Below are 144,179 nucleotides of genomic sequence, written 5' to 3'. Positions count from 1 at the left end.
AAGTTCACTGTCTGTTTCACAACTATTGGTCTTCACTTTCACTTACTGTTTCATCACTGTTGGTCTTCAAATTCACTTTGTGTTTCAACTCAGTTGGTCATCAGTTTCACACTGTGTTTTAACACTACTGGTATTCAATTTCACTGACAGTTTTAAAAAACAATTGATCTGCAGTTTCAATGACTGTTTCAATAGTGTTGGTCTTCAATTTCACTGTCTCTATTATCACTTTTGGTGTTTACTTTAACTAACTGTTTTTATACTGTTGATCTTCACTTTCACTGACTTTTAACACTAAAGGTCTTTGGTATCATTGTCTCTTTTCACATTGTTGTTCTTCTGTTTCACTTCTCTTTCAACACTACTGGTCCTCAGTTTCACTCACTGTTTTCACACTGTTGGTCTTTACTTTCACTGGCTGTTTCAGCACTTGGTCTTCCATTTCACTGTCAGTTTCAACACTACAGGTTTTCAATTTCATTTTCTGTTTCAACAGTGTTCAACATATTTTCAGTAAGTTTCAACAGTGTTAATCTTCATTTTCACTCTATATTTTAACACTACTGGTTTTCATTTTCAATGACTATTTCAATAATGTTGGTCTTCACTTTCACTAAATATTTCAACAGTGGAGATCTTCAATTTCACTGTTAGTTTCAGCAGTGTTGTTTTTCAGTTTCAATGTTTGTTTTTGAACACTGTTTGTCTTTAATTTGACTGACTATTTCAACAGTGTGTATCTTCACTTCTCTCTTTTAACACAACTGGTCTTCACTTTCAATGACTGTATCATTAGAGAACATCATCAATTTCACAGCCTATTTCAGCAGTGTTGATCTTCATTTTCATTGAATGTCTTCATGCTGTTGGTCTTCGATTTCACTGAAAGTTTTCATACTGTTGGTCTTCACTTTTACTGACTCTTTCAACATTCTTGGTCATCAATTTCACTGAAAGTTTTATCACTGCATTAGTATGTTGCTGAGACTTCTCGTTGCTGAAAACTCATGTTTGTTGTGTTCTGGTGGGACTTCTTGTGACTGATAACTCATGTTTGTAGTGTTCTGGTGATATGTCTTGTTACTGATAACTCATGTTTATAATGTTCTGGTGATACTTCCGATTACTAACTCAACAATAACATACCGTTACGTCACATGTTGATATGTGAATGACAGTGTTATTAATTCATAACAAGTTAGTGTAGAATATCCTGTTTGTTGTCAACATTATTCACACATGTTCTTTCCTTATTTAAAAACTCAATGTTGAACTTTGACTTCATCTGCTTTTTCAGATTCAGTGGGGGGAAAGGCCACTATAAACAGGAGACACAGATAAAATAATGGAGAGACACCACTGTTCATGATATATATAAAACAAGTAGTACATAGGAAAGGCAGCTAGTTACCACCACTCACTGCCAACTCTTGGGCCACTCTTTTATGAACAGATAATGGGATTGATTGTCACATTATAATGCCCCCACCACTGAAATAGTGAGCATGTTTGGTATGATGGGGATTTGAACCCATGACCCTCGGATTACGAGTCGAGTGCCTTAACAACCTGACCATGCCGGACCGAGTGGGAGTGTCAACATCATCATGGCAAGAAAGCAGTAGTGTAGACTGATTGAAGAATGCTGTCAATGCTGTTTGCCTAGCATGCTCACTTTTTATCTCTATAAAGTTTTTTACACAAGATTAAGGAACTTTCAACATTGTCTTCAATTGTTAAGGCTTCAATCACAATTGGTCTGGATTTTCACAGTTTGATAAAATAGTAAAAATGAATTTGACAGCTTTTTCTGTTTTAAAAAGAATTGTTATTCTGGTTCTTAGTCGTCTTTCTATTCATAAGCAGCCAATTTGTGGTCAGTGTTTTATCAGTTTTTCATTGGTCATTTGTTTATAGTATGATTTCAGTAAGTCATTGATGAGTTGCTCTTCAATTTCACTGAAATCCAAACTGATGTGCTAATGTTATGATTTTTGTTTAACAAGAGGTTGAAAATTGTGCACACATTCTAGCCAGTTGTTTTTTTTCCAAACTGCATTCATATTTGAGGTAGTAACCTCTTTACATTCTTGATGTTGAATGGTTTCCAGAAACCTCTGATCTAGATGTTTCTGTTGCTGTCTACTGACCCTGATCATATATTTGAAGATTTGTCATAAGTAATATGCTTCAAAAGAGGCTATGATGTATTGATTTATAGGTTGGATCAATGAAGTGGTGTTTGGAGGAAGAAACTCCACAGAAATGTTTGTTGATATGTAAATTAGGTTGTTAGGGTGGGTGAGTTGTCATCAACCACTAGTGATTTATGGGAAGCAATTTCCATGGAAAAACATCTCTCTACTGCAGGGCAGAAAAAGTTGTAAACAAATCCTCAAAAATTGTTTTTGTTGTTTAAACCTGTTCTGTTTGGCATCTTCTTCCAATATAGATCAGTCTCTCAAATGTTGAAAACTTGATGGGTCATATATCCTCTTTGTTCAATAATATATTTTAAAACTGGTTGGCACATTGATGTTGCTTCCTTATCAGCACTTACCACCTGTAGGCTGTATAAATTATGCTCTTTCTTTAATTTGTCAAGTCAGCCTTTGCTATCCATTATCTTCGGGCAATACCGATTTAGTAACTTAACAGATGCAAATGTGGAAGGCTCAGCATTTTGGATAATTTTCTCTTTCTTGATAGTTGCTGTAGTTGATGATGAGAACTTAAATGCTTTGGAGATTTTAGTAAGTCTCTGGCTTTCATCAAACTTCTTGATGGTTTCCAGTTTTGTTGTTACTGAGATGGCTTTTCTCACAGTTTTTTGGCTTACTGCTGGCACTGGAATCACTTGCAGTACACTTACTAATCATTTTGCATTTAAGGACAGAGTACAGTCTAAATAAAACATTTTTAGTACATTAGTTGATACCTTTCACGATCCAAACAAGACACTTGGGATGTATGAACTCTTAGCACACGGGCTGGTTAAACTAACGTGTCATGACGTTTTATTAAGTTACATTCAAAATATAATTAAACCACTTAACTACCATGATGTATGAACAAACTTGACAACAAACCATAGATGATAATGCAGCTTTCAATATATAAATTTTTAGTTCTTAATAATATAAGAAAATAATAAAAAACAATTTTAAATTACCCTAGTGTGTGAATTTGAATATTTGTTCTTCAGTTATTACCTCTTTTGAACTTCCCCCTTAAACTATGAAATGTTATGTAAAATGTCATTAATATTCTAAATCTTTATCTTATATCCTTCAATCCTGTGGAACTACAGAGCAACCAATGAAAATGCAATAACCTCTTGCCACACCCACTTTCAACTTGTTCAAATTTACAAATTGCTAATGCATTTTTCTGAGGCTAAGTCCTATTAAATATATAACCAACAGGATGTCTAGAATACAAATAATTGATTAAAGTATGATTCTTCCTGTATGATCTTAAAGATAATTGATAAATTTAGCTAATTAGAGAGCCAGAGACAGTGAGATATTTTCTCAATGACAAACTGGGTATATCTTGCTTCAAACATAAATTATTGTGATATTATATTTTCCTTCCTTTCTTTCTCTCTCTTTTAAAGAATAGTTTAAGTTTTTCAACAGATTTTTCACTGGTTATAAATTATGTTGTGATAAATTTGTTATACATTTCACACGTATTTCTGAGGAGTTCAGCATTTCTAAAATCATACACCAGTTTAAAAATTTTATTTTTGTATTTCTTTCAGTTACCAGAGTTTCAGTATTCAAGGGGTGATGAAGAAAAATTAAAAAGAGGTATATGTGGTGTTTGTCATTCAATTTCAAACCTCTTTGCCTCCAAAATATCAGAGGCAACAATTTACAACTGAATATAGAAGAGCTAGGGAATACTTGTAAGTACACATGTTTGGACTTTTTGGATTTTATTTCCTATAAATCTTTGTGATTTTTAGTCAGGTGATATTCTGTACATTGAGTGTTTTAATATTTTTTAATGTTTGGTTAGTTTTGTATTTTGGCCAAAGCAACTTAAGGGCTAACTGCCTTAGCCATCCCTAATTTAGCAATGACATACCAAAGAGAAAACAGCTAGTTAGTACCATCTACTACCCACTCTTGAACTACTCTTTTCATGAACAAAGAGTGTAATGGATTTTAATGTTACAACATCCCAATGGGTAAAAGTATGAACATGTTTGGGGACAACAGGGATTTGAACCCATAACCAACAGATAGTGAGTCAAACCATTACCATCATTTCTTTTCATTATGGGCTTGGTTGAATCAGCCGAGTTTGTGACCCCAAATTTATCTTTATAGTTTCACAACAATAATTTCAATACGTTTTGTGCATCTTCATAAAAATTTCATCAACTGTGAATAATCATTAAATCATTGGTTGAGAAAAACATAATTTATAATGAAGTCTCTTTCACTGCAAGAGCCTGTGAATATGTGGAATCAGAAAATTGACTCCTGTGGGTGCAAAGTGATTATCATGTAGATTAAAAACACTTACATTATCTGAAATTTAAATTTAAACATCATAAATAAACTTGAAACATTTTAGTCAGTAAAACTAGACTGTATTTTGTATTATTCTACCCAAACTCTGTATGAGGTTTGTCAGTATGACCAATCTTGTAACCATTAAAATAAATCAAAATTATCTTTTTTTTATTTGTAAAGTTGGTTAGAAAGGATTTTAGATTTAACAAAGGATTTGTCTTTATTATTAAGCCTGTATGGTTCATCAGCTTCTATATTAAACATTTTAGATTGATAAGTAAGATCTATATAATAGTGCATGTAATGTTACATCAGAATAAGATTAATAACATAAATCATAACATCCTTTACTGGCTCAGTACAGGTTTCCAGTAAGAAAAGAGTATTGTCATGTCACTACATCTGTATTATTATTTAATGTGTTATACATCTCAAGGAACTCTAAAGAGTTAATTACTTTGTAAATGTGACTTGTTGCCCTAACAGATGAAAGAGGTTTGTAATTTTAAAAATATTTTGTTCATGTATGTTCATATTTGTGTAAAAGTTATTTTTACTGGTCTTGTTGAAGATTTGATGTTCCAGAGAAGAAAGAAGATTTCTTTAACCCAGTCCAACGTGCCCAAATTGTGGATTTCATTTTGAAGCGAAAAAGATTTAGTAATGATACAGGATAATCTTATGCATTTGGTAAGTGAAAAAAAAAAAAAATCTGTTATATATTTTAACATAATATGTATTTAGTTTCCTTTCTGTATAATTTACTGTGCATCAGAATTACGGAAAAAAATTCATAATCTGATAAGCTGAATTTATACTTTTTGAAAATAAATTTCTTTATTATGAACTGAGTCATTAGATAATCTGGGAAAGAAAACTGATTTTTTTCAATTAATTTTATAAAACATGAAATTATTTTATGTATCATACTTGTATGTTTTTCTTTGTATTTTAAAATGATAACATTTAGTGATGAGTTTATCATAATATACATGTAGTTAGCTTTTTCTGAGAGGTGCTAAAAGTATAAAAAAAGTTTCCAAACAAAGCAAACTTTTCAAATTGTCTTTTGTAATAATTTCTGTAAGTCTTCTAACGATTCTAAAAGGTAGTTCATTATGTTTACTTGTAATAAAGTTTTACACAAAGTACCATCATATACAAGTGGTGATACAAATTTCAGTTTTGAGTACAAGTTAGCTTTCATAAATTGTTTACTCTTTTGCTGTGACCTCTTCTGTGGGTGATTCAAAGTTCTCGTTCCACAACCGCCTACTGTTGTACACAAAAATGAATTACACACTTTTATGGAGAGTCTATGTTAATAAATTTAGTTTTTAGTTCACTTTTATTTTTTGGCCAATCAGTTTTAACTTCTAAGTTTTGAAAAGTAACATAACAATCGTTGTAATATGTAACTTTTCTATATCATGTTAGGATTTACTAACAGGAACAGTAATCTACTAAAATTTACATTAAGATAGAAACATGAGCTAAACATAATTACAAGTAAGAATCTGAAATTTGCATAGCTAACCTTTTTGATTTACTGATATATCCTTAAATTATTTAGTCCAGTATGGTCAGATGGACAGGACACTTGAATCACAGTCTGAGGGTTGCAAATTTAAATTCCTGTCACACCAAACATGATTGCCTTTCAACTGTGGGGGCATTATAGTGTAACAGTCAATCCCGCTATTCATTGGTTAAAAAGTAGCTCAAGAGTTAATGGTGGGCAGTGATAACTAGCTGCCTTCCCTCTAGTGTAAATTAGGGGCATCTAGCACAGATAGCCCTCAAATATTTAGTAGAAATAATGTTAAGAAATCTGTTAATTAAAAGTTACAGTGTGTATTTTTAGGGCTAACACTTAAATATCTGTCTTAAAATACCTTTTGGGTTATAATGATTCATACTTATCATCATTATATTTTGTTTTGACCTTGCACTGACCAGCTGCTGATTTAATGTCAAACTACATTAAAAAATACAAGTCTCTAAATTTAAATTGTAAAGCTTAATATGACAGAAAAGTTCAGTTATGTATCACATGATGTGAATAGTTAATGAATCTAAGTTTATATATCTAATTTTTATACTGACTAGAAGTGTGCAATATTCTTAAGTTAATACACAGAAAACAAGAAGCTACAATTATTAGAATGTACTGATTGATCAGTTGGTTACCTTTGCTTATTAACACTTTATAATATCTCATAAGTTTCAACTAGATTAAGTTTTAGTCCTGAAATTAATTGTGCTGAATAATATTCATAAATATAAAAATTAATAGCCATAACTGTATTGTGCACAAGTAATCAATATTTCTATTAAAATATTTCTCATAGAGATCTGTCTGTGAATTTCCAAAGCCTTAAATGAATCAGTCTGAGTGAAAGTTTCCATGCTAAAAAGTAAAAAAAATACTTCTTTTCAAAGCTATTTTTCTGGCAAAACTTTATATTTTATCTACTATTTTTTCAACCGTAATACTAATAGTAATAAAATTACCAATGTGCAGTGAAATGAGAAACTGAAAAATATGAAATATAATGAACAAACATGTTTTTTCCTCTCTGAATGCCAGGCTTTCTATTTTCTTCAAAGTTTCAACTTAGCATCTCCCTATACTCTTCTTTTAATTTTATGGTTTTACTGCCTGTACATAGAACAAATGTCTCCTGTCTAAAGCTTAGGAAGTTGTAATATTGATACATTAACTGATGTATAAATAAATAACAGAACATCAGTGGCAAACTAAAGATATTATGAGAACAGTATAATTATGATTTTAGAAAAACGTGAGTTCAAGAAATCTTAATAGAAACAAATAAAATCCTGTAACTCTGGTTACTCCTGATACAATCACACAGAAGTGGAAACCAATGCACAGTTAATTTAAATAATTTCAGCTATGGTCCACTCTGTATGTTATGTACAAAGTAAGCAACTTTCCCTAATGTTTAGGTCAGTCCTATATAGTTAGCATTGTAACAGGTAAAAACATGATGTTTTGTGTTGTGATACAATACACACAGTCGTTTGATAATAAACAGTTTGGAAAGAATTCAGTTAATTCTGCTCTTAGACTGTAACCCACTATAAGTATTGGAGGTGTGTGTGCTTTTTTATGTGGGAAATATATTGTACAGATTATTCAAGATGTTGTAAAAACATGAAGGTTCAAGATGTCTTGACAGAAATGAATAAAAACCCCATAATTTGAGCACTTTTGAAAGGTGGACCTTTCTTCAGTTACAAATTGGAAATGGTGGTGTAATCAAATGAGTGATATGCAAATAAAGTTAGTTTAGTAACATCAGGAAGGTCATCTGGTTTTCCAAGAAATGTCTATTTAATCTATGTTCTCGTGTAAACATCTCATTTCCAGTATAATATAGCCAATGGTGAGAATGTATGCGAAAAGGTGCTAGGAATATTTCTCTTTAGAAATGGCTGAATATGTGTGTATTTAAAACTGTACTTATGCATTTAAGTAAAGTAAAGGTGACACCTGGAGACAGGTTGAAAAAGATATACTAATTAGTTTATAAAAAATTATATGAAAAATTATCTTAAACAAATAGTATGTTTTAGTAAATTCAGCTTTCACGATATGAGAAGGAATAAGCAAAGAATAAAAATAATTTTTTTGACAAAGATGAAACCAGTGAACGAAGATCAACGATTCCAGGTTCTAGATTAAGTCCAAAAGGCTGAACAGTATTTAGATTAGCAATCTAATAAGTTTCTTTTATTTCTCTGTAAGCTTTAATTTTGAATCCTGTTTTCAATGGTTCAGCAGAACAGTATAATGAAACCTTATTTCATCAAAATAAGAAAGTGAAAATTTGGTAAATAATAATATGGTTATAGGCTTCTTAAGCTACTAAAAAAGGCTTAGTCACTGGCAACCCTGTAGTACTTGACATGTGTGTGCTTGTGTTTGTTACGTATGATATCTGTGTTCGAATATATGATATGATATATATAGTGATGAATAAAAGTCATTGCAATCACTCTTTACATTGTTTTATTAAATATTTCATATTTAAATATTTTATGCCTTATGTATTTATAGTGTGTTTTTCTCCTATTTTTTCAGGAATAACCAAGCTCATCAATGATCATGTGTACGAAGCTGCCTTTCCTTTACATGAGGTCAGTTAACTTGTTGGATTCTTCTTTCCAAGTGTGCTTGATGTTGATAAAGTATTGAGAAAGTACAATTTTTCATATGTTAAAAGTATTGTTCACAGTTATTTCTACAGCCAGTGTGTGTTATATCAGGTTTATGACCTGATGAATTTGTGTGATATAATTGCTCCTGTAGTTTGTTATTAATATTATTTTCCAGTAAAGTACACTTTAACATATTTTTATTAGTTGTCATTATACTTGGAGATATTTCACTTCCTGTATCAGTAAAATAATGGTTATGTTGATAATTTATTTTGATGTATTATTAGGGGGGAATGTGATTCTTCAGATGACAAAGCTCCTCGGAAATGGTTAACAAACAACCGGGCTTCGTTTTCAGCAATATATAAAAACAACCTCTTGATGACATCAAGTGAGTGTTAATAATTACCTGGACAGAATTTATTTATTTAATATAAAAAATCACTTGGTAAAAGTTTTGAATTTTACCTAAAGATTGAAATTACCAAAAAAACATCTTATATTTGTATGCCATGTTTAGAGTCTCAGTTGGAGTTTTATTCATACTAGTTGTGTTTTGAAAGAGATCATTCTAAATACAATAATTATATGTAAGGAAAGTCAGTCATGATAGGAGGGAGAGAATTCTCTCGTGTTGCTAATGTATTATTTTCTTCGAGCTATAAAATTCTATAAAGATGTGGTAATAACCAAAAGAGATGTAAATCTAATAGCATTAGTATGTAGTTAATTAGATGTTTCTATTATATAATATAGTTTTAATTTCTGAATTTCAAAAGTAAAATATTTTAATTTGTAACGTCTTAGTGTTTACATTTCTGTATCACATGATGGCACTTGTTTGTTAAAAAGTGCTAAACTTAGATATCTTGTCACTTGTATTTGATTGACTAAGATTGAATACAACTTTCAGATTTGCAGATTTTCCTCGTACATAACATAATGTTATAGTTACCAAGCCATCCCATGAAGCTCTGTTCTCTTACATACAGTCTTTCAAAAAATGTAAATAATTCTCTCTCTTTCTGTCTTTGACATTTGCTATTACATTATTGATAACCATTAGAAAATAAATATTTAATATTCTGTTTTATGTATAATGCCATCTCGTTCACAGGATGGCTTTTAAGTTTTTCGGAACATAGATTCAAATCTGCTATCACTATGTTTAGTTTAACCAGATAAGGAAATTGTTTTGATGCACAATGTTTGGTTAGAAAACCAGTTAAATTGTAATAATTATAAGACATTGTATGCTTTGTGTTTATTATTGTTTGTGCTCTAAATTGTGTGTTTGAAATTAATAAATAATTTGGGGAAAAAATGAAAAACAGCCCCATGGAAAATTTGGGTTAGCATTTCTCATTACTTTAAGTCTTTGACAACAAAAGAAATTACAGCATTCAGAGTTAAATACTAGAATTTTGTTATTTTTTATGCACATATTTTTTTTGTTATAAAAGTAAAAAAAAAATACTTATTAGGTAGCATTAGAATATATGAATGAAGAAATAGATTAATTTATTTGCAATATATGTATATACTTTTGAAGATCGTGTGTATTACATAATTTTATGCTGTAATTTGAACTAAGTGTATACAAGGTGATTCCTGGGTTGTTACATAGGCTTAGCATATAGGAAGTTGTCATATTTAACTGATGCAAGCCTGATGGTAGTCAGGATAAATAATGATAAGCTTTTATTGTAATCTGCAGGGATTTTAGAAAGGAAAAATATTAATTCATTTTTTTTGGTGTGGTTACAAGGTTAAACAAATGGCCTAAGCTCATGTAGTGTAAGGGTAGAGAAAATAATGCATAACATATAAATATTTACCAAAAATAACTTGATATTCAATTAGAAGATCCTAGAAGCTATGCAAATGAAATTTGGAAACTGTAATATTAAAGATATATACATTTTATTAGTTTTAGCATGAAAATCACTTTGTTCTCATACCAGTCAGAGTTTAAAATTGAGACAAATCTTTATAAAAAAAAGGTTTTTATGGATGGATTTTTTGGAGTTCCTCATTTGTTGTTGTATCCACTATATTTTGATAAGAATCACTTCATTGTTTGTTCCTTTCAATTTTTTCAGGGAATATTTTGGAGTTAAGATAGGCCTGTACTTTGCTTGGCTTGGATTTTACACCTGTATGCTGATTCCAGCTTCAGTAGTAGGAGCGTTGTGTTTTCTGTATGGGTGCTTTACCTTGTTGGGTGATGCTCACAGGTATGAATAAGGGGAAGAAAAAGATAAAAGAGTTATCAAACAGTTTGTTGTTTTTATAACTCATGTTTGATCATTTTCTAAATTATACCTTGGATAAATCAGTTACTTTGAGCCATGTGATTGATGGAATGTGGTAAGTGATTAATCACTGGACTAATTAATTAGTGTTTAGCTAATTAATTATTTTCACACAAGCCATTTGTAGCTGGAATAATTGCAAAGAATAATAATTGGAACCATTAGTTTTTATTGGTTGACATGTTTTGAACCATTAATGTACCTTAAAATATTTTTAATAATTTTTGTGACAAATTGATTTAAACATAATTTCAGTTAATCAGTTATTTTATGTGGCATTATCATTGAAATTGACAGTTGTATATTATGATTGATTTAAATGTTCAGCTGTACTGTGTTTATTCTATAAACTTAAAACAAAACCATTTTTTTTACAGTAAGGACATTTGTGAGTAATACGAAGACACCATTTTATGTCCTTGGTGTGACATAAAAGGATGTAAATATGGACAACTAGGACAGACATGCACTTTTGTCAGAATAACACATCTTTTCGACAATGGTGCTGCTGTATTTTTTGCTGTTTTTATGTCACTCTGGGGTAAGTATTATATAGACTTACATGTTAAAGTTGTATAAATAATATTCTCTTCTTCAGTCTCTGTTAGAGCTTTCATACACAAAATATCAAATTTTTTGTTATTTAGTTTTAAGACTATTTTTAAGTAATGCTTTTCTTGTGCCTATTTTCTTTTAGCATGTTGACTATCCAACATGCATAGTAATTTTGATTTTAAGATTAGAAATACTTGTTTGCATCAGAAAATGTTCAAATTTCACATACAAAATTTTTATAACCTCCAGATAATTATCAAAAATTTTTGTACAAAAAAAAACTTAATGTTTTGTCTGTTATTTTTACTAATGAAACTCTGCATGGGCTTGATAGATTTGACCACTATAAGCAATTAGAAAATTAATATAAATAATGCCTTTTTTCATTCTAGAATAACTACAAACTATAACTCATATAAAATAGCTTAAATTTGATAACATTATACATTTATATAAAAAGGGAGGACAAAAAAGTGCCCCTCCCTTGAAAATGTTAATTTATTTGATATCATATTTGAACAGATCTCATGAAGTGCATTTTACACATTTTTCTGTTATCTGATAAAATATATAACAAATTAACAGCATTTTCAAGGGGGCCACTTTTCTTGTCCACACCCTGTATATATATAAATTTATTATTTTTATTATATTGATCTTTCAACTGTGCCTGGATAACAGTGTAGAAGTTACAATGTCAGGGTGCATGTATGCTCATGCTACCATATCCAGTAACATAAAACTGACCTTTACAAAGGACCTGAATTTTGGGAAAGTAACTCACCAAGAAAATCCTCATGAGATGTGTAGTTATGGATGCCCATAGCAAAAGGGTTACTTCAACATAAAAACGTCCAACATTGTATACCTGCAATACTTGAAATGGCCTTAATTTCAAACCAAAATAAAGCACATCAAATTTGCTACACATCCAAGACTTCAAACTTCTATAACTGAAATCTCACATCAAACACTTCAAACTAATTTCAAAAGCATGTTATTACTTTGAGATATCTTTGTCTGTAATTTGGGACTTTTCAAGGAAAAAAGATAACACTTTACAAAGTTTGTTATTTCTAACACTTTGGTGAACAAAAATAGTTGAATTAATTTTCATAAGTCATATCAGTTTAAAGAGTAATTTGTATTCTGTTGCAACTTCTGTCTTTAGTGATGATAAACTTTATCACTTTGTTTTTATTTACTTTCAGCTGTAATATTTCTTGAATTGTGGAAAAGGTATTCAGAAAAAATTACCCACTACTGGGATATGACTAGTTTTGACACTTTAGAGGTAATGTGTACTTTTACCTTAGTAATTAATTTTATCACAATGGGCTTGTGTATTTGACATGAACATTTAACCATGGCAGTATATCTACTGTGATTCTGAAGGTACTAGTTGTGTCATCACAAACTTTGACAGTAATCATAAAAATATTTTAATTATATGTTGTCAGTGTTGACTGTTATGATTACAAAGTGATTTTTCATGTTAAGATTAAAAATACTTCATTTGAAAATTTTCAAATTTCACTTATGTAGTTCTTTAAACCTCCTTAATAAATATCAGATGTTGTTTGCTGTCAGTAAAAAGTTTATTTTATCTGTTATTTTACATGCTAAAACTCTTTAAATGATCAGCCAATTTAAACACCCTCATAACCATCATAAAAAATTATGAAATAATTGTAAATTACTTTTTTATTGTGCTAGAATGACAGCAAATTGTGACAATGAACATCTGTTTATTCTTAATCTTATAGTTTTATTGACTTTTGAACCATGTGTAACTATTAATTCTTCCTTTGAGGGTTGCAGGTTTGCATCCCCGTCACGACAAACATGCTCGCCCTTTCAGCCGCGGGGGCATACTAATGTGATGGTCAATCTCACTGTTCTTTGGTAAAAGAGTAGCCCAAGAGTTGGTGGTGGGTGGTGATGACTAGCTGCCTTCCCTCTAGTCTTGTGCTGCTAAATTAGGGACGGCTAGCACAGATAGCCCTCGAGTAGCTTTGTGCGAGATTCTAAACAAACAAACAAACAATTAATCCTTCCTCACAAGTTTTAAATCACTTGGTGAACATTCAGCTCATGTTATCCTATTGAATTACATTAAACAATATGAAGAATATTTATTATTACTATTGTTTATTTTAGCTAATGTTACCTGACAACTTTCTTGTTTTTTCATTTTAGTTACTTTTACAGTAATAAAAGAATGTTCATGAAAAACATAAAATGTACTATTTACCAGCATCTTTTTTTGTTCTTTACTAATGGCACTACCACACTAAATGCTCCCTGCTAGAATAGTGGTAGGTCTATGGATATACAACATCAGAGAGAACTATTGGTAGCTTGTAAAAGAGAGGCTGTGATAGGTGTGCATAATAAATGACTTTAATTTCCTAGTGTATGACATCACAAACGAAAAAGATAGAAAGCTAAAATTTTTGCCTTGCCTGAGTAATAACTACTTTATAATAACTAATTTACATAAAATTATTCAATTCTTGCAGAGGTGATAAGTAAATCATAGAAAAAGGAAGAATCTAAGAACTTAAATACTATTAAAATTTGATTCAGTAATTGACCTTGTTTTCCTGCCTTGATTGGGTGCTCAGGACTTTTAAGTTTGTTTGTTTCCAGTATGATATTTACAGCTACTCTCTAGTATTTCCCTTTGAACATCTTTTCAAACTTTGTCTTATAAAAATAATGTTTGAATGTTCGCTAGAGGTATTTTTTTGAGAAAGTTTCTCAAAAATACATGTTTAAAAATGTAAATTTCTTAACACACAGATATGATGTCTTACCTGAACTCTTGATCATAATGTGGTTTGTTTTTATATCACCAGGAAAATCTAAGGCTAGAATATTTAGCTAAGTTATCAAAGTAAAGAAAAGGAAAGTAAACTTTATTACAGGGGTAAGAACAGCAGTTATCAATTTATAATAAACATCAAAACAAATATCTGACTTTTTGTCCAGTTTTTCCCACCATTTGTCTTGTTTTTATACAAGTCTAGATCTATCAACTGATGATGATTTTACAGTGTTGTAGTTGATTATCAGATTATAAGTTTTATGATGACACTAAAAGTGTTTGGTATTGGTTTTACAACAAAACTGTAACTAAATATACTCTATCAAACAAAATTAACAAGCTATGTATCTTTTGTATGAATTCTTTCTTAAAATTATTGAAAATTATTAAACTTAAAAAAATGCCTTATTCTTCTTGAAAAATACATTTATTTTGGGTATATGGTCTTCAAAGGTATAATTTTAAAAGGGTGATAAAACACTTTTTTAAGTAATTCAGTATAAATGCATTACATGTAGTTTAAAAGATAGCAAAGTATAAAAAATAGATGTGAATAATAAAAGTTTAAAAGATCTTGATCGAACATTGTTTGAAATTGAAAGTTTAAAATGTCAACTTTTATGCTTGTTTCAAATATTCTCATTTAAAGTTCCCAGCCTGGCTGCTAGGTGGTTAAGGCACTTGACTCGTAATTACAATATGATGGCCGATCCCATTATTTGTTCGTAGAAGAGTAGCCCAAGAGTTTGCAGTGGGTGGTGATGACTAGCTACCTTCCCTCTAGTCTTATACTGCTAAATTAGGGATGACTAGTGCAGATAGCTCTCGTATAGCTTTGTGTGAAATTCAAAACAAAGCAAATCATTTAAAGCTCGTTACATTTTATCCCTTCTTTTAAAAAACAAACAAACAAGTTCGATGTTCCAATACTTAAGTTGTGGTTTTATTATCCCCTTCAAAAATAATGTAAATTGAACTTCAGAAGGAATATTACAGCAGGTTTTAATCAGTTTTGGTTCTTCTTCTAAGGGCACGTGTGTGAACTTTATTTCTTACAAGATATGAAAATTTATTACTTAGTTATTTACTGATGTGTTTTTCTAAATGATTCTGTGATGTACACGGTAATAGGTAAACGAACCACGTGTTTCCTTTTGGAAGAGACGAGTGCGTGCACCATATTTTCCTGGTCTGTGATGTTACTACTTGTGAGTATTTACTTATGAATTAATTTGAAGTATATAGGTGTGTACACTAATGCGTTATGTGAATATTTAAGATTTCAGATTCAAAGAAGAACCAATTTTGAGAACAATGAAGTTTAGAAACAGGTTCAATAGGTAATGAAGACTTTATTTAACACAGTAACGGTGTTTGGTATTCAGTGGGAATGAGAAATTTATCTATATACAAGAATATGTGTGTATGTGTACATTATTATTAAAAATTATTAATTAGGGAAGGGGTGTAAGGATCATCAGAAAAGTTGAATCAAAATATAAAAATTGTATTTTCAAGCTGACAACTCGGGACTCTTAAAAAGTAAACAAACTATTTTGATAAGTACTGTAGGCATGGAGTTAAAAGAGGGATTTATAGCTTAAGAAAATAATACAGACATTACTTGCAGCTGTATTGATTTACTTTGTTAGAGTCTTTAGCTGTAAGCCTGACAATACAGTCTCTGCATTTTGATTCATGTTGTTTCTTTATTTTTCTGACAGTCTAGAATGAGTTTTAATTATATTTTTACTTAAGATGTTTTTTTTATATTCATTTATAGAGAATACATTCTAAACTTCACAAGTGCATGTGAATTCAGTTGAATGTTACATATTTTTAACAGTTTATTGTTGCTTCTGCTTTATGTTCCACTCATCCACCACATATTAAAAATAAATAACAAATGTGCAAGAGAGAATAAACATATTTACTGGTATACACCTGCAACAAACACAAACTGTAAAGTTGTTCTCAAAGGACCATTGTGAAGGCAAAGATTGTATGATCACAAATTTAATGACTAGCTTCCATCAGCTTGAACTATTATGTAACAAAAGATGAACAGCAACAAAGGAACCTCATCAGAATGGAATAATGTTTCTTTTAATGTAATACAACAAAGGTTAGTGCAACATAAACAGACACAGTCACATGCTTACTTTGATAGGTTTACATAACAAATATGTTTGTTCTTCAACAGCCTGCTGTGTACAAGTGTTTGTTAGAATAAGGCAACACAAATAATTCATTCAGTGGCACACATTGCTAAATTGCCACTTACCAATAACATTTACTACCACTACCAATTTAAAATTGCAATAGCTATATGAAAGAGTAATATATGCAGTGGTAATAAATACTGAATACGTACTTGTGACTTCTGCTAAGTAGAAAAAACAGTAGAAAGAATGACCGATGTGATATTGAATAGTGACATCTGTTATGGTAATCATCCAGTGTCAAACACCTGTTGAAATATTGCCAGGGAAATAAATTTGAGAAATGATGAACAACAGTGGCTTGAATAACAATATCCATCATCAGAACCCCCTAATTTTGTTGTGTCTGTTTCCAATAAAAACAATAGAAAATGCCCAAGCTTTAGTTTCCAACTAATGTACATACTAGTAAAACACTGGATTTTTTGATGGATAAAAATGAAGGACTTAAAAAATTTCGTAGCATGACATAATTAAGGGCCGGGAAGTAAGTTTAAAATTACTGTCAGTTTCTTGCAGAAATCTCAGTGGAGTCCTGTAACACAATAAATATCATTTGAAATAATTTTATAGTGGAATCAAAATGGTTATTTGTTGCTTGAGTAAACTGTCAGCAATAGATCTACAGTTTTGTTTGCTTACATTTTTTTGTGATCCCTATTTGTGGATTTTAAATACCTAATTTTTAATTATCTGCTATGCTAACTTTTTTCATGCACAACAATGAGAAAATATGTGTTTAGAGTGGGACACGACCCCTACTAGGCACGTATAAAATTATTCCAGTAGAAAAACAGCCCTTTTAAATAAAACAAGTGTGTTTAAAACATCCCTTTAACTAAAGATTTGTATCTTTTGAAGTAATTATTTATCAAGGTTTTGTGACTTGTTTAGCATGAGCCCAATATGAAAGCAGTCACTTGGAACAACGTTGCATCTGTTATGTACTTATAACCACATAAAGCATCTTTCACTGAAAAATAATTAATTTTTAAGTAAGTCATGGACATTCATAGCATTCCATATAGCATATCTGTCTATGTTGTGGTTGAAAATGCTCAGTCGATTTTAATTTAGTTTTGTGTAACAATAACATGAATAAAAATAATATGATTAAGTAAGCAGATTTTAATTTTGTCTCAACAATTATGAAATCATGTATTTTGCTTATTATCAATCTTTTGGTGGTCCAATCTATTTACAAGAAAAGTTTTCAGTGGTGTTTCAAGAATGAGTCTACTTTTAAAGGTTTTTTTTTTTTTCCCAAATGATTAGAGATCATTCAAAGGCTTAATAGAGATATCCTAGTACCGCAGGTGGTACTGCTTTAGAGTAAGTCTGCATTCTTAAATTAAGATAACCTTTATAACTTCATGGTCATTGATTTCTGGTTCTATGTTTAAAGTAAAATTGTTTTTAAAAGATGCACTTTGTAATCTTGGGAGGATTTTTTATTATTTCCAGTGAATCCAATTACCAATTTTTTGCAATATAGTATTCGAGACAGTTATTTCTCATAATTATGTCTCCACAGAGATGTGTACTGTATTTCAAGATGGCTGGTATGGGTATTAAAACTTTTATTAAAATAAATTAGAGAACAATGTTTCAACCTTCTTAGGTCTCTCAGGCCTTCAGGTTAAGAAAAAGAGTTTTACTACCCATACTAGCCATCTTGAGATACATTTTTAGTTCACGTGGGTTCCTCATCATCATGAAAGAGGTATAGTTTTTCTATTGTTTCATCTTCTTCCAAACCCTTTCCAGTCGATTTCCATACCTACATATCTTGGCAGATTATCTTGAAACTTGGTAGGGTCATACTTTGGTCCAGTATGTCCAGTTAGTATTTTCATTTTTTTATTTAGGCTTTTTTAAGGGGTCATATGTCAGACAACACAAAAATATATATTTTGGTCTCTTGTGTGATTATATTTACAGCAGTCTAGAAGACAACTGGCACAAATATAAATATTCATGAGCTCAATACAATGACAAACAAAAATAGCTAGATTTGCCCATTTTGAATTTTTTTTTTTTACTTTTTTTTTTGGGGTGGGGAGGTGAGAGATCTGAAAAAAGCATAGTTTAGAAATATTTGTTGATCATTTACTCAGCCATATTTTGACCAACTTACATGGTATCTGGAAGAAAGATATTTTTGTACAGGTCCCAAACACTGACAAACAAAAAATTGAGAAATTGCCCATTTTTAATAATTATAAAATGGGTTAAGATGCCACATAAAGCATAACTTTAGAGTTATTTGATCAGTTGCAGGTTTTATGGTTTATGTTTTATCATATCCCACAAAACAATTTGCTGCCTTGAAAATCTAGGTGAAGACTTTGTGAACCACTCTGTAAAAGGACAAACAACCTCCAATTGTGTGAAGAGATCTGGACTTTGTCAGATTCCAGTTATAGTTTGCTTTAGCAAAGTGTGTTTTTTTTAAGTTCCCTAAAACTATTTTAAATTTACATATATATTCCATGTTACACTAGGTCTTGATGCAGTGATTCTTTATAGACTTAACAAACTATGTTAACGGTAATGGTAACTTTAGGTAACGGTAGCTATTGCTGCTGTGGCTGGTGTGATTTTTTACAGAATATCCATTTAAACTGTTCTGTACTTCACATTGAGTGACAATGAGACACTTACCAGCATGGTATCTCTCACTACAGTGACAGCTGCAGTGTTGAACCTTGTGTGCATCATGACCTTTAACCTGGTGGGTCACTTAAATAAGAAAAGTTAGGGATATGAAATTCACCTATTTCTTGTTGTGTAAAATGTACTTTTTATAGCTTTATTCAAGATGATATGGATCAGACTTGTACACTCTACTAACAACTTGCAACATCTTGTATAGATATGCATAATAAATTCAGAAATATAGTGAACATTCCATCTGTAATATGGCATTTGTCCAATAAACCGACCCCATGCATTTTATGTTAAGGATATATGTGTGTTTTAACATAATTTTTTATAACTTCAAGACTTGTGTATGAAGGCTAGTAATAAAATAAATTTTAAAATATGGAATTCCATTTTGAAATAAAAATGTGAGATAAAATCATGTTACAATTAATAATAAAACATCTCTTATTAATGCAGCCAGTTTTTGTAGAGGTATTACATAAATTGACTTCACTACTGCATGTTATATATTTTAAAATTGTCAAAGAGTACTAAATATGTGTATAAAAACTACCATAAAAAGATATTTCTACTGCAAAACTAGAATGTAAAGCTCTTTTTTTCTATTGCAATATGGAATGAAGTTAATCGTTTTGATTTAAAGATTAACATGTGTTTGCTAATTTCATGGAAACTAGTGTATCTAGACCACAAGTGTCTTGATTAACAGTCATTGTTATCCTACTTCTGACAACAACAACAAAAATGGTGGAAGCTAAGATAAGGCTTAACATTTATTTAGATCATGGACAAATTAAGAAGAATATGAAAAATTGGTCTTTAATTCCTATGATTTGTATTTTATTATGACTTCCTCTCCCTCAATACAAAAATATTTGGCCATAGTATTTCTAATTGTGCAAAAGTACATTGCAGAAATATCTCTGCTCCATGTGACAGCAGCAGAGTAACTTAAAAGCTGGACCTGAACCAGACTTAGAAAGTTTGATATTTATCACTAGGGAAAGTAATGAATTTTGTAAATAAGAAATAATTCACTTTCAGACAGCAAGATATTTATACACTAAAGATTTGATTTGAAGAATAGAACTTAATGTTTCACCTAAGAGCTCTAAAAACCTCTGACATGATGGATGTTAAATGACAAGTTTAATAGTATTATCAATTGGTTGTCATTAGTGTTAAGGTAGTTTATCAAACATTTTTTATTTATGTCAACCTTTTTCTGTATGTTAATATTCGTTTTGTAAAATAGTTAATACTGTTCTGAAATATTGTATATAGAAATACATCGCACTCAAAGTGATTATGAAAATAGTTTGAAGATGTACATGTTGAAGTTTGTGAACTATTATTCATCAGTTTTTTATATTACATTTTTTAAAGAAAGGTGAGTAATTTGTGTTAAAATATGAAGTGTAGTAGTTTACAAAGTACTACAAAATAAATGGTACTAAAAGACAGCTGATAATACATAGTCATAAAAACTAATCTTTTAAGTTGATTTGTAGACCAACTTATCACTGTTGATAGAAGTGCTTAAAACTCACATGTAACATGATTTTTGAAACATTTTAATATCTGCATGTGTAGGTTGAAGTAGATTAAGTTATTGAAGCAATGTGCTAAACTGTTGTATTTACCTTTATGTGTTCATTTTTTTCTACTTTTGTTGGTTTTTAGTTTTTAATACAAAGATATTATTACAATTCATATGTAAGAAAAATATGTCTTAAGCAATAAAAGAACAAACTTGTAACACCATAAAAAGGGTATTCCCTTTCAAATTCAGATTATAGGTAAGTAATCAAATGTTGAAGCACATTATATTTTGTTCATTTATAAATAAACTCAGCATTATGAGGGCTCTTTATTTATGAATATTGCAGATAAAATTAATGTTTTAGCTGAGTAATATAATTTATTGATGCACAAGTCCAAATATAACAAGTTAAAATGTTTTTTCCATTGATTGTTTTTACAGTGAATTAAATGGTCATGGAAATTTTGATAATAACTTATTGAAATAGCATAGAATTCTTTATTTTTTTAAAATGTCCTAAACTTATACTTCTTACCCCAATGACACAGCAGTATGTCTGCAAACTTACATTGGTAGAAACTAGGTTTTGATACTGGTGGTGGGCAGAGTACAGATAACCCATTGTGTAGTTTTATGCTTAATTACCCACAAACTTGTGGTTTTACCTTTAAGATTTTAGGAGACTTAAAATGAAAAAGAACAATCGAGAAAGTGTCAATAGTTCATCAATATAGAATTAACTTTTTTAGATTTTATTTTTATCTTTATGTTACATGTGAAGAAAGTTGTTTATGTTAAAATTTATCTGTTGATGCAACAGGTTTGTTGGGTATTCAGGACATTACAATTCATTGTTTGGATATCGACAAGAGAAAGTATATTTAACATTGTCAGTTTTTTTGTTATGTAAAAGTTCAGCTGTTAAACTGTTATTTAAATTTTTTTGTTGTACACAGTTTATTCATAGTACTGTATAATAATTCCAAAACATACTTAACATCTGCTGACACTGAAGCTATTTCTCAATATCCAGTGTCATTAGCTGTTCAGTTCAGTGGTTCTTTGAACACATTGTGTCGGCTGGTATGTGGAATACTTCTATTACTCTCCTATCTTGTTGCTTACATGATCTTGGCGATTTTTCTTTTGATGGTTTTCCACTACTTCCTTTTTTTTTTTACCACATCTACTAGGCTTTTACCAGAAATGAGTATTTTCCTCAGTCATATACTCTTTTATTTTCAGGGTCCCTTTATTTTTCATGGTATCCCATTCTGGGGTGAGTGCTTCTGAGGCAGGTATGCTTTCTCTTTTCGACTTCATACTTGCAACTACTTTTACTATAATTACTACCACCAGTATGCAACAGGTTCTGTCAAAATGAGGTGCCCTGTAAGATCATTTAGGCACCTACCAGATGATATTATCTTATTATGGAATGCCACTCATGGACATTCATGAATACAGCTAAAAAGATCTTGCTAATCTTCATGTTGAATAAATTGTGATTGGTTTGCTTTGAAAAAAATTTTAGGGAACTTTATTCAAATGTTGCACAGTTTGCAGAGTTCTGTTTTCAAGAATCCCCAGTGCATTTTAGCACCCCAGGCTGTATTAGTGGAGCTTGAGAATCTGTGGCAGACAAGAGGCTTTTCCACCAAAGTTTTTGAGTGTGTTCAACCACTCTTGGAGAAGAGGGCAAAGTCAGGGGTCCTCCTTCTAGGGTTCGTGGATGTTTTTTTCACATTTCAGTAAGAGTGGCTCCAGCCTTCTTGGGAACCTATACATAATTTTGGTTCATATTTTGCATACAGTTATCTAGTTGGGGAGTGCAAAAGCCTTCTCTTTGATCAGTGCCAGTTTCAGTTATCATTCATAGAAGTTGGTTCACTATATTGTAATTCTGAAACCAAAGCAGTTCCATTCTAAGTCCTTGGTTGAGTGCAGGTTCCACATAATTCCAGGGTTAAGTGGAATACACCTTACCCACTTGGTTAGGGATTGAGAACGAATGTTCATAATTCCATACCAGATGAGTTCTGTTCCTTTGTTGAGTATGACCTACGGGATCCCATCATTCCTAGCCTCGGGTGTTACCTTTTGGACTCGTTAAGTGTTGCTTACTTTCTTGTCGTTATTCTGATGGTGCCAAATGCAACATTCTGTGGTTACAGGTTGGTATCTAAAGTATATATAAATATATACATATAACATTGTGGTCTGATAACCATAGCCAGCAACATGGGATGTAGGTACTACAACCCCTTAATTTCAACCCTGATTCATAGAATCTTGGCTGTCTGGTCAGGGGTGGCCTAACTGATGATTACTCATATTCTGTTCTGCCTTTGATATAGGAACTAAGCTCCAAGTGAAGAGCATATCTGTTCTGGAGGTAGGGTGTAATTTCCACACTCTTGTACCATTTTTTTTCTCTTGGTACATTCCTGTTCTGTACAAATGCTTTGTTTGTGGATCATGCCTGCATTGCCCCCTATGCTTTTATCAATGTGAGATTCTAGCTATAGTGTTGGTGAATAGTAAGTATTATTGGAAACAATTTTCAGTTTAAGAAAAATGTTAACTTTTATTTTTAGATAACTTTAGAAAATAAGCCTTCTAGAGGCTTTTAATTTCCCAGTAATCTTGTAATTTTTAATAAACTAAATGTGGAATGTAATTGCCACTTTCCTGTTCTTTAACTCATAATAACTAACATATTGGTGTTTTCTTTGTTTGCAGTTTATTATTTATAAAATCCTATTTTTTTATTTACTTTTGCACTTCCAAAATAATTAAGACAACTTGTCATTTTCAGATTTTCATTTATATCTCCTGGTAATTTCGAAACATGAATGTTGTAAAGTGTCTTTAAAGTTGATATAGTCATGTGAAGATTGTATGCAAAAATGGTGGTCAGTTGGCCAAAATGGCCATTAAGTTAATTAACTTCTAAATATGTAAGGATATTATGATTTAAGAATTTAAATAAGTTAAAAGTAACTGAAACATTGAAGGGAATATTTTACTAATAATTGTATTGTTTGTTCTTAGTTTAAATTGAAATTTGCAAATAGGATTTGATTTTATACTGTATTTATAAAACTAAATATGTTTTATAATTAAGGACTTTAGTGATTTTTTTTCCAATGTTCTTTTTAAAGTTGCCTCTTAGACATATTCTTAAGAATGTTTGGTTTTTGAAATTTACTCCCAAGAAATTATAAGTATCCAGCATTGCCACTATGTTGTAGAATTGACACTAAACATAAAGCATTGTAAATCTATCTCCAATTTGAACATCTCATTCAGTGTTGCTAAGACCTGTGTTTAGGCCTGAGTATCATTAGGACACCTGCATTGTTTTATTGCTACTAACAGTAGTAGAGATCTAGGCTAAGATAAGATCCAAGGTCAGTGATAATTATTTATTTATACACAGACAAATGTAATTTAGATTAGAAAGTAACATACCTAAATTTCTTCTTACTTGTTCTAACAAGCTACATTTGAATGGCATTTTAATATATGTATATAAGCTCCCACATAACCAGCACTGTTTAAGGTAATCTACTTTACACAGACAACACTGATCTATAACCTACATTATCAATCTGTATATGCTCAATCTGAAACCTGGTTAAACAATGTTTTGCTCAATAATATAATGGAAATCAACAAATAACTGTAAGAAGTCCTGTATTTGCACCGATATTTTGGACCTGAAGTCATAAATTCATGGAAAAAAAACATGAAATATTGATTTTTATTCAAAGTACACTTCCTCTTAGCTGGCAAAAAATAGCATTATTAACCCTTTCTCTGTAGACAACTTTTTCTGTTCATGCCTCAAGGCATGAGTTACATTCAAAAGTTGATTTAACTATTTTCTTTTTATGATATACTAATAAATAAACCCTGAAAACATAGCTCATAATCCATATTTTAATGGTATACAAGTTTAAAGATTTAACTTTCAGAAGGCAATATTTAAAATAGAAAAACTAGAATTTTCTAGTATAAGAATTGTAACATTTTCTCTCTAGGCATTTTCTTCTTTAATTTATTTACCACCCCTCCAAGAAGTAAAAAATGAAATTTAATGTAAATCACTTATTATGATATAATTTTGCTTAGACATACTATAATTTTCATAGCCTTTGATATTACTTGGTCTCAGAGACATGAAATCAAATCCATCTTGCCACACCCACTTGTGATGTCCTCTTTATTAGAAATTACCAATAAGTGTTTGAGCCACTCAGTACGGTGTTACTTAAAAACCAATAGAAAGCCATGTTTTTCATCTGTCAAGTGATTTATCATGTTGCAATGTTTCCTGTAAATATAATTCCATATTTTGCTTTTGATTTAACCTTGATTGCCATGGGAAATGCATTGTTTAAAAATAGGAATTTCTTTACATCAGTTAGGTTAGATTAAGTAAAATAAGTACTACTGTTACTACTACTAATAATAGGCCTGGCATGGCCAGGTGGTTAAGGCACTTGACTTGCAAATTGAGGGTGGCAGTTTGAATCCCGTCACACCAACCATGCTCGCCCCTTCAGCCGTGGGGTCATTATAATGGTATAGTCAATCCCACTATTTGTTGGTGAAAAAGTAGCCCAAGAGTTGGCAGTGGATGGTGATGACTAGCTGCCTTCCCCCTAGTCTTGCACTGCTAAATTAGGGACAGCTAGTGCAGATAGCCCTTGTGTAGCTTTGCACAAAATTAAAAAAAAACAAACACAAACAAACAAAAAAACTAATAATAATAGTATTTTAAAAAATGTTCATGAGTAGCTTGTGCATAATGGAATTCAAAAGCATAACAAAAGCTGCATATTTTTCACATGATTTACAACTTATTAAGGCATGAATAGTAATTAGTCAAGGGTTATAAATGCAATAAAACAATAAAATTTAACAATGTATATACATGCACACACTATTATGAGCATAAAACTATTTAGTATAAACATAAATAGTTTAATATCACAATTTGAAGTCATTCCAGACAGTCATTCTTTACTGCCTCAGGGGTTACACCAGTAACAAGGCTTTAGGTTTAGATATTACACAAAAAAGTTTGAAATTTTTGAGACTAAGTAAAGTATTTTTAATCTAAACATGGAAATCAACACTCAGACTTGTATACAGAAATTCTCTATTTATATATCTATACATATGTAAGTATTCACAGATACATTTTTAGTAGAAATACTCCATTAAAAAATATAATCTTTGTTGTGCAAAAAACTTTTATGTTTACTTAAAGCCTGCCAAATGATGTGAATACATTGTAATACTATAACAAGCACATAATAATTATTAGGTCAGTTCCTGGGATTAAACCTGTCATGAGAAAGTTAAACACGTTATTTTTTCGGAACATTTGGTCCTGGGCATGCTATTAGTGCTCTCGCTCACCAACTTATAAGTTATTGTACTTTTCAGTCTTGTGTCCTTTCTGAAATATTTTATAAAGTAGTATTGCCAGAGTAATTTTGAAATTGTTTTTCTACATTTCATTTTAGTGTGGAACAGGAGCGTGTTTGTTTGAACTCTCTTTGCAGTTAGCTATAATTGTGGTATGGAAGCAGTTTGTTAACGCAGTGGCAGAAATGGGTATTTTGTAAGTTTTTTAGTTAAAGTAGATATTTATTGTAATAATTTCATGTAAGATCATTTTCTATGACAGTTGGCTCATTTTGAGACTTATGAACTGTGTTGTATTTTTTTTTCAAAAAGTGATTTTGATGTTTTCAAGATTTGTAGTTTATTAATGTTCAGTCAAACATGTAGTAAGTCAGATTGTATGTAAAATTACATTATTTATACATTCATGTCAGCAATAAAACCTGTTTTTATTTTAAAACTAGGTAAAAATATTTTTGTATTTATCTTGATGGCTGTTACGGCTTTACAAGAAATGGTTAGTGTATAAAAAGGGTGAGTGTGTTCATGAAAACCATGCACCCACTCAGTGGGAGAGTGACTACAACTAAATAAACCAAGAACAAATGGGTCTTTTTGGTGTATATCTTAAAATGAGTAAGGCTTAAGTTGAACTAAAATAATGATATGAAAATAATTACATTAATAGATAAATATGTTGTACATAAAAACTTGAACACGTTAAAATGGTACTTTTTCCATGTCTGTGAAAAATGTTAAATCTTTGACAATGACCTTGTAGTTTGTACATCATTCAACAGCCTTAAAATCAAGTTATTCTAATTCTAGTTAACTGAGTACATGGCTACTATGGAAATGAATGGTATATTATTTTAAGTTCCTCCAATGTAGTTTAAAATACTTTTAAATATTTAATGTATAATTAACAGTAAAGATTAAATGTGTGATATGATGATAATGTATGTGAAAAAAGTAGTTGGAGCAGCATTTAGAATGTTTTTGATGATGTAGAAATGGATGTGAATTGTGTTTATTGTTAAGCCTAAAGGGTTATAATGCAAAGATTAAACATTTGATTCCTGCTGTGGTTATGGGTCAAATTCCACATTGTACAACTTTGCATTTAACAACAAACAAAGTATTTTTTTTTTAGTTTTATGGGTTTCAGCTTTTTTTCAGAACAGTGTAATGTATAGAGGAAACATTTATTAAATACCTGTAAAACACCTACACCACTTCAATGATTAGTATTTTATGGAAGAGCAATTTTAAAGGTCCTTGTCTGTGTTTTAGTTTGTTTGTTTTTTAAACGAAACATTATTAATATGCTACTTGATTTTTATGTTAATGTTTCTGTCTTGACTTCTATGTCAAACTAGAAATTAAATCTGTTATTCAACCACCTCTAGACCTGAATCAACTCCATGAGGTTAGATTTTCTCTGTAATAAAGTTTGATACTTCCAAGGAGTCACCACATGTGTTATTGTTATTGTAGTCCATTAATTACAGTAACTTTACACTATATTTTACTGTCTAAATCATAAAAACTTCCTCAAACATTAAATGTACAGTTTAGTTAATAAACGTTTCTGTAATTTGTTCTCCTTCTCCAGTGTTGCAGTTTGGATTTGTCACAATTTTTGTGGTTGCATTTCCTCTGGCACCATTATTTGCTTTACTGAACAACATCACAGAAATCAGGCTCGATGCTAGGAAGTTTTTCTTACGACGACCTGTTGCATAAAGAGTTAAGAACATTGGTGAGTGCACAGTATGGTGAATACAGTAAGCTGTTTAGTTTTAGTCTGTTAAGAAGAATTGAAATTGACAATATTACATATTTTTTATTTCAGGCAAGTCTCTGATTTATTATGTTACATTATGTAATATTGCTCTAAATAATCAGTAATTTGAATTTTGTTGTTATTTCAATGTTAGTATGTATTAAAATATGATATTTGCCAACAAGATTGACATGTACTATTCTCTATTATGACACAAATATATTAAAATATACAAAAAAAAGAAAAACGACACAAATTATAATTACAGTTATTACAAATTAGGGTTTAGGTACAAGAGTTTTAGAAACAATACTGAGTTTTATATATGGTCTAGAACTCAATATTTTATTGACAGTCCAGGCCCATGACAAGCAAATTCAATCCAAGTTGAGACTGTCACATATCACTTAAGCTGGCTATGTTGGATGGCTTTGCACTGGTTAAAAGCTGACTTTTTCCAGGGATGCTATTTTATGTCCTTGTAGAAAAATAACATCCCAAATTAATGTGTTGAAATTGAATGGTTTGTAATGTTCAAAATCTACTGCACACCTGGTCTCCAATTTTGTAGTTTTATGATTAATTGGTGTTAATCACAATTATAGCTTCTGAGGCCTATATCACACTGACTTTAACTGACTAATAATATTCTTCCTGCTCTTGGCATGTTGGTTTATATAGTTTATTGTGAGTTTCTAGAATATTCACCAAAGTTGGAAGATGCTTGTGTTTTCGTAAAATAAATAAATATTAATCTTACTCGAGAATCTTCTACAAATATCAAGAACAGATGGGACTTGTGCAATACATGGCCAACAATATACATCACATGCAAAAAAGAAAACTATATTGAAACAAATGTAGATATTAAAACAAATGTGTAATGGTAAATCTGTTAGAAATCACAGTCTGAAGCTCTTAAAATGTAGACAATAATGTTGTGATACAAAACTTCTTTGTGACGTACAAACACTCTTCCAGTAATTGAGTGAGGGCTGTTATTAGTAAATAATAACAATCATTTGACAGTCATGTGTGAACCAATCAGTTGTAAGAAATATTTAGATTTTAGCCTTTTAGGTATTTTCATTATGACATTTCAAGTTACCCAGATAGTGAAGTAATGTAATATTCATACTTTGAAGTTTGTTTTATTTCAAACCTTGATTTTTTTTACACTAAATATACACAGAAGAGTTATTAGAGTTAATAACTTCTGATTAGTCTTTAGTGATAAGTCTTAATTCATAACTTAGCTGAGATATATTTGTATATAATCCATTCTATACATGAATGTAATGTTTATGAAATAGAATTGTTTTGTAAGCAAAAAAATAATAAAAAGATTAGACAGTAAAGTAATTGAAATATATTCCTGTTATCCTAAGAGTTTGATTCTATTTTGGTAGGAATATGGTACAGAATTCTTAATTGATATTTAAAATAGATTTAAATTTCCATGGCGTACATATTAAACAAAAATTTATTCTGCTGTACATTTAGGTTTTTTACTGGATATTTTATTGTGGTTAAGGGCAAAGTTGTTCTTTTTCAGTTTGAACTGCAACTAGCTGCTATTTCCTTTTAAGTACCAGTTTGATGGAATATTATGATGTCTCAGCTTTCTGCGCTATTGTTGCTTGCTAGTGCTTCTCTAACACATTGGCCATTTCAAGCTGGAAGTGCCAGTGGTCAACAAACCTCAGATCAAATAACAGATATCACAACTTCAGACTTCTGGAGGCACATCGACCTGAAGTCTCAAGAAATACCAGAAGAAATTAAACGAAAGGTCGCAGACGTTAATGTCAAAGAAACCAGTATCACAGTCGGTGTAAGTTACTTTAATGGTATATGTGTTTCTATATCCTCTTAGCGTGAGGCTACTAACTCATGCGGATTCAGTTACAACTAAGATAATAGATATTATTATAAAACCTCTACTAAACACTTAGATAGAGCAGAATCTTAGTTTTTCAGCTATGCTGACAGCTATTTTGTTATTGTATTCTCAAGACACTGGTATAGGTATTAAAACGTAATTAAAATAAAGTACAGAACAATGTTTTGACCTGTTTACCAGAATATGACTTAAGAAGGTCGAAACGTTGTTCAGTATTTCATTTTAATTAAAGTTTTAATACCCATACCAGCTATCTTGAGATACATTTTTACTTCATGTGGGTTGTTGTTAGTGATCAGTATCAAAACATAATCCTTACTTCAAATTATTTCGTTTAAAAATGGGCAACAAAAGGCCTCGATATTCCTACATTTTGCTCTATTGATGACAAATTTCAGTAAAAATGAAACTTATTTTAAAATGGAGTTGTGATTGTTTATAACGTATATGAACGTTCATATTATTTGCCTATATACGTACTTAATTTCAACTATTAGCTTTACATGCCAGGTTATCTACTGTTCAAGTAATGATGTCAGAGTAGTGACAAGATGGCTATTAATCTTTACTTGATATAGTACATTTTCTTTTACTACACATAAGTTAACCAACTACATCATATACTTAACTGAAGCTGCAATAAGTTCCAAGTTCTTTTACATGATTTAGCTCAAATTATGTTTCAAACAGATGTTCCGACACCACAACTTGTAATCATAACCAGTTTTAACCAGATTGTTATAAAAATTTAGATCTTTGCAATTTAAGCTGTTTATATTAGCACCATCTTGAGTCCTGTATACACAATGATGCCAATAGGTTTGCAATTATTAACTTACTGGCTGTAATGGTTTCTTAACAAGTATAGCTATGCGATTTTACTAACGGAAACAAGTTTTTGGTTTTGTGTAAAAGTTTAACAAGTTGTAATCAGTCAGTGAAATTCAAGTTATTTATTCAGCATTACAGATTTATTTCTTTTAGACAAATTATTTAAACCCTAGTATTACCGATATACAGTATTGTGCAAAATTGTAAGAACAAAGTCAAGGATTAGGTTTTAGGTTTCTGTCAAAGAACATTGAAAGGTAAATCACAGGTGAAACACCAAAATGCTATTAATCATCATATTTAGTACAATGGAAACTCAGTGGAAGTGTTGAGTTCAGAAAACATAGTCTAACAGAAACTCAGTGGAAGTGTTGAGTTCAGTAAACATAGTTTAACAGAAACTCAGAGGAAGTGTTGAGTACAGTAAACATAGTTTAACAGAAACTCAGTAGAAGTGTTGAGTTCGGTAAACATAGTACAACAGAAACTCAGTGGAAGTGTTGAGTTCAGTAAACATAGTTTAACAGAAATTCAGTGGAAATATTGAGTACAGTAAACATAGTACAACAGAAAATCAGTGGAAGTGTTGAGTTCAGTAAACATAGTTTAACAGAAACTCAGTGGAAGTGTTGAGTTCAGTAAACATAATACAACAGAAACTCAGTGGAAGTGTTGAGTTCAGTAAACATAATACAACAGAAACTCAGTGGAAGTGTTGAGTTCAGTAAACATAGTACAACAGAAACTCAGTGGAAGTGTTGAGTTCAGTAAACACAGTTTAACAGAAACTCAGTGAAAGTGTTGAGTTCAGTAAACATAGTTTAACAGAAATTCAGTGGAAGTATTGAGTACAGTAAACATAGTTTAACAGAAATTCAGTGGAAGTATTGAGTACAGTAAACATAGTTTAACAGAAACTCAGTGGAAGTGTTGAGTTCAGTAAACATAGTTTAACAGAAACTCAGTGGAAGTGTTGAGTTCAGTAAACATAGTACAATAGAAACTCAGTAGAAGTGTTGAAGTACAACAGAAACTCAGTTGAGTTTAACAGAAACTCAGTGGAAGTGTTGAGTTCAGTAAACATAGTACAACAGAAACTTAGTGGAAGTGTTGAGTTAGTAAACATAATACAACAGAAATTCAGTGGAAGTGTTGAGTTCAGTAAACATAGTACAACAGAAAGTCAGTGGAAGTGTTGAGTCAGTAAACATAGTAAACAGTGGAAGTGTTGATAGTAAACATAGTTTAACAGAAATTCAGTAGAAGGATTGAGTACAGTAAACATAGTTTAACAGAAATTCAGTGGTAGTATTGAGTACAGTAAACATAGTAAAACAGAAACTCAGTGGAAGTGTTGAGTTCAGTAAACATAGTTTAACAGAAACTCAGTGGAAGTGTTGAGTTCAGTAAACATAGTACAACAGAAACTCAGTAGAAGTGTTGAGTTCAGTAAACATAATACAACAGAAACTCAGTGGAAGTGTTGAGTTCAGTGAACATAGTTTAACAGAAACTCAGTGGAAGTGTTGAGTTCATTAAACATAGTACAACAGAAACTTAGTGGAAGTGTTGAGTTAAGTAAACATAATACAACAGAAAGTCAGTGGAAGTGTTGAGTTCAGTATACATAGTACAACAGAAAGTCAGTGGAAGTGTTGAGTTCAGTAAAGAGCTAATATTTTGTGTCCCCCTTTTGGTTTAATAACTGCAGATAGTCTTTCAACCATCATTGCAACACATGTAATAAAAGTGTCCTTTGGGAATTTACTTCAAATGTCTGCAATACACTTCCATAAAGTTTCTTTAGAAGTAATTTTTGACATATCAAGTTTTTGATCCATCATGTTCCAAATCTACTTAAGCTGGTTGAGATCGGGACTCTATGGAGTCATTGTATCATTTAAATAACTCCAGCAGCTTCTTGTCCCAGAGCTACTCAAGCTAGTTGAGATCGGAGCTCTATGGGAGCTATTGTATCATTAAAATGACTCCAGCAGTTTCTTTCTTAATGTTTGAAAGAGGGTAGTTATTTTCTAGGTTGTAGAATCCTTAACCAATAATACACAAACCACTGGATATACCATGACGTATCAGTATTTGATGGTATCTGTACTGGTTCATTATTCCATTTATTTTGCAAATATCTCCTGTTGCATTAACAGAAAACACCTCCATACCATTATACTGACACCACCTATATAAGTAAGTAAGTATCTTTCACCTTTCCTCTGTCGGACGTACGACCAACATTTTGAACCAAATATTTCAAAATTGGACTTATCCACTCATAAAGCCATTTACCAATCATTAGCCGTCCAGCTTTTGTATTTTTTAGCAGATTTCAGTCTCTTCATGATGACTGGAAATATAAGTAAAGGTTTTCTAACTGCTTCACAACCAAATATTTCATTCTCATTGAGTCTTCTTGATACTCTATATCAGGACACTTTTCTGTCATTTGGTTCGTGGCTGTTTATCTCATGTAGTTTTCCTTCTGTCCTGAAAGCTGCATAAACAAAGATACTTAACATCAGTATAACTGAGTTTAGGTGTTCCTCTTCCTTTCCTATTTTCTAATTTACCTGTCTCAGTCTCATGATCTAGGGTGTACTTGACAGTTCTTGGAGAACATTTCAATTCTGAAGCAATATGCTGGAGAGTCCAATCAGAACCATGTAAAGTTTTTGTATGAACTCTCTGCTCTACTGACAATTCTCTAAGCTTTTTGGGCCATGAAAATAAAACTTATTATAATGTGTTAAACACTCTCTGTATGAAGGTTTATTTGTGGGGTGTTATTAAATTGAATACTTGTTAGATAGATTTTGGTTTGGTTTGTTGCAAATTTCGCACAAAGCTACTTGAGGGCTATCTGCGCTAGCCATCCCTAATTTAGCAGTGCAAAAATAGAGGGAGGCAGCTAGTCATCACCACCCACTGCCAACTCTTGGGCTACTCTTTTATCAACGAATAGTGTGATTGACCGTTACATTATAATGCTTCCATGGCTGAAACAACAAGCATGTTTGGTGTGACAGGGATTCAAACCCACGACCCTCAGATTATGAATCGAGTGTCTTACCCACCTGGTCATGGCGGGCCTGTTAGATACATATACCTTAATCAAAAGTGAGTGATATTGAGAAAAAAAGAAGACATAATGTGACTATTTTCACAAATTTATATTGAATTCTCTATTTGTTTCATACATAAAATATTTGAAGTCTTGCATATTTTACAAATAGAATATTTGAGTTCACTATGTGCTTTATATATAAAACCAGTAAATTCATCCTGTTATAAAGTTCTTTATACTGAATGTTGTAATAATAATATAGATGTAGCAATATGATGTAATGTGTTGAACCTACCTGTATGGAGACACCTAAACAGTCTGTAATGTTAACTTATCACTGTTTCTAAACTGACTTTTAAATGATATTTTTTATAATGGAATTGTGAGAAGGCTTAAGGACTGTTTCATAATTTTGACTGATGGTAAAGATAGTTGGTACTGTTTATTATTTTATATCATATTAAACAACATGATTGGTAATATTGCAACTTCCTGTGTAGGAAATACAAACAGGTAGTCATTTACAAAACTGTCACAGTTTCAAACAGTTGTACATAATTTTTTTTAGACTTTCTCACGGAATCATGTTCATGTGATACTTAGCTACAGATAAGCCTTAAAATCGTGCATACAGAACTATCTAAGTGAAGAATAAATCGAACATGGATGGTAGGGTAAAGCAAGTAAACCAAAGTTTAATTTAAAACAATAAAATTGTTTATTCAACACTAACACAGTATTCTGTTACCTAGGGACACCTGGCGTTCGACTCACGAACTACTACTGATTGTAGGTTTGAATCCCGACATCAAACATATTCGATCCTTTAGCCGTGGAAGAGTTTTAATGTGATGGTCAATTTTACTTTTCTTGTTAGCGGTGGGTAATGTTAACTAAATTCTTTCCTATGCATTTATCAGAAGCTTATGTATTTCATGTTTGAATAGGCTGTATTTCAAGAAATTATAGTAGAAGGATTAACTCACGTTTACGGACAACAAAAAATTTTGTTAACTGCAAGGACAATTAGAGTAAAAATTTATGGATATATCTGAATACATTCATGATATTAAGAAAACATAAATAAATAAAATAAAAAATAAAAAATTTGAAGCCCTGTAGCCTAAATGATTTCAAAAGGTGGAATTTTGTTCATCAGGGATCTTTGAATAAAGATATATTGGAATAAACTGGAAACAGTTTGATTTAGTAATGAATAAAACTTTATTATAAATGCACACCGTTTCTACCTGATTATTTCATTATCAGGTACAAGTAGTTTACAGTGACACAGTAATACACACACTAAAGAATAAAGAGGTCACATGACTGGAGATTGCTTCACAACATGGTATAGGTATCTTAGTACCCTGGGTGTTGGTTTTTGGGCAGGGTTGTTTTGTTCAATTAAGATAGCTTCCTTCACTCTTTGTTTATCGTTATTTGGTTCTTTGTTTAAAATTACACTGTGTTTTGTGGATGTACTGTGGATTTTTGAGTTACAATGGTGGAACACATGGGAGAGTTTTTCATTATTATGTTCAGTGAATCTGATTTATAATTTTCTTTTGATTTCTCTGATGTAAAATTCTGGATAGGTTTGGTCTGTTTTGTATTTCGCTCAAAGCTACATGAGCGTTATCTGAGCTAGCCGTCCCTAATGTTGCAGTGTTTGACTGGAGGGAAGGCAGCTAGTCATCACCAACCACGTCACGGCTGAAAGGGTGAGCATGTTTGGCATGACAGGGATTCGAACCCGCGACCCTCGGATTACGAATCAAGTGCCTTAACCACTTGGCCATGCCGGGTCGAAAAACGTTTGTTTCTTGTCATAAAATTTAAAGATATATTATATATGGAAGGATGCAATTTATAAACATTTCAGTCATAACACCTGCAAACTGTAACCATCCTTCTATTTCTACAATTGAGTCAGTTTAATTAAAATTACATAGAGCCAAATAAATTTCATAAAGCTACAGAAGATTAAACGAACTTAGTGACAGTCACAGTTGTGGCTTTATTAGTTGTGCTTTATTTTTACAGATTACCTAAAGTTTATTCAGACTTGAGAAAATTATTCAATAACTCATATTTTTATATATAACTAAACAATCTTCTTAAATTTTCCTCATTTGGATATTTCAAGAGATCTGTCCTTGCGTTCTTACCATTCATACTTTTAATAGCACAATGATATTACACTGCAATTTTAATTTTTGCATATGATTTCAAATTATTTTGATTGTTCTTAAGCATAAAGATATACAAAGGGCTATCTATACAATGCCCATCACGGATATCGAAACCGCTTTAGCCAGTAGACTTGCAGACTCACTGCTGTGATCACCGAAGAAGGAAGTTCTTTGAAAAGTACCTCTGATACTGCACCTTGCAAAACTGTGAAAGTTCTTGTAACAGATTTCAGAGATTTGATGTGGCAATCTTTTTGGTTTTTTATTTGGGAGTAAAGCAGGCCTATTAAGAATGGTTTTTTTTTTGCATTGTTAATAGCAGGAACAGTCCACTGTGGAGGAGTACTGCCATCTTTAGACTTCTATCATTTCCAGACAACTCATCTTCATAGTCCTAACCTCTGCTTAAGTATTCTCTTCAGTTGAATTTCTACACGTTATTCGTCATTAGAAGAAAACTATACCTCATTTCAAGATTTATTTTTATAAAGCCAAACATTGTTGATTATCATTTGCATTGAATACAAATCTTCCCTATATTTGTATCTCTTTGTGGTTCCTGAAGCGATATTCTATTGTCTTGATTCCAAACTTGTACAGTTTTACAATACAACATTTCTTTATCTTGTTATTAAAGATTGGTACTTTCTATTGACAAAACAGATGGAGAGTCAGTGACATCCCTCAAATCAAGAGTGTATTTTGTAGTTTTAATTAAAAAACCCATATTCGTCACAACAAAGCTATAGGAGTTTCAAAACGTCTCCAGTTGTTGACAATAATAGGAAATATGCTGAAAGAGTGAAAGATGTTGATTCCATGTTTTCTGCTCTTGTGGAATTATTTACTACTAGAATGTCACATATGTAAACATTTTTCTAAAGTTACGTTATTCTCATTGGAAATTATGTTTTATGTGTTTCCCACATCCCAAACAAAAATCACCAATAAGCTGACTTACCAGTTTTTTTCCTATTATTTTAGTGCAGCCTATTTGAATAATCTGCCATACTTATATTCTTTTTCATAATGTACCTAGGGCATTAACAATTATGTTTCAGTTGGTACTTCTAGGACTTAAACAAAACTGTTTCAGTTGGTACTCCCAGAACTTTAACAGCTATGTTTCAGTTAGTTAACCAGCAAAACTCATCCATCACACAATTTGTCGTTCCTTTACAAGGAAAATCGCTGAAAGGTTACAGCAGCAACAGGCCTAAGGAATATTTCTGTGAGGAGAGACACACAGGATGATTGAAATCAATCGAGGCTTTAGTGTCATATAAACTGAAATGGAAACTTTGACTGTTCCACTGTATGAAGGTAGCCATTTTTATTATGTAAAAGAACTGTATGCAGTGTCTTTTAGTTTTTGTTTAGTAGAAAGAGGTCTATTAACCCACAAGGACCCTGCTATGGGACAGTGAGGCAGGTCCATGTTGGAGAAATTAGATTTTCAATGAATGAGTGCGTCATCACATAACTGGCCTGCACTTCGGGGAGACCGATGGAGAGAGGTCCAAGCTGCAAAAGAGATAGGAGAAGACGTAGATTTATTAATATGTGTATCCTTGGAGGGCAGAAGACTCTTTACATGATGAGAGAAAGTCTTTATAAGAGAATCAGACAGATTTGTCTGTATCTCCGCTGTACCAGTAGAGTGGAGTACAGCAGCATACATCAGAGGTGGAAGAGGAAACAACAGTTTATGTGTTTCTGGATAAGAAATGTTGTTTATGGTCTTCAAAAAATACACCTCTTTTTCCTTTGCTAATTCAGAGCAAGGACGAAAACATGGAGGGTGTGAACCATTACCGTTAGAACAATGTATGTCCGATTGACATTCACAGCTGTTGTTGATTTAGCCTCAAGAACGAGCAGGTGTCAAAGAATTACAACAAGATTTCTCAGAATCTCCGAACCTTTAGCATTGGAAACATGTGACAGATAATTTGCTTTGATAGTGGCAGGCAGACATAACAATTTAAATGGCAACATCAGAACGTTTGTAATCCAAGTTGTTCCATTTTTACAAATGGAGACAGGCCGAACAGCCGAAACACCTTGGCTGGAGAAACAAGCGAGGATCTCCGATTCAGGGATGTTAAGTAAATCTTTCTTCATGATCACTCCTCTTGAGGAATTCAGATTAGCATGGGAGTAACCTTGAAAGGGATATTTTCCCAATGGACTTCGATTTCATGAGAAGTGTGCTATCTTGTGTTTAAGATATTTCAACTGAGATCTCCTCATATTGTAGCTTTTTGACAAACTCAGAAGATCTAATCAGCCCCTTTGATTACTCCTGAATGAAAAAGGGAGCCATTTGTCCTTATGATTGATCGTTTTCTAATGAATTTTATTTTATTTTGATGTTCATTATTTTTATTATCCATAAGGAATACAGATTGATTCATTAGCCATTGACCCCACCCTCCATGGAGTCCAACAAGAGGACGCGCTACACTACCCAACTAGGACAGTGTAGCTATGCCATAGTTTTGTGAGTGTCATACCCAAACACTAGCATCAGACATACTGCCCATAATACCCGTTGAGAACGTTCAACACCAGTACTCAGTTTACCTCTGCCCAACAGGATCACATGATTGACTTTAGGGGAAAGCATCACAAGTTCACCCAGCTACAGGACTTTACGGCCAAAGTGGTGTGTTTCAGTGCCTCCACGCCTCTCAACCAATTGAATCCTCTTCCTTCAAGGTCCTACAAGGTCTCCTCATCATGTAAAGGAATCCACGTCGAGAGGTTAACATTTCTTTTAAAAACAAGAGTGCCAATACACACACAATATATTATAATGGTTTTATGTTAAATCTAAATAACCATCAATTTCTATATTTATTTATAACTTTACAACATGTCTGAATTATTAGGAAGAATTATATTATGTTCATATTCCAAATCCACCAAGTAGTAAGTGGATGTAGATTGTTGTTCCATATGAAGTATTTGAAGTAAATGGTTGTATAGGCTGTTGTTCCTAATGGAATGTTTCTGCTAAGTGGACGTAGGTGCTGTTGCCCCAAATGGAATATTTCTGGTAAATGGAATGTAGATGCTGTTGCCCCAAATGAAATATTTCTGGTAAGTGGAATGTAGATCCTATTATTCCAAATGCACTATTTGTGGTAAGTGGATGTAGATCTGATACTGTATAATGTTATAGCTTGTGCTTGGTAACATACGCTCATTAGCAAGTCAAAATAAAATCTTTACATTTTGTACTTTTTTATGACTCGGTGACACAGAGGTACCTCTGCGGACTCACAACATCAGAAACCAGGTTTCAACACCCGTAATGAACAGAACACAGACATCTTATTGAACTTTGGTCTTCACTTCAAACAAATAAACTCTTTAATAAAACAATTTGAAACATAACATTTATTTATTTTTATTGTGTGAATTGAAAACTGAATTAAACCTGAGATTCTAAGTGAGTATTGTATTTTGTGTATGAATATATTATGTAGACTCATCATTTATTACTGTGTGGATAGGTACGTGTAATAAATTTTCGTGAGATATGAATTTCTTTTGTTACTTAGAAATTACAACTTTACTTGTCAATTTGTATAGACCTGTTGTTACTTAGAAACTACTTGTCAATGTGTATAAATTAATACATTATTCACACAGTTATTTTTATTTCAGGTTCAAGTTGAACCTGAAAATGTTTTTAGAAGTAACATTTTGCCTCAAGTTTTACATTTGTTAGGACCACTAAAATATTGTTAGAAATTATAAACCACAGTATATAATATATACATAGTGTGTAATATATATATAATATTTATATTTGAAAGGAAACAGTAGTTGGTAATCATATCAATTTGACGTTTTGTTACGATTTTCTAAAAAAGAAAAAACGAAACGTGTTTGTGGTTAATATTCCAATATTGTTTTATTTTTTGTAATCATGTTTTTTTCATAACTGTAACCAGAATGAGAAAGTTTTCTACCGTGAAGCTTTACCTAAGGACACTTCCAATTTCCACATCTCCATCCTTCTTCTGCACGGATCAGCATTTTCTTCCAAAACCTGGCTGGACCTGGGCACAATACAAGTGCTGGCTGCAATGGGCTACCTGACTGTGGCAATAGATGTACCTGGTGGGCTTTCTGTTCATTACTAACTTAACATTACAACACTTAGAGGTAGGTGTCAGTTCATTACTAACTTAACATTACAACACTTAGAGGTAGGTGTCAGTTCATTACTAACTTAACATTACAACATTTAGAGGTAGGCGAAAGTTCATTACTAACTTAACATTACAACATTTAGAGGTAGGCATCAGTTCATTATTAACTTAACATTACAACATTTAGAGGTAAGCATCAGTTCATTACTAACTTAACATTACAACATTTAGAGGTAGGCATCAGTTCATTACTAACTTAACATTACAACATTTAGAGGTAAGCATCAGTTCATTACTAACTTAACATTACAACAGTTAGAGGGAGGCGGCAGTTCATTACTAACTTAACATTACAACATTTAGAGGTAAGCATCAGTTCATTACTAACACGATGCTCTCCCCAATGACACAGCGGTACACCTGCAGACTTATAAAGCTAGAATCTGAGTTTCGATACTCGTGGCAGAACAGAGCACAGATTGTCCCTTGTGTTGCTTTGTGCCTAACTTCAAAACAAACAATACTAACTTAACATTACAATATTTTGATATAGACTCCAGTTCATTGCTTACTTAACATTACAATATTTTGATATAGACTCCAGTTCATTGCTAACTTAACATTACAATATTTTGATATAGACTACAGTTCATTGCTAATTTAACATTACAATATTTGGATATAGGTGTCAGTTCATCACTGAATGAAGAGATAGGTAGTCAAGACCTTTATCATAAATTAAATTCTTTGTTTGTTTTTTAAATTTCACACAAAGCTACACAAAGGCTATCTGCGCTAGCCGTCCCTAATTTAGCAGTGTAAGACTAGAAGAAATGTAGATAGTTAACATCACCCACCGCCAACTCTTGGTCTACTCCTTTACCAATAAATATTGGATTTACAGCTGAATGGGCGAGCATGTTAGGTGTGACGGGGATTTAAACTCCTGACCCTCAGATGCGAGTCAAGTGCCTCAACCACCTGGCCATTTTGGGCCCTGACCAGTTGTGAATAGAGTTTCAAACACAGTTGTGTATCTCTTGTGTAGTGAAATTGGCTATCATGTTAAGTATGTAATTAATTAGCATGTTTTATTATTAGGAATTGAACGTTTTTAAACGATCATGTTTAATAATCTATCAATTGTGCAAATCTACAATTGTATTTCTTATTTTCGGCATAAATGTGTTATGCAAAAGTTTAATCCTGGTGACCTTTTACCTGCAGTCTACGCGGCGCGATCTTTGTTTTTATATATATTATTTATTGTACATTTATGTTTGAATATTTTTATAACAGGTTTTGTAACAATGAATCTCTGACCGGGCGAAGTTCATTAACAACGTAGTTAAAGCCTTGAACTTGATACGTCCTGTGGTGGTCAGTCCTAGTATGAGTGGAGCTTTTGCTTTTCCGTACCTGGTAAAACATTCAACGGATATGGGTGGATATGTTCCAGTTGCACCCGGGGCTACAAGCATTCTTGAAAGACAACCTTGTGGTAATGGTCAATCAAAAGAAATGTTCCTTGACAGTGTATGTGAAAGCCTAAAGGATCACTTTTCACTCCCCCCTCATGACTTAAGTTGTCTTAAGGTAAGCAATTTAAATGTCAACATCAAAAGAAACGTATAACTGATAAAGTGTGTGGGGTAGAAACCTTTTCAAACGTAAGATACCTGGTAAGCACATTTCACTTCGTTTTATCTTTTAAGTTGTGAGACTTCCAGCTGAGCCATGAGAGGAAGGTATCTTATTATTTAATATATTTTATAGCTTAGTAATAAATAAAAATAATAAAATTTTAGATTTGTCATCAAAATGTTACTATTTCTTCTTCATGTAAACCATGTCTATCTGAAAGTAGAATGTAGCATCTTATAAACATGTAAAAGAAGATATGGAAATAAAGATTATCTCCCCTCTCTCTACAAACACGTCTAGTGTTTATTGTTAGTCTTCTAGAAATCAAGATTATCTCCCCCTCTCTCCACACACACGTCTAGTGTTTATTGTAAGTCTTCTAGAAAATTACCAATAGTTTTATCATATTTCAGACCCCTACGTTGGTGGTGTTTGGAGAGTATGATCATGGGAAAAATTCTGCTCTGTTATGCTTGTTACCCAGACGTCAAGGAGTTGAGATCCCCAGAGGAAACCATCCGGCTTAACTAACTAGCCCTGGGCTTTGGCATAAACGTCTTTACAATTTCCATCATTATGCTAACCAGCTGGCAGCTGAGACTCAATGAAACAAAACCAGCAGAAGTCAAAAAGACATTATACATATTTGAAATATATCTCACGATTTGTCAATTCTTGGCTGTGGATTGTAACAAAGAAAAAAAAAAGAGGATATTAAGAAATATATTGCAATTCATGTTTTAAAGTAGTTTTATGTAGTGAGAACGTTTTTTTCTTTTCTGCACTTGACTTGCAAATTCCATATTTATGATGTTGAGAAAAAATGTGCTAAAAACCTATCAATGAAGTGATAATAATAAATTTTATAACTATGTATACTGTTATACTGCTTATGGGACATACAACAGTGGAAATAATTTGGAAATGTGCAGGTGATTCACACTGATGAGTAAAAAAGAATGAATAGTTGCATTTAAATGTCCAGCTTGTTACTCTTACAATAAATACAAACAAAAGTAGATACGTTCTATAATGTACTAATTTTATATTTGTTTTAAACCTATCACTATATTTTGTTCTTACGATAACATAAGTCCATTAATGCATCTTTGTTAATTGTTACTTCAAACTGTTATACCACATAAATCAGCTAAATTCTCAGGTTGCTGCTTGAACTTTCTAGTTTCATATTAGTATATACAGCCTCTTAAAATGTTTGTATCTGGACATCTAGCTGGTCGAGACATGATTGAGAGTGATTTTCCTACTATTTCTTATTCCCTCACATTTTATGCATGTCTGGGATCTCAGTTTGTCTGGATTATGAAACTCTGTCCAACAGGTCTTGTCTTTGAAAGCTGACACGATGAACAAGATTATGTTGTACTTGTTATCTGTCAGGATACTATCTAACATCATTGGCTGAGATGTGTAATACTTACTTCACTGAACATGTTATATATTGATACCACTTCCCTATTCACGACTAAAGAAGCTGCCACAAACTTTTGTCAAATGATTTGAATTTGGGTGCATTTGTAAGGACAATCACCTCAAGCCTTCTAGCATTTTCGTTTAGTTATTCCATCTAAGCAGTGGGTTTGGGACAACAAAACATCGACTGAGGCCATATCATGCTAGCTATGTTCGTATTGTACTGTTCTAGAGGTAACACTCACACTTATATCAGTGTCATTAGAAAAAAATATCTAATATTTTAATTGTATTCACTCTTCACATAATTATTACCAGTAGAGCTCAAATAGCGTAGTAAGCCAACTATTTAGAGTTAATTATTAGTTACATATAGCTTAAAAGGGTCCTGATAGTAGAATGATAACTGGGTCACTGCAACACACCACTTAAAACTTTAATTCGTTCAGACGGAAAGTTATGAAGTGATTTCCTAAAAATCAGTTGGTTGGTCTACTGAGTGTCAATGTCAAATGTCTTTAATGGATGTTGAGGACGTTATGTCTGGAATTTGTGTTTGCGTATAGAGATCATTATATCCCAATGTTGCTACATTTTTTAAATACGACAGTGTAGCATGTCAGCTTGTAAGACTCCATGGTGGGTTAGTCAGTCGGCAACAAATTATATCTCATTTTTATGAATACTGTCTTGTTTACGATCTGTTTCACAGTTTCAGATTCTTCTTCTTTGTTGGACAAAACTTCAATCCTTATTGGGTAAAATGATATCATTATTTATCCAATAGGACTTAAGGGAACTCCCTAAATGTGTTGAAAAACTGTCATCAATAGACATTGTTGTTATTGAAACATCAAAGCTCGTTTTTTAGGTCCAATATGGTCCAAGCCACAGGACCAGGGTGTTAGATAAACTGATGCACACCAACCAGCACCATTATTCTCAGTCTGTTTTCTTCCTATTATTCTGAAAACATTAAGTCAGGTTTTTAAAAACCCACTTCAGATAATCTACCATTAATGTGATTTATTAGAATACTTTATATTACGTTGCTTTAACCTGTGTTTGCTACGGAAATAATAACTATGATAGCTGTAATTGTGAACCTTTTTGTTTAAACTGTCAGGGATCACGCCTTCTTATTTGCAATCATGCTGCTACTGGAAGGACGATATTACGAAAATTGGTTGTGTTATTATTGGAAGCGAGTTAGTCTTCAGCTGTACATTTCACTATTTTGTTTGGGTTTAGACATCGATATCTGTACAACATTCTGTGTGTTTTTTCCTTATCTCAGTATTTCGTAAACTCCTGAAAATCCTTTTGCTGATAAAGTTATTTCTAATGAGACTTCTCCCTCAAGAGATATGGCATAATTATATGTCTCAGACCAAACTGTTTGGATGTTGATTTGTTCATTTTGACTTGTTCCATCCATTAAATGGATAATAACCAATGATCCAACCTATGAGAGTGATTGTTCTCACCAATCTAAGAGAGGTTGAATGCAGCTAAAGCCAACTGTTCCTATGCTTTAATGAAACTTGGAGGAGGCAAAGTATCCTTCCTTACTATTCTAAGCATGCCATGGTGTTATGGTTAGGAGTCTCCACTCACAATATGCAGGTAGGGGTTCGAACCCTATGATCAAACATTTCGCCCTTTCACCCTTTTAATTCCACTATTCATTGATAAAAGAGAAGCCTAAGAGTTGGCGGTAAGTGTCTTTCCTCTAGTTTATCATTTCTAAATTAGAGGCATTTAGTGCAGATAACTCTCAAGTAGCTTTGCGCAAAATCCAATAATTTACCTCTTCTTTCTAACTTCATCCTGCTGTTGTTAACAACTGTATATGTCATCCTAAAGAATACTGACTGTCAAAAAGTACATAATAGACACTTTCTTTTACCAACCTCATAGCTTTTTGTGGGCCATACATGGTAAATCATGTATTAAATTATAAAACAAGAATACCAGGTTCTCTTTTACCACCACCACCACCACTTTAAAAGTTTTCTGGTATGAGACTCGGAAGTATATATCCATTCTATTTTCTGTCTTGTAAACTAGTGGCCAAAAAGTGTTCTGTCTTGTATCGTAATGGCCGAGAAGTATTCTGTCTTGTAACCTAGTATCCAAAAATTGTTCTGTCTTGTAAAGTAGTAGCTAAGAAGTGTTCTCTCTTATAACCTAGTGGCCAAGAAGTGACTAACTTACAGGCGATTAGCAGTACTCTCAGAGAGCGCTTTTCGTATAATTCTGGTAAGTACCATGTTCTTCCGGAGTTTGGGTCAACAAAATAAATACTGAAATTAATTGTTCTTTCTCACTTTACTACGACTGAACTCATACTATCTCTCTAAGTTGTCTACTCGTATTACGGCTACTAGACAAGATGTGTTATTCATTTTGGTAACTTTTAACTCATAAGTGGAGTAAAGACAAAACGTTTGGTCACGCTACAGTTCAGCTGGCTCTTGTCGGTCATTACGTTTGTAAGTGTACATAATACGTTCCAATGTTTGAAAGACGAGACATATAACTTGTAGCACTGTTTAACTTGGATTTAACGTGGTTAAAAAGTGATAAATATTCACAAAAACATCAAAATTTGATTTCTTTATTGTACGTACATTACACAATTTTAAGAATAAATAATTCTTTGAATTTTAAAATATTTAAATTATTACATAAAAGTATAAGAGTAATTTTAAAACAACAATATTCTTTTTATCTGATTTCTTTAGAGAATTTAGTCTTTCCTTGTTATTTGACGTGTCCATAATTGTAGCATTGGTTTCAATATAGCTACAAACTACATTTGACAAATTGTCACATATCTAAAGTAAAATAAACAAAACAAGAAGTTTCAAAGTCGACGAGAATGTAGGATCCACCTTCATGATGATGACTTCATTTGATGGAAGATTCTGGTTACTAAGAAGATGAACAAATATGTAATTATAAAACACTGTACGACGTTACCAAAACTGTTTTGTTTTTCACAGATTTCGTCTAAACGATAACACCGTTGTTTCGTTTTACCAGAACCTTCATTATAATTCATAAACGTCACAAAATGGGAAGTATTAAATATATTTATATACTATCTATATATAATATACGTAATAATGATGAAATCTGAAAACAGAAATAGCCAAAAATGTGAGGGCCTAGCGCGTAAGGCGTGCGACTCGTAATCCGAGGGTCGCGGGTTCGCGCCCGCGTCGCGCCAAACATGCTCGCCCTCCCAGCCGTGGGGGCGTTATAATGTGACGATCAATCCCACTATTCGTTGGTAAAAGAGTTGGCGGTGGGTGGTGATGACTAGCTGCCTTCCCTCTAGTCTTACACTGCAAAATTAGGGACGGCTAGCACAGATAGCCCTCGAGTAGCTTTGTGCGAAATTCCAAAAACCAAACCAAAAATGTGTTCGTTGTCAAGTCACGCGCAAAGCTATAAGAGGGCTATCTGCGCTAGCCATCCCTAATTTAGCAGTGTAAGACTAGAGAAAAGGCAGCTAGTCATCACCACCCACCGCCAACTCTTGGGCTATTCTTTTACCAACGAATAGTGGGATTGACCGTCACATTATAACGTCCCCACAACTGAAAGGGCGAGCATGTTTGGTGTGATGGGGATTCGAACCCACTATTTTCAGATTATGAGTCAAGTGCCTTAACCACCTGGCCATGCTGGGCTCACGCGGGAGTTACAAATTTACATAAAATTTAGAGATTTATAGAAATATCCGAGACAAAACAGAAACAACGATAACACACAGCACAATATTTATTAGAAATACAGGGTGTTCGGAAAGTCACTGTGCACTTGTATATTTATTAACAGACATGTTTCAATATAGAATACAGGAGGTAAATATGAATGAGAATTAGAAAAAATGTTGAAAGTGACCCCCGTTGGCATCAATACAGGTTTGGATCCTTCTTATTTTGTTTCTAAACACCGCTATCAGTTAATGGCTTGAAATAGACTGAATGAATGCTGTTATCGCTGCTTTCAAAACTGCACAGTGACTTTCCTAACACCCTGTATAATCTCACAAAAAAGCAGATTACAATTGTAGTGTGTTATAAAATAGAAGGAAAGATAGTTTCACTTGATAACGAACCAGCAGACACTAGAGATCAAACTTTAACAGAAACTGAAGGGCGGTTTATTACAGGATAATTACAATGTGGTTGACACAGAGAAATAGCAAGCTTTTCGTGGAACTGTTGATAGTTTAATCCACACTGAAATACAAGGATGAAGGTAATTTTGACAACAGTAAGATACACATTTAGTACGAAGTAATCCAAATGGGTGTATAGCCACTACAAAACTATCACTGACAACAGGTGACAGGATGAAATGTTTTTTTAAGTGGACATTGAAACACACACAACGAGATGACCAAAGTTAGAAACGTGTACTTTTAGCAGGTGCATTCTATATCGAATTATCTAGTAAGGATGAAAGACATTTTGTTTGATGGGATAGAGAAAAATGGATCAATGGAATATTCACAACAATGGCTTGGATTTCACAATTAACTTGTTTTACGCTGAATAGGCTTATATTGTGAATGATGCAGGACTGTGATAAAAGAAAAACTCGTTTTCATCAGGATTATACTTGTCACAGTATTCTTCAAATTCCTCAGGATCTCCGCATAGTCGTAGACGACCTAAGCGGGTTTGAGGGAAGCGCTTCAAAGTATTCCACATCACTTGATGTTTGACACCACCAACATTTAGAGTCACCCTGTGGTTTTTGATTTCAGTAAGATCAGCCACAGAGTCATTTGGAGACAAATCAAGAACATCTTGTGTTTGCGCATCATTTATATCTATTAAGGAAATGGGTAAACTACAAGAATATTGCGACTCTTCCACAAATAGGACTGAATGTTAAAATCACCAGAGACATCTGGATGAGGTGAGTTATTCGTATGAAGTTTCTCCACCAAGTCCATTTCTTCATGTGATACTGAAGACCCCAGCGTAGACATTCAAGTCAGTTTTAATTCACTGGAAATATGAATTAGTTTCACAGGGACTGTAATGACTTCTTGGCTTCAGAAGCAACTGAAATAAGAATATTTATGATAGGATATGTAACATCTTTCATTTTAAAATGTGAAGGGTGATAGGTTTTTGCAAAAGTTTTCAACGAAAAAAAGATGAAAATCTGGAAGAATACGAAACAGTTATTATTATTTTTACAAAGAAATACAAAATGTTTATTCTACCATGCAATAAATCTAGATCTAATACACCCCACAAGCCAATCAGCTTCTGAAAACTCTACCAGCAAAATATTTTCAGAATCTATTTTTTTAAGGGTTTATTTAAATATACATCCGTCACACAAGCCTAATTCATTTCAATGTATATATATATCTCTTGGATATAATTTCATAGACATGGCCAAGTGGTTAGGGCGCTCAACTCGTAATATGAAGGTTCGAAACCCGGTCACACCAAAGCATGCTCGTCTGTTTCAGCAGGTGGGGGCATTATAATGTGACGGCCAATCAACTTGTCTTTTGTAAAAGAGTAGCCCAAGAGTTGGCAGGGGGGATAACTAGCTGCCTTTCCTCTAATCTTACACTGGTAAATAAGGGACGACTAGCGCAGATAGCCCTCGTGTAGCTTTGCGCGAAATTCAAAACAAACCAAACTGTTTATGCCTCTACTAATAATTTTGTACCATTTATGCCCGTACTAATGTACTAAAATGCTATACATGTATTGGTATAAATACATTTTCTTAGTTGTCCAACCATAATTATAGTTATTAGGTGTATTGCGTTTTTAATATTATGTTATTTATTCAGTTTCTCAACATTTCTTCTTGAAAAAACAACTAAGGGACCGAATAGCGAATGTAGTGTTAAAATATAATAGGTCTAATACTAATATTGTAAACTGTACGATCCGACGAATGGCGATAGTTCCAAACGCTTTCTTTCTTTTAATAAAAAATATAAATAACTTGGATATTATTCAAACCTAGTATTTAATTTTCTTATACTAATGTTAAACTTGTTGTTTAAATAGTTACAAAAATGCTTTGACGAGGTTAGGTATACAAAGTAAAAGAGAATACAACAAGGATTAATTTAATTCCTAGTCTACGGAACATTAAAATTCTGAATTTTAACAAAAATTACACAAATTCAGTACCTTTTTTTCCAGATTCTTCTTAAACTGTCCATTTCGGATTTATGTGCTTTTAATTTTAAATACGAAACTGACAATTAATAGGATCGTAAAAAACAACAATAACAAAATCTCAGCAGCTTACGTGAACTTTATCACATACTTTAAGACTAAAAAATAAATGTTACTCGTAAAATGATCATAAAATTAAATAGTTCTGTTACGTATTTCAACCAGATGAAAAACTTCGCCGAAACATAGTCTAGAATACACTTGTTAGTATTTAGCCAGTAATCCACAACATAGTGTTACGTACTGTGATTCACATCTACAGAACACACACTTAATTTTTTCAATCACATCAACTCTATACATCCCAACATCAACTTCACATGTGAACAAGAAGAAAGCAATCAAATATCATTTCTTAACCTCAAAATTACAAGAACCGATGCACAATTTAAAACAGAAATCCACCGAAGAATCACCCATACTGGACTATATATTCCTTGGAACTCAGCACATGAAACAAAACAAAAACTCAACATACTAAGAAACCAAATAAACACAGTCATATATGTGTTTATACATATATAGGTATATTTATCTGCTCACCAGATAAAATGAAGGATGCATTTGACAAAATAGAACAATACTTTATCAACATCAATAAGTTTCCTCCACAAACCGTAGAAAACATTATACGCACACACCTAGAGATAAAGCAAAATCAACCAACAAAATTAAATATATCTCACGAATTAAAAAATCACGAAACCATATACTGCTGCATATCATATATTCCCGACATCAGCAGAAAAATAACTAATATTTTGCAAAAACTAGTAACAAAATATGACATTCCAGTTAATACCCAAATCTATTCAAAAACCAGGCACAAAACTAAGATCTATACTATGTAAAAACTACACTGACAAACATCACACCAACATTATTTATAAAATACAATGTGATAACTGCCGCGACTTCTATATTGAAGAAACAAGTAGAAAAACGGAAACCAGATTCATAGAACACAAAAAGTCATCTTCACACATTTTCGAACACTGCAAATCAAATAAACACAACATAACCATAAAAAAACACCCAAATACTAAATAAAGGAACAAATATAAACAAACGCAAAATTTTCAGTTTCAACTCTTCAAATTCAAGAATGTACCCATTTATAGTAAGAAAATTGGGTTTCAAGAGACATTTATCATCTATGTCTGTAAAATATATACTTTCTGCATACCAACACAATCTTAAATGTGGCAATGTCCGATTGTATTCAGTAATCTGACACTTGATTCGTCAACCTCTTCTTCTACCTCTATACCATACGCAGAAACATCTTCCTCTCCACTATTCATGAATGAGGCTTGGCTAACGCTTACGGATCTGGATCCTGCAGATCAATCCTCAATGTGCTGATTTGACTGTTGCATTTGATAATTTACCTACTGACACAACTCCTGAAGTTGTTGATTTGTCACTACAATTTGTTGATTAAACTTTCACTGGCCTGCTGCATTTGTCAATCCGGTCTGTTGGTTTATCAATTTCTTCAAGAAACGCCTTGAAGTGACGATGATTAAGTACATGACCCCGAATGAAGTTCACTGCAGAAATGACTGGTTTCAGTATGCAAGAAATATCTAAGTCTTTTCCACAGAGTGCTTGCTGATGTATGATGCAGTGTATGAACAGAGCGCTTGGAAGTTGAAGATCTTCCAACTGTTTCCTGATCAGCCCCACCAGACCCTTCTTTACTCCAGCCATGTTTTTTCCTCCATCAACTGTTACACCTCTAAGCTGATTCACTGAAGGTTATAGTCTTGCAAAGTTTTATGCACTTCCATGAAAATGTCTTCTCCACTTGTTCTTCCGTGCGTGCTGCAAACTGATGCTAACTCATCCGTGATCTGAAAGTCCAAATTAACTCCACGAATGAACACTAGAAGTACTCGAGAGATCAGTAGACTCATCCTGTGCCAGAGAATACTATAAGAAGTTCCTAGCTTTTTGGCTTATCTGTAATGCGATGTTTTCTCCAAGTTCTTCTGCTCTCCGTACAACTGAAGTTGCTGAAAGGCTGATACTTTCAAAGAAATTGGCTTTTTCAGGACACAGCTCATTTTCTGCTTCCATCATACACTCTTTGATGAAGTTGCCGTCAATAAAAGGTTTTCCTCGCTCTGCCATCCGTTGCACTATTTTGTAACTTGTATGAGTAACAGATTCATTTCAAGTAAACTTTCTCGTGAATAAATTCTTTCGAGATTCAAAAACATGTTTCATGGATTCAAATTTCTTAGAAATTCTCAAATTTCCTGAAAATTTCAAATATGTTGATAGATGTTTTGTTTCATAGTGACGCCGAAGATTGTACTCTTTCAAAACGACAACACTTTCAATACATATCACACAAGTAGCTTTCTGTTTTTTTGTTTCCACAAAGAAGTACTTTTCTGCCGGTTCTTCATTGAAAGCACGACACTCAGAGTCCACTTTTCTTATTTTAAAAACAGCCATAACGATGGGTGAAAAGAAAACAGGATCTGAAAATTAAAAAAAAAAAAAAACAGAATGCTGTGAAAAAAATATTGTACAGGTCCAAGAACGCACAAACAAAATATATTGAAACGTACGTTTGCCACGACACTTACTTAACTGGTAACCCTCGGCTGCTGAATTTACAAGACGAGTCGATAGGACGAGGGTTAAGTCTGTTCTTGTTTTCGAAATCCTGATGCTTTCATAGATACGTGCATCGATATGAATAAACGGGCAGCAAGGACGAATGAAGAATTTTCCGATTGGTTAAAAATGCGCGTGACAGCCTTGATTCTTTTTATCATAACATCTTGTGTTTGCCAGCTAAAAGCGACCATCGGTGTGATTTATTTTGTTATGACAGTCGGACACTTTTATGTCACTTTTTATTTCCAAGAGGCTAGCTGTTGGTGGGCCGGACAAATTGACCTCGAGGGCCATATCTGGTCTGCGGGTTGTAGTTTGGTGACCCCTGATTTAAAGAAACGATCTATAATTTTGTTTTTTGAATTTCGCGCAAAGCTACAGGAGGGCTATCTGCGCTAGCCGTCCCTAATTTAGCAGTTTAAGACTAGATGGAAGGAAGCTAGTCACCACCATTCATCGCCAACTCTTGAGCTACTCTTTTACCAACAAATAGTGGAATTGACTGTTATACTACAACGCCTCCATGCCAGAAAGGGCAAACATGTTTGGTGTAACGGGAAGGTAATAAGTATCTCAATAAATAAATTAACTTAGTAGAAGAAAAATAAAATCGCCCTAAACGTACAGAAACAAAAAAACAATTTATTTTTTTACGAATGCAAATTTTAGCAACCGTTGCAAAAATAAAATACTTAAACTAAAGACAATATCAACCAAAGTGTTGCGTAAATTTAAATTCGAGGGTTTACATCTTAAATATCTGATGATGTATTTGTTCGTCCTTAAAGTGAAATTAAATAAACAAATAATCTTGAAATTCTTTTAAATTCTATTACAGTTTTTCTACTTTGTGGCCAAAAATATTAATTAATATTAATTTTAGATATAATCCTCTTAAACGCATAATGAGTTAAATTATTCACTTACAAAGCTTACCCTACCAAAATTCCAGAGAAACCCAAGAGGAAGGTTCTCAGAGAAGTTTTTAGGAACCCTCCTTTAACACGTAATGACATACAGAAACTGGTAAGGGAAACTGGGATTAAAGTAAGCGCCTCTACAGTTACGAACATGTTACGTTCTTCTGGGTTCAAAGCATGTTGTCCTCGTAGAAATCCATAATTAAAGCCTGTTCATTTAGAAGCACGATTGAGGTATGCAAGAAAGCATGTAGATAAACCTTTTACCTATTGGAAGAGTATTCTTTGGTCAGACGAGACTAAAATTGAGCTCTTCGGTCACAACAATGTTCGCAATATTTTCCGTAACAAAGGAAAACGAAATCTTTCAAAGAACACCGTCCCTACAGTTAAACTCGGAGGTGGTTCGATCATGCTATGGGGTTCCTTCAGCTCTTCTGGTGTAGGCAGCCTTCACCGCATCAACGGAATCATGAAAAAAGAAACGTATGTTGATATATTAGGCACTTATATAAAGAATGATGCTCGGAACTTGCGGCTTGGGCATCGTTGGATCTTCCAGCACGACAATGACCTTAAGCACACATCGAAATATGTGCAATCCTGGTTGCAGAGGAACCATATAAGCGTTCTGGAATGGCCATCACAGTCACCCGATCTCAACCCAATTGAAAACGTTTGGCATGAGTTGGAGACCAGGGTTCATCAGCGTCATCCGAACAACTTGCAAGTGTTGGAGGCCTTCTGTAAAGAAGAATGGAAAAAAATACTAGTCGAGTACTTACAAACGATCATGGAGGGCTATGCGGAAAGATTGCGCCAAGTAATTTACCTGAAAGGCTACACAACTGACCATTAAAGTAGACGCACAAACACTTTCTGCCCCTGCTGTGTTCGGTTATTTGTTTATAAACAGTTTATTTGTCGTTCAAGTTGCATACAAGTTTATGTAGATGTGTGTTGATATAATATTTATAATATACCATACTTTCATTATCCTAATCATGACACTTTTTAAGTTATAAGGAAAAAACTACTCACGACGGAGGGGTACGAACACTTTCTGTCGTAACTATATAAAGTTAGCTACCACGTCAAATGATCCTTTGCTCATATTTGAGTATAAAAATACCAGCAAACAAGATGAATAAAAAGTTGTGAATTTAAAAACCTGCAAATAGGGATCTTAAATACAATGAAGACAAGAAAGCTGAAGAAACTGTAGACATCGTTTACCCAAACTACAAATCACTATTTTTGCTTCACCGAATGTAAATTTTGATAACAGCATGGAGTTAAAAGAGGAATTTGTAGTGTAACTGAATAATGTCTAAGGTCTCTCCAGCCTTGTTTGCTGAATTTTTTACTGTCCCTATGAGCAAGTGTTTAAATTCCCATCTTTTTTATTTGTAATTTTAATAATAAAATCTTTACGTAGATTAATAACTTGAATAATTCAAAGGAATTTTGTAGAAATTTTCCTTACTAGCATTTTTTCTTAGAAAATTGTGAAATAATATAATTGGTTTGGTTTGTTTCAAATATTTGAACAAAACTACATAAGGGCTACCTGGCTAGTGACTCTAACTGTTTATAATTTTATACTGATATATAAGAGGGAAGACAGCTATTGGACAGCATCCATCGCCAAATTTTGGGCTGCTTTAATCGTATAATGGAAATTGTCTATCACTCTTATAATGCAAACAACGATGCTTAAGTGTGGAGCGCAATTTTCTTTTGTGGCAATTAGATGCAAACTTTGGATGTTCAGATCCGCAGTTCGGCACGCTAATTGCTAGGCTGTGTATGGCTTTTAAAAATAATATAATAGGATTGGTATGTTTTAAATACAGCGAAAAACTACTTGAGGGTTATCTGCGCTAGCTATCCTTAATTTAGCAATAATATATTACAGGGAAAGCAGTAAATCAATATTACCTACCGCCAGCTCTTTTACCAAAGAATGGTGAGATTTAATGTAACAGTTATAGCGCCCCACAGTTTAAAGGACGAACATATTTGGTGACGAGGACCCGAACCCTGACCAGGAGACTAGGCCATGGGCAATATAATAAAATCCAGTTAGATATACGTTTTTAATGTTTCACAACAGATGGCAGTACAAAGGATTAAGCGCAAAAATATATTTTACATGTAAATTATACTGTCTTATTTGTGTCCACTGAGGGTACTTTTAATTAGTTTTTAGCGTTACACATCCTCAGACTTACTGTTCAGATACTATGGATATTTTTTCATCAGTTAAGAATAATAGGAAATTTAAAGCATTTTAAGTAAATACCTTTTACATAAAATGGTTCGAAACCTATTTCGTGAAATATTAGCTACCTCTTATAGTTTGTGTGTTTTCGTATAGCAAAGCCACAAAGGGCTATCTGCTTAGCCCACCGAGGGGAATCGGACCCCTGATTTTAGCGTTGTAAATCCGGAGACATACCGCTGTACTAGCGGGGGGTTACAGTTTGTGTAAACTTCTTGTAAAAATAAGTTTCATAGAGAGACTGTGGTTATAAAAGTTTGAGGAAAATATTTCCAAGACAGAGTACATATTATGATTTCAGTCTAACTGTTTTACTGCTGCTGGAAACAGGTTAATTTATTTCTTAGACAAATACAGGTTAATGGTGAATAAAGGTTTATTTTGTAATTTGTATTTTCATTTTCCCTTAATGATGGAATTCGCTATAACCAACTTTTTATCTAATTTATTTACAACCTGCATGTGTGTTCATTTGGTGGAAAATATGTATAAGTAACCGAACAAATTGTTACCTGCAATCCAAAACACCGAGATAAATGTGCATTGAATTACAAGTGGTGAGTCAATAATAAAATTAAGTTGCTTTGATTAGCTTATTGGTTTCCAATACAGGTAAATATTTTGAACATATCTAATCAAATGTTTATGCATGAGTTTGTAACTGTGAAAACAGTGTGTGGAAAGCACTGAGAGAGTGGTCGATGTGTATGGCTCCGTTTCAATACTTTTATTTGAATATTAAATAATTAACGATTACTAATTATTTTTATTGTTCATATTTTAAACTTTGGTTTACCCTCTAGGTGAACTTTCCACACTCTTTATTTCCAAATACGATAACACTGTAGTCTACTTTTATTAGCCTTAAAAAAAACAACATTTTAGGGTGTTGCGGACAACAGGTACAAAAAGCTAAATCACACATAGATATTTGTTTTGAAAAAGGTAAATTACTAATGTTAACGTCTATAAAGTTATTAAATTATCACATGATATATAGATGTGTCCATTAACATTACGTGTTTCAAGTTAAATTTATCCGTCGGCGTTTGTAGAAAAACTTGGTTACTCTCACATCTAGTTAATCTTGACATTATCTAGAGTTGTTGTTTTATATAACTATCAAAACTTGAAGCTTGGTTCAAATACACCCATAGGCAGATTATCTTTCTAAGAAGAAAGGATGGATTAAATACAGAATTCTCGAAAAATACCATATTGCGATAAAGTTATTCTGTTATTATATTGCTTTCAGTAGTTTTCAAGAGAGACAGTGTAGATATAGATTCTTTATTGGTTTTGTGCCTTTTAATTTAGGTGTAAGCTCTCAATGAAAACTCCTGAACACAGCTAGCTTTTTTCTGGGCTTCCGCAAGGAACTGTAGAAGAGGATAACGGATAGGGTCGAAACGCAGCAGTTTTCCCAACAGGCTACCGCAAAGATATATTACAAACGTACAGCGCTTCTCGTCGCTAGCAATCAGAAGGCTTCATACGCGCTGTGAGATAGAACGTCACGTTGCATTGCCTGTTCCGAACCCTCGTAGGTCCACCCAGAACTGTTGGTTCGTAATCCACCACCTGGGGAAAGAAAACTGTAGTCAACATAATGTGTGATTACATTAACACGTGATTTTCATGTTGGGTTTCTTTTCTTTTTTTTTAGTATTAATGGATTATTGAAATAATTATTTTTCGTGTTTATTTTGTTCTTGGAATTCAAAGTTTCCATTTGCGTTGAATTACACAAATATGAAACTTCGTGTAAAGTAGTTTTCAAATGGAACTGCTTTAAAACTGAACCATCTATGTGAGTAACGAATGGTAGATTGTGAAATGTGTATATAAATTACTTGAAAGAGTTTTACAACACAAACACAAAAAGTTTTAGAACAAAAACACAAAATATTTTCCACGATGCCTGTACTTGCCAGTAGTATGACAGCAACTGGTGTTTTCTGGGCATGTTTCTCTCTAGCTTCTGCCATTCTGAACTGTGCTGGTTTCTACCTCCCTTTCTGGCTCCAGGGTGCGTTGTTCAACTCCACGGAAGTATCGTTTGGTTCCTTCCGCCGATGTAGTTATCCACAAATGAAAGAGGACGGTGAAGTTGAAATGGTTCGAGAGTGCGGCCGCTACACAACTTTCCAGGATATTCCCAGTATTTCGTGGCAAATCACCACGGTTACGGTGGGAGTAGGGGCGGCCACCTCTCTCTTGGTAGCTTTTACGGCACTAGCTGCGTGCTGCGTGACGGACGTAGTGACCAAAAGGACAGCACGTGCTTTGGGGCTGGTTCAGGTTATAACGGGTGAGTACATTACATGTCTTGATCATACACCATCTGACAGAACTTTAAAACAAAATGGGTTTCCTGTATTAGAAGTAAAACTCGGTAATTATACTGTTAATACTTTATGCAAGAAGGACATTACTGAATTCTATGATGTGATACGATATGTTTTAAAAATGCAAACAAGACTATATAAGATAAGCTTTTCTGTACAAGGATTCTAAATCTAAAACACTAAATCGAGGACTCTTTGTTTGTTTTTTATTTAGCACGTAGCTATACAACGGATTAACTGTACTGTATCAGAACTCGATTTATGAGTAACGAAGCCTAGAATTTGGCGAGCAATACAAATTTGGTAGTTTTTTCCTATAATACTTCGTTGTATAGTGTAACATACCTCATGATAAACCTCAACCAACCTCAAAGGCAAAACAGATAAAATAAAACTGATAACCAGATTTCAAAAAATAAATCATAGCGTATATCGAAATCTTATAAGACAAATTGTAATAGAATATGACTCTTCAAGGGTGTTTCTGAAAAAGAAAATCACATTTATGTATTTAGAGAAAATATGTTACATGTCTTAATAAAACGCTATGATTATAAAATAATATGTCGATTCCACATGCGAAAATCAAAACTGACATTCATTCTGTGAAGGTATTCTGAAGTCTTCAGAAGAAAGGACTGAGAAATGGTAAATCAGATGGAAGATTTCGATACAAATCAATAAATAGGCTCCCAAATGTTTTACTAAAATTTAGTCATAAAACCAAAATTAATTTTAGTCAAATGTGAGAAAATTATAAAATCAGCTTAATCATATCTCAACGGCATCTGCCAAATAAAACTAGTTCAGATCCTCAGTGCAGTAAAGAAAATTAGAAAAACGGTCTTCCGATATTATCAGTCACGAGTCCAAGTAAATGAGCGCCTTTCCCCAATAGTGAAGACTTACAATACTAAAAACCAGGTCTCGAACTTCATTGTTGGATAAAAACAAATCTAAGTATTTAAAGGAAGTAAGTATCTTCTTATGCAAAACGTATTTATTATAAGTTACTCATAGTATAATATTTTTAGTTACAACGATCCAGATTTGTCTCTGTCCAGCTATGAGGCTCCAACAAAATAAATCTGTATTTTTTTCTGGAGCTCCGACCATACGATTCCTATTTCTAAAATAGTAAGTTTAAAATAGCCACACTTGTGTAATTCTTTAAATACAAGCATAATTTAATAACAAATGAACATTTCTATTCGAATAATAATGAATTGAGTATTGACATATTTATGTTTTCCAGCTGTTGGAAAAGAGTTCCCTAAGTGGATATTATTTATTTGGTTAGTGAGAGATTGTCCAATGATATATTTTATTTTTATTACATTTTTGCTATTAGTGTACAAATAGTTCAATGTTTATGTTATGCATCGTTTCACATAATTCCTGACTTCCACATGTTTCCTCTTCGTACTGTAGCTAGAAGGTAATGTGTGATTGGAAAGAAGCTGGTAGCCAATTATTGAGGGTATTTGAAAGAAATGTCCTGTCTTTGCAAGGTTCGCTCACAAATGAAGGCAGAAAAGATAAAAACGAAAGAGAAAGAAATAGAGTGGGGTTTAAAAGTCACGAAAATGGACACTTTTATGTTTTGTTAAGCTTGTGAAAAACAAAATCTTCTATGTGATTGTTTTTCCAGTTTAATATTTAGCTTCATATGTTTCACCCAGTGACAGCTGTCAGTATTTTTTATCGGCGGTTAGTAACAAAGATATGGCTTCTCTTTCACATATCTCTCCTTGTACTCATAAAAAGGGTGTCTTAAATTTCCCTTTTTCGTGCCAATCAGTGGCTCAGTGAAAAATCTGTGGTCTTTTACGCAAACAATTGGTTTTCGATGCATGTGGTAGGCACAGAACAGATATCAAATTGTGTAGCTTAATCACCAACGACAAAACAATTTTTAGTTGGATTACACTAATAGTTACCAGACTTGATATATTAAAATATGTTTGATTGTTTACTGATTTGACCACCTTGGTATCAAAACCCAATTTTTAGTGTTATAAGTTTTCGAGTTGCCGGTGATTCATTGTGGGGCAAAATATTTTAAATTTGGAAAGTTTTTGTATGAATTATCTTTTATAATATTTGATAAACTCAGGTTAGTTCCTTAAACAACAATGCAAAAGATGTGTATAAAACTTTTATAAAACTCGCATTGTCGATAATTATTTTCAAGAATAAAAAAATCCGAACAAAACAGGGTAATTTATTTTCTGTCTGTATTGTTTTAATGCTGTAAAGCTTTTAAATAGAATATTGTGAGCATTTTATTTGTAACTCCTAACTTCCTGTGTTTTCTGAACTTTCAATTTATATTCAAATGAGCTAAGTGTGGTTCGTGGTGATAAACAAGTCATTTACTAAAAGGATAGCTTATAACGTGGAAACATTTTACGTTCCGTATACTGAGCGTCAAAACGAAACTAGAGATGCTGCATTTTGGAGGTCTTTTGTGTGTGAGTAAAACTTAAGATATCTACAGTAAGTTTGCACATACAAAGGTTCAGCTCCAACTATGACAAACCTTTTCAATAGTTTTTTCTCGAATACCAGTATTTATTTATGGTTAACTTGCTGTGGTATTTGATGTTCATCAATAATTCTTCTTAACCTAAATAACAACAATCAAAACATCATGTTCAACTTGTCATTCTGAAGGCAGTTGTCTAATAAAAATTACTTTCTGTTTTTCTCCCTGACTTATGGCACATAAATTGCTTGAAATACCTCATGTTTTGATCAGTACAAAAGAAACAAAAAAAAATTTGCTAAATGTCCCATGCTATTTTTGTCAGTAAATATCTTAACTATGTTCCTGCTGGTTTATCTTGAAATGAAGATCTATTTTATGCATTGTTCTGTAGAACACATATTCACTCAAAATAGCAATAAATTACTTGAGTAGAATTTTGTAGGCCAGAGGCGAATCCGAAATTTTTCTGAGTTCGTCTTTTATCATAAAAACACACTCCGCCCTTTATAGCTGTGGGCGTGCATTTCAGTCAAATGAGAATTAGATCAAGATTTGGCAATGGGTGCTGCCTTCCTTATGCTCAAACAGTTTAATTTAGGGACAGTTGTTCACAGGTACCAGTGATGTAAGTTTGCGTGAGAATTGTATGCCAAACTAATACGCAGAACACATGCTAATAGAATATGATACCAAAAACATTTCCCGCATTGCGCACTTGGCTAATTACGTTGACTGTTCTTTGTTCAGGTTGCTGAAATCATACTAAGAACAGAGTATATTCTTACTCAACGGAGAAAAGCAGCAAACGTTTTCAAAATTGCCATTTCTGTCTATACAGAAAACACTATTGTTAGTTTGTAATTAAGCAAAAAGCTACTGAATGGGCTATTTGTACTCTGCCAACCACGTGTATCGAAACCCAATTTCTAACGTTGCAAGGCTGCATACATGCTGCTCTTCCACTGGGGGGCGCTATTTCAGAAACGTTAGAAAGTAAGAAACAACCACAATTTTCATATGTATTGAGAGAAAAGGAAAATTTAACAAGTGTTTCTTCTCTATTGCTTTTTCACCTTATTAAATCCAACTGTCAGGAACTTCAAGGGTTTCCAGGATTTAAATGCAGGTATTCGGTTAATTATTATTTTTAAAATTCTCACAGTTTACTGTGTTTTTAAAATTAAAAAAAAACTTAATGAAAATTAAAACAATTGTTCAAGCCAGCGGCTGAATGATATTCTTTGATAAATCGACTGATAGCGTGATTTGCATCTTTTACCGTTGGTGTATGTGTGCGTGTTTTCTTATAGCAAAGCCACATCAGGCTACATGATGAGTTCACCGAGGGGAATCGAATCCCATGATTTTAGCGTTGTAAATCCATAGACTTTCCGTTGTACCAGCGGTAAACCAGTTGGCGTAAATCCGACCTCCACATTTTGTAGATCATGGATATATTATAACTGCGACGATCCACTTCCATAATTCAATAAGACAAGTTGCCAGTTGATGCTATCTTCCTTCTGCATATCAGTTAAAAATTAGGAACGTCTAGCGCAGGTAACCCTTGTGTAGCTTTATTTACACAAATATTCGAAACAACCAACAGTGATAAGCTTTTAATTTGCTTTAATCATCAGGATAGTGTATAACGTACCGAAATATAAACCTCCACGATTTAGCCGAAACCTAAATTGTAAGATAAAATATCGTCAAGCGATTGCCTAGACTCTAAAGTAAGACTAGTTTATATATATATATATATATATGAGAACACAAATCGTATGCATATACATTATCAGTATTAAAAATATTTAATTCGTTCTACAGTAAATCGTAGAAATTACATAATCACTAATGAATCAATAATTTTATCCGCATACAATACCAGAGATAGTTACACTTAACAACACTTCTTCCAAAGTGTTGCCATCTTAAAGAGTTTTGTTACAAGTGGAAAAAAATGATGTTTTATTTTCATTTGCTAAAAGAAGACAGACTATGAAGTGCGAATAAGAGATAACGCTAGGAGATGATGTTCCTCGATGGTCATCAATTTTCCTTTATCTGTCGATAAAACGTTTTGTTTGTGTTTTATATTGTAACAACGACTGCGTCAGGAATCTTAAAATCTATTTTTTTTGTTCCATCTCATGTTCTCTATAGAAAATATTGATTTAGTTTTTGTTCTTGCACGAGTCAAGTAAGACTGTTTCGTATTGGATGATTGGTTTTTGCGGCTAAGGCCATCATTACCTGAATGATAACCAAACAAAAATAGCTTTGGGCCTGTTTGTAATGGTTCGAGCGTATCGTGTATAGAACTCAATGAACGTACTAAAGAAGCGTTTGATGAACAGATAGCGAAACACAGAGAATGTTCTAGATCTCTTGTGTAACCGTATAAACTTATTTAGTGTTCACTTGAAAAGAGAGGCAAAAAAAAATTAATTAATCCCGCTGTTGAAAATAAATCATTTAAGAATTCCATGTTATCGAAATAGATGGTTCTCCTTTAAACAGCTGTACGTCTTTGGTAGTAAGTTGATGAAACCAGTTGTGTTAGAAGAACCCACTGAATCGTTTGAAAGCAGTCGCTTAGTTAATAACTTTCATTAAGTTATTATTATTTAAATTACCAAAAGTTCATTTTTTCGCTCGATCGTTTATAAATGATAACATTTTTGTTTAAACGAAATGTTTACAGAATATGATTTCTGAAAGCATCATAAGATTATGGTGACGAATAAAAGATGTTGTGTATATATATATATATATCGGATGTATTCTTTTTCCTGTAGGTCACATTATTTGTAAAAAAATAAACGAATTTGGTTTGTTTGGAATTTTGCGCAAAGCTACACGAAGGCTATCTGCACTAGCCGTCCCTAATTTAGCAGTGTAAGACTAGTCATCACCACCCACCGCCAACTATTGGGCTACTCTTTTGCCAACAAATAGTTGGACTGACCGTAACATTATAAGGCTCCCACGGTTGAAAGGGCGAAAATGTTTGATGTGACAGAGATTCGAACCCGCGACCCTCAGATTACGAGTCGAGTGCTTTAACCACCTGGCCTAAACGAATTTGATAAAGTACTTATGAACACAAAGTAGCTTTTGACTCAAATGTCAATTACGAGGCGATTTGTTCTATGGATTGCATTTTAATTACATCATTTAGTTGGCTTTTTTATTAATGTATCCTAAATTATTATCTGTCATATTATCTTTCACACGTATTTTGAGAACTTTTAATGTCACATGGAAAAACATGGCATGTGCAAGGTTTTCATGTTACCGATTTTGGTGTAAAATCGTAACGATCTATGACGGAATTAATTTTCACTTTTCTTGTACTACTCATCATATATATATATATATATATATTTCTCCCTGTCCTTTATCTATCTCACACACACGAACAAACACGAAAAACAAGAAATAATGAGGTTGTTTTTAAAGGCACAAGTAGGGAGCAGCATGCTAATGAGAAACGTATTAGAAGCAGCACACTAGAAAATAAGTGAATTGTTTTAGCTTAGATATGCATAGAAATGATAAAGAACGACTTTCAAGAGTTTCAGGCATATATAAGTTATCAAAAGACATGCAAACATACATGCTCGTAAACCTACTAGAAATATTAGAAGGCTTTCAGTCAAATCGCATGTAGATGTTTAGTAAATGACATTAAAATGAGAATAAACTTATTGATCTTTGAAGTTACTCTTCGCTAGGTAATATAGTGCAAACTAAAATACACGGTGTACCCTGTAAGCTAGAGAAACTGCTTGGTTTGGTTTTGTAATACTCAGACGAAACTAAGATATTTCATGGAAATTTGTGGATCAGATCTCATGAAGATTTTAACGGTTCATGCATATTATGCTTATTAATTCATAAGATCTAATTTAGCTGATAGTAGCTCTAAATATTTCGATGATTCCAAGATTATAAAACTGGTACTAATTCGGTATTTAGTGGATAACTGCTTGACTAAATCTGCATTTGGAAATGTGAAGCTACTTCACAACGAACAGTCCTAAAATCGCTCGACCCAGACATCGTTAAAGTTGTCTTACAATGAGTTAATTGGCTTTTTTTTTTTTGCTTTGAATTTCGCGCAAAGCTACTCGAGGGCTATCTGCGCTAGTCGTCCGTAATTTAAAAGTGTAAGACTAGAGGGAAGGCACCACCCACCGCCAACTCTCGGGCTACTTTTTTACCAACAAATAGTGGGAATAACCGTCACATTATAACGCCCCCACGGCTGAAAGAGCGAGCATGTTTGGTGCAATCGGAATTCGAACCCTCGACCCTCGGATTACGAGCCGAACACCTTAACACACATGACCATGCTGGGCCATGAGCTAATTGGAACTAAGTCTAAACTAAAGAGGTCCGGCCTGGCCAGGTGTTGAGGGTCACTCCATACGCAATTTGAGGGTCGCGGGTTTGAGTTCCTGTCACATCAAACATTATTGCCCATTTAGTCGTGAAGGCGTTATTATGTGACGGTGAATCCCACTATTCGTTGGTGAAAGAGTATCTCAAGAGTTGGCAGTGGGTGATGACTACTAGCTGCCATCCCTCTAGTCTTATACTGCTAAATTATACTGCTAGCGCTGGTAGTTTTCGTGTGGTTTTGAGCGAAATTCAAAAACAAACAAATCAAACTAAGGTGCAGCGTTATATTCAGGTTATAAGCATTCACATTGTATAACTAGCTTCATATATTAAGCAATCATAAGAACACTTTATTGTTTCAAAGTCATGGTAACATCTTGACTTCTTTGGTCCTAATATTTCCGGTACTTATAGATAAACCTCGCACCACAAGTTTGTTAAAATAGTGATACATAAGCAATTTGTTTTTATTTATAGCTTTGAATATTTGTTTTTTACAGTTTACAAGGATGTTTGGCATTTTCTTAGTATATCTCAAAAAAGCGTAGGATCAAGTATCACTGTAACTTTCATAAACAAAAAATATATGGGATAAAAATGTGGACAGAAATATTATATGTCGGTCTAAACGTTTTAATTCTACTTTGCTTTGAAAGAGATTTGGGTTAGGTTATCGGTGTTTTTGTTCCTGTATATGTGTTTTCAAGAATAAATTCTACGTTATATAACTGGCGCTTAACGTGAGAATACTATAAAAGTGACCGACAAATCTCACTATTCATTAAAAGTTAGTGGAAGGTGATGCTGTCTTCCTCTCTGTTACTTCAAATTAGGGACAGCTAGCGCAGATAAATCTCGAGTAGTTTTGCGCGAAAGTTAACAAAACAAACTTAAGTGGAAGCTACATTTCACAATTGCTACCTGTCTTCATTTTTGAACTTTGAATTCTTACTAGTTGTTTCAGTAAATTCCATCATGGTTGCACATACATTTAGCGCTGTCAAACTAAAAAATGTTTGTTTTATTAAATACCGATATATGCAATTTGTATAACGAGACAGATTCTATGGACATCCTAAACGAATGATTAGAAAAACAAGCAATTTTATCTGACACCTGTTAAAAGATGCGTAATTTAGAATTTCACCTGTTACAACAAAACATTTGCCAAAATATATATTATGATGAAATATAACATCAAATAGTGTCTGTAACGTTATATCAATTCACATTAAAATTCACTATTTTGTTGGTCCTTTTTGTCCTCTAATAACCTTTGCAAGACGAGGTGGCATGCCGTGAATAAAGTTATTGATGTAATCCACTATGACTTCATCTCAACTTTTCACTAGAAGGCGCTGCAACTCAGCTAGAGTATTTTGTTTAGGGCTGTGGTTAGCAATTTTCCGGATCAGTTCTGCCCAACAGTCCTCAATAGAATTACAGTCTAGATACTTTGCTAACCATAGCAAGTTTTGATATTCTCCTGGTCGAAATAATCTCGTCCTATACGGGCATTTTGGCAGAGATATTGTTAATCTAGAACACAAAGCTATTGCCAAACATTGTCTTAGAATATGGCAGAAATACTGTCTTCATATAAAACCTGCAGGAAGAACAAATGACATTTACCTCGAGGGTATGAAAAGCAGTTTTTCCACCACAATTAATAGCTGTCCAAACACATGCTGGACCATCTCCTGCGGGAAAGACAGTTTCCCTCATTTGTTCTCCAGATAAACTACGAACACTAATCATATCATCAGCTTTAACAAGCCGGAAACAAAACACATATGAAAAGGTACGACGCCAATGTCCTGAGTGTACGTTGGCTGCTGTCTTACCCAAATAAGTGTAACAGTAATTCTGGTCAATACCAGTTTGGAGATAGCCTTTCTTGCAAAATAACTTTCTTTGATCCGTCTCATGCCATTTCTGTTGTATGGCTTTGCAAAGCTTCTTTCATCCTTGACATGTTAAGCTGCTCAAAACACTGTAATTTCAGACAGTAGCTTTTCTGCGTCTACCAGATGACTTTCCGTGAAGCAACGTTTCCAGTCATCCTATGATGTTTCAGGATCTTGAACACAGTAAACTATGACACCTGCTGTTTGTTTCGTACAATTTCTGGACAGACTAGCAATCTAAAGTCCTATAACTTCTGGTACATGACAAGACATGACTCTACACCAAATACAGAGAAACTGTCTGAGCAAAGCGTTGATTTTTTATACAAAACAGGTGCGTATGTGTATTTTTGTGAATAAATGGTTAAAACAACTTATATAGACTAGAATAACAACTGGTACATAATTTTTTCCGATCATACGTTATCTTCATTGTTACTGCTTTGGTATTTACTCAATAATTACTCTATGTATGTAGAAAATAACATCAATATAGAACTGTATGAAAACATTTTGGCCACGACTTTATATACCTTTGATTATTGGAATCAAAATAAAAATAATAATTTTCTTGGATCCAATGTATAGACAGAGAAATAATAATTTGTTCTAAACAATAGCATATATAGAAATAATAATTTTGCAGTAAACAATGACTATATAAAGAAGTAATCATTTCGCTGTAAACAATAACTGCATAAAGAAATATTAATTCTGTTCTAATCCATGATTATATGAAGAAATAATAATTTTGCTGTAAATACTGACTATATCAAGAAATAATAATTTTGTTGTAGAGAATGACTATATTGAAAATAAATAATTTGTTTATGAACGATGATCTACAGTACTGTGCAAAAGTGTTAAGACAAGAGAATATTTTGTCATTATTTCCATTTTATGGGGCTAATACTTCTATGTTATAACAGAATGTAAATTTCAACATTATAGTATAGCTTCGAGCCAGGTTGGGAATACTCATAATTCTTTAGAATTCCCATTTGCTTGTATCAAGGGCATGTCGTAATGGTTCAGGTTGAATGAGCATGCTGATCAAATTTAGGGTATAAAATACCTGTCATGGTACCAAATGCAGTTTGGTAATTATAGAGAAAGAATATAGGATAGAGCTAGTATATGGTCCCAATACTAGAAGAAATCAATTTAACAGTACTCCACAAATACATCTTGATAAAAGCAGTGTTCAACACTATATATTAAGCTTTGTTGTTATGCCACGGCCCAGAAAGCGTAGAGGATTGTCAATAGAGCAGAGAGGTCATATAAAAGCGATCTGGTAAATTGCTGAAGACTTGAAGCACTTCAAAAACATTGTGAAACCAAGACAGATAAATTTGAAAATATGAAAGGAAGAGACATAGCATCTAAACTCAATGATATTGATGTTAAGTATCAACTCTTTTACTAATAAAACAGAGAACAACATTTCAGCCTACTTAGGTCATCTTCAGACCAACAAAGAGAGGTGTGTTAATTGAAGATGACCTAAGAAGGTCGAAACGTTGTTCTCTGCTTTATTTATTAATACCCATACCAGCCATACTGAGATGTGTTATAAAACAATTAGTTTCACCATAGACTCTTAGGGAAAAAAATCGTTTTCAAGAAATATATTTTTTAATCTATGTAATCGCAGTAATAGTATGTGAATATGTGAAAAATTAAGCTTTTAAGAACAGTGACTTAACGTCCAAGTACGTATACTTATATATACGTTTTAAAGTATAAGCCTTCTTCTAATCGGGGCCCGGTATAGCCAGGTGATTAAGGTACTCGTTTCGTAATCTGAGGGTCGCGGGTTCGAATTCCCGTCACACCAAACATGCCCTTTCAGCTGTGGGGGCGTTATAATGTAACGGTCAATTCCACTATTCGTTGGTAAAAGAGTAGCCCAAGAGTTGGCAGTGGGTGGTGATGACTAGCTGCTTTCCTTCTAGTCTTACACTGCTAAATTAGGGACGGCTAGCGCAGATAGCCCTCGTGTAGCTTTGCGCAAAATTAAAAAAAAAACAACCCAAAACAAACAAGATTCTAATCGTCGATTCTATTTTTCACCTTCACGTTAAAAGAGCCACGAGTAATCTAACATAACGAAGCAGTTGCGACTGAAAATAAACAACTGGTGCTAGCAAAAAAGAATAAATTAACTGAGACGCTAAAATTGACACGCCTAAATTAAGACCTTGAAATTATATTGCCACAAACATGAATTAATCAACTTTAAAACTAATTACTTTTAAAGGTATTATATGCATTCATCGCGTTTCAATAGCAGCAGCTGAACTTTATATTTTTAGTACCCCTTAATTTGAAACTGACAGTAAAGTCCATAATAAAAGAATATCGGATTCTCTGTTGATATTTTATTTTTCATCACAGTATTCGTTTGTTTGTTTGTTTTTAATTCCGCACAAAGCTACACTAGGGCTATCTACGCTAGACGTTCCTAATTTAGCGGCCCGGCATGGCCAGGTGGTTAAGGCACTCGACTCGTAATCCGAGGGTCGCAGGTTCAAATCCCCGCCACACCAAACATGCCCGACCCTTCAGTCGTGTGAGCGTTATAATGTGATGGTCAATCCTACTATTCGTTGGCTAAAGGGTAGCCCAAAAGTTTGTAGTGGGTGGTGATGACTAACTGCTTTCCCCCTGGTCTTACACTGCTAAATTAGGGACGACTAACGCAGATAGCCCTCGTGTAGCTTCGCGCGAAATTCAAAACAAACCAAACCCTAATTTAGCAGTGTAAGATCAGAGTTTAAAAATAAAGAAAGGTGCAGCGGTAATTCTACGGATTTACAACACTAAAAATCAGGTGTTCGATTCCCCCCAGTGCACTCAGCAGATAACCCGACGTGGCTTTGCTTTAATAAAGCACACACACATGTTTAATACAAGAAAACAGTTAATATTTTGTATGCTCCCTTTTGCTTTAATAACTGCAGACAGTCTCTTAGGTATATTTGAGACATATTTAACTGAACTATTCACTGGATGTTTACTACAAATATCTTTTATACACTCCCATAAAGTTTCTATTTTGATTTGTCAAGTTCTTAATGTATCAAGTCCCAGATCTGCTTAATTGGGTTGAGATCGGGCTTCAGTGGGGGCCTTTGTAACATTTAAATTACTCCAGCAGATTTTATTCTTAGCTAAATAATCTCTGAATAGGTTTGGTGAGTGTTTTGGGTCATTACATTTTTGATAGTTGAATCCTTTACCAATAATACGCAAAACACTGGGTGTACCATGATGGATCAGAATCTGATGGTATTTTCGTTGGTCCATTTTTTTTCCATCTATTTTGAAATATTTCCTGTCGTTTCATCAGAAAAAATACCCCCAAACCATCACACTCCTTCCCCCGTGTTAAAAATAATAAGACACTTGAAATTATTTTAGGTAGAATTAAAATAAATTAATCTATGATACCTTTTTAAATTTTTATTAGCTATATCTTTGTGAACCATCAATAACAAGAGTGGGGCAGACATATACTCAATTCAGTTTTATTAAGAATCACGATCGTTACCAGCCTAAACTGAAATTGAAATTATTTTAGGCAGGATTAGAGTAAATTAATTTATAAGACCTTGGACATTGTCAATACATCAACCGAAACTGTTTGATTTCCTAAATCCAAAACTGTACGTAAATCTCAAATTGGCCAAGAGATGATGGAGCTATGAGATAAAAGTTCACATTTGAAAAAAATAACAACAACGTCATAGTTGTGTTATGAGCCACTATGTCACTGCTAAAACCTGAAGAAAAAAGCAACTAACTGCAACTTCATGTTTTAAATAACTATTAAATAATAACTTAAACAGGATGTTCTTGATAACTTTTGTACTAAAATTACTGTCACACGTAATACAACATAAATAAATAAAACTAATTAAGGAACAGTGGAAACTTAACGGAAATAGTAGTGGTAACGTTAACATTGTCTACTTATTTGTAATAGTGTCTTTTTCTCATCTCAGAAGGAAATTATGCCTTACAGTTTTGCTGGAGAAAAACTATTAATCGTATTTTTTTTTACAAATATAAAATTTAGTATGGAGGAATTTTATTAATAACCATCTATTCAATGACAGTAACGTCTTTTACACACAATATTAAAGAGTGTGGTAAATCTAATCGCTTACGGTTTTAACGAAGTTAACCAATTTTATATTCTATGGCCCAGCATGGCCAGGTGGGTTAAGGGGTTCGACTCGTAATCTGAGGGTCGCGGGTTCGAATCCTCGTCGCACCAAACATGCCCTCTCAGCCGTGGGGGCGTCCTAATGTTACGGTCAATCCCACTATTTGTTGGTAAAAGAGTAGCCCAATAGTTGGCGGTGGGTCGTGATGACTAGCTGCCTTTTCTCTAGTCTTACACTGCTAAATTAAGGACGGCTAGCGCAGATAGCCCTCGAGTAGCTTTGCGCGAAATTCAAAAATAAACAAACAGATTATATTCTATATTAATACAACGATGGTTCAGCAACAAATTTAGAGATTTAAAATAATATAATTATAATAATACAATTCAGCCAACGTAGTCTCTTTGTTGTTTTTTAAATTAAGCATAAAGCTACAGAAGGGACTGTCTGCTCTCTGCCCACCATGTATATCGAAACCCAGCTTCTAGCGATGTAAGTCTGCAGACATGCCGCTTTGCCAATGGGGGTCACGTAGTCTATTTGTAGCTTTGTGTTAAAATAATGACTAAATACAAAACCATTTTAAAATGCTGTATAAAAACAGAAGTGGTATATACTTGTATAACAAGTTACAAGCTGTAACTTTAATATTGTGGTTCCAAATTCATCAGTTAATTCATTAAACATAATTAGAAGAGAAGCAAAATCAATAAACAACTGAGCAGATTCGTAATATTTTAAAAATAGTAATTATTGAGAAACATCAGGATACTTTTAAAATTATGTATGACTTATATAACAGTCAAAATGAGAAAATTAACGTATAGTAAACTAATGAATATGAATTATAGCACTTATTTAAATCTCTCTTAATTTCTTAATTTTAATAGCATTTGAGTACAAAAAACTTCAAATAATCATCCCATTTCCGGAAATATTAATTCCAGTCATTATTGAAACAGAATATTACACAGAAGATTTAATTTGAGTGATGCATCATATTGTAATAAAAACTTAGATAAATATTTATTGTTGGTGACTGTTGATTCAATTACCATATTTACTGGTATTATTTGTTTGAAAAGTCTGCATGCTAATGAATATTAATTTGGAAAGAAAAACCCCAAATTCTTAATATTATAGCTCAGGTATTCTTGAACTGTAAAACCCTGTAAACCCTGGTTTACTAAATATACCACAAATACCATTGAAGTTTTTAATTATTAGTGTTGTAGTGTTTTCTTTTTCATTTCGAACAGTATTTGTTATCTGTTAAATTTTAGCTACCTGGCGAATAGGGATTTTGAGTTTTTCACTCCAATAATAGAAGATTTTGGATTGACACAGTTTGAGAATTGTAGCTGAAGAGCTGTATTACTGTACTATTATTTTTCATAACAGTAATTATGTTCTGTTAATTTTTAGCTCTCTGACAAAGTAATTTTATATTGTTCACTCTCACAAAAGGGAATCGTGGATTGATACATTTTTTAAAATTTCTTGCTGTTGTTGTTTTTCTTAATTTAGTGCAAAGCTACACAAGTGCCATCTACACTAGCCGTTCCTAATTTAGCAGTGTAAGACTAGAGGGAAAGCAGCTAGTAATTATCACCCATCGCCAACTCTTGGGTTACTCTTTTACTAACTAATAGTGGTCTTGACAGTCACTTTATAACGCCCCCACAGCTACAAGGGCGAGCATGTTTGGTGTGACGGGGATTCGAACACACAGCTCTTAGGTTGCGAGTCGAGTGTCTTAACCACCTGGCTATGCTGGGTCAAAATCTTTGGTCCGGTCTTCCTAATTTTCCGCTAACTGATTACAACGTATATAAAATGAATTCTAGATTTTGTGGGAGCTGTTTAAAAAAACAAATATAACATATTTTACAAAAGGCAGAAGCAGTGTTTTAAAACTATTAAACTATTATATTGTTAATAATAGTTTACGTTGTTATGGTTGTTGGTTTGAAAGTAAAACTTAATTTCGCTGAAGCGTTTAGAGTGTCATAGCCGCTTGGTATTATTTTAGTTTATTTGATTCGCATGAGAAATGGCATTGTAACACATATATATACCTAAACACGGTAGGTAACAGATTCTAAGAGAAGGACGTTAGGGAGACAAACTGAATAAAAAACAAAGATAATCGTGACAAAGCCATGAAATTCAAACAAAATGTAATCAAAATAACTTTCATTTTACTGGACTTTAACATACCCTATAATCAGACAGGAGTAGTCCATTGAAGTCAAAACTCTGTTGCGCCTACACTACCTAAAATGCTATTGAAACATATTATGCTACTTACCTCGAATATTTCTGTATATTATCCTACATCAAACACTCCCTTTTCATTGTTGTGCTTTAGTTTTCCTTTTTTTGTATACAACCGGAAGTGCGTCACTAGTTGTCTAAAGAGTGTGAACCAATCTTTACAGCGTTATTGCTAAGCGTTAATGAAATCATTATATGTAATAGTTTTCGAAATTTTAGTACATCTGATATTACAGATATCTAAGGCTTTTATCTTAAATTTAATCTTATCTGTCATATAATAGGTAGATAGATAGCGTTGCACATTATATTAAAACGATTTTGAATATGCAAATAAGCGAAGCTCGTGAAAACCCCAATTTATATATAATTGAGGTTGAACAAAATGTCTCAGAACTACGTTTTTGTACTGTTTACCAAAATGTAGGCAGTGTGATGCTTCCAAAAATTGATCGAGTTTGATAACATTATGTAACTGTCCTATCCGATTCAAAATATTCACTCAGATCATATAAACTTGTTAAGGTTGGGAATATGGATCAACTTGAGTAAGAAGGACCCATCTTCAACAAGACTTATAACAAGTTGTATCATAGCCATGTTAAGCAGAGTGCTGTTGTCTGTTGTTTTTTTTATAACAGGCGTGAATCAACGATAGAAACGTTAATATCAAAAGCTGTTCACGTGCTCCATACAAAAGTATGCAACATAATAACAGAAGAATCTTGTCTGGAAGAGTGACAAAGGTCAGTATACACAAGCTTCTTTCATGAAGTATACATTTAACTGTCCAAGCCTTAAGCAGCTAGAGAAAGTAAGGGACTTCCCACTATTCTAAGACACGCTAGGTCACAGTAGATATGCAGTTCTGCGCAATTTAATTGTTGAAATGAATTCTGAAAAAAACATCGTCCTCGTACATTTCATGGCTCATGGAAAGTCAAAAGGTTTGCTTTAACATGGTCGTGTTATGACTGAGTCTTTTGCGAAGGAAACTACACGGCAAGGTTATTACCAAGAAGCACGGTTGTCAGGTAGAGCATGTCATGACGTAGCGATGTGGACTGTAACAACGTGATAAGCCTCCAAAACTGTTTTATTATAACGTACTCAATTTTCGTATTATTATTTCTTAAATCGACTCTTTCTATTTCATTATTATGCTAATACGTCTATAATATCTGTGTTTGTTTATAAATATGTGATAAATCGTTAATCGTGAATGATGTGTTTCGTAATAGAAGGAGCATTTTCGTCACTAACTTTCAACAAATTCTCAGAAGAGAAAAACAATATTGCGTAATCCAGACTTTTGGAAGTCTTATTTTGAATTATATATATAAAAAAAAACTTGTATGCATTCGTGCAGCACTTTCAACAAAATGGTTGTACAATAATTAAGCTAATTTTAAGTTCTCTGTCAAAGCACGTTTGTTTAGTATCTGACAAAACAATCTTATTTCTGCTGTAGCTAACATTCCAATAATGACTTGTTTTAATTGAATACGCACAAGCAACTTCTACCCTACTGCTTGAACTTTACATTTTACTTTAAGGTTTGAGGTATTCAGTTACAGATTAGCTATAAATTCGAGATACAAAACGTAAGATTGAAAAGGAAACATTTTGCACAAAGGCAAAGTAATTTTATATTGTTCACTCTCACAAAATGGAATCGTGGATTGATACATTTTTTAAAATTTCTTGCTGTTGTTGTTATAGAACAACAGTAGCACCGCGATACGTCTGTGGACTTACAACGCTAAAAACCGGGTTTAAATACCCGTGACGGGCAGAGCACGCATAGCCTATTGTGTGTAGCAACTTAAAACAAAGTTTTAAAGCAAAATTAAAAAAAACATTTTTAATACCTGAAGTCATTTTCTAATAAATTAAAAGCAAGACGTCGTGACACTTATAAAAAAAATACTTTAATATACACTTGGGCTCCAAAAAAACAAATTTAGGAAATGAAAAATAAATTATAATAAAATTCTAATCAAAACTAATGATATCAAACCCTGTATTCTGTACTCTGCCTGAAGTATGCATTATAAAAATGATGTGCAAATTATGGACCATCATATTCACAGTCTGGCACTAGGCCACACGCAACACAGAGATGCTAACCAAATGTTAAAGCCTTTGCAGGAAAACTGTGAAGAAATCATACTCGAATATATCTTAAAATATACACATTCATATTTTACTTACAAAAGAACAAATTACTGGCGGTTTCCAAATGTCATAAGCTAATGATGAGATTGCTTATTTGTTTTTAATTTTGCGCAAAGCTACTCAAGGACTATCTGCGCTAGCCGTCCCTAAGTTAGCAGTATAAGACTAGAGGAAAGGCAGCTAATCATCACCACCCACCGCCAACTCTTGGGCTATTCTTTTACCAAAGAATAGTGGGATTGACCGTTACATTATAACGCCCCCACAGCTGGAAGGGCGAGCATGTTGGGTGCGATGTGAATTCAAACCGGCGACCCTCAAATTACGAGTCGAATGCCTTAACCCACCTGGCCATGCCGGGCCTTCGTTTATGATAAGAGTTAATGTGTTTTCTCTGTATATTTGTGTGTATAACTTCCAGTCACAAAAAAAAAGTTTCGGCGCAAACGATAGAACAAAATAAAATATGAATTATTCGAAAAATCTAGTGTCAAGATTTGTATTATCTACATTACAATGTATTAAAGTTGAAGTCGTTTTTTTTTCTTTACCAAGCTTTGCCTAATGATTGGTGTATCTGGCTGCGCACTGAATGGTGAAACGTTCGAGTCCCAAAATGCTAGTGGATACGCTTCACACTTTTAGCTTTGGGATTCTTATGACCACGTAATTAAATACACAGTTCAGTTAATGTGACTCTTTGGGCGGCAGATGTTGTTGACAAGAAACACTTCCTCTAGTTAGCACATGAAAAGTAGGGATCATATGTCTGAACTTTGGGGTCTCTGACTTGATCATTTAGCTCACATATCTCTAAAAGTGTATTTACGCATTTTGTTTGCTAATGTGGCTTCTATGAAATAAAGCTTAGGGATAAACACAGATAGCCAGATCAGTAACGTTGCGATGAACAACAAAAACAAATAAGAAATAAAAGACCGTTAAATTTTTATCTTTCTCGGTACAAGTTATTTTTAAACATTCAGGTTTTTCAAGTATTTTATATTTACGTTTTCGAGGTAAACCGTTTACTTGTTTCTGCAAACCATCTGGAAGTATCTACATCAGTACTCCAGTATATAGCAAATACAATACGATTTTGTCACTTTACTGCTGCTTGTACTTTCTAAAATCTCAAAAGAAACACGTTTATTTTTCTATAATCGTAATGTCTACTGAAAATTTGTGAGCAATTCAGGCTAATGTCGTCTGATGCAGTTATGGTGTACAGGGAAATCTATCAAAATTACTAGTTAAGGTCTAACTTCCTCTATCATGTAGCCTCCCCCCAATGGCACAGCGGCATGTCTGCGGACTCATACCACTAAAAACTAGGTTGCGATACCATAACTGTATAAATTACACATTGTGTAGCTATGTGCTTAATTCTAAACAAATAAATTCTATCGTGTAATGATAATATTGTGTCCCCTTTATATTGAATAGTTTGCATTTCTTAGCTAGATATGCTAAACTATTTAACTAAAAGAATACAATATTTATAAATTAGGTTTGAATTTTTTAATTTCGTGCAAAACTACATGAGGGATATCTCTGCTAGCAGTGTAAAGCTAGAGGGAAGGCAGGTAGTCATCGCCACCCACCTCCAACTTTTAGGTTACTCATTTATTAACAGATAGTGGGATGGATTGTGAAATTATAACATCCTCACGGTTAAAAGAGCGTGCATGTTGGGGGTGATGGGGATTCGAACCCGTGACCCTAAGGTTGCGGATCGAGCGCTGTAACCACCTGGCCATGCAGGGCATGTAAGTTAGATTTGCATATTAATCCAAGAAAATTTTTTCTGAAAAATGTAAGTTTTATTCTTCCAGTTGAATTTTGGCTCTGCATGATTTTAATTATGTAACTTGTACATTTCACGGTATTTGGTTTAAGTAAACAACAAATAAAGATTAAATATGATTATAGAATTGTGGGACTTAGAAAGGAGATAAATATGTTTGGTTTCCGATTAACTTATAACATTCAAGCAGGATTACTAACGTACTGTGTGCTTTATGTGCATTACAAACTTATAATGCGTCCTCACAAATGTTATCATGTGAATTGCCGTCCGGTGGCTCAGCGGTATGTTTCTGGATTTACATTGCTAAAAACTGAGCACAGATATAGCTTTGTGCTTAACTACAAACAAACAAAAATAATCATTCTACATGGTTACTTCGACGTGTGGTAAAGTTATTTCGCTGTTTATAGAGCGTGATAGGGTGAATTCTCTTTGTTTTCATTAACTGTTCCATGTTTTTTATATGTGGTATGACTTTTTATTTATTTAACCGTTTGTGAGACATAACCTATTTTTTCTTATTTTCGTTTTTTTCTAAAATTAAAAACTACTAATTTTTGTTCATTTTACTAGAAGTTTGTAGTTTCACTTGAAAAATTGTTTTTTTTTTAATTATAAGAGTAGCAAACACCCAAAATGGAAATAGTGGACGAAGTAAACATTTAATTTTTAGGAAAATACTGATTTTAAGAGTGTTTACCTAAGAGAACAAAACATTATAATACTTACATGTTTAGAGGGTCTTAGCATTTTTAATAAAATAAAAAAATCGATTTTTATCTATTTATCTTATTTGGCCGGATTTTGAAAAGTAATACGTTTATACAGTTACGTAAATATAGTCGAATTTTTTCGCAGTTTTTTGAACTTTTAAAATGAAATAAAAACAAAGTGCAACATGAAAGAACGTTTATTTTCTATTGACTTAGTAAATGCTTGTTATGTATTCTACCACGGAGGAAACAAAAAGAAAATTTGGATAGCTTTTCACTCCACGTTGGGAAAAACATGAAACATATATATATTATTTAAGCATATGTTATTTCACGTTTTTTCACGTATCGAATAACTTGTATAGCTGGCTTTTCTTTTATATTCATTGCTTCTATATCTTTCTTTGCTACAGTGTAAGTGTGGTAGTATCAACAATGCATTTCGATGTACACGTGGGTATAAGTTATATAAACTTATAGAACCATCAAGCTTAACCATCTTATATGATATTGTAGTTTCTAGATTAAGTTTATATCCAAGGAGCGAAGTTATCCGGTGAAAAGTTTGTTTGAGTAAAAGCGTACGATAAATATAATGTAGATAAATGTCTTGAGCTGACACATAGATATAGATCTAAGCTTTTCAACATAATTGCAAAGTATATAATCTTGGGCTCATTGGAAATGAATGAGAAATTTACCTCTTGGAATCAGTGCAAAGAAACATTCTGCGTGAACTGATTCATTAAAATATTTTTGAGAAAGCTTGTAACGACCAGATTGTCTGTCAAACATTATATTTGTAATGATAACGAATCCATTTTACTGGCTTAGAGGTAAGTTTGAAGATTTACAATGCTAAAAACAATGTTTCGACACTCGTGTTGGGAACAGCACAGTTAGCTCATTGTGTAACTTTGTGCTTATCATTACATGCAAACACTTGTGAAAAAACATATAATAAATGAACCCATCAAAATTAGATAGAGCCCAAAAGAATCAATTGCTAAATGTGCTTTCGTGTAAGCTTATTCGAAATTATGAACTGCTAAGTACAATAAAACGAGGGATGCTTGTCAAAAGAAGCTAACGTGTGTTTTCTGAAAACTGATCAATGAGTGTGAAATAAGTTATGTACTCAATAGTTATTGTTATAGCGTATGAGTTTTGTGGTTGTGACAAATGCAATTTTTATGATAACATCAACTGAAGTTTAATGCAATAATGGAAGCCAAAATTCTGTTATCGAATCGATAAAATATCTCTCTGAAAATCACTGATTGTTTTCTCAGAATTTTGGTGATATTCTTTGAAATATACACGGTTTTTCTATATCAAGTGTCTTATAAAAGTGCTAAGAAAAGTACTACAAAACTAAATTCCTCTTATGTTTCCTTCTACTTACCCTCACTACAGATGTTAGTGCATTATATTAAAATAAGTTTGGAGCCTCACCTCATCTTTACAGTCTATATCGCTACGTGAGGTCGCACTTTATCTAACTACCATCTAACTTCAAAATACGATTACAATGTAAATTCTACTGCAGAAATCTCTGCCGTAAGGCTGTCATGTCAAAAGCGCGTCGCTCTTACCTCCTTGTCTTCTATAATCCATCCAGTGGACGAGGACAGCTTCTTTTTTCTGGTCCAGTTTCTAGAGTCCGATCGAACAATTATTCTTAGGCAATGCGTGTGACGACTTGGCCAGTATATCTTCGTATGTAATAGCACGGATATTTGTTTTATTTTCCAGCTGCTTCAAGTATGCGACTGTTGAACGAATGTGTCATGAAAGCAACTTTAGTGGATATAATTTGTGATCCTTTTTTTATCGTACTACATACTCTCTCCTGAGGCACATGGACGGCTTTTGCCACTAAACTTTGTGTATATGGTTTCTCACCAGGTACAAGAAGCTACACTTTGCTTATTTCAGTGCTCTTTCTGGATAGTCCTTGTGATCAAAGTTGATTTATATTATTTTGTTGGCCAATGCCTTTACAGGGAATATCCGACCTTGGAAATTCTAAATTCACGATCTGAATACATTTTTACGGTCTGAATATACAAATATTTTACGACGGAATGTTCTGTTATGCACACTTTCGAAAAGCAATTAATGCTTGGAAGGCATCGGAGTTCCCACGAAACGTCATGCGCAGTATCAAAGTATAATTCTGATACATGCCGTTCCATTGTGGCCTTGTTGCAGCTGTGATTTTCACGTGACTTGATAGTTTCCGTATTCGAAATATTTTTAATATAACGTACTCAATGACTAGTGCAAACATACAACCCGTTGAAAGTCGTATTGGAAGCGCTCACACCGGCACACATAACAGGTGTAATTTGTCCATAAACAGTTACACAATGTTTTGACACTTCTTATGTCTCCAGTGTACTCATATTTTTTTCTGTGACCTCAACGCAGTGATAAAAAGATTATGCCGTTTTGATAATATGGACGACGATGCATTTTACTTTTGGTAATAATTGTTTAAAGTTAACAATAGTAAAGTTAACATGATTCTAAGTGACTTTCATGCCTCAGGTTTATATGTACATACGCATTAGCTTGAATAAGTTATCCATTGACTTAGTGCCTCGACAGAGTGCACTATATTACATGTAATGAGCAATTTCAGCTAATTCTTTAAAACCGAATTGTTCGAGAAAAAAATGTCTCGGTTACCGAACCAAACTTTAGTGGCCCGAACCCCCGAAATAACCCTATCATTTTCAGCCCACGCCAACTTGCCCAAAACATTTTACCCGCACCTGTCGCTCAGTCCACACCCCCGCTAAAATCTGCTGTGAACGTTCTCGTTTTTTTTGGTTTTCTAAATATTCCGATTAAATAAGCCACCATGAGGTCAAAGAAGAAGAATAAAAGTAGCAAACCAAAAAGAAAAGTTGTTAGAGCCATAATAAAGGTGAAAAAAGATCTCACAGCGAAGTATTAGTGGTGTTCGCGTGTCTGACCTTGCTATACAGTTTGGTATGGTGAAGTCTACAGTCTGCACCATACTGAAAAATAAAGAGGTCATCAAAGTAGCTGATGTTGCAAAAGGAGTGATAGTGCTTACGAAACAAAGATCACAAACAATGGAAGAAGTAGAAAAACTGTTGTTGATTTGGGTAAACGAAAAACAGTTAGCTGGTGATAGCGGTTCTGAGACCATTATTTGTGAGAAAGCAAAGCAGTTGCACGCTGACCTCCTGAAAAACACCCCTGGAACGAGTGCTGATACAAGTGATGCTATTAAGGCTAGTAGGGAGTGGTTTGAAAAATTTAGGAAGAGAAGTAGCATACATAGTGCAGTGAGACATGAGGAGGATACCAGTTCTAACAAAGACGCTGCTGATAAATTTGTTAGGGAATTTAAGGACTATGTAGAAGCTGAGGGTTTATTCCCCAAAAAGTGTTCAAATGTGATGAAACAGGCCTTTTTTGGAAGAAAATGCCGAAGAGGATCTACATCACCAAGGAGGAGAAGTCACTGCTAGGACACAAGCCAATGAAGGACAGGCTAACTCTATTGCTATGTAGTAATGCAAGTGGGGACTTAAAACTTAAGCCTTTGCTTGTGTACCATTCTGAGAACCCGAGGGTTTTTAAGAAAAATAATGTCCTGAAAAGTAATCAAAATGTCATGTGGAGGGCTAATAGTAAAGCATGGGTAACCAGGCAATTTATTATGGAGTGGGTCCATGAAGTGTTTGCCCCAAGTGTAAAGAATTACCTCACGGATGGACAATAAACCTGGTCACCCACCAGGCTTGAAGGACGGGTTGGTGGTGGAGTACAGTTTCATTACGGTGAAGCTCTTGCCCTCTAACACGACTCCTCTCATTCAGCCCATGGACCAGCAGGCCATATCGAACTTTAAGAAACTCTACACCAAAGCATTGTTTCAAAGGTGCTTTGAAGTGACCTCTGACACAGAGTTAACCATCAGACAGGACCATGAACTCAACCTGGAAGAAATTGTGGCCAAACTCAGTAGCAGATAGAGACTTTGAAGGCTTTGAGGCTGAGCCTTTTGTCGAGGATATTTTCTCACTAGGCAAGTGTATGGGCTTGAATGTGAGTAGTAATGATGTGGAGGAGTTGGTGGAAGACCACAACACTGAGCTCACCACGGAAGAACTCCAAGACCTTCAGAAGGAGCAGCAAGAGAAGGCAACTGAGGAAGTGTTTTCAGATAAGGAGGAGGGAAGGGAGGATGTTCCTAGTTCACTAATCAAGGAAATGTGTTGAAAATGGGAAGAGTTACAAAGATTTGTGAAAAATGTCACCCTGACAAAGCTGTAGCAAATTGCAGCATAAACCTTTTCAATGATAATGCCATGTCTTACTTCAGAAACATTTTAAAATGCAGGCAGAAACAAACCTCATTAGACAAGTTTTTAGTGAGAAATAGGTCCAGTGAGTCTCAAGCAGGTTGTAGCGGTGCAAAGAGACAGAAAAGAGAAAGAACCCCAGAAGGAGAGTTATCTGACGTTTTTATGGAAGGTGACTCCCCTTCCAAACAATAATAACCCTCCTACTCTCCACGTTCCTCACCACCTTTCACTTACGCTATTAGCTCTCCTCAGCACAGGTAAAGTGCAGTTAAATTTTCATTTATTGTTTTTTTATTGTATTTCTAGTTTTTGTGGTTGACTTTATGCATGTAAGTATTATTATACAGGTATAAATAAGCAATATTTTTACTTAAAATGCTTCATAATGCGTAATTTTTGGAGGTCTAAAAGGGATTAATTTAATTTACAGTATTTCGTACGGGAAAAATTGATTCGGTTTTCGAACAAATCGGCTTTCGAACAGCCTTCTGGAACGGATTAAGTTCGAGAACCGAAGTACCACTGTACTTGTTATAAAGTACAAGCAAATAAACTTTGACATTTAAAAGTCAGTGTTCGAGAATCCTTCTGTCGCTATAATAACTCAAGTGATGGAAAATGTATTTAAGACGGACAGTGTGTGTGTGTTTTACTTATAGCAAAGCCACATCGGGCTATCTGCTGATCCCACCGAGGGTAATCGAATCCCTGATTTTAGCGTGGTAAATCCCCAACCTCACCGCTGTACTAGCGGGGGGGGGCTAAGACGGACAGTGTAAGACCTCATGTGTTACAACTGTACCTTGTGTTGTGTCGTGTGGACCCCATGTAAATATTGATGAAAACCCAATAAAAAGAGTCAATGAAAATATTCATATTATTATTACAGATTTCATAGAGTACTCTAAACATTTTCAACAGTACAAACGTATAAGGCCTTCAAATAAGCAAATAGGTACAAATGAATTATTTAATAAGAAAAAAACAATTTCAACAGATTAAAAGGAACTGAACAAATAATGTCTAGGAATATCCCCTTTGGTTTCTCAATATACAATTTCCCGTTTAAATTAATCTGTGAAACAGCAGTCTGTAACCAGTATATATTTATTCAAATCAAAAGCTTTTATTAATGAAATAAAAATATAGCTATCCAAATATCTCCTTCTGAAAAACCAACATAAGATATCTTAATGATGATAGAAAGAGAGGTAGTGTATAGTAACTGTTAAGGAATAATGTGCACGCAGCCTATATTTTATTTTTAAACCAAACTTTACGCCCTTACCTATAATATTGAGTTAAAAGGAAGTGTTGGCAAAAGTAATTACTATGGTAACACAAACTCACTCTCCTAGTGGAGCTCCTCTGTCAGGGTCACTAAATGGAGTTTACTGATGTGTCAGCTGCAGAAACTAACATAATTTAATTAGTACTTGATCATTACTGACTATAACCTAATTAGTTCTCCACTTCGAATCAATAATTAAGTCCGCGAAAGATGAATAATCAATTTACTGCTGGGTTACATTCGATCTAAGATAATCGCCTTTTATTTAGATTCGACGACACAAGTGAAGATAAAGATCCTAATTATAGCAACGTTCTTTTACTATTATGTCTAGATAATGCAAACACTGATTTCACAGATGGCGCTCCCACCTAATTCTCTAAATTACAGAAATACAATCTTGCCTAAAAATCTCTGTATATAATTGTTTAAAACGTAGCACCATTTGATAGAACAGGTTCTTATAAAAAAGTGATTTGACATGAAAATAGTTAAAACTATTTATTTTGTTAACCACAATTCAAAGATTTCTTGAAACTGTTTTATTTGAGTGGTTATCTTTGTTCTGCCTACCATGAGTATCGAAACGCGATTTTTATGCGTCGTAGGCCTGCTGACTTACTGCTGGGATACAACTATTTCAGTTCCAACTTATTTATCTTTGATTTATCAACAATTACATAAGTTATGTAATTTGAAAATAATTCAATTTTCCTTTGCAGAATATTTTTCTACACTTAGTGCATGTAAAGAAACTAGTCTTGTTGTTAGGTCCTTGTTAAATTCCTTTTATCACTGTTCGTACAAATAGAGTTAGCTCATCTTAACCAGAAGAATTAACCATTGCGGAATTTTGTTTTCGATTTCCTGATTTTCTGAACAATATCATTGATCAAAAAGACGACGATAAACCTATTTTTAGATTCACCTTACCACTGCCTGATTTGAAATGATGAATCGAAATCCATGACGACTGCTTAAACGACTTTCACAAAACATTACAATTCTTGTTCAAAATTAAATCTTTATTTCGTAAATGTAAAAGACACGGACACTTGAAATGCTTAGTACAATTTTTTGTGTGTGTTTGTGAATGTGATGGATTACTAATTTATGCTCAACTGAATCGGGTATCTGTGAGGTAAGGCGTTCAAAAATTAAATTGGCAAGTACTATAATGTAACAAACAATAGAATAATACAACAACGACAAACTCAATGAATATCAATAAAAAAGTTATACATGATGAAACTGACGATATGATTGTTTAAATATTGATGTCCTTATTTTAATTGAAAATACTGATGATGGAGGTGATTATAGCAAAGGAAGTCAATATTTCGTGAAAGAAGGCATGCGATATGAGAAGTTTCCAGAATAGATATTCCTCTGACAAGAAATCTACCAAGTGGAAAATCGTACGAAAGTTAATCATTTAATTCTAGAGAAAATGTGCTCTATTACCTTAGGTAATGATGCAGACCAATTATTGTTTAATATAGGAACACAGATTTAAAAAAAAAAAACACAGAAAAACTAAAACATATCCTGTAGCAAGCTAAAGAGAAATTTAATCGAAGTACACTTAAAGCTATTGCTGCGTTCTTAGCGCCCTTTTCTGCTTCACTGCAGAATGATGAAGTTTGGCATTCGCCTAAAATTGACATCAAAAGGTGATAGTGTACCTAATTACTTAGCTTAATACTGTACCTTGTAAAGGCATGCAGAATGAGACTGTTACAAATGTAGTTCTAGTTATCTAGTAGTAGTAGCAGGCATTTGCCTGTCTCGAGAAACAACAGATTTTTTTCCCTCACATTTAAGGGATTTATTCATTTAAGCAATTTCTACTGTGTCTGAAAAGTCCTTTCCCGGTTGTGAACTGACAGATACATTGTGCTGAAAAGGCGTGGGTGGTGTATTTGTCATCTTCCTGAGAGTTCTTTTCTGTACCACCCTACGTGACATTCTCGATTTGCGATCTCTTATCTTACTGCTGAATGAAGATCAACCCTGATACAAAATGTTATCATATTGCTCAGTATAACAGGAGTTAAAATAAAAAAATAATGTAAGATAAAAAGAGAGAAAGGTAGTTGTTTTTTCTGGGATAATGTCGCACATGTGTTAAAGCCCCCCAGTGACACAGCGGTATGTCTACGGACTTATAATGCTAGAAACCGGGTTTCGATACCCGTGGTGGGCAAAGCACGCTAAAACACTTAACTAAACTAATGTATGCTTTCTAATGATTGTGCAATCATTTAGTTGTTAGTATGTGTCTCAATTATACGACACTATATATAAATGTGAAGAGTTGCTCAAAATAATGACCTGAATATTCCATCAAACAGTTAAGACATTTATAGCACCGATGATTTAACTATCAAGAATTAGGATTTTTCACATTTAATTTGAATAACAACAAAAAATAGATGAAGAATAATGTTAGTGCACTTACAGCATCTTTATATCTGCATCAAACGTTGCAGTGACAGAATCCGAGCATGACGTATTGGTTAATAACAAAGCTTGAAAGATCTGGGATTCGATATACTGTTTTGCCGAACACGTTCTACGTTTTTAGTTGTGGACCCATTATAAAAGGACATTAAACCTTGTTATCCGGTTCAAAGAACTGGATAGAGCCTTTGTAATGGAAAATGTTGCTGGTTGGCTGCCTTACTTCTGATCATTATTTCAACATTAAGGATGATATAGTTCAATCATAAAAAGGTCTTTGATAGATGTTGTACCCGACGGGCGCATAAAATGTCGTTCAGGTAGAAAATTACAGCTTTGACAATACTTTGAAGAATGAATTACCCCTTTGAATTGTAAGAAAAAGATTCTTCGTGTAATGTTTTGGCTCCAGATGTCGTAAGAAAGATTCCACTTCTGAGAACTTCTCTTTGTTGTAAGCACACCTAGCACAAATTTTACACACATTACCGCTTATAGGTGATAAGAACTTATGAATGAAAGCACAGCAAATACATTAGAATATGTCAACCACATTACAACCGCCATATCCATTTCCAATGACCTCTTTTGCCAATACCAGCTGGGAAGAGACAGACAGGGAAGTAGTCTGGACGTTACTTATATTATCACTTTCAGAAACAATGACTGCTGAGTAAGTGCACTGCAATTATTATCAGTTTTATTTAAGTCATTTATAAGCCAGGTTTTAGGTTAATAAAACGACAAGTTATCACCTTTGTGTTACTTTTGCTATACAACGAACCTGTGTTACAATTATTACTTAATCGTATACCAGCTAATGTTATTGCAAATTTACGACTCCGCATGTGGTACAGCATTAGAAGAATAGCAACAAAATATTTTACGTGTGGCGTTAAATCGTATCGTGGACTGTGTATAATCCAAACATCCACTATCAAATATTAATAACTGGTTTCTCTGGTGGCCAGTTTACAATTTGGCATTAGTGCAATGTTTGTAATGGAATTAAACGTTTCAGAGTTTCAGTGTGATTCGAAATACGGCAATATGACAATAAAATTATACGTTAGTTATGTAGAACAGCGCTTCATGACCACCGATCCGTGAGATTTTACGCAAAAAAAAAGTTTAATAATATTTCTACATAAGTTATAATAGTTTTTCTTCTTGTACTTACGTTTTAGGAAGTGTAACTGTCGGTTCTTAGTATCAACGTGATAGACAAACGTTGATGTATACAATTCCGATTTCCCCCATCCACCCACACTCTACAAGTATGATTACTATAAGGTTTAGGGTTAAGAGTTATGTCAAAAGTTTGTTTAAATTATGTATTTTGGCTGATACAGCCAAATTAATACATTTGAAACAGGCACGAAACTATTTCTTTTTCCATGTTCAACATTTACAGTCCAAACTTTACAAAACCATTTTAAGGTACAGTTCAAATATAAGCTAGAAAGCTGTTATTTAAAATATCACAGCTAAAAAACTACACAGAACAATTTTATGATTAAAGAGCAGTTATATTACTCCCAAACTTTACAGAAACATTGCTTTAACATTACTCTACAAAGCAGTTATAAGTATCCAATAGCAACAACAAAACTTGATAACGGTGAACAACATTCTGTTAGTAAGTTTGGACTCGAATCTTGTATGAATTATTTCCATGCAGACAAATGATCATAAATAATTAATAAAACGTAAAATTCCAGAAGAAAGCATCAATAACTTTGAATTAAAGATCTTGTATTCTCGCTTTATGCACGTTTGTTTGTTTTTTGAAGTTCACGCAAAGCTGCACGAGGACTACGCCAGCCGTCTCTAATTTAGTAGTGTAAGACTAGAGAGAAGGCAGCTAGTCATCACCACTCACCGCCAACTCTTGGTCTACTCTTTTACCAACAAATAGTGGGATTGATCGATACATTATAACGCCCCCACGGCTGAAAGGGCGAGCATGTTTGGTGTGACAGGGATTCGAACCTGCGACCCTCGGATTACCAGTTGAACGCCATAAACTACCTGGCCATGCCGGGCCTTGATGCATGTGCTGTTTCACTAAAGATTGAACTTTGGAGAGTAAGAAATCAGATGAGGTACAGTTTATAGATCTACAAACTACTGATATGAACTAAGTTTTCTAGATATTCTTACCTTACAGACTTGTTCACACTTGAGCAGATGTAAATAAAGCCAATCGCATAGGAATAGATTAAGAGGTCCTAAAATAGAAGGAATGAAGATTATCCTTGTGTTAACACTTCGATGAAATTATTTTAATTACAACTTTCTTTTAGTTCTCTTCGATTATTTTCAACCTCACAAAACTGCTTACCAGTAACTAAGCTAAATCCTCGGAAAGATTGATTAGGCAAAGGAAGAATTAATTTGGAACACTGGCTGGTTTATCGATTTCCTGTTACACTCTTCTAACTAATTTAGCTTATTGTAAATGGATAAAGTACTCTAAATACAGAGAGGAATAATTATTTAGTGCTTTGTTTTGTTGTTTCATTCGATTCTTATTTGAAGCGATTTGTTTACCATCTCAAATTAGGTTTACGTGGAAAGTGAAGAAAAACAAACAAATAATTAACTATATAAGTACACAAAGGAAGATTTAGTGTTACCTTTTAAGGTTCGCATCCCTTTCTGGTGAGATGATTTTAGTCAATATTGTAATTGTTGACCGCTTTTTTAAAGGAAATATTTTGCGAATTATGACAAATTTAATTTAATAACTGGGATAATAAAAATTTGACATCAAATTAAATTTATTATGATTTACAATTTCATTAATTTTATTCCTAACTAGTATGAATATTTGTGTAACAAATAAGTCTTTAGTTTGTTTTTGAATTTCTCGCACAGCTACACGAGGGCTATCTACACTAGCTGTCCCTAATTTTACAGTGTAAGACTAGAGGGAAGGCAGCTAGTCATCACTACCTACCGCCATCTCTTGGGCTACTATTTTAACAACGAATAGTGGGATTGACTGCCACATTATAACCGCCCCATGGCTGAAAGGACGAGCATGTTTGGTGTGTTGGGAATTTGAACCTGCTACCAGTAGATTGTGTCTTAACCACCTGGCAATAACTTATGCATTGTATTTCATAAAGTTTGTGATCAACCAAATTATTATTTCATTTAAATGACATTACAATACTAGAGGTTTACCAATGACGTTTTGGAGTTAATTATCAAAGTATTGATTTCATGCAAGAATATGCGTATTAAAGAGAAGAGGTCGTGACAAAATTAACTAATTTCTACCACACTTTATTATAACGGTTAAGGTACGTAACTCGTAATCTGAGGGCCGCAGGTTCGTATCCCCTTCACACCAAACATGCTCGCTCTTTCAGCCGTAGGGGCGTTATAATGTTACAGTCAATCCCACCATTCGTTGTTAAAAGAGTAGCCCAAGAGTTGGTAGTAGGTGGTGATGACTGGATGCCTTCTAGTCTTACACTGCAAAATTAGGGACGGCTAGCGCAGATAGCCCTCGTGTAGCTTTGCGTGAAATGCTAAAACAAACAAATAAACCATTATAAGTTAAACAATGGCAAATCTTAGTAAAGTACTGACTAACAGATCGAATAAATGTAGTTACCACTTCAAAATAGTTTGTAGATAACTTCGTTGTTGTCCGCCGGTGGGACAGCGGTAAGTCTTCAGATTTACGATACTAGGATCAGGAGTTCGATTCCTATTTGTGAGCACAGCAGATAATCTGCTGTGACTTTGCAATAAGAAGAAGCACTTTCTATATATATATATATATCGTACTCTCAAATACTATTATTTAAGCTTTGATAATTTTATACATGAATGTGACTTGAAGTTTCTATGCGGGAGGGGGCATTTCTGTTCATGGTGCATCTTTCTTATAAACGTGTACATCAAGAATCTGACATCAACAAGTTATGATGAACTGGATATTTATGAAATTAAAAACAAACAAACGTATATAATCTATTTAATTGAAACTATTTTACAACATTTTTATATAACATAAGGTAGGTATACTGGCAGTTTAAGCCCATATCGTACTTTTTAGGAGTATGTATGTACAAACAGCCGCAGCCTTCTGAAATATATTTAGTTGTCTAAGTGAAAATATCGAGGATTTATCCTGGCCAGATTGTGATTTTACAGTATAGCATTTGCTTTTAAATTTTGTGTAAATTGGTATAGTACTTGCTCATTGACATTGAACTAATAAACAGGACTAATGGCTATTCAGAACCTAATACAGGGTTGTGTTTGTTATATTAAAATGATTTTAATTATGCAAATCAGCAAGTCTTGTAACAACCACAACTAACATAAAGTTTGGTGGAAAGGAATGTATCAGAACTACATTTGAACATTGCTTGATGTTTCGTAGATATAATACCAATAATAAATCTTTACTTTAGGAAATGTAAGTAACAATCCTTTCTATTGCAAAATATTGCTCTCATATAGTAAATCTGTGTTCAGATATGAGATTTAGCATTTATATAACAAATATATCTCTTGTACTTTATAACATTGAAAACAAAGAATTCTGGATCCAATTGAAACAAGCATCAGATCCATAGTGAGAAAGATTTACAAGTTGTATTCTATTCACATTAAGCACAGAGGTTATAGGTAAGAATCCGCGAACAGAAAAACTAGTGCTAAAAATTAGTCAGTGTGCCCCAGACAACATTGTGCAGCATAATCAAAACGGATTTCCATTTGAAAAAGTGACATCATTTATGTGAACACAGGTTGCTTCTTTAACTTATGTGTTCAAACATCACATACCTCATGCAGCTGGAAAATGAAACAGGTATTCGTATTATTATATATGAAAGCATTACTAGTAATGTCGCACACAGTAGTTAAGGACTTTTAAGCGATTGAACTGTTAAAAATGTTGCTGAGGACTCTTCGCCCTTGTACACAAGATAGCCTGTGGAAACCATCAGAGAGGGATAGTATGCTTTGGACTTGACAGCTATACAACAGAGCCGTTAGTAATGTAAATAACGCTAGAAAGCTATCGTCAAGAGGGCAAGGTTGTTATACAGAACATGATCAGTCTTAGCATCACGGATTATAACGACGTGGTCAGGCTTTATAGTTGTTTTATTATAATGCACTCAACCTCTGTCGTTCTGCATGTTTCTGTGTAAGTTCACTTCCGGGAAGTCGCTTCCCAGTAATTTCACTCCTCATGTCAAAATATTACGAGCATTAAAAGTGACATATATTTACAAACGAACATTAAATATGACAGTTATCAAAATTATTAAAAGTGATACTGGTTATGGACTATTTATCGTGAAAAGTCTATCTTGTTATTTGGATTATATCCAACAACTTCAAGAAGTTCATGTCATTATACTTCTCTGTCGTTATTGTCACCCGGAATAAAATTGAACTTTCTTCAACTGCATCAAGTATTCTTTTTTCTTTACGGTCAAAATTAATTTTAAAAATTTAAATTATAATTTTTTCTTGAATTTAAATCTTAATTAATATTAAGTTTATTACTATTACTACAATTAATATTTATTGTGTTGAGAGTGGATTATTTTTCATCTGGCAGCTTCAGTTAGGTTTCAAATTACTCAAAGTCAAATTACCGGTCAGCTTTCTACAGATATCGGATTTACTGAAGTTATGGGGATCGTGTAAGTAATGTTTATTTATAGCCCAAATGGAGATTGATAGCATCCCCTTCAACGCCCCTGATGACTTTCTTGTAAAATGTTATTTTGCCTGACGAGTGACCCAAAGCTGAATTTTTACATTAAAAATGTGTAACATTCTGAAACCTAATATATTTTAAATGACTATTTCCTAAATATTGTTGTTTATATTCTGTTAAAAATCAAGTAAACAACATTTTAAACACATGGTTTACATTGAAATGATTGTTTGGAATTAACAAAACTACACCACTAGCAATCTGGGGTTTGCACACCTTGGGTACCGAAACCCAGTTGCTAGTAGTGTGAGTCCACAAACATACCGCTATGCCCCTGGGGAAACCTCAAAAAGACAGAGATGAGTGAAAAATAACAGGTTTATGCAGGAAAACTTTGTTTCATTGAGTTCTAATAATATGTATAGAAAAAACCAAAGGCAGTAAACTAAATGTACATCTTTGACAGACTTAGAATTATTATTTTTTGGATGGAGGTAAATCACTTCACTAAATGTGTGACTATAACATAGTCTTAGTTAAATGCCTTATTGGTGAAATGTGAGATGAAACGTCTGCTTGGATGTGTCTAATAAAGAACTACTTCTCTCATTGACCAGAGGTCATGGGTTTGAATCCCAGTTCTTTAGTTTCCTTTTATTTATATTTGTTTCTTGTGAAACGTTTCTTTATTAATGAACAGATTTTGATAAACACAAACGTTAAAAGTATGTATAAAGTTGGGTCTAAATAAAAAAATATTGTTATGTTTGTTCTCAATATCCTGATTCAAATACATTAGTTCCAGCCCCGCAATTCGCTCCCTGGCAACAGTCCTGCAAATTCACGCTATCCCTAACAATTCTTATGCAATCATAATTCAAAACGTACGCTTCCATTAAATATCCTTACCCAATATTTGTCAATAATTCTTACAAATATCACACTTCGTTAATTTGCATTCTAACCAACTGTGTAGGTTTTCAACAGAACTTTATATAAACTACTTTAGGCTGTTAATGTGTTGTTAAACTCAATTGTCAATAGTATCCTGCTTTTTTCTTGTTTCATAGAATAAGTGCTCAGAAGTCATTCACCTCCACAAATAACAGGAAGAAAACTTGATAGGATTTGGCGAGCATGTGATGAGATTGCAATATCAAATATACAAGACGAAAGCTACACAAGCACTCAGAAAATACGGTTAACGAACAAAGTGAACCACATTTTGTCTTGTTTTATCCTTCTTTTAAAAAAACACTAATTTTAAAATACATAGTAAAAAAATGAATCTGTCTCTCTACTTATACAAATTAAAACTCGTTTAAGCTTGAAGACAAAGCTGTATACCATGTAAATGTCAAGCCAACTTTCAAGCTGATATGGCTCAACTAACCAATTACAATCCACAGACGGTGGTCTTTCAAGATTTTTTATTTAATGAGAGCAGAATATGTCAAAGAGTTGTTCTAGGACATATTAAAGGGTCAAGTGTTTTTTTCTTTCTTTTAAAGAAGTGTTCCTGTTTTTAATTCCCAAAAAATAAACTTACATCAGGTTGTCTTTGTACAACTTTGCAGCGGTCTGATACTGTTTCAAACTGACATTAATCTCATGTTCTCCAGAACTTATTCAAAGATACCTCTTTTGGTTCAAAGTACATATTATGGTTACTCCGCCCGTCTAAGAAATTAAGACTTCCCTGTCACTGGTGTGTGTATGTGTGTTTTCTTATAGCAAAGCTACATCAGACTATCTGCTGAGTCCACCGAAGGATATCATACCCTGATTTTAGCGTTGTAAATCCAGGAAAAGTTTTAAAAATTCTAAAAGACTAGATCCTGATACCCCAGATGGTAATTGCCGGAGTGGCATAGTAGAAAAATAGTTTAAATCAAACAGCAACATATTTGGCAGGTGTGCAATATCTAAGATAATAGTTAATGTCAGTCAATGTTGAATTTCTGAGGATATAAAATACTAAAAATGTGATTGAATTTTGAATATTAAAGATCTAAAGACTGTAGAAAAGGTTTGATGTTTAAGAACGTCGCATTTTTTGTCTCTAAATGAATTTCATTTAAAACACTGTTTATAATATGTTTTAAGTTTTATTTTATCAATATCACTCTTTCTTCCATAACTGTAATATAGTTTTACATTATAGAAAATTGGTGTAATCACTTCACAACAGGTTTTAGCATCTAATTTAGGATAGTACATTGAAAGTATAACATAAATATGTAATACTTACTATTACACTTAAAATAAACTTCATCTTTACTGCAATGAATCCTCATTTAAACTTATTTTATGAAGGTTTTTCAATAGTTATTTGTAAGGAAGATATATAAATCTGAATTAACTTTGTTGTTGCATATATAAAGGTTCAAATTGGGGCCACATTCTTAACTAGCAGAACCTGTTTCATCGATCAGTTTTCACAAACCTGCATAGCTTTTTTTCAATTATTCTTCTGAATCATTTTGTTATCAAGTAAATAACATCTCTATCTGTGAAAGTGTATGTGTGTTTTCTTATAGCAAAGTCACATCGGGCTATCTGCTGAGTTTACCGAGGGGAATCGAACCCCTGATTCTAGTAAATCCGTAGACTCACCGCTGTACCAGCGGGGAATGATCTGTGAGAAAGAGACGACGTGTTCATTAAGGAGGCGTGTGAATGAACTTAACTCCACTCTTTGTTCCGTTGTTTAATTAATGATCGACATCACACTAAACTGGCCGGCATGTCTAGGTAAGTAGGGCGCTCGACTCGTAATCTGAGGGTCGCAGATTTGAATCCACGTCACACCAAACATCATCACCCTTTCATCCGTGGGTGCGTTATAACGTGACGATCAATCCCATTATTTGTTGATAGAAGAGAAGCCAAAGAGTTGGCGGTGAGTGGTGATGACTAACTGCCTTCCCTCTAGCTCTACACTGCTAAATTAGGGACTACTAGCGCAGATAGATCTCGTGTAGCTTTGCGCAAATTCAAAACAAACACATAAACTTACACTAAGCTTGACCTGGTGAATAATCAATAAAAGTTTGTGTCAGATACAAGTTGTAGAAGATGGTATGTTTATACTTCTTCGTTTTCAATGATTGAAATAATACAGAAATTCCATAAAGCTTGATTAAAATATAAATGTACAAACGTTAGTCTTATTTGTTTCAGCTGCATATGAGGTAACCTTCAAGGAACAACTGCTCTAATTCTTATCTTTACTGACTTGTTCACATCATTAAACAGCTAAGCCACGCCAACGTTGACAACCTTTAGACGAATAACCACGTGGTAAATGTGGCATGCCTGCTCTTATGTCGGATAATGTGTTCATCTGATAACCTACTTTAAAGCTCTTTCTTCGAGTTAATTGGTTGAATGCATTTCATTACATTCTATAAGAGGGAACTAAAGGATTATATTATTTGTCTGGTTGACTGAAAGAATTGTTAGTGGCTTGTAATAATGATAGTGTTTGCTCCTCTGCTATTTTTATATGTGATTCTAGTTTCCGTTTTTGTTTTTTGTTTTTTTGGCAGGAAAATAGATTCCACGTCTATCGATTTCTACAAGGAGCTTGTAACACTATGAAAGACAAGAAACGTATAAATTATTATTAAAATATTAAATGTTTTTAAGCCCGCCTTCCACGTCAAATAATATTTAATAATTAATACATCGTTTTTTAAAGTGAGTCATATTAATGAACGTCGTAACCCATTTTCAAATAAAATCAAAACTTTGAGATGTGAAACACGATCGTTTCTTAACAACTCATTTAGTTATATATGTCATGGGAAAGACGTTCTTTTCCCTTGATTTTAGTTCAGAATAATTTAATTGAAAAGGTAATAAGATTTCAGGTCATAGCCAATTAAGAACATAAACTAGACTATTAAAACGTTGTTTGTATGATTTTGAGTTAATTTATAAAGTCTTTCTTTATTATTTATACTTCTGGTCTGAATCCCGTTCTGCTTAAATAGACTAATATACGTGAGAACATATAATGGAAAAATAATATTAAATGGAAGAACATAGTGCCTTTCGATTCGATTAATATTAGGGGTTTAGACGTATTACATACTTTAAACTGCAGAAAAAATATGATATATTTGATAAAATAAAAAAACTCATTAAATCTCGACTAGAACAATAAACAGTAAAAACAAACAAACCAGCAACTCCCGAATCACAAAGAAGTACTTTATTCTTCAAGGCAGAAATAAACAGAAAAACATTAGAATTTGTCAGGAACCATTTACATTTACTTTTGGATCTGAAGTATTGTAAGAAACGTGTGACTTCGACGTTTTCAAGCCTAAATTAATTCACATTGTATAAATGTATGTGTATTTGTTTAGCTAATTCCTTACACAGTTCTGCATCTAGTAAGACCAAAATTGTCAGGCTTACTCAAAGTAACCTAGTGTGAGGGGGCATCCTTATCTCTATGGCTTTTTGTTGCTTTGTTTTGTTGTGTTTTTTTTTAATTTCGCGTAAAACTACTCAAGGGCTATGTGCGCTAGCCTTCCCTAATTTAGCAGTGTAAGACTAGAGGGAAGGCAGTTAGTCATCACCACCCACCGCCAACTCTTGGCTAATCTTTTACCAACGAATAGTAGAATTGACCGCACATTATAACCCCCCCCCCACGGCTGAAAAGGCGAACATGTTTGATGTGAGGGGGATTCGAACCCTTGACCCTCGGATTACGAGTCGAATGCCTTAACTAGCTCTTATTGGATAAGGGCTTTAAACATACAGAACTTAGAAGATAATCACAGCCTCACTTCTAGATACAATCTTCCTATACACACACTAATATATACCCTTAAGTAGTAGAGATGAAAACAAAAGTATGTATAATTATACTGAGGACATCGTCTTATACACTACCGTTCACTAGTTACATGATGGTTGTACATTTTAAAAAATAAACACCCTGCGCTGTAAAGAGCATACATGCAAAATAGCTAACATTTGGTCACACAAATAGATACCAAGATACCCCTTCTTAAAGTTTTGTATTCGTGATTTCAAAGGCTTTAAGTTATCACAGTAGATAAACCAAGGTTGCCACGACTTTATATATATATATATGTACACCCGCACACATCGATATATACTCTGTTAGTTGTAAAAGTGTAGTAGTATAAAACAAAATAAATTACCTTAAGCCCCTATTTGGATCGAATTGTGCATAAAATTGAAAACCAATCAATAACTTAATGCACTTGTTACGTCACATGTTATTAACGCCTACACTTAACAGAACACATACCGTTTTCTTGTCATTATTCAAAACAAAGGCACAAGTCTACCAGGTACTCTCTTTCTCAACATAGAAGGGGAAATAGAACGTCAGAGACATTCAATGTGTGTGTTTTCTTATAGCAAAGCCACATAGGACTATCTTCTGAGCCCACCGAGGGGAATCGAATCCCTGATTTTAGCGTTGTAAATCCGGACAATTACCGCTGTGCTTGCGGGGGGCGCAGAGGCATTCAAATCATAGCATAGAAAAATTATCTTTCATTGGATTTGTATCTTAGAAAGGTGGTATGGGTATTAACACTTTTATTGATAACCAGAGAAAAACGTTTCAACCCTCCTAGGTTATCTTCAGGTTAACATTGGATTGCTTCAAAAATAGATAACATATTATAACTAACTTACATCATACAAAAGAGAATAAGGTTAATCACAATAACCCTATTTTCATTATATTAAAAATATATATACAACCACATTAGCACAATGTTAGGTCGTACATCAGCTTCAATACTTTTAAATGGACAAATTAGATCACTAAATAAGAGCAATTCAGGTCAATTAGGAGGTAAGATGTTACTTAATTATGAGGACAAACATTCCACACAATTAATTTGCAGTAATCGCTGGATAAGGATTATAAGGAATCAATAAGGTTTAAAAATATGCAACGAATATCTTTGAAAGGTTTCTATTTGTTAGTTATAATACATTCAAAGAGAGTTATTTCAGTTTTTGCTCTCGGATTGAGAAAGTATTTCTTTTTTTTATTATTTCATTCCAGTTTTTGCGTTGTTATAAAATACTGTCTATTTAAAACCTTTCCCATTTTGAAATGATTGACAGCAGGGAAGGCAGTTATTAGCAATTCTCACTGTCAACACTTGTGCCACTATTCTCTGACCAAATTGGAAATTTAACTACCACTCTCATATTGCACCCACAGCCTCAAAGTTGGCAGTGAGTTTTACTTAAACGGAACACAAATTCACGCTCCAGTTATGTGGATGTATTGTTATGGAGCGTTTTAAAATTATTAGTTAATTTAAAGATAAAATGTATTATTATACCAGCGATTGTTTTTAGATATTCAAGTTATTTTCTTTTGTGTGTCTTTATTTTTTATAGCAAAGCCACACTGAAGAAAATAAGAAATGGAATAGAATCTCTGATTTTAGCGTTGTAAATCCGAAGACTTACTGCTGTTCCAGCTGAGGACTATTTCCCGTTGACTTTCAGCTTCTTAATAAATGATGGTCTTAAAAATGATCTAACTGATGAATATATATTGCTCTGTTCTGATTTTATCTTTATATTCAAAATAATGTAATATTTCAGTTATGGTCAAGATGTGCCTGGCATAGATGTTGAAAATGCAACACAAATATTATCTTCGTTACAGGTCATTCAAGATCCATTATAGGTCAGGAGACTTAGTGGATTTATATAGTAAACAAGGATTTAGAAGCCTAGCTTTCTCAAAACATTTCTAGCATGTTGCAGGTTAATTCAGTTTTAAAGAAAGATATAATCAGTCTTACTCATAAAAAGCCTGTTATTTAATTATTATGTATATCAACATACTTTAACTAAATGATGGCTGCTTCCTAGAAAATAAACTCTCTATACACAATACAACAGCTACCCTTCAAGATAACTAATGACCGGTCATTCTAATAAACATCATTTTATGGATGTTGTACATTAGATATCAATACCTCTGAAAACCAGGTTTCGATACTCCTAGTGGACAGAGCACAGATTGCCAATTGTGTAGCTTTGTGCTTAATTTTAAACAAACAAACAAACTTTAACAAAACCAGCGTATTCCATTTTCCATACGCGTATTTAGGTAACTGAAAAATGCAAAACGAAAATATTCCGGATATATCCTTAAACACGGGTTTTAAGATTACAGGTTTTCTGTTGTTTTACCAAACAGAAACTGGGCTGTCAAAAATTTGTCATATATCTAATTACAAACATATACTACAAGTTATAGAGATGTGATTTTATGATAATAAAACACTGTTTCTTTTACAACCTGACAGGGAGCTGGCTAGTTATATTAGCTGTCCCTAATTTAACAGTGATAAACTAGAGGAAAGACAGCTAGTCAACATCACCCACAGCCAACTCTTGGACAACACTTTCACGAATGAAAAACTGAACTGAGATGAAAGGGTGAGTCTGCTCGGTTATACGAATTTCAATCTGAAATCCATAGATTGGGAGTAGAGTGCTCCTAACTATCAGGCCATGCTAGATCACGCGCAGATGTTAAATGTGTTATATATATATATATATTATATGTATAACAGATTTAGTCGTTCAAAATAACACCAAAACAGATACAAACTTATAGTGCCCACCTAATTATTATATGAGAATGTTTGACAATCACGTTCAATAACACTTCGTTTTTTTCCTGAGGATTCACATAGATAAGAAACAACAAATTTTCAAATAACCGAAACGCTATAATTTCCTCACTTAGGCTCTGGTGTTGTTGTTTTAAGTCAAAGCTACACAGTGAGCTATCAGCTCTTTGTCCACCGGGGAAAATCGAATTCCGAATTTTAGAGCTGAAAGTCCGTAAACATTTTCTGATTGACACAACTCGTCATAAACATTAGACATTGTTTGGTGTGGCGAAAAATGACAACTTAGGAACAAGGAATGACCTTAGAGTTTGTAGCTAGATCTATTTCCTGTGAAGTTCGATTTATAACAAAAATATAGAATAAGTATGTTAATTGTTATTATTCTTTCATGTTAGAACTTTTATGAGATTTGGTTTTGTTACTTTTGTAAATAATCATGTGTTACTCATGACCATTGGTCATTTGCTAAAACTCAGTATTAAAATATGTCTTGACGAATAGAATCTTTGTATGTGAACTATAATCGATATTTACCACTTGCTTCTTTTTCCTTTTCAAGACAATAAACTGTAAAGTAAATTAATTATGAAGGCTACGTTGCTGGGCCTTTTTCTCTCCAGGAGTTTGATGTGTGGCAACGATTACTTTTTACTTGTAGCTCTACTGAGCTAATAAGCTAAACTGAAGTAAGCAGAGCGTAAGTATAATGATATGAGGAAGTGCTGGTCTGTTATAGACCAATAATGTCAAGTGAGACTGTTATATATATCTTCTTCTACACGGATTACTTATTTTAGAACAATACATGATTGGATATATCTGTTCGAGATCTTCGTTTCAATTCTGCAAACTTTAGAAAACAACAACAATAAAAACAATGCCGTTACCTCTTCTTCATTTACTTAATTATAAGTTAGAGAAGAAGACACCGAAATTAAAGAAAATAAGTCTAGTAACATGTCCTATCGACAATCGTATAGGCTTTATATATTTTTTCTCCAATTATCGGTTTATTTTGTAAAGAACAGACCAGTAACATCGATATCTTTCATCAACTCAAGTAGAAATTGAACCCAGATAAATTGTACTGACTGAATTGCTATGATTTTCTTTATTTTGGGGTCATGGGTATCGTTAAAGGTGTAGTTAGAGAGAGGTGTAAAATAAACTTTCAGGACGATATCACTTATAGAGACAAATTCAGGAATTTCGTTTTTACAATCAATTTTTCTCTATTACATATTCACATGTAATTTTAATTGTTGCTTTTAAAAGAGTATATAACTCACGAATAGAATACATTTCTTGTTGATTTTAAGTCCTTACCTGCAACGTAAACTAGGATTGTGTTTGTTTGTTTGTTTTGAATTTTCTCGCAAAACTACTCCAGTCGTCCCTGATTTAGCAATGTAAGACTAGAGGGAAAGAAACTAGTCGTCACCACCAAACGCCAACTCTAGGGCCCCTCTTTGAACTATGAATACTGGGATTGGCCGCGACATTATATCGCCTCCAACGCTGAAAGGGCAAGCATATTTGAGATGATAAGGATTAGAACCCACAACCATCATATTATGTTTCGAGTGCCCTAACCATCTGGCCATACCGGGCAGCTAGGATTGTGTTTTGTGAGTTTGGTATTAATGGATATCGTCCATATCAGATATAACCAACTATACTAAAGTCATAATATTTGTATGACAGATATTACTCCTTTTTAAATAACAATTGTTATCTATTATTTTAGAAACTCAAACATTAAAACATTAGAAAACGAAATGTATCAGTATTATACATAATTATGTGTAGACTGTAAATACTTTACACAAGATCTAACAAAACATTTGTACATGTATGTATGACCAAACAATGACGAAACAAAGTTACTTTCCATTAGCATGGTGACACGGCATGGCTAGGTGGGTTAAGGCATTCGATTCGTAATCTGAGTATTGCGGAGTCGAATCCCCGTCGCAACAAACATGCTCGTCCTTTCAGCTGTGGGGGTGTTATAATGTTTTGGTCAGTCCCACTATTCTGTGGTAAAAGAGTAGCCCAAGAGTTAGCGGTAGGTGGTGATAGCTAGCTGCCTTCCCTTTAGTCTTACACACCTAAATTAGGAACGGCTAGCGCATATAACCTTCGTGTAGCTTTGCGCGAAATTCAACCAAAAACAAACGATTAGCATGGTCTTGCGAACTTACCCGAGTTTTCAAATCCGGTTATTATTTACGTTATTAAAAATTTATTATTTCCTGTTACATACCATGACATGTTTATAAGAACTATAATTGTTAGAAAACAAAACATTTACACGTAATGTAAGCAAATGTTTAGAATTAGTATAATTATAAAAACTCGTTATTTTGAAACCTGTGCTTAGGAAGAAAAAGGTGGTACAAAAAGTTTATTAAAACGTAATGAAGAGATAATCGTTTCTCTACTGTCACATTTCTTGTTCAACTGAATTCTAGGACGTTTTTGACTCCTAAACAATTTGAAAACAAAGAAAAATGTTTTTGTTGGACTACACTGAAGTGTCACAGCTGCTGATACGTGTACTTGAAAACGTGTTGCTTCAGTGAAAGCGTAAGAAGGGATATCTCTGTATTATTTGTTTGTTGAATTTCGTGCAAAGCCACACGAGGGCTATCTGCGCTAGCCGTCCCTAATTTTGCAGTGTAAGACTAGAGGGAAGGCAGGTAGTCATCACCACCTACCGCCAACTCTTGAGCTACTCTTTTACCAACGAATAGTGGGTTTGACCGTCACATTATAACGCCCCACGGCTGAAAGGGCGAGCATGTTTGGTGTGACGTTGATTCGAACCCGCAACCCTCGGATTACGAGTCGAACGCCTAAACCCACCTGGCCGTGGCGGGCCGAGAACAAATGTGACAGTTCAAAAAAATTTCATATGGTTCATTTCACTGAGAGACAGTATTTTCTGTTAGGTTATTCAATAACAGATGAAATACTACTTCACAATAATACAGGCAACAGTTATAATTGCATTCTTCCTTACTAGTCCTATAATATTTTCTAATACTACTTACGTCAAAGTTATGGTGTTTGGGTATCAGTCTGATGTCTAGTAGTTAATACGATCATCTAAGTCTTATTATCAATTGTTTAATAATATTAATTAGTTTCTATGCTATAGTTCGTATGTTGTCATCTTTTGACAAGTCTTATATGTTTGTTATGATAGCGGGTGGGATTGTTGCTGTTCATTCATGTGGGGTCATCTTCATTAATAGCTGAATCAACTAATATATCTGAATGGTAAGAGAAGTGGCAGTGTTCAGGGTTTACTAACTTTGTTGATTAAATGTGCTGTTGGTTAGTTGAGTATTTTACCTTACGTTTTTCTCTTGTATGATTCTTATCCTTTTATTTTAAGTATATTTCCAGTTATCATATGGTATTATTCTATAGAATAAGAGGCTTGTAGTGACAGACCTTTAATATACCTTACAGAAATACTAATTATTGAATAGATATTGATGGTCGTGAAGGCTACTCACAGTAGTAACTAGTGGATAAAAGCGTTTCAAAATAACTGTTTTTGTCGTGACTGTTTGCTTGTTTTATAAATTTCTCGTAAAATTACAGGAAAGGTTGTCTTTGAGAAGATATAACTAATTTTGTAGTTACAGACTACACTGATGTTAACTAGTCAGTAGTACTATTCACTGCCAACATTTATTTAAACGTTTTGTTTAACAGAAGAACGTAATTTGAACAATAGTTTTATAGGGCACTCATATCTTTCAAAAATACAGTGTTTTTTGAGTTTTTTTGGCAACGTAGGCCAGACAACACCTCCTCTAATTCACTTTCCATTAGGCTAAACCGAGCCCTTGGTTCTGTTGCATGTCGCTACGACAGGATCTTTGGTTTAATACCAGAATTAATCAGGTTATCTAGCTTACAACGATTTAAGTATTAGTTGAAATGCCACGCATATAACAAAGTTTATGTACTGTACACTATTATGTATACTAACAATTGGTTTATTATCTTCCCCGTGTTATAACTGTAGATATTGATATCAGTTGACAAAAATAAGTAATTAGTAAAGGTATACACACGTATGTAGATGTTTATATAACGTTCAGAAGTTTAATTTGAATTGAATGTATATACGTACTTTAACACTCTCAATCAGATGTTGAAACTATTGTTACACGTGCTAAATATATTAAATTTAAACACGAATTATTTAACAACAACCCCTCCCCAAGTGGCACAGAGATATGTCCGCGGATTTACACCGCTAAAAACCGTGCTTCGAAACCCACAGTACGCAGGGCACAGGTAGCCCTGTGTAGTTTTGTGTTTCATTCTAAACAAACTTTAACAACAACGGCGTATTCCATCTTCCATCTTTAGATAACTGGAAAATGCACTACAAAAAGATTCCGGATAAATCCTTAAACACATGAAAATGAAAATATATTTTGCAAGAATAGGACGTTGTAACCACATGAGAGATAAACAGTTTTTTCCAGATGAACAGATTTTCACTGTAATGCTCAGTTTGGTATATCTTGACTATAACTGTGAGTATACTCGACTCTTCCCTCGTCAATCAGTTTTATTGGAAGAACGCTATTATTTTTCATGGCATAAGGTGTTTCTTCCGTGCGACTACATAGGATGGATTCATTTTTGATGAAAGTCATCAGCAAGCAACAATACGTAAGAAAAAAAAAACTTGCAGTTTACCATTACAGACGTAAATACTACGTATATCCATCCTGGGCTTACAATTATCGATTTTGCTGATGGTGGGGAACGCCTTAGTTCTTAACCTTTGTTTATTACCAAATACAAAGGGTTACCTGAAGTACTTTTATTGACAACTGGTAAAGTTAGATTTACCGTTGATTATAACCACTAAATACACTGTTTGTTTATAACCAAATATAAACGGCTACCTGTTGTACTTCTATTGACAACTGGAGCTACAAATCCTTATTTTGACTATTCTTATTACAGCTTTTTGACATTGAGTCAAAATAAGGATTTGTATCTTGAAGAAATATATCAACAGTATGTCTCAAATCTTTAGCTTGCTTGTTTACTTTTCTTGCGAATCCACTTTCACAATAAGTTACCTATCATATTTTGTATATTTGTACGATCGCTATTCTCCTATTAAAGTTAACAATTTTTAATAACCTTGTTTCTTTGTTTTTTATGTCCATCTTTCTCTTTTTATTCTATGGTCTAGTAAAAATAAGTTAATACTTTCAAATCAAGTTTCTTTTATTTCTATCGTTCCGGGAAAGTGGAAACTTTCTGTAATAAGAAAACCCAAACTGAATATTATATCCAAAAGAAACATTAACCAGTGTTGTGTACAAAGACACGTTAAACAAACCCCAAATCTATGTTGGCAATGTATCACATTCTTTAAAGTTTTGTACAATTTATCCAACAATTCGAGCATCATATTTGTAAACCTATAATTTTCGTGTTACGTAACAAACTGTATAAGCTGTAATATTTTTGGAATTTGACTTTCTTTTAATTTCTCCTAAAGCTACTCGCGGGCTCCCACAACTAAAAGCATGTTTGATGTGACGGGGATTTGATCCCACAACCTTCATATTACGACTCGAATGCCTTAACCACTTAGCCATGCCAGGTTCTTGACTTATTTTCGAACTGGATGATAAATGATTCTAGTAACTAAATTACACTATTTCCTTCAGGGTTCTAAAGTGAGAGTGTGAAAAATAATACCCAACTGGACTGGAAATATAAAATTCACTTCTTAAGAAAGGTCTTCTGAACTCGGTTTCCCAAAACGTTCCAAAAGTATCAAATACATTTAACTAAATCTTCTAAATAGCATAAAGTTTAATGTTTAATACATTATGCCAGTATTACAGGACATTAGGAAATTTCAAGCAGGAATTCCTTCCACTGCCGTTTCGAACGTTGTATGTTTGAACATAATATTAGCTCAATATTCCACATTCTTTACACCCTACCAGCAAAACATGTGAAGACCTAATATTATACGATTTCATACGCTTTATGAGGTACAGAGTATAAATTATTTTAATTTTATATCTACACTTTGAAGAAAGATGGTAAATAAAACAGAGAAAATTCTATGTAAAAATAAACTATAGTATTTTTTTTATAAGAAAATGAGAAAGAAGTTAGATAATAATTTCAAAAATCTGTTATATAAATCTAGTGGTATGTCTTTAAATATTGTTTCGCCCCCAATGGCATAGCGATATGTCTTTGGACTCGCAACGTTAGAAACCGCGTTTTGATACCTGTGGTGGGCACAGAGATAGCCCATTGTGTAGCCTTTTGCTTAATTGCAAACAAACATATACATAGATCTAATATCACTGAGAAATAAAGAAACATAAAATAGGAACAAAGTTTAGCTTATTATGTCGTGAAATGTGAAAACAAAAAAATAAATAAAGGAAAGAAAGAATCGTTAAAAAAGAAAAGAAAAATTTACCTCTCAAACAACAACTAAAAGAAAGATGAAGGTATGAGTGATGGACATATCATGTGAAAAAGACAACCGTTCGAGAAACTTTTTCACTTTAACTTATCGTGCTTGTCACATGTTATACAAAACAAAAGAAATAATGCAAACCTTCGAACAAAATATTCAGGTGCTAGGAAGACGATTTTTTAAATCTAATGGTCCACAGAATTTATATTTTGCCTTATTTCAAAATTTCGTTATTAAATATTTACTCCAGTCATGCTAACAGGATGAAGTACGCAAGTAATACACACTTATATATAAAGAACAGTATTTTATGTTTAACGGAAAATAACACACAGAAAACCTGCAAAATATCTCATTGGTTGAAAAGAAGGTTTGATTTAATAAAAAAAACAACAAGAGATTCTATGAGAAAAATAAAGTAGTTACAGTTGATGAAATGTATTTTTAAATCATGAATCCTTAGTTACACAATTGGTTGTCTGTTTTACGAACACAGCAGGGACCTAGTTCGAATTTTTAGTTTTATAAATTCTCAGTCTTACCGCTATGCCACCGCTGGTGCGAACATTAAAAATAGCTTTGATAAATTGGAGTAAAGAACTGGATTGTGTGTGAGAACGAGACGTTTAACGATTTAGAAAGTTTTTTTTCATAAGACATCTGCTTTAAAAGTTACACATTTTAACTATAAGAAAACTCGAATAAAGTTTCACTCAAAGGAACTGTTATGTTGTTACATTCTTGAAGCAGTCAGTCAGTAGAAAATTTAACGACAGAAAAGAAAACTGTGGTAAACTGGTATAGTTTGATATAGAAAGTATTAACAGCGTTATATGGAAAATGAAAGCTGAGCTAATGAGAAAGGAACACAGGTTTGTTGAAGAAAGAAAATGATTTCGGTGTGATTATTGATAAAAGCTTAAAATTTTCGGGAAGGGTTCAGAAGTGAGGAAAATTGCCAACATAGATTTGGGATTTGTTTAATGTGTCTTTGATAGAATTTAATTCACTTTTATAAACCTACCACGTAGATGGCTCCAAGTATTTCAAATATCGTATATAGTTAGTATGTGATCTTTTCAATATTGTGCATAAATAGAAAGGATCCATTTGAATACACTTTCTGTAAGACATATTTTTCAGAAAAGCCACATCCTAAACAGACCAAAATTGACATCTAGGTCGATCATAAGTTTCTTTCAATGAGTAGCTTTGACAAAGTGATAAAAGTTACAGAATGTAAGACTTCACATTACAGCTACGTGTAGCGACAAATACTAAATATTCCATATGCTTAGTACTATTCTGTGAAGCTACAAAGATTTTAGATCCTATGAATTTAAAGTAGTTTAGAAATTCTGTGATGCTACAAAACTATAGATCGTATATACTTAAAATACTATAGAAACTCTGTGATGCTACAAAACTATAGATCTTACATACTTAAAGAACTATAGAAACTCTGTGATGCCACTAAAACTATAGATTCTATATATGTACTATATATAAAAGTGTTGTTCACTGAACGGACCATAAATCAGTAGATTCCTTCATCTATATAAACAATTCACCGTTTCTTGAAGGTGTCATTTTGATTATTTCTCGAAGTTATAAAAATTCTATATAGCCAAATTTATTATATGTATCAATGCTAGCTACAGAATGTTGTGAAAGACAAGAGCTTAAAGTAATAAAAAAACGTAAATGTTCGTTCAGAAGTAGAACTATATATATATATACATATCCCATGCTCGTTATTATGAATATCATATACTTTGGTAAAAAAAAAAAAGACATATGATATATTTTGTTTGTTTGCTAAATCTCGCGCAAACCTTTTGTCTACATGAGCTTGGCGTCCATGTCTCTGAAGTGACTGACTAGAGGAAAGACAGCTAATCAACATACATCAACCGTCAAATAGTTGGCTACTCAAATCGCATTATTAATCTTGATAGTCACTTTTATAACGCATTCGCGGCCTGAAAGTGCGGTACACGATGTGGTTTAAGCGGTAACGGAGAGCAAACCAGTGAATCATAGATCAATAGTTTGACCATTTGATAAATACTCAAACACTTATAGAATAATTGATATATCACGTTCATTTGCTAATAAACCGTTAACATAGAGCTTGTTTTTACATCAGATTAAACTTCAGAAAAGTGAGGTTTTAGCCATCTAAAAAAAACCCATAAATCACACTTCTGTTTTCGTTCTATTTCATGGTTGTACCTATCTTTGATGATACCGCACTCGAGATCAAAATTCTTCTTCCCTCCTAGAAAAAATCGAATCCTTCCAACTTATCTGCACTCTTTTCGAACGAATCGCTCAAACTACTCTTAGATCGGTTCTCTTATGAATACTATTTGAAAAAACTGGTATTTTATAAACTAGTATTTTATAAGCTGTATTTTATAAACCATTAATTTATAAACTGTATCTTGTAAACCAGTGTTTTATAAACCAGTAATTTATAAACTGTATTTTATAAAATGTGCTTTATAAACTAGTGTTTTATAAACTGTATTTTATAAAGTGCAAAAGTTTTATTTCGATGTTCTTATTCTTTCTGATGTCAAAAATAAAAACAACGTTGTCCCTCATTGTTAGAGCAAAGCCACATCGGGCGATCTACTGTGTCCTCCAAGGGGAATTTTACCGTTGAAAATCCGTAGACTTACCGTTGTAGTAGCGAAGGGCTCACCTTTTTTGCTTTTTTTCCACCAAAACGTAACTTTAATGTTTCTAATCAACAACATTTAATACTACAAACTTTTTGTTTGACCCCCGCTGGTACAGCGGTAAGCCTACGGATTTACAACACTGAAATCACTCTGTGAACTCAGTAGATGGCCCGATGTGGCTTTGCTATAAGAAAACACACACACACACCTTTTTGTTTTACCTAAAATGCAGAAAGTTAGTCATAGCGCATTATTTTTTAATGACATTAAAAACTGTACATTGTGTGAAATAAAAAGCTCTAAACAATGTAATGTTCAGTGCACTACCCCCTCTCAACACATAATTTCAACTTCAGATTTATACATGAACTTTCTGTTCTCACATACATAAATAGTTAGGCCCGGCCTAGCCAGGTGGTTAAGACACTCGACTCGTAATCTGAGAGTCCTCATCACACCAAACATGCTCGCCCTTTCAGCTGTGGGGGAGTTATAATGTGATGGTCAATCCCACTATTTGTTGGTAAAAGAGTAACCCAAGAGTTGGCGGTAAGTGGTGATGACTAGCCGCCTTTCCTCTAGTCTTACATTGCTAAATTAGAGACGGATACCGCAGATAGCCCTCGTGTAACTTTGCACAAAATTCAAAACAAAACAAACCAAATCTTAAGTAGTGTTCCAAATAACAACAAAGTAAAAGTTTTTATAAAGATATTTACTGATCCAATGATCACAAGATGTGATATTATAGAAGTTGGCGTTCGACTACAATGCTGAGAAAGCGTTACCGAAAATTCTCTTTCAAACAACGTCAATTTGAATATTTTTTAATGTGTAATTCGTTGTTTTTAAATAAAAATGAATGTTAATTTTGCATTAACTTACATAATTGCACTACGGCTCCAGTGGACTTCAAACATCTTTAAAACAAATTAACTTGCCACAAAGACCGTCTTTTTCTAATACTACACCAAACATATATAAATTACGATAAAAATTTTGGTGTACAAGTACGACTACAGATGTCCAAGTGTAACTTCTAGCTTATCAACTTGTCTTTTTACTCAAGAGGATGTTCGCATTTTATTCCTATCGACTTACAAAAGACAAGTTCAAAATCTATTAACAAAGTGTCTTGCACGTAAGCCATTTCAATATCCCAACATTGTATGAAACATTGTATCTTTAACATACAGAATCATTAAACTAACGTGCATGCAACCACGAACATTTCTCTCAGTAATTATTTTACATTAATAAGGGAATAAAAACGAAATCAAATCAAGAGAACAGCTTGAAATAAACTTTTTAATAACCTAAATGTTTTTCTAATCTAAACGCTCATTAGCAGTCTAGTCGATACATTTTATATAATTATTCTTATGATAAAAGACTTCCGTAGGTTAGATTAGTTAAACTGTAAAACTATTTCCCCTCCCTTAAGGTGATTTTAACGTGAAAATAATCTTTCTCATAACATTACTGATTTCTTGATCAACAAAAAGTATGAAACCAACGTATTGGAGTTTCTAAATGTTTTTACTAGAATTAAAATGTGTGAAGCAATAGATTACGGTCTCTAAATGCTTTTAATACAATAAAAAGTATGAAATAATGAATTGTAGTCTCCAGATGTTTTATTAAAATAAAGTTGCAACAATCGATTACAGTTCCTAAATGTTTTTGCTAGCATACAAAAGTTTAAAACAATGGATTACAGTTCCTAAATGTTTATAATATAATAAAAACATATGAAACAATGTACTGCAGTCTCTAAATATTTTTTACTGAAATAAAAAGTATGAAACAATGGATAATATTCTAGAAATGCTTTTGCTAAAATGAAGAAAAAATATTAAACAGTGGATAACAGTGTCTAAATAAACTAATTTGACATTTCTTGAGAAACAAATAAACTGTATTTTCAGTTGATTAAGTAATATTTTTATCTAAATATTAAGTCATAAAAATAAATGATATTTATAGCTGCACAATAAACGCTAATTCATGATTTTTAATTTCTTGAAATTACTTGTTATGTATGGTAGAAAAAGATACAACTGAATTTCTAGAAATAAAAACCTTAAAACGTAAGTGAACTCACGAACCATATATCCAGAATGTAGCTTTATCAGCTCAGTATTTCGCTATTACATCTTCATCAGGAGCTATCGAGTTCCCTAATACAGTTCAACCAGATAGAACTGGATTAATGAAATGTCGGGAAATTTATAGCTCCTGACGAAGATGTGATGGCGAAATATTGAGCTAATAAAGTTAAATTACATTATTTTATTTACGTCTATAAAAATTTCTATTAATAAATTTCAGTTTGAGTTAAAGTTTGGTTTGAATTTTGCGTAAATTAAATTCAGTAATTTAAGACTTAAGGGAAGGGATCTAGTTATCACCACCCACCGCCAACTCTTAGGCTACTCTGCGATGATAATCATTGGAAAAATATGAATATCTTAACACGTGATCAAATAAATACAAAAAAGAACTTAAGGGAAAGTATTTGTGTAGTTAAAAAAGGATATTTTTTATAGGTAGAAACAATGGACCAATAAACGTGTCCTATTGAAAAGATTAAAAATTCCCTTATTTATTGCTTACCTACCTACCTACCCTTACCTTGTTTCTAAAATTGAATTTAATTATTTAACGATTGGAATTTAATATAGACTTTGCTAACACACTGTTGGTGGTCACAGCGTTACTGAAGCTAGTAAGTTGAAACAATTAATAAAAATTTTGTTTTTCATTGTGAAAAAAAAACACACACATACACTAAAAAACGTCACTTTTTCTGAATCTTCAGCCGTTTTCTTCTCAAATTTATATACTTTGCCATCAAGGCAGCGTTTCAGTTAGATATGCAAGCGACCTGTTCTGACCTGAATCCTCACGTAAATTTTATAGCTTATGAAATTCTTCCAGGACAGGTTCTCTCGAGATAACATGTTGAACTTTTATTTATTAATATTCTTTCCTTCTTCACCAGACAGCTACTTCTAAAACTACTGAATCTTCTGGTGTGAAACTTTTTAAAAACCAACCCAGACTGTTAAATTACTTCAATTTATTTTTCATCATTGTAGTCATCCAGTTGTTTCTGCCGAAATATGATGCAACATGCAACACAGGCCGTCGTCAACACCAGATACACAATTATCCTGAATATCTTCTTATCGGGATTTACTTTCCTTCTGGAATACTCACATTAGTAACGATTTATGTTCATCCCAGCTAACCACTTCCTCTTGTCTTCTATATTATTCTGGGTGTTATGGATTTCCACAGTCGCGCATTTACTGAACTCAATCAGTTTCGCTCTTTTTAAATAAAAGAATTCCTATAATAAATTTTATTTTTTATGTAACGTTTCAGGTTTCTTCCACCCCTTGCTTTTTCAGGTCGACCTGCGTCGAATTCTTCACCTGATATTATTCTCTAAAATAACTCCTCTTTCACTCACCAGCACGCTTTACTCAATTGAGAAATAGCGTATTCCAGTACCATTATAGAACCAACACAACCACACACTGATACTCTTAAAATGTTTTTAAGATTCCATAAAGTTAATTGGACAGATACCATTCTCTTATTGCTATCACCGTTCATTTGTTCTAAACGTATTTACTCATTAGTGGGTCAGTCTTTCGACACCACTCTGGAGTTAGGTCTTACCATTGACAATGCACTGTAGGAATATATATTACTGTATACACATCAGTCGTCTTTACCTAATAAGTCAGCAAACTTTCTATGTTACTCGTTGATTTTATTAGGTATTAAAGATGCGTTCGAATCATTCTCCTTCTCACATGACGTTGTGGTTTTACCAGAGAGGTGAAACACAACGTTGTCTTAGCCTCTGTATTCATTTTGATCACTCGTCTAATACTACTCAGTTCTGTTAGAGTTTCAAGTTATCAAGAAGATAGAAGAGCTCTATGACGTATCCCTATTCCAGCTGATACGATTGTACCATTTTCTTCATTTCATAAAGCTACTACTTTTGTCTTCTTTTTGGAAACTGAGAATCTACTGGAACCTGATGACGCCGCAGACATCTGAGTTAATTTCTAATCCTTTATTACCTGAATTTGCTATCTCTGATGAACATACTCCAAACAATACCTTTCTAAATTCTCCTATTACTGTGCAGGATTTCCATACAGCTTTTAGAAGTATGGCTACAGCTACCACACTTCTCAGCACAGATAAATTATCTTATTTTCCTTTCAAACATAGTTTAGCATAGTTTTTAAACCTTCTTGTAACATTTCATGTATTTATCTTTCGGTATGAATTTTATCCTGAATCATGGAAACTCCATTACATTTCTGTTTTTAAAGCTATAAAATTTTCATGACTAGTTTTATTCTTATTATCCTACTAACATCATTAATATCTCTCGAAAAACCCTTGAACGCATCCATGAACGTCCTTCATGTTTTTCTTCAGGATTATAATATACTATCTATAAGCTTTCTAGAGTGGATCAGATTCTCAATCTAACCAATCATTTTAATTCTTTCAACCCTTTTAGTAAGTGTCTTGTTTTGTTCTGAATTTTTCTTGAAACGTGCTTTTGATTTTATATGACATCGAGGCTTAATCATCAAACTTCACTGATACTTACTTTCACTCACATCAGTTTTGTCAACGCTCTTCTCACTGGTGCATCAGCAATTTGCATCAAAGAAGCATTTCATGTTCCTGTACTTCTGTGTACTTCAAGAATCAGTGCTGTCTTTTCTTATTTATGTCTTATGTATTGCTGACATAATACCATCTCTTTTCAATGCGTTGATGATACAGTTCTCCTTGTCATCTGCCTGTAAATGATCCCCTCAATAAGGTTTTTCAGTTTGCTGTTAACATCGTGTTTCGTTTGGACCTCTCACTCATATATTTTCAAGATCGTAGCCATACGTTTTAGTCCTACACAGCATGAATACCATTCTTAGCGTAATCCATTTTTATTTAATGTCACAATTGTTAACGTATTCCATTCAACATTCGGATGTAATAAAATATTTTAGTACCATTTATGACAAACATCTCACTAGGAAGACTGAAATGACGGCTCTCAACCAAAGAGTCACTTCTTGTTTGCATCTTTTCCATCGGTTTTCAAGAACATCTTGGGGAATAAATTCACCCCTTCTATTATGTACTTGTAAGACATTTATTCCACCCTGTTTCACTTATGGTCATGTTACTTGGACGTTTGCTTCCTCTAACTAAAAGTGTTGGTATGTCATGTTCCAAGACTCGTTTTGGACATGAAACCATTTAGTCCTACAGACGAACTATATCAAGGCATCCCTTTTTCACCGAATTGGAAATGACATACTTGAGTCAATTTTTTTTTCTCCATGCCTGTTCGACCACATCGTAAAGTCTTACCCACGGTTTATTGAAACTCTGTGTCATGTCGCTTTCATCCTCATTTGAATCTACCTAGTTATGCCTACTCAAAGAGATGACAGATTGATCTCTGACTGCTTAAGTTACTCATTCTTATTAGACTTTTGATTTCTCTTCTCACTCTTTACCAATGACCTCCAATAAAGTTTAACACTGTTCATATAATTTTATTCGAGTCTTGTTACGCATCACTTATTTTTCTTCAGTGTTCAGGTTTTTAAATATGTATTAGATGAAGAGAGAGCTTAAACCTCCTACGGTCCGCCATCCTCTGGGACTAGAATGAAATGGCAAAACATTGTTTGGTTTACTCTCCTAAACAGTACGGATGAACCGTAAATTCAGCTAAACTGGTTCACTACAGAGGGAGTTAGACCTCTATACCATTCACTGAACCATACATTTTAGTGGGAAAGATACAAAAGTTACACTAATTTATGAGCGATTCTGTTGAGCAATTACCAATAATTATTTGTGACATGATAGTCATCTATTCAAAATATAAATTACTTTAGGTTATTCGTCATGAGTCAGGGGCTTTAAAATGAAATTTCCTCGATATATTTTTTGAAATATACATTGCGCTTAAGTTTATATACCACATTTTTAATGGTACACTTGTCAGTATATCCAGATATTTTTTTGCTTCATATAACTGGATGTTCTTACAACTACATGATTGATTCTTGGACAATGGAATGAGAATTTGTTTCAGATTTTGCCTTCGTTTATGTACCTATTGGATTGATAGTACATATTTATGTTTGATTTTGTAAAACCAGATGCTGAAGTTTCCACCGATATAAGAACTAAATTAGTAGATGTTTCGGTGCGTGTATTAAATTGGTTTCTGATGTTTTTCTTTCTTTTAGTCAAACGATTAAATAATTTGATATGCATAAAAAATATATATCTGTGTCGGTGTAGAAATTGTTTTACTTGTTGTTGTTTTTTTTGTTAGATTAGTTATTGCAAATATTATAAATTCTGTGTAAGATTGGCAAATAATGATTGTACCTGTTTTAGGAAAAGAAGACGATGGGAGGAAAAGTGTTGCTTTGGTTTGATGAGCTTAATATAATGTTTGTTGTATTAGCCAGTTAATATATTTTAGCAGTTCATTTGGAATCATGGTCTCCAAGCCTTACTTAAATTCCACATGTAAAAAGTATCATTAACGTGCGGAAGTCAAAAATGGGAAAAATATCGTGCGGTAATTTCCTTTACAAAATTTCTAATTCTTCAAACGCATGAATATATAGAATAACAAAATTGCGGTAATCCAGTTGCATGTGATTATGCATAGAAAACATACTCATCCAAATGGTATATTTGTTTAATAAACTTGTTCAAAGCTAGAAGAGGGCTTGTGTATTGCCCTGTATAATTTTGAAGTGGTAGACTACAACATAGTTAGCTATTCAATACAATCTGCCCCTAACTCTTGAGCTATTGTAATCGAATAGTATAAGTTGACAGTCATTCCTACAAAGCACTGACAGTCCAAAAACGCAGAGCGCGATGGTTTCTCACTTCCTCTCGCTAACTAATCCACATCCGTCCTCTCCAAAAGTAGAGACAAAGAAAAACGTTTAGTAAAATATCCCTATAAACCAGTGATATGTTATGTAAAGTCAACGTGTCAATAACTGTTTCTGATGACATTCATTATAGCAGCAATATATTGCGTAATGGATGTAGAAGAATGTTTGGAGCAACGTCTAAAGTAAATAGAATTTAGGTTAAGTTTTCAAACAAAATAAATTAGCATTACCTTTTTCTTTAATTTCGCGCAAAACTACTCGAGGGCTATCTGCGCTAGCCGTCCCTAATTTAACAGTGTAAGACTAGAAGGAAAGCAGCTAGTCATCACTACCCACCACCAACTCTTGGGCTACTCTTTTACCAACAAATAGTGGGATTAACCGTCATATTATAACGCTCCCACGTCTGAAAGGGCGAGCATATTTGGTGTGACGGGGATACCAACCAGCGACCCTCGGATTACGAGTCGAGTGCCTTAACCACCTCACCATGGCGGGCCCATTGTCGTTTTAATACGAAAGTACTCTTTATTTGATTTATTACGGCCAAGAGATTGTTTTGTTTTACTGCAAGAGTTACAAGTAAAGACTTCATATCTCAAAGGTATATTGGTTTTGTGTTCTTTTGATAAACCGAGAAGATCTGACGTCCTTTTCTACGTGAATTTTAAGTTTAAAAGCACCCAATTCAATATAGAACTGCTTTATTTGTTGTTGCTAATGGCCTCTTTATGTTCATTTTAGATATTTCTACTTAGGTTTTTGTAGTTAGAAGGTAAATTGGCCTTTTTTTAAATTGTTATTTTTTCCATCATATTTAGCTTTCCTAATAACAATAAATTCTTTACTTTCACCGCTAGCATTTATAAAAAAAGATCTTTTAGAATTATTAAAACGTATAAATTCATTTTGAATCTGGTTCAAATCGCATTACGGTTCTTAACGCCACCTAACTTATCGTAAATTTCCGTTTTCTTATATTGTTGGCTTAAATCTCGACTTTTTTTTATATACAGAAAGCAAAAAAGTTCCACTCGCATAAATACGGAAACATGGGTCAAGAATAATTAAGGTCGGCCAATTTAAGTTATCAAAATAGTTTATTCACTTATTATTATTTGTAAAATTAATGGGTTTGAAATTTCAGGATTTTATCTAATTTTCTTTTTACTTCAACTATCATCTTTGTTAGTATAATTTGTTAAACATTAAATAAACATATTCTCGTGTGTACTATTATTCTTCTCTGATTAACCGCCTTTCCTAACTACCCAAGGTTTGTAGAACGGGCTTACTTCCGTAATTAGTATGCTGGCTGTAAATCAGGGGGTTTATGATTTATGTCTCGTTAACGAAAGAAATCGCTCTCAGCGCTTTAATGCCATGAATACATCCCTCTGCGGGGCAGTAGTAAGTCTTCGGATTTACAACGCTAAAATTAGGGGTTAGGTTTCCCTCGGTGGACACAGCAGATAACCCGATGTGGCTTTGCTATAAAAACACACACACATCATGAATACGCCATAAAATTGACGTTGAAATCCCACTATTCGATTAAAGTGACTCATGATTTGCCGATTGGCACTGTTGTATTCCCTCTTAACTACAAAATTAGTGACGATTTGCAAAGATATTCCTGGGTAGTTTTGCGCAGTTATCTAAAGCAACTACATTATGAATAATCAAATAATCAGTATGTGACAGAAAAACTTTAGTTAGCTATACTGTTGTTGATTCCTTAGTACTGCTGGCGTTTTGACCCAAAAATTATTCAGAAAAATATTTCAAATTGGATATTTTGCAAGCGCGAAAGAAATGAGAAAATAATATATTGTCTTAAAATTCGTGCGTCTTCTTCAAGATCTGTAAAAAAACGTACTGTCTGGTTTCTTGACATAACCGAATATAAAATTCACGCTAATCCTGCCCGGCAGCTGGCTAAGACGCTTGACTGCTATTCTGAGGGTCGCAGGTTCGAAGCCCCATCACACCAAACATGTACGCACTTTCAGCCGTGGGGTTGTTACAATCCATTCATTTGTAAAAGAGTATCCAAAGAGATGGCGATGGGTGTTAAAGATTATCTACCTTTCTTCAGCCTTACACTGCTAAATTAGGGACGGCTAGCGCAATTATCCCTCTTGTAGCTTTGCGCGAAATTAAAAAAGAAAACAACAAAAATAATAATTAAGAAATTATAATAACTCAGAACATGTAATTGTATAACAAATAAATGACGTTAATTCAGTAGGGATGAAATACAGAACAAAAAATTAGAAACTAATTTAAAGAGTTAATGTTCCTAAATAAACAGTGATTTTACAGCAGTTTAGATTACTTTCTTCACACATTGTGTTAAATGAATAATCTAAACGTTTAGTTATATGTAACTTAATTAAAATGTGGAGTTAGATACAACTTCTTGTTTACACAAACATTTTTGTTTTCTTTACATCTAATAAAAAATAAGTTTTTAACAAAAGTTTCTCGAGTAACGGATAAAAAATCGAAGTTTTGGTTGGATTCATTAAATCCAAACCTGAAAAGACCTTCAGAACACATTTAAATATTCATCCCGTTACTCTTGTTATGCCTGAACCATTTTCTTAAAAATCTTCGAGGCTTCAGAAAAATCGTTATCATCCAGGAAAGAACGAGCTATTTTAAATGGCTATAAGAACCATCAGACGAATTGAACTGAACCCAACGTTAAATTTAAAGTATTAATAGGCTTAAAAGAAACACGGATCTCGTTATAAATTTTAAGGATAAAAGTAAAGAATTTGTTGTGAGAAAACAGCCATATATAATAAAAAATAAACAATACGTTGAAGACAGATCAACAACTCTATATATGCAAAAACGGCTCGTTTGGGTTGAGAAAATATTTTACATGGAAGAGCGAACAACGTTTCGACCTTCTTCGGTCATCGTCAGGCTCACAAAGAAAGAGGTAACTGACCGGAAGCTGACCACATGTTTGGAAGGGGTTGTGTAACTGAGTGTCGGAATGTAGTGGCGGTGTTAGATGTTTGAATATATAATTTTATTTATTTTATTATATGGTTTCGTGATTTTTTGATTCGTGAGATATTAACTTCACATGTGAACAGGAAGAAAGCAATGAAATATCATTTCTTAACCTCAAAATTACAAGAACCGACACGCAATTCAAAACAGAAATCCACCGAAAAATCACCCATACTGGACTATACATTCCTTGGGACTCAGCACATGAAAAAAAACAAAAACTCAACATACTAAGAAACCAAATAAACACAGCCATAAAACTATGCTCACCAGATAAAATTAACGATGAATTAGACAAAATAAAACAATACTTCATCAACATCAATAAGTTTCTTCCACAAACCGTAGAAAACATTATACGCACACACCTAGACATAAAGCAAAATCAACCAACAAAAGTAAATATATCTCACGAATCAAAAAATCACGAAACCATATACTGCTGCATACCATATATTCCTGACATCAGCAGACAAATAGCCAACATTTGGCAAAAACTAGAAACGAAATATGACATTCCAGTTAATACCAAATTTATTCAAAAACCAAGCACAAAACTGAGGTATATACTACGTAAAAACTACACTGACAAACACCACACGAACATTATTTATAAAATGCAATGTGATAACTGCCACGACTTCTATGTTGGAGAAACAAGTAGAAAAATGGAAACCAGATTCAAAGAACATAGAAAGTCACCTTCACACGTTTTCGAACACTGCAAGTCAAATAAACACAACATAACCATAGAAAACACTCAAATACTAAATAAAGAAACAAACGCAAAATTAAAGAAGCCTTACTTATACAACAACTTAAACCCAAAATAAACCAATATAAAGGAACGCCTTTATACCTATATTAATATAATAAAATAAATAAAATTATACATTAAAACATCTAATACCGCCCTCTACATTTCGACACACAGTTACACAACCCCTTCCAAACATGTGGTCAGCTTCCGGTCAGTTACCGCTTTCTTTGTGAACCTGACGATGACCGAGGAAGGTCGAAACGTTGTTCACTCTTCCATGTAAAATATTTTCTCAATCCAAACGAGCCGTTTTTGCATATATATTTCTCTACAAGTGGGTTTTCTCGACATCACTGATCAACAACTCCTTACTACAAAAACAACATTTTTACATATATGCAAAATATATGTAAAGAGTCATAAATGATATAAAAGTAACAGTTCGCTAGGAATTGAATATTTCCAAAATTGAAACTCTCTCAGAGTATGACGTCGGATGGATACTAACGGTTTGCCAAAAATTAAGATTTGGTTTACCTTAGATTCTCCGATATACTCTTCTTTATCCAATAAGGAAGAGGTCACTGCTTATAGAATACTATCAGAGATTATTGACATGCATTGATTTGGGTAACGTATCCCTTGTACCAATTGAAAACCCTCTTCGACTTACATTACAAAATCAAAACAGTATTTTTTGTTTTTTCTATTTTGATGAGAAACTGTATTTCCATATTTATAGTATATTTATGGGCAAATGGTATTTTGCTGTTTTTCCTGTCCTATATATACATTTTTTAACAATATATTTTTCTTACAGAAAACAATCCATGATATATTTCTCTCGATATTTAACTCCAGTACATTAACAATACATTTTACATTTGTAATCGTTGTATTAAAGTTTTTCTTTAAATTCTGTACTTAACTCTATTCACCTAGCTATAATATTTTACGCTAGGACATCACTTTTACAATACAAGAGTGTTTTCAAAAGTGCTTTTTTTATTTTGTGATATATTTATAAAAATTCAAGAACACACATATCAATCAGCATTTATAACAAGTCTAATGTTAATATTATCATATCTTGAAGCAAGGCACAATCATTGTTCACCTATACAGAGTTCATGATATCTACAAAAATGAGGCCAGCAAGAATAAAGCTAAATAGAACTCAAACAATTTCTACATCAACACAGTTGTATCTATTTTTTATATATGTTAAATAATTGTATAAAAAAACAAAGACGTTGCCACTATTCAGTTAAACATCTACAACAGCCTGTTAAGTCAAGCATTATATCACAGAAAATTTCAGTAACAAGATTTATGAGCTATAAATAAATTCGTACTGTCAGTTTAATTTACACGTAAGCCAGAAGAAGAAAAAAAAACCTACAACAAATTCTCATCTAATCCAAGAACCAATCATGAAGTGTTTTAAGAATCTAAGGAATAACCAGAGAAAATAAAAGGTAACTTTGCCACTAAAGATTTGATGTAAGAATTTAGGTATAATATTTAATCAGTAAAATATAAATAAAGAAACTGAACGACCTTTCACCCTATAGTATGGCCAAATGGTTAGGGCACTCGCCTCCTAATTCGAAGGTCTCGGGTTCGAATCCACCAAACATGTTCTCATTTCAGCCGTGGGAGTGTTATAGTGTGCAGTCAATCACACTAGGCATTGGTAAAAGAGTAGCCCAATAGGTGGCGGTGGCTGGTAATGACTAGCTGCCTTCCCTCTAGTCTTACATTGCTAAATTGGGGATGGATAGCGCAGATAACCCTCGAGTAGCTTTGGGCGAAATTCAAAACAAATCCACAGTAAAATTAAAAATTATTTCAGGAATGTCATGTTAGTATAAACTTAAAGAAAAGCCTGCGGATAACAATACATAACACAACATGGATTACCCCAAATAGAAAAATAATACTCCTTCTTAATGAAGCTTTCGTTCTATATACAAATTACATAAAGTAAATGAGCTGTAGAGACGCAAAAATCACGGATAAACAACAATAAAGTACGTCCATTTTATTTTATTTACTTACCATTTTCATAAAAGGTGAAATTTCTTAAACTTGCGGAATTTTATCTGAATTCATTATCTTCGCTGATGCACAAGAATGATGTGTTGCCACTTGTTTACAAATTAAAATTGTATATATAGCTTTATTTTTCTAATTTTGGTTTATAACTGTTTAGTTTATTGAAAAATTTTGGAATTGAGAAATTGATATGTTAGGATTTTATTTTGTTTGGCCCGGCATGGCCAAGCTTGTTAAGGCGTGCGACCTCTAGTCTGAGGGTCGCAGGTTCGCATCCCAGTCGCACCAAACATGCTCGCCTTCCCAGCCGTGGGAGCGTTATAATGTACGATCAATCCCACTATTCGTTGGTAAAAGAGTAGCCCAAGAGTTGGCGGTGGGTGGTGATGACTAGCTGCCTCCCTCTAGTCTTACACTGCTAAATTAGGGACAGCTAGCACAGATAGCCCTCGAGTAGCTTTGTGCGAAATTCCAAAACAAACAAAATTATTTTGTTTTTTAATTTCGCGCAAAGCTACACGAATCTATCTGCGATAACCTTTCCTGCGATAAATTTTAAATGAAAAATCCAATAAGTGAAAAGAGATTTCTGGGCAGAGAAGTTTCAAAATAAATATATTTTCTATAGTTTGAGTCGTTTCTCTTCTACAATATTCACTGCGTTACATACTTCTCGGTGTTCGTTCATGTGATGTAATTTTATGCAGTTATGTCTATCAAACTTATTAACATTTTACACTGTGAATTAGTTTGCCTTGAGTGAAACTGTACAGCGAAACTTTTTCAGTCAAAAAATGCATGTATCCTAAACAAATAATGTGAAAAATTGTCTGATGATAATGGTTAAAATATCAAAAATAATTTGAAATATATTGTCTTTGAACTGGACACCTAAAAATTTAAAATTGGTTTAATACAGCTTCATATATCAGTATACACATTCTAATTTATTTAATAAAATTAATGATAATTAGGCCAAAATCTATAATTTGTTGTAAAATGGTGCTAAATGTTTTATTTTGTAGAAAATAAATTATAAGAAATGTGCAAAAAGTATCTAACTTACAGTAAATAAATAATAATAAATGTGCAAAAGTGGCTAACCTATAGCAAGTAAAAGTAACAAAGCTCTTTAAAGTATATAGCTAGCAGCATATATACAATAACAAAGGTTCTAACAGAATCTACCTGATACAGTATTTCCACATTCAACTAAATTTTTTATCGTGATATACCAAGCTTCTGAATTCGACATAACTACATCTATTTTTAAGCAACGTATTCGATATTTGTTTTATAAGTAACTGTTCATGGTAACCTGTTACTTTCTTCTAGAACTGCAACATTTAAAGCTGATTTGTAAATTTCTAAAATGTATTTTAATAACTTATTTTGAACCAGTTCTATTACACTATTATTCACATAACCTCAAATATCTCTCTATAAATATTAACACTCATTTTGATGCAAAATGTTCGGCAGATATAACACTTTGAAATGAGAAATGTTAAATTCAAGTATGTAACGATATAGTTTAATACAATAACGTCCCCATTTCTCTTATTTGTAGTTACTGACGCTCCTCCATCCATACAGACATGCATTCATGTCCCAGTCCTTCCAGTAGTACAATGGAATTCTATGGACTTTTACTACTAGAAACCGGGTTTCAACACCCGTGGTGAGCAGAGCACAGATAGCTCATTATGTAGCTTTGTGCTTAACTCAAAACAAACAGACAATCATGTGCCAGTATAAAAAAATCATTTCTCCATCACCACTTAATTGAAAAAAAACGTAAATAACATAGGATCAGTGTAAGACATACATATATAAGTGTATACTAATGATACTGATATAAAATTATTGGGTTGCATGAGAGTATTAGCAGAACATTATGTTATATGTGGTAAATATTTTATTTACGTTTTATTCTGTATGAACCTTCTCATACTCTTAGCCTCACTAGAATACATTTTTCAGCTCCAAGTTAGGAATCACTATAGAAATGTAAATATCGAGCAGTTTGCAGAAGTTTAAAATTGAAACACTGAAGTTCATTTCATTTTGTTTCTTTTGTTAAGTTTGGATTACTTATATAACTTATAGGACACAACTTTTCATGTTAGGTTTGGATTACTTATATGACTTATAGGGTACAACTATTCATGTTAGATTTGGATTACTTATATAGCTTATAGGGCATAATTGTTCATGTTAAGTTTGGATTACTTATATAACTTAAAGGACACAACTGTTCATGTTAGAAGTTTCTGTAAAAACCACCAGTGGGCATTGGTTATGTAGTTACGGAGTTTGACTCGCAATCCGTGGGCTTGAATTCCTGTTTCAGCAAACTGTTAGCCCTTTCAGTCGAGGGGACGTTATAGTGTGAAGGTGATTTCCACTATTCGTTGGTAAAAGAGTAGCCCATGAGTTGGCGGTGGATGCCTTCCCTCTAGTATTTTACGGTTAAATTAGGGACGATTAGTGTAGTTAGCCCTCGTGTGGCTTTACGCGAAATTAAAAAAAAACAACAAATCTTTTACTCACTTTTAAAAAAAAAACAAAGCGGAAATGGAGTGAATGGTCAGGACATTACTGTTTTAAAACATGAATCTGGCTCTGATGATAAAGAAATAGGTGTAAGTAAGGTGCTCAATCTCATCCAACGTATGCACTCAGATAAATATAGCTCTAAATATCTTAGACCATTTCCTACGTAACCCATATATTATTAAATAAAATCAGTAATTTTTCTTTTACACAATAAAAAAAAAAAAATTAGCTGTTACCAGCAGCAAGGACATGTAATTAATTAAAAACGTACGAATGAGAAAGAAACAAAATTCAAACCTTTTGTGGAAAATAACCATCACTTAATGTTTAGATGGAGATTGAACAAGAGATAAAATAAGTTACTTTCGTGGACGTAATGCGCTTAGTAGAGTCCAAAACAATAATCGAGATTACGTTTATTGTTTAAAAAATCCACGGAGGTCTATGAAAAGATTTTAAGTGATATGGTTTTACGAAGAACAAAAGTTACTTATAAAGTTGAAAACCCTACTGAGAACATACCTTACGTTTAATATGATGAAACGTTTTAATAAATGTGTTGGAAATTGATAAAAAATATTTTTATTCTTTGTTTCCATTGCGAAATAACTCATAAAATATCAAGTTAGGTATTTTTCCGCACGGTCTCTCAAAACGAGCATTTCAGATGTTGTAAACTAAGATGGAAGTTTACCTTACACGTCTTATGTGCCTTTTTTTTTCTTTTAGTAAGTAATATCTTTGTCTGATAGAACTAGAAGTAAAAGTTAAAGCACTTTTGGTTTTATCATACACTCTTTCAATCAGTAACACTAATGGACGCTGAGTGTTCTGTTTCTAGTAGAAAAATATCTACACTTTTTTTCTAATTAAGTCAACGTCATTCATATACCTGCATAATATGTACCATGCTTTATATTTCTGATGAGAAAAAAAACCCATTAAAATTGTTGTAATTTGTTTGTTTTCATCATGAATGAATGTCATTACTTTAAATCCATTAGAATTAATATTTTGTAGCATATTGATCTTTTCTTTGTATTAATAGTTAATGAATACAACGTATTTGTATTTGACTTAGTAATGAAGTTCGGTGCTGAACACTCCTACGTCTTTAATCCAGTCCTGTTTCCACGTTCAACTAAAATATTTATCATCAAATAATCTTTTGGGAATCGACATTATGGCGTCTTTGATATTTTTAACCAACATTTAATACATTTTGTTTTAAAGTAATTGCTAATGGTAACCTACTACATTCTCCCAGACCTGCAACAACTGCAGGTGGTTTGTACATTTCTAAGATATTTTTATATAAAATATTTTGATCAGTTTCTATAGTGACACAACATGACAACGGTAAAAACCTCGTTTCAATAGCTGAAGTACCAGAGCACAGACAGACAGCCCCTTGTGTTGAATTGTGCGTAATTCCTAACAAACAAATCCATTTCTATGCTACTTGCCTATAAATATTTTTTTCCCGTTAGTTACCTAATAAAATAGATGAAACATAAAAATCATTTAAACGTTCAACGCCTTTTCCGTTTATCTATTTTTTTTTTCATTTTTGTTTAATTTTTCAATGGCTTTATTCCTGTATATCACAAACAGAGAGAACTTATCATGCACCCTTGCAAAATTCACCTACTTTTTCTCCTTAATAGATATTTCTCCTGAAGGCAGTTTAAAGTCAAAATATCGTTAGTCGTGCTTTAACACTTCGTATACGCGAATTATTCATCATGGAATTTGAATTATTTCTGCACATGTATTTAACTTCTCATTTAGTGTACTTTTAGAAACAATATCCAGGCTATTGTAATTCATGTTATTTCTTTAGTTTCTCGTGTCTTGTAAAATTATTACTTCGTCCTAATGCGTAGATAATTCGCCGTCTAGAATAAGATTTAAAATGTTACATACAACATCAGAAATCGTATGTTATTCTACTACCACCGTCAGTTACATTTATTAGCAAATTCTTTATATATTTTAACTTCTTGATATATTTATTTGAAATATCAAAATATTCGTTGCTTTCTACACAGTTCGATTTTATCATTGTTACTTCAGCATGAATTATAGCGAACAGTTTATAACTGTCTAATTATTGAAAAATTTTGGAATTGAGAAACTGCTATGTTAGGACAACAAACTAAATAGAATATACCGTCATGATGTGTATCCTGGACAAAAGTTATGTAAATTACTGATTAGGGCAGGAAAAGCTGCTTCCGTTATATGTAATCGTAAAAAAACAAACACAAAACTGCCCATAAAAACTGCAAAATACAAAATTTGGAATCACAACTTTTTATGTACCCTCGTATATACCTAATAAACCAGCATACTAATTTTGATGAAGATCCATCCAGATGACGTGAAATAGTGGTAAAAAAAAAACACAAAATGCAAAACTGAAAATCTATATGTACCCTTCCATGAGCCTGGTGAACTTCTGTACCAGTTTTGGTGAAAATCCATTTAAACCGTGCGAAGTAGTTATATAAACATACGTGCGACAGCAGACAGTACTATTACATTTATATACATATGCAGTTTGAAATACCATGATTTAATACTGTTCATGTTATTATTCGAAACGAGAAATTGTTTTGCTAGGGCAACAAGCTTTTTGAAATATACTGTTTAGAGGACCATGAGTTACTTATTATTAAACAAAAACGTTTTAATAGTTATAATCCAGAAAGCGACGCCTTAGAACAACGAGTTATTTAAAATATATAGTTTAGAGAACCACGATTAGCTCTCAAGCATTTCGTTCTTAAAAAGAAAATGTGTCAAAGTAACAGGCTATTTAAGATATAGCTTGAAGAATCATGATTAACTACTTTGCATTTCGTTGTTATAAACGAGATACTATTGTATTAGGACAATTAGCTCTATTATATAAAATATACAATTTGGAAGACTATGAACAGCGAATACGCTTTTATAATACGAACAAGAAAAAAATACATGAAGATGTAATAGTTGTATTTAATTCCAAGATCATAAAAAGTAAAACATATGTCATTGTTAAAAAAACTGTAAATGTGGAGAGTGAAGTTGTGTGCAACAATAGAATACCCTGCGTGCAGTGGTGGTGGTGTGGACGTTTCTTAAAATTCTTCGGCCGTTTCTTTGGTTTGATATATGAAAGCAAATGTTTTGATAAAACTTCACTGCAAGCTTTTGATCTTATACAATTGTTTTTGCATGTTTATTGTTTTTTCGAATGAATATCCGGTTTGTTTGGATTTCACACAAAGCTATGCGAGGGCTATCTGTGCTAGCCGTCCCTAATTTTGCAGTGTGAGACTAGAGGAAATGCAGGTAGTCATTACCACCCACCGCCATCTCTTGGACTACTCTTTTAACAACGAATAGTGGGATTGAGTGTCACATTATAACGCACCTCGGCTGAAAAGGTAAATATGTTTGGTGTGATAGGGATTCGAACCCGCAAATTAAGAGCCGAGTGCCTTAACCACCTGGCCATAAGCGAGTGAATTTTTGTTACTTAAATTATCTTCAACAGGGGTATCTTTTGTGAAACAGATGCTAGTACACAATTATTCTGTTTGACAGGGTTAGTACAAAGCATATTAATACAATTATTTGTTTTCTTTCAGCTATTATGATTATCGTTGGTGGCGCCATCTATCCCAATGGATGGGGAACGAGAGAAGTACAAGAGGTGTGCGGTGGAATATCTGATTCATACTATTTGGGTAAGTTAAAGACAAAATTCTCTGCTTAATATTTGTATAAAATATTACACTGGCATTTAACTCATTGTAAACATTAAAAGCTTTACACTGTCTTAGAACCGATAAAAGCTTCTATTCCTATTCCAAAGTGAGGCATTAACTATATACCTTTTTTCCTGCAAGAACAATACACACAAAACTGTTAGTAATTATAATCCATTTCATAATTCTAGATTTTTGAGCAAAGAATAAGAAAACATTCTACAAAAGGTTTATCTTCCTTTCTAAACCTCCAACCAATTATCAACTTTCAACACAACGTTTTAGATAATATTTTCTCATTGATTTTGTTGATCGAACAATTTATATCAGACATTTCAAACTTAATCTCTGAGGAATCTTGCCTCAAACAATCTTTATTAATATCTTCTGGCAACTAGAGAATAAAGTCATCAAAGCCCAGACAAAGTTGGCTTTTTACGACTTCATCCGCTGGTTACCAGAAGACATTTGATATAAAAACGTTATTAAGCTAAGAAATCTACGACACATTACTTTAAATCAATAGTAATTAAAGAATTATCTAGCATTTAATGATTTCAGAGCAAAATCCATCACAATAAATAAATAAAGTATGGTAAAACATGGTTAAAATCTCAAACAAAAAAGTTCTTCTTGTATTTTAGAAGGAAATCGAATAAATATAGAGGTGACTGGACGCACCGAGAGTGTGAAAAGGCTTAGAATATTCTCTGAAGCCCATAAGAGTAACAGAAAAGTGTTCCAAATGTATTAAATCAGAACAAAATGTTTACACAAACTTTAACCACACTTTCAACCACTTACGCTTGTACGCGGCATTGTTTCAAAAATTATTCATAGGATAGAGCACACATCAATTTTTGCCCAGATTCATGATGATACTAGGTGGCCCTGGAGGCTATTAAAATTTAACATGAGGAAACTGAAACAGTAACAAATAAAAGAATAAAAGAGCAATCAACCACAAAGAATACATTGCCAAAATGAAAAAAATCATTTTCGCTCGTCGTCCCTAGTTTTGAAGTGAAAGACTAGAAAGAAGGCAGCTGTTTAATACCACACGCCACCGACTCATGGGCTACTCTGATCAAGTAGTTGGATTTGACTGTGTCTCTTATAATATATCCATATCCCCAAATTGCGGATACGCAGTCCAGCAAGCTTATCCCTGAGCCGCACTCAGCCGAGAAATAAGAGAAATTTTCACTCAACTGAATTATAACTATGGTCACCTTAAAAAGTATATAATGGAGAGAAGCTGACCTCTCATGAATTTTATGGCTACCTCGTGAAAAGCATAAATACAAACAAATGATCTTTTGGAATTTTTTAACATACATAATAAAACATAATATCATTACTTTAAAAATATATTTTTGTACTTAAATGTGCATTTCTAACGTATTCTAAGTGTTCATTTACTTCTAGGAGCTTGTCAGCTGTCATGGTCTTTTTACTTGATGGGTGCTGGTGTCACAACGCTGTTTCTATGTGCTGTTTTATCTCTTGGAGCTTCTCGAATCAAACCGCATTCCTACCGCATATGACCTATGGGAAGGACCCCACACCGGATATGACCTATGGAAAGGCCCCCGCACCGGATACTACCTATGGGAAGGACTCTGCGCCGGATACTACCTATGAAAAGAGAATTTGTGAATGTCTTACGTTCTTACAAGCAATCAGAAGGAAAAAAATCAAGTGTGTTTGGTTTTATCACGTATTCCCCTTTTATGTCAGTTCCAACATCACCAGCAAACACACAGAACTACTATTTAAGCAATCTTTCATAAGTGTATAATGTAACACGTAGATGTTATTGTATATTTGAAGCAAAACTCATAAAAAAAACTTGTTTCAAGACAGGTAATCTTTTATAAACAATACTTAAATATCCTTGGGTATTTGAAACACAAGTAGTGATAAAACATGGTTTAAACAAGAAACTGAAAGCCAGTGATTGTCTTCGTTCCCATTTTTGGAAGTTGTTACACGGTGAAGGGAAATTGAACTTCACATTAAAAGTGAAATTTTGTTGAAGTGTGTGTGTGCTTTTCTTACAGAAAAGTCACATGAGCTATCTGGTGTGTCCACCGAGGAAAATAGAACCCCTGATTTTAGCGTTGTAAATCCGTAGACTTACCGCTGTCCAAGCGGGTGACTTTTGGTAAAGAATTTCGCTCTTTCTATCCAATATTTCATTTTAGACCTTGCCCATAAGTAAAATTCTAAGTGTTTATATGTAACTGGTTACTTGGAAGTTCTGGGTGTTTCTGGTGAAAGTGTACTTTTAAATAACTAAAAGTCACATTTATATTTTCAGATGTATGAGTTTACGAAGTATCACAAGTAGCGAAATTCCCAAAGAAATACGAAATACTTCAGTTCACAATTTCAGACAACGTTTCTCACGCCTCTTCTTCTTTTTCAACGTGTTAATATGTTTATTTAACTACTATGACTTTTCTGTCTAAAACAAATATATCACTAAGGTTACTAAGTTTCATAGGAACATTTATGAAAGGAAAGAACTAACAGTAAATGAATATGAATATGAAGAACGTTGAACGAAGTAATTACTTTGTCATTAATAAATATGAGATCAGTTATTTAAAGAAATGTTTGAATTTTTATTTAAATAACACAAAAATATAAAGTTGAAACTGATTAATATAAATATAGCCTTGTTTTTTATGATTAAATCTGTTTTTCAAGACATGAAAATAATACTTTATCGTATATTGTTTTTTAAGATAATTAGCGAATGATACACTAATGAATTGTTAAAGATCAAAATGGGATAGAAGAGCTGAGATATAACTAATAATGTAGAATATTTATAGAAACACAGATCGTGGAAAGTATATTAATCATGTGATCCCACGTCATTAAAAAAGTCACAGTTTCCATAAATATATACGTAATTAAGTCATGGCCTGGAAGCCATTGTCTCATTCCATTCATTTAACATTGTATAGCTTTGTTAATAAATTTGTTTGTTTGTTTTTGAAGTTCGCGCAAAGATACACCAGGGCTATCAGAACTAGCCATCCCTAATTTAGCAGTGTAAGATTACAGAAAAGGCAGCTAGTCATCACCACCGACCGCCAACTCTTGGGCTACTCTTTTACCAACGAACAATTGGATTGACCGTCACGTTATAAAGCCCCCACAGCTAAAAAAGCGATGATGTTTGTTCTGACAGGGATTCAAAGCCGCGACGTTATATTAGAAGTCGAGCGCTCTAACCACATGACCATGTCAGACTAACTTTAAAAGAATCACCCTTTGCTTGAACTACAACATTATGTTATTAAACCTGTATTATAGCTTGGTAAACTTCATTGTAAAATTAATATCATTATATTATTAAACCTATACTATAGCCTGGTAAAAATTAACATCACCTTAAGTTTTATTATACTTCGAACCTGGTAAAACTGAACTGTGCCTTGTATCTTTCTGCAAACCTAATAAGATTTATCACGCCTTAAATTTTATCATATTCTAAGCCAAATAAAACTGAAATGAGCTAAGAACTGTTATCATACAATCAACTTAATGAATATGAATGCGTCTTAAAGTATGTCATATATTAGCAACTAAATATAGCTAAACACTATTTTGTTATCATCCTAATTGAATAAGCTGAAAAGCGTAAAATAGTTATTGAAATCTTATAATCGTCCTAGGTATGTAAAGCCAGGTAGAATGTTTAAAATTTAATGGTATTAATTCATTATTTACAAGTATAATGTTGTCATGTGCTGTTCATTTTTCTTTAAACACTTTATTTACAAGTATCCTTCATGTAATATCATTTAATTATTAAATTTTTCAAGCTTAGCGATCAATTTGAATTTATACTTTTTTCTAATATAATCTACAAAGTAGAAAGTGGAATAAATAACAAAAACATAGTTTTCACGATCCTTATACTGTTTAGTTCTTTCCATAGAGCAAGAAGAATCCACGTGTTTGTAAGGCTTATCACTAGGTTTGGTTTGGTTTGAATTTCGCGCAAAGCTATACGAGGGCTAGTTGCGCTAGCATTCCCTAATTTAGCAGTGTAAGACTAGAGAATAGGGCAGCTAGTCATCACCACCCACCTCCAACTGTTGGGATAATTTTTACCAACAAATATTGGCACTGATCGTATCAGTATAATGCCCCCACAGCTGGAAGGGCGAGCATGTTGGGTGCGATGTGGATTCGAACCCGCTACCCTCGGATTACGAGTCGAACGCTTTAACCCACCTGGCCATACCGGGTCCTTATCACTAGGACTTTATCAAATTTATTACGTAATTTTGTAAAAATATTCACATTTCCTTTTTCTTTCTTTTCAAAAACAGATATGGGTTATTTATATTGTTTCAATTATCTCAATTAAAATAATCTTTGTTTGTTTGAGATCAAGCACAAATCTACACAAAGGGTTATATATGCTCTGTCAATCACGGGTGTAGATTGGCGGACATGCCGCTGTGCCACTAGAGGGCAAAACAATATTTAAATAAAACTATCTTTCCAATAAGATATTGTGATCTGACACATTCTCAAATATTATTATTATTTCATTTCGCACAAATGATATTACATCAAACAAAGCTTCAAATTTTAATAAGTTTTCATCAAATCTACCTAAACGCTATCCATAAATGAATAGTTTATTCAACAATCTATTTTCCGCGTAAGATTCGCCAAATATACGATTGATAATTTGTGCACTTACGATAAAAGAAATAATTTCTCTTATGAAAGAAACCTTGTCATCTATTATCTGTATTGTTACTTAATAAGAATCAAAAGAATAATGTTTTTTTACATTTATAAACGTAAATAAAATCATGACCTGCAGTACTGTGCAAGAGTATCAGAACAGTAAAATATTTTGTCATTCTTTCCAGTTTATTGGTTAACTCTCCCAATACATTAATGAATGTAACTTTCAACATTATGGTAATGCTTCGCTAATTCCAGTTAACAACTAAATGAGCTGGAGCGAGAATAATTATCGTTCTTTATAATTCTCATAGACTTGTAACTAGAGCATGTCATAAGAGTTCTGTTTGAATGAATATACTGGTCAAATTCAGAGTTTTAGATACCTGTCATGGTACCCTATGTAGTGTCTTAACTATATAAAAATAAGCTAGCAAGGATCTAGCATATAATACTAGTACACCCTTGTGCAAATTAATTGAAACAAATGGTCATTTTACAATATTTTCAGCATGGCGGCCGGTGTAGGCTCACTGGACCTGCTGATTTCCTTTAATAGTCATTTTTTCATACAGACGGCGTCATTAGCTGTGTGTTTGCAGTAGGGTCGATCAATTTTTGAGATATATGACGAAATTTTGAGGAATATTACGTCATTCGAAATTGCGTTAGAAGGGCAAGGAGACCAGTCAAAAAACAACTTCTTACCAACTCAATGAAGAAAAAACGGTATCAATGGGGTCTGAAATACAAGAACTGGACGCAAAAACAATAGAGAAAGGAGTTATTCAGTGACGAGACTCATTTCTTTGCACAGGGTCAAAGAAGTCTGCATGTTCGCAGATCTCTAGGTGTGAAACTTCGAGAATCTCACATCAATCAGTTCATAAAACATCCCTTGAAGAAGATATTTTGGGGCTGTTTTAGCTACTATGGCGTCGGATGCTTACATATCGTAGAAGGTATGATGCGAGGACGACAGTACATTGAAGTATTGCAGAGAAGAGTCGTTCCAGAATTGAAAAAGAGATTTCCAGATGGATCTGGCATTTTTCAGCAAGATCTGGCTCTGTGCCACACATCGAAACTTGTGAAGAATTTTATTACTACAACGCGAATAAAGGTGCTGGACTGGCCTGGAAACTCTCCGGACATAAATCCTATTGAAAATTGTTGGGCGATTTGTAAAGAAAGACTTCGGGGAAAAGACTATACTACGAAAGATAAGCTAATTGAGGCCATAATTGAGGTGTGGTACCGCGATCCAAAAATTAGTAAAGATTGCAGTCAACTCGTGGACTCGATGCCAAAGCGGATTAATGATCTTCTGAAAAATAAAGGCGGTCATATCATGTATTAATTTGTGAGTAATTTTTGGATTCTCAGAAATAAAACGCAAAAAATTGAAAAAATCGTAATTTTCCGTCTTGTTTCAATTAATTTGCACAAGGGTGTATATGCTACAAGAAAGCAATTTACTAGCATTCCACAACTGAACCAGAATAATAAAAAAACAATGTTTAACACTATATATTAAGTTTTGTTGTCATGCAACGGTCCGGAAAACGTAGAGAATTGTCAGTAGAGCAGAGTTCACATAAAAGCTTTACATGGTGCTAGTTGGACTCTCCGATAAATTACTGCAGTACATCCTAAATCGTGAGATTGAGACAGGTAAATATGAAAATAAAACAGGGAGAGGCAGAACATCTAAACTCAATGACACTAATATTAATTATCTTTGTTTATGTAGCCTTCAGAACAGAAGGAAGACTGCCACGGATCTCAAGCACGAGATAAACATCCATGTACTAAATGACAGAAAAATATTCAAATCTACAGTACTAATAAAACTAAAAAAGAATGGAATATTTGTTCGTGTATCAGTTTAAAAAAACCTTTACTTCGATCTCCAAATTCTGTCAAGATAATGGAATTTACTAACACGTTCAAAAACACGACTGCAGATGATTGGAAAAGGTTGTTATGGACAGATGAGTTCAAGTTTGAAATATTTAATTCAAAGCGTAGGTTGTACATCCGGCAGAAAAACAAGTGAAATATACTTACTACAATGCATTGCACCCACCATGAAGCATAGAGGAAACAGCGTGATAGTTTGGGGTATTTTTATGCTAAGGCGACATATTTGCAAAATATATGAAATAATGGACTAGTGCAAGTACCATCAGATACTGATCCGTCATGTTATACACAATGGCGTGTGTATTAATAGTAAAGGATTATACTCTCAAGAAGATAAAGACCCTAATTACTCATCCAACCTATACAGAAATTGCTCAGTTGAGAAAGAAGCAGTTGAAGTCACTAAGATAATACAATGGCTCCCAAAGAAACCCGATCTCAACTCGAATAAGCAGATCTGAGATTTGATATATCAAAAACGTGACAAATAAAAAGTTACTTCCAAAGAAACTTTATGGGAGTGTATGAGAGACATTTGGAGAAAATTCTCAAAGGACGCTTTGATTAAGTATATTACAACAGTGTTTAAAAGACTGTCTGCAGTTATTAAAGTTAAAGAAAACACAAAATATTAACTGTTTCCTAAACTCAAGAACGACCACTGAGTTTCTGTTGTACTAAATATGAAGATTAATACAATTTTTATGTTTCACCAGTCATTTACCTTTCACTGTTTTTTGAACGTAACCTGGAATCTAATTTTTTACTTTGTTCTAACAGTACTGTATATTTCCAGAATGTAACTTTATTAGCTTTATGTTTCACTATTACAGCTTCGTAAAGAGATATCGATATCCTACAAGTTCACTAATCCAGTTTAATTTAAATTTGAACATTGTCGTCCGTAAATCTAACATTGATACGCGTTCTTAGAAAGTTCAGGTTATATTAAAACAATATCAAATATTCTTGAATTCATTTTGCTAAGACAAACCAAATTTATTTGCTAAATAAATAACATGTGTAAACTAATAAGTAAACTATTAACATCATTGGATTTAGAATAGAAGGCTTTAGTTGTCTAAAATATTTGTTCATGTTCGTATTTACATAAAACAATGACTGAATATATTTCAACACTTATAAGTGTGTATAGAGATTTAGTCAAAGCTCAACATATTACAATCTTAAAAATAGCATCTTCCAAGTAACCTGAGCTTTAAATACGATTTTATTACTTGCATGGTTCAAAATAACATGTGTGTTTTGTTTCTGTTATCAAAATTCCTTATTATGTTTTATATAAATTGTTGTGAATTAGTATTTTAATATCAAAAGTAGTATCGAACTTCGCCACTCTCTTCCAATACTTTCATCCTATGATTAATAACTATACCTATTTTCACTCTTATAAGAGGAAACCCAAACAAGTCTTCAATAAAAGCCTTGTTGGATACACCAGTATACCACTAACGATTTTCCAATCCTTAACATGGACGGTTGTATGACATAAGCAAACGCAGATTTTATGAATAGGCCATCAGTATTCAAGAGCTCATGAAAACTAATAAGAAATTCAGTTAATGATCCCTTCTCCAAATGTTCCGTGTATAGATCTGTACCAGATTTATGAACCTATATTCCTTCGTATTTCCCCAAATTAAGTGTTTTCAGTTCAAGTATGTGCATAGATATTACAACAAAGCTTATTGCTATTTCGTTTCCCATAGATATTCCTTTAAATTGTTTTTAAAAAACCCTTTTTAAACTTTACATACTCTTCACCTAATACGAACCTCAGAGCTCGTTCTAACAAATCGGTTGAAATATTTAAATGCTATAAAGCATCAATATTTTATCTTATCATAGTTATTCACAAGTTACAGCTTCTTCCATCAGATTATTAAAATACAATTGAACAACATCCATTGTAAACAGAATATTGTAAGTAGGTGTGAATCGTTACGTAACCATTCAAAACATTTGTACCTTTGATATGATTAGGGACCAAGTCCAATAACTGTTGCAGCAGTCTTTTCAAAACTTATCATATAATTTCCGTCGCAAATAGATGTTATGGATCCCGAAGGCGAATCAAACATATGGTCTTTAGGACAGTCATAGAATTCAAAGATTCGACTATTATGTAGTTCTAAACTATTTTATTAACTGCGGAGCCACATAAGTATCTTTTTTAAAATATTACACCTTTACTCTCATGTGTTTAGTGGAATCTCGGTTTGATTTTAAGTAGTTACTTTCGTTTAATAAATGAGTATAAATATTTTGCTTCTAACTGTTTTTTTTCGCTAAAACCACGAATCCTTCACTTTTATCATATTCTTTAAACGAGAAAATAATGTAGTTTCTTTATGTAATTAAGAAATTTCGCTTCAGTATTAGAAATTCATTTACAATTTGTTTGCAATTAAGCACAAACCTACACAATGAGCTATTTGTGCTCTATCCGCCAAGGGGTATCGAAACCCGGTTTTAACAGTGTGAGTTTGCAGACATGCCGCTGTGCCACTAGAGAGACATCATTTACGACGTCTTCAAATGTATTCTGTTTTTTCACTGTTTGTGTCAGACTGATCAAAAGGTTGACTCAAAAGTAGGTTAACCGAAGGTTGGATGACAACTTTTTTGACGAATATTTACTACTTTCTCTACAAACTTCTGCAAAAATGTTTATCTCTTTATTATATTTTGTAGACAACTTGCTGTATTAATGATAAAATGCCTTATTGTGCATTATTGTCTAGTCTACTTGAAACTGCAAAGTTCGATTTCCCTCGAGTAATGATTTAGTTGCATCGTCCAAGCTAATGCCATCTTTAATGGTTGGTTATATTACTTCCCTTGAGAATTTGAAATTTCTCTGAGTTAGTTTAGTAGATTTTACTATATGAGTATTTGTGAATTAAGGCTTCAAATTTACGTTTTAGTGTTCTTTTCTATTTTTACTTCTTTAACTTACTGATAAACCACTTTATCTTTTAATCAAGTTTTTAAAGAGCACATTATCATCGTTTTCAAATTGAAATTTATATCACAAACGTTCTCCTGTTTTTTTTTAAAACGTGCGCCTATAAATATTGTTTCATCCTATCATATCAATACAAAGATAAAACAATGTAAAATATATGTTAACCCTTATGAAAGTGTTTAGAGACACAGCGTATGGCTCTTTGTGACTTTGCTCTAAAAGTAACAACAAAACAGTAATTAGTCATACTTATATCTATGTACCCTTGTTTCTAAATATTTCACAAAGCTTGATAACAATTGTTTAAGATGTTAAAAGATGGAAGAATTGATAGACTATACAATGTTTGTTTTGTCATTTATTTAATATTTCCATCTTTCAAATGTCTTAATTTCTATCAGTCAAAAATTATTCTTGTGCGTTATAACCCAATTTTCAAAATTTCGCAAAGTTTCTCTATTATTAGATCTTACATGACCAGGTGGTTAAGACACTCAATTCGTAATCCGAGGGTTGCGGGTTGGAATCCCCGTCACATCAAAAACGGTCGCCCTTTCAGCTGTGGGGGCGTTATAATGTGACAGTCAATCCCACTATTCGTTGGTAAAAGAGTAGCTCAAGAGTTGGCGGTGGGTGGTAATGACTAACTGCCCTCCTTCTAGTCTTACACTGCAAAATTAGGGACGCTAGCGCAGATAGCCCTCATGTAGCGTTGTGAGAAATGCTCCCCAGTGGCTCAGCGGTATGTCTGCGCACATACAGCGCTAAAAACGGGTTTCGATACCCGTGGTGGGTAGAGCACAGATAGCCCATTGTGTAGTTTTCTGCTCAATTCAAAACAACAACAATTTGCGAGAAATTCAAAACAAACAAACAAAATTATTTTAACAGAATTTCTAGCTTTTGCATCATCAAGATTATCAGCTTCCTCTATTAAAAATCTAAACTGAAAAACTAAATATATAGTTTAAAACAATGTATGTATTATTTAATGGCATATTTATCAGTTTTATATTTATTTCTGACGTCCGTTTCTGTTTATCTTGCATAATGTGACATCTAAACATATTAATTTTGTTTGAATTTATGGCAGGGTCAATGATATGGTCAGGTAACTTTAGAGAGCCTTGTCTGCGCAGATAAGATCCTGAGCTCACCCAGTTTCGGATTCAAAACTGTTGTAAAAAACAAATTTCTAATAACATCAAAGTTAAGAAGGAAAACTAATAATAATTAAAAGGTATCGTCATTTCTGTAAACTTTCTAGGGTTGAATATGTTGACTTGTTAGGAATGGTAATATTATTAAACCCTTTCATAGAGTTCCATTACATTTACATGGTTAGCGACGATTTTTGACCTACATATGTCGCGTGTGTGTTTTATCTTGTAGCAAAGCCAAATCGGGTTATCTGCTAAACTCACCGAGGGGGAATTGAACCCCTGATTTTAGCGTTGTAAATCCGGAGACATACCGCTGTACTAGCGGGGGGTACGTACGTCGCAGCCGAGTCTTTTGTTGATGACAATTACATGTTTAAGCTATTGCCTTTCTGTTTAGTGTTATTTTGCTTACACGTAATTTATTTCTATATTCATGAAAATAAAAGCAACTTGTAATTCACAGTTGATTTTGTAATAAATAGGGGCAAAATCATTGTGTTTAGAGAGTAGGGGTAGTTGCAAGGAATTCTGTATATATACACACACATTTACGTGTACAATATTGTTAAGTCTGTTTAAAGTAAACATTACATGTATCTTTGTTATTTTACAATGATTTATTTATCACACTTACACTATTGTGGCCACAGTGAAATGTACTAGTAGCGATTACACGTTAACTGATTTGAATTGCTTTTTCGAGGTGGTGAGGGCGCGCAACTCGTAATCTAAGAGTTGCGGGTTCAAATCCCAGTCGCTCTAAACTTGCTCGTCCTTTCAGCGCTGGATGCGTTATAATGTAACGACTAATACCAGTACTCGTAGTTAAAAGAGTGTTCCAAAAATTGACTGTGGATGGTCATGAGTAGTTGCTTTTCACCTAGTCTTACACTGCTAAATTAGGAACAGCTAGCGCAGAGAGCCCTCGTGTCGCTTTGCGTGAAATTGAAAACAAAACAAACCCTAAAAACAAATTAGTACCACTCCATATCACACATACTGACGACAGGTTTGCCTTCAGGTATAGTTTTTTTTCAGAAATTACTAAAAACGTACGTCATTAAGTTATAATTTAGCCTCTTCCTAATAACGTTGATACAATTATTTGGTCTGACATTTATGTGACCAAAAGGAATTTCTTTAAGGATATGAATTAAGCCTACAAACCTGATTTCACCTTATTATTTATTTAAAAAGTTACATGTTTTGTCAAGCAGAGCTTGCACACATAAAGAAACTTTGTGAGAATTTTCTTTTCTATTTATCCTGTAAATACTGTAAGATAATTCGATTTATGTGCAAATATCACAGTAAATGGGTTATCATGCACACACGAAAGGAAATTCTAAAATAATAAACTTTCAGGGATAAAGCTTTGTTTACTGTTTTGTCTCAAATATTGAGTTCAAATTCCAAGAAAACACTGGAGAGAATTTTCATTTCTTCAAAAGTTAAAAGTCTCTTCGAATTGAGTTGAGTTTCTACATACACAAAATGAAATAATCTCAACCTTCACCAGATATTTTGAGATTGACTTAGTTGAAATATAGAGAGTAAACTGTGATCCAAAGGTAAACACAGCAAAGATTTTGTTACCTTATAGGCTAAAATATTTCTAATTACATTTACCAGTTTTTGCTCGTTTCCACTTCATTTTTTTTTCAGATCTGTAAAGTTTAGAAGTTGAGTATTTCTTCAGGTGATGCTTGTACTTTCTTCATGTTTTACTTAAAAGTGAATTTTAGAAAGAAGTAAAACCTTTCAAGTCTTCAAGTTCTTTATATGCTAAAAGGCAATTTTGAACAGAATACATGTATTAGTTGACAACACAATAGATTGAAAGTTCTAGAACCGTCACTAAAAGTTTTAGTTTTTCTTGATAGGGAGTCAGACATATCAACTGTTTCTGTCAGTTCGCGTAAAGGAAATCGTCGATAAGCAATACTATAGACAATCTATGTTTATCTCTAAAGGTTTCTTTCTTCATCATAACGGTTAAAATCTACTGACTCAACCTTTCGTTGGATCATTTTTGTATTATCGTTCGGAAATAACCATGTAATCCTTGGAAGTTTTATTTTTATTTTTATCACAGACAATCATTAATCACATTAATTAAATTCGGAGATTCCAACAACTTTTTACTTATTGTTCTTTAGCCTAAAAATAGAGTAAGGAATCGAAATCCAGATTTTAAAGTTATAAATCAATAAACTTACCGTTAAGTCACAGAAGAGCACAGCTTTGTGTCTCTTGCTTTTAGCATATTTACAATAAATTTCAAGTGAAAGCGATAAAAAATGATTTATGGCGTGCTATAACCCTATATTGTTTAACAGAACCAGAAGTTTTTTATATAAATACTTTTCTACTTACTATTCGTACTGTGCCAACCACGAGTATTGAAACTCGATTTTTTGTCATGTGAGTCCTAAGACTTACAACTGAGCCCCTGGGATCCATAAATTCTATTTAAAATATATTTTGAATACTCCAGGTAGAAATCGAATTCCAGCTTTTAAAGTAACTTAGAAATTACCAGGGGTAAACTGGAATAGTCGGATCGATCCAGTGATTTGAATATTGAATCGGTTGTACCATCTTGGGAAAAGGGTGGGCAAAACTTAGTCAAAATTGACAATTAACTGTACGTAGAGTTTAAAAATCAGAACTTAATACTTCATAGCTAACGGTTTTATTTTCATTAATAATAATAGTCCGATCAGCCGGCTCTCGGTTAAAATTGTCAGACAAACTTTGTGGCCGATGTTATTGTCAGTCCGTTCTTGTCAAATATCATTTAACCAGCATCTCATTTTCTTCGGACTACATGTAATTTACGATATACATTTCTAGTAAAGAGCAAGAGATGCAATAGCAGCTAAACTACGTGAAACTCGTAGAATTAGTGAATATAAAATCATTAAGGTTATTGATGCACTATTTGATTGAGACTACCAATCATAGTTCTGATATACCCAAAAACCGTATGTTTTATTACACAAATACTTCTACGGAATATAATAAACCTGTCACGTCGATTTTGTTTGTTTGAAGTTGAGTACAAGGTGATACAATGGGCTATCGATGCTCTGCTCACCACAAATATTGAAATCCGGCTTTTAGCGTTGTACATCTGCAGAAATTCTGCTGTACCACTGTGTGGGTGGGAAGTTATCACGTTGAAGTACATTTATAATTTCAGACAATAGAACGAATTTGATGCAGAAATAGTATTTGCATTTTGTCGCATACGAAAATAGATACGCGAGATATAACTACGAATAATTTGTGTGAGATTAATATTGTACTACTTAATTTGGTATGCTATGATGAATACATTTCAATGATATTTTACGCAGACAAGTTTAGAAGCGTAATTTGAAGGTACATCATATACGTTACAAACAAACGTTTCATTAGGCCTCTCATCGTAGGTGTAGAATAATGTTACGTTTGCAAAATAATTCTAGCGACATTACATTATCACAATTACCTTATGATTTAAGGGATTGCGCTTTACATCACACCCGACGTTAAGAGTAGAACAACGTTCATTTCACTACAAAATCTTTAAGCAAACATGACTGATGAAATAACATCGTTAGAAGCTGTTGCTCTTAGATAACCAACAATGTCCTACTGATCGACTGAAATAAATAATGATAAAAGAGATTAAACAATTAAACATAATAAGTGGTGGGATATACCGGATATTTAACTCTTTTGGTGCCCTAAGTATACTTGTATGGAACACGTTATATAACCTCCATTTTATCCTCGAATGGTGTGAGCTTGGAATTTTGTAACACCATAAAAAAGGGTATTTCCCTTCAAACTTCTGAAAGTTTACCAATTTCAAGTTTCAGATACGTAACGGAGTATTCAAATATGCCTTTTTTATTATATCTTTCTGTGTGTTTTCTTATAGCAAAGCCACATTTGGCTAGCTGCCGCATCCACCGAGAAGAATCAAGCCCCTGATTTTAGTGTTGTAAATCTGTAGACTTACCGCTGTATCAGCGGGTGACTTATATCTTTGAAAAGAGTTGTAACAATATTTTAAGTTGAAATGTCTAGTTCCTAGAAAAAAAACACTATGTACACAGATTCACCTTATTCTCTTATTACCACTAAAATGTTCTAGGTTTCAAACAAAACTTTGACTTAATCACCAGTTAGTTATAAGTGCATATTGCCATGTTTACCAGAATAATTCGTATTAAATTGAAACTACAACCTAAATTTAATATCATGTCATGCATAACTTCTGTAGAGTTTGAGAAAGCTTTTCTCAAATTATTAATGAGCAATATTTACAATATTTACAACCAACCACCAACTCATGGGTTATTTTGTTAAAAGGAATAGTGGGATTTAACGATCTCTCTGTCCCAAAGTGTGGAGCGCTATTTTTTTTTTTTTAGCAGTAACGTTGAAATCAAGGTACCTCAGATCTACACTCCGTTTCACTAATTGTTTTACTGCACTTGCGAAATCGATTCACGTGCTAGTAACGTGAAAAAAATCCTTCTTTTAAAAATAATAAAATTTAATCATAAATCCAAGCTCTAAGTCAGCAATTAAATCGTGCCTGTTGTGAGTTATAAAACGTATGTTGCCTACGTTACAGATTTTGCAAAAGCTTGTTTAACTAGCTTGTGTTTCCGAAGTATAGAAATGAAAACACGAGTAGAAGGTATAAACAGGTTTGGTTTTGAAATTCCGCGCAAAGCTATACAAGGGTTATCTGCGTTAGCCGTCCCTAATTTAGAAGTGTAAGACTAGAGGGAAGGCAGCTAGTCATCACCACCCACCGCCAACGCTTGGGCTACTCTTTTACCAAGGCAGAGTGGGAATTACTATCACTTTATAACGCCCCCATGGCTAAAAGGGTGAGCATGTTTGGGGAGGGGGTGATGGGATTCAAACCCGCGACCCTAGGATTACGAGTCGTTTGCCTTAACCACTTGGCCAAGTTTGGCCGATGTAAACAGAACTTCTTGACATGAAATTATCATTTTAGCAAAAATTACAAAAGCATTATTAAGACACATTAACCATTTTTCTCGTGTGCTAATTGTTTAACGCTACAGTTAAACTAGATTGGAATATACTTTTATTTAATAACAAATGTTGCGTATTTCTATTTAATTTTAATGGACTAACATCTTATTTTCTTATGTTAAACACCTTGGATTCCTTTTTACATGTTATAGATTTTTCAAACTGATAAATTATATATGACTCTTTGCATGCGTTGATGTCTAATTAAAGTCTCATAAAAGTTAGCATAAGATTGTTAATTCGATGTGAAGTTTTAACCTTTATTCACCAGCTCTTCAACAATTTAATCATCATTTTTATTTACTCTCTTTGTTAACTTCTATTTAGGCACATTTTGGGTTATTGGTAGCATTACATTTTTATGATCATCAGTGCAGCAACATGTAAGACAACGCACAAGCATTCTAGTCTAGGAGAATACACTAAAAAGACGTCATCTTTCGAAAAGGTGGGAAGTCTAAACGTAATACCAGTTTGTTTTTTACACTGTTTCACGATACCTAAAACTTTAGCGAATTGGGTCTTACTTACGTTTAGAGCAAAAACATCTTGTGGCCAAGAATAACTGGGTAATGTTATAGTCGAGCGAATGTTATTGTGGACTGGGTATCATCTTACTAAAAGCTATCTTGCTGATATGCGATTATCTTGACTTATGTGCAATATTGCTATTTTGCTTAAGAAGTTTCCACGGCCAAATTCATAACGTTTAACTTGATTGCTTCGAAAAGAAGATCTTTTAGCAAGTTGCTTTATCAGAGTTTCCAACCACTATCGATAGTAAGAACGGCCATTAATTTCCAAGTTGCT

The 144,179-nt window shown here is 33.3% G+C and overlaps 3 protein-coding genes and 1 long non-coding RNA gene across 16 annotated transcripts in view; all 4 read left to right on the top strand.

Moving 5' to 3' along the window:
- LOC143240960 (uncharacterized) overlaps positions 1 to 8,694 on the top strand; it is a 46,822-nt gene extending 38,128 nt beyond the window's left edge. For all 8 annotated transcript variants that reach the window (XR_013022073.1, XR_013022074.1, XR_013022072.1 and 5 more), the window contains 3 exons: positions 3,767 to 3,913; positions 5,101 to 5,219; positions 8,638 to 8,694. This is a non-coding gene — a long non-coding RNA (uncharacterized LOC143240960). The remainder of the gene's footprint in view (positions 1 to 3,766; positions 3,914 to 5,100; positions 5,220 to 8,637) is intronic.
- Positions 8,695 to 9,001: 307 nt separating this feature from the next.
- LOC143240958 (anoctamin-7-like) lies at positions 9,002 to 40,457 on the top strand. Of its 5 annotated transcripts, none has more exons than XR_013022066.1 (8): positions 9,002 to 9,105; positions 10,817 to 10,951; positions 11,407 to 11,570; positions 12,796 to 12,878; positions 15,546 to 15,622; positions 20,588 to 20,693; positions 26,387 to 26,484; positions 27,883 to 28,020. XR_013022066.1 is itself a non-coding variant. In XM_076484278.1 (8 exons), the coding sequence occupies exons 3-6, from the start codon at positions 11,558 to 11,560 to the stop codon at positions 28,011 to 28,013; spliced, it is 318 nt and encodes a 105-aa protein (XP_076340393.1). In that variant the 5' UTR covers positions 9,002 to 9,105; positions 10,817 to 10,951; positions 11,407 to 11,557; the 3' UTR covers positions 28,014 to 28,054; positions 29,609 to 29,887; positions 40,024 to 40,457. The 5 variants fall into 5 exon arrangements, 4 of the variants coding, with proteins under 4 accessions (XP_076340393.1, XP_076340392.1, XP_076340394.1 ...); XM_076484278.1 differs by lacking the exons at positions 15,546 to 15,622; positions 20,588 to 20,693 and adding exons at positions 29,609 to 29,887; positions 40,024 to 40,457 and having other exon boundaries at positions 26,387 to 26,477; positions 27,883 to 28,054; XM_076484277.1 differs by lacking the exons at positions 15,546 to 15,622; positions 20,588 to 20,693 and adding exons at positions 29,609 to 29,887; positions 40,024 to 40,436 and having other exon boundaries at positions 26,387 to 26,477; positions 27,883 to 28,029.
- Positions 40,458 to 41,523: 1,066 nt separating this feature from the next.
- On the top strand, positions 41,524 to 42,742 carry LOC143240959 (uncharacterized). The gene is made up of 2 exons (XM_076484280.1): positions 41,524 to 41,820; positions 42,282 to 42,742. Exons 1-2 carry the CDS (start codon positions 41,617 to 41,619, stop codon positions 42,393 to 42,395), a joined length of 318 nt encoding a protein of 105 aa, XP_076340395.1. The 5' UTR covers positions 41,524 to 41,616; the 3' UTR covers positions 42,396 to 42,742.
- A 13,959-nt stretch (positions 42,743 to 56,701) lies between these two features.
- On the top strand, positions 56,702 to 130,022 carry LOC143237707 (LHFPL tetraspan subfamily member 6 protein-like). Of its 2 annotated transcripts, XR_013020201.1 has the most exons (4): positions 56,702 to 57,690; positions 127,380 to 127,478; positions 128,928 to 129,200; positions 129,823 to 130,022. XR_013020201.1 is itself a non-coding variant. In XM_076477233.1 (3 exons), exons 1-3 carry the CDS (start codon positions 57,297 to 57,299, stop codon positions 129,044 to 129,046), a joined length of 612 nt encoding a protein of 203 aa, XP_076333348.1. In that variant the 5' UTR covers positions 56,702 to 57,296; the 3' UTR covers positions 129,047 to 130,022. The 2 variants fall into 2 exon arrangements, 1 of the variants encoding a protein (XP_076333348.1); XM_076477233.1 differs by having other exon boundaries at positions 128,928 to 130,022.
- Positions 130,023 to 144,179: the final 14,157 nt, after the last annotated feature.

This window comes from Tachypleus tridentatus, chromosome 13, assembly GCF_004210375.1.
Source record: "Tachypleus tridentatus isolate NWPU-2018 chromosome 13, ASM421037v1, whole genome shotgun sequence".
NCBI lineage: Eukaryota > Metazoa > Arthropoda > Merostomata > Xiphosura > Limulidae > Tachypleus > Tachypleus tridentatus.
Note: the sequence above shows the minus strand (reverse complement) of the source record. Positions and strands in the feature narration are given on the sequence as shown.

What these genes read in the sequence shown, in the direction of transcription:
- LOC143240958 (XM_076484276.1), top strand. Translation starts at nt 29,663, where the DNA reads ATGATGTCTCAGCTTTCTGCGCTATTGTTGCTTGCTAGTGCTTCTCTA. An exon ending in AAACCAGTATCACAGTCGGT is followed by an intron (nt 29,888 to 40,023) that starts GTAAGTTACTTT and finishes AACTGTAACCAG; the next exon opens with AATGAGAAAGTTTTCTACCG.
- LOC143237707 (XM_076477233.1), top strand. Translation starts at nt 57,297, where the DNA reads ATGCCTGTACTTGCCAGTAGTATGACAGCAACTGGTGTTTTCTGGGCA. An exon ending in GCTGGTTCAGGTTATAACGG is followed by an intron (nt 57,691 to 127,379) that starts GTGAGTACATTA and finishes GTTTTCTTTCAG; the next exon opens with CTATTATGATTATCGTTGGT. An exon ending in ATCTGATTCATACTATTTGG is followed by an intron (nt 127,479 to 128,927) that starts GTAAGTTAAAGA and finishes ATTTACTTCTAG; the next exon opens with GAGCTTGTCAGCTGTCATGG.
- LOC143240959 (XM_076484280.1), top strand. Translation starts at nt 41,617, where the DNA reads ATGAGTGGAGCTTTTGCTTTTCCGTACCTGGTAAAACATTCAACGGAT. An exon ending in ATGACTTAAGTTGTCTTAAG is followed by an intron (nt 41,821 to 42,281) that starts GTAAGCAATTTA and finishes ATCATATTTCAG; the next exon opens with ACCCCTACGTTGGTGGTGTT.